The 144,179-nt window shown below is 39.1% G+C and overlaps 6 protein-coding genes across 9 annotated transcripts in view; 5 read left to right on the plus strand and 1 right to left on the minus strand.

Annotated features, from left to right (window-relative positions):
* The first annotated feature begins 15,382 nt into the window (after positions 1 to 15,382).
* cercam (cerebral endothelial cell adhesion molecule) lies at positions 15,383 to 25,610 on the plus strand. Its single transcript, XM_062434642.1, has 12 exons — positions 15,383 to 15,585; positions 17,435 to 17,545; positions 18,356 to 18,473; positions 18,709 to 18,843; positions 19,654 to 19,858; positions 20,048 to 20,167; positions 20,334 to 20,410; positions 20,871 to 20,977; positions 21,658 to 21,790; positions 22,034 to 22,161; positions 22,491 to 22,694; positions 25,320 to 25,610. Exons 1-12 carry the CDS (start codon positions 15,383 to 15,385, stop codon positions 25,552 to 25,554), a joined length of 1,776 nt encoding a protein of 591 aa, XP_062290626.1. The 3' UTR covers positions 25,555 to 25,610.
* A 3,549-nt stretch (positions 25,611 to 29,159) lies between these two features.
* sardh (sarcosine dehydrogenase) lies at positions 29,160 to 81,266 on the plus strand. Of its 4 annotated transcripts, none has more exons than XR_009927146.1 (23): positions 29,160 to 29,349; positions 30,475 to 30,664; positions 31,148 to 31,284; positions 31,479 to 31,657; positions 32,845 to 33,024; positions 33,844 to 33,967; positions 34,348 to 34,448; positions 38,265 to 38,369; positions 42,176 to 42,305; positions 43,957 to 44,043; positions 50,242 to 50,332; positions 50,557 to 50,698; positions 55,633 to 55,716; positions 56,222 to 56,335; positions 56,813 to 56,951; positions 59,158 to 59,271; positions 60,449 to 60,596; positions 64,078 to 64,171; positions 66,584 to 66,746; positions 67,220 to 67,388; positions 68,293 to 68,428; positions 71,035 to 71,870; positions 72,048 to 73,260. XR_009927146.1 is itself a non-coding variant. In XM_062434639.1 (23 exons), exons 2-22 carry the CDS (start codon positions 30,480 to 30,482, stop codon positions 71,161 to 71,163), a joined length of 2,751 nt encoding a protein of 916 aa, XP_062290623.1. In that variant the 5' UTR covers positions 30,286 to 30,303; positions 30,475 to 30,479; the 3' UTR covers positions 71,164 to 71,206; positions 81,094 to 81,266. The 4 variants fall into 4 exon arrangements, 1 of the variants encoding a protein (XP_062290623.1); XR_009927147.1 differs by lacking the exon at positions 29,160 to 29,349 and adding an exon at positions 29,979 to 30,174; XR_009927145.1 differs by lacking the exon at positions 29,160 to 29,349 and adding an exon at positions 30,286 to 30,303.
* dbh (dopamine beta-hydroxylase (dopamine beta-monooxygenase)) lies at positions 73,898 to 90,989 on the minus strand. The gene is made up of 13 exons (XM_062434641.1): positions 90,621 to 90,989; positions 86,622 to 86,774; positions 85,069 to 85,326; positions 84,628 to 84,804; positions 81,091 to 81,193; positions 79,981 to 80,147; positions 79,653 to 79,796; positions 77,660 to 77,698; positions 77,143 to 77,202; positions 76,758 to 76,885; positions 76,217 to 76,376; positions 73,974 to 74,674; positions 73,898 to 73,931 (listed from the first exon to the last, which is right to left on the minus strand). Exons 1-12 carry the CDS (start codon positions 90,987 to 90,989, stop codon positions 74,561 to 74,563), a joined length of 1,872 nt encoding a protein of 623 aa, XP_062290625.1. The 3' UTR covers positions 73,898 to 73,931; positions 73,974 to 74,560.
* Positions 90,990 to 116,929: 25,940 nt separating this feature from the next.
* Positions 116,930 to 120,219, plus strand: fam163ba (family with sequence similarity 163 member B, genome duplicate a). The gene is made up of 2 exons (XM_062435071.1): positions 116,930 to 117,022; positions 119,782 to 120,219. The coding sequence occupies exons 1-2, from the start codon at positions 116,930 to 116,932 to the stop codon at positions 120,217 to 120,219; spliced, it is 531 nt and encodes a 176-aa protein (XP_062291055.1).
* Positions 120,220 to 127,151: 6,932 nt separating this feature from the next.
* On the plus strand, positions 127,152 to 133,522 carry swi5 (SWI5 homologous recombination repair protein). Its single transcript, XM_062434554.1, has 5 exons — positions 127,152 to 127,304; positions 128,195 to 128,243; positions 128,356 to 128,459; positions 128,694 to 128,788; positions 133,083 to 133,522. Exons 1-5 carry the CDS (start codon positions 127,207 to 127,209, stop codon positions 133,145 to 133,147), a joined length of 411 nt encoding a protein of 136 aa, XP_062290538.1. The 5' UTR covers positions 127,152 to 127,206; the 3' UTR covers positions 133,148 to 133,522.
* A 3,732-nt stretch (positions 133,523 to 137,254) lies between these two features.
* slc27a4 (solute carrier family 27 member 4) overlaps positions 137,255 to 144,179 on the plus strand; it is a 14,908-nt gene continuing 7,983 nt past the window's right edge. The window contains exons 1-5 of the mRNA XM_062434555.1: positions 137,255 to 137,575; positions 139,009 to 139,170; positions 142,031 to 142,241; positions 142,448 to 142,631; positions 144,152 to 144,179. The exon at positions 144,152 to 144,179 is cut by the window's right edge and continues 131 nt beyond it. Coding sequence (XP_062290539.1) covers positions 139,010 to 139,170; positions 142,031 to 142,241; positions 142,448 to 142,631; positions 144,152 to 144,179 — 584 coding nt within the window. The 5' untranslated portion in view covers positions 137,255 to 137,575; position 139,009. The remainder of the gene's footprint in view (positions 137,576 to 139,008; positions 139,171 to 142,030; positions 142,242 to 142,447; positions 142,632 to 144,151) is intronic.

The raw sequence follows: 144,179 nt of genomic DNA on the forward strand, positions 1-144,179 counted from the left end.
TTTTGCCTGTGCATCATGCAGGTACTGTAAAGCCATTGGACCAAATATTAACAGTAACAAAAGATTTGGAGGTAATGTGCATTTGAAAGTTTATAATCTGTAAACCGTTTTTATTTTTCTCTTCTATTATAGCACGCCACTATACTACAGTTTCAAATCATTCAATATTAAAGCTTCCTTGTAGTTTCCATTGCAATGTACTAATGGTGTAGCCTACTCAGTTCTACTCGAGGTTTTCCTCCTGATTCCTGCACACTGACTGACTGCTCAACAGGAGCTGCTGATGGGAGAGCTGACCTGGCCTCACTGTGAGATCACACACACACACACACACACACACACACACACACACACACACACACACACACACACACACACACACACACACACACACACACACACACACACACACACACACACGTATCTGTATGAACAGTTCAGGTTACACTAGGGTGTATAACAAGTGTCTGTGACCTTCAGTCTGTCATAAAGTAAACAATATCCAATGAAAATAAACGAATAGATTTATAAGAATAAATGTGTTTTTAAGAATAACCTAATATCATTGATTTTTGTTTTGTTTTTCTATATTATGCAGCTTATTTCTATAATGTTTATATTTATTTTAAAAAAGACCAAAACTGAGTGTCCCTTCATTAACGCCTGAAGTAAAGAAAAATATAGGCGTTAGTGTTTCAATTATGTTGGCAAAAACTCACATTCTTATTGACTACACCGTAATTGTAAGCTTTTAGTGTATGATTATTATTCACGTACTCTGAGATTATTTACCAAATACAGTGACACATTTCTTTTTTTGTGTGTGTGCTAAAATCAACTTTTGCCAGATTTGCTCTCCATCGTGTTTCCTACATTGCATCCAGAGGCCTACACAGAGTCCTGTATCCACTACTGACGCTTAAGGCATGTTTTCTGTATGTTAACACAAGACTGTAGACTAAATAACTCACTTTGCACAGAATTAATGAAAACTGAGTGTATGGTACATTTTTTGAAAGTGTATACGTGCAGGAGAAAATTAATTAAAAATAATAAGAGGTATTTTAGCATCAATCTCCTCCATCAAAATGCTACAACCTCACTTACAACACAAAACTGCAACCTGCTGATTGTTATTAAAGAATAGCTCTCTATGGGAAACACATTTCTGTTATCCAATTGTTTTGGGGGAACATGCAGGGAGGGGGAGTGTACAAATCATGCACGTGTGCAGGGCAGGCTCCAAATATTCAAATAATTAATATCGTGGTTGTAACTGGATGTTTCAAATATTCTGTAAAAGGGTAAATAAAAAAAAGAAGAAGAAGAAGATAAAATTAAAAAACAATCCTTCTATAAGAGAAAACAACAGTGAATTGGACATAGCAGCATTTCTGCACAGAGCCAACATGGTGCACTGATCCCCTGCATAGAAAAAGGTTAGCCTTCAGTGTTCAACAACGTTGGCTCTGTGTGTGTGTGTGTGTGTGTGTGTGTGTGTGTGTGTGTGTGTGTGTGTGTGTGTGTGTGTGTGTGTGTGTGTGCTGCTATAAATTAATAGATAAAGCTATAAATTGAGATTAAAACAGTAATAAACATTTGAAATATATTTTAGATAAGAAAATAAATTCAAGAGGAAAAAATATTTTGTATATATTCCTTAATTGTTAATATGTGTAATGTTAGTTGAAATGTTAAACATTTAAAATAAATGTAATTAGAAATATTTGAAGCACAAACAATGAATAAAGTAAGAACATAAAACCACCTAATGGGCCAAAAAGTATCCCACGTGATGCTGTTTGGCTCCAGAGATTTGGCAGCATCAATCACCAGGCCTCTGCTGTGCTGTTTGCTTTTCTTTGCTGTATTTAAACCTTCCTTACACTTAGTAAACCGCCTTTTTGTTCTGCTTTAGAAGCACTAAATGCGTTTTAATAATTGTTTTTAACTGGTGTATCTGTGCTTAATAGCCCAGGCTGCACTCTGGGTCTGCCTTATTAGACTCTAAATAGGCTCTTTATATATATTAATAAATCATAAGGAATTATTTATGATACTATTTTACAGCCACGTGCAGCTTTTAACGAAAACTTTTTTTTTCTCCAATTGAATCTTCCTCGTTCGTTTGTATTTATAGTCCTCGCTCATTGCTTCATGCATGTAGTGATATGGTCCAGTTTTGAGCTCATCTCCTGCACAGCGTGCATGTGTGCTGCATGCAGGCCTCTCTGCGAGCACCCAGCTCACTGCTTCTCCACTATTTGCCAAACACAGTCAATACATCGACGCTTCCAGTCGATATTTACCATTTAAAACAAACAGCCTTGATTAGATCTTCGACAAAGTGTAAATACCAATCGGGCCAACCGCGACCGAACACCCCGAAAAACACATAGCATGAGGCAGAAGAAGGTTTCCTCCACTTTATTATTGGCCGGGCCGCGCGTCTTTTTTCCCCTTTCACTCTCTCTTTCCATAACATGCAAATTTGTGATTTGTGTGTCTTACCTGAAAATGAGACAGTTACAACACAAAACGAGACTTTAAAAAAAAGGCCTCCCTATATAACCTTCTTTGTGATTTTTGGAGGCCTACATTCTTCATGTGGCAGCAGTGATGAATGTGAGTCTGCAGCAACAGATGTCCATACACAATTCTTGGGGTTGAATTGGAGTTTACTCAAGAATTGCGTTTGGACAATCAGTCGCTAAAGACTCTGTGTATCCTCTAAAATTAGGAGAAAGAAAATGAAGCATTTTAGTATGTAAATGACAACTGTGCACGCGGGCTGTTATTGTATGGGCCCATGGGTGCACCTGCTACGACTGCCTAAATGCCCTTTGACAGTAGCTATTGACTGTGCGTCTGAAACCAACAACTGTTTTCTTTCTGTATTTCTCTCTCTCTCTCTCTCTCTCTCTCTCTCTCTCTCTCTCTCTCTCTCTCTCTCTCTCTCTCTCTCTCTCTCTCTCTCTCTCTCTCTCTCTCTACAAGATAGGGAGTTGCAGCACTGTGCGTTATTTTGGACATCCTCACTGCTCGGCATCGCCTCTTGCATTCTCCTTTCCTTTTGAAAAAGAAATACATGTGCATTCTTTGCACTGAGCTGCAGCATGAATCTAAACCTCTACACATGTATACGTTGAAAAACATTCAAATATTGGTTGATGTGCAACTCTCCACCCCCCACCCCGCCCCAAAGTAGTACATCCCAAATCCTTGAACACATCCCTTTATTACATGTCAGTCCCCCTTTGCTGGACTGATCATCACATTATAGAAGAAAGTCCATCTGTTCTTCTCAATTGTTTGATGCTGAGAAGCCATTGTTGCAGCCACCATCACTTTCTGACTTTTTCTACTGATGTTGGAAAGCTTTCTGAAATACATTCAGCCTATATGTCCTACTTTTTTTTCTGTCTCTACGTTACACTGGTTGCTAGTTGTAAAGTTAACCCCAAGTCAGTCCACATCTCTGGGCCCTTAAGATGGCTGAATGGCCACCCATCTTTAAGTGAAATGTCATCTCCTTTGGTTCACCAGAGAGTTGCATACGTTTCAAGTGTCTTTTTTTTTTAAACACCTGGTAAAGATAGATTCATACAGCTCAACAGGACTTTTTTTCTTTCATTTTAAAGTCCGATATGCCAAGGAAAGCGTTTCGCCATTTCTGCACCTGTGTAGTGTCATCGTCTATTTAGGGGAAAGATTGAAGTGGCTCAAGATGCACAATGGCTTTCCCACACGACATTTAATTTTATTTAAAAGAAGAAAAAAAATTCCTCTCCTATTTGAAGAAAAAAAAAACCGCTTGAGCGTTAATGTTCTGTCCTCTGCTTTTCTATAGCAGGTGATGAAACCGAAAATTAAAAAAAAAAAGAAAAGAAAAGAAAAAGGAGACCCCTTAGTTCCCGTTGGTGCGTCCTTGGTTCAGTTCCCACGACGTGCGTTCTCTCGGATCTCTCTGCTCCGTCCAAAAGCCCCCCAGCGAGCAGCGTCGGATGGTGACCAAAAAAAAAAAAAAAAAAAGAGGATGAGGGAGAAGGAGAGCAGCGGGCTTCTTTACGCTCCGGACAGACGCTCCTCGCTTCCATCCTTCCTCTTCGGGTCTCACGGACTGACTGACTGACTGACTGGATGCATGTCTCTGTGCCCTCCTGGCTTTTTCTTACGCTGCTCCAACAATAAACGCTGCGGCCACGACGCAAGGCGGAGAGAGGAGTGGAGAAGGTCCTCGCTTGGTACTGAATTTGAATAACACCACGGGGTGATAAATGTCCATTGTACTGCTTAAGTAATGAATCTCGGCTGTCCTCTATGTCACACACACACACACACACACACACACACACACACACACACACACACACACACACACACACACACACACACACACGCCAGCAGCTGCGATGAGGAACCAGCAGCCCCTCTTAAAGACACAACAGCCCTATTTTCTACCCAAAAAGAGATTACAATCCCGACACTGTTTACTCTCTGACCGCACTGCATGACGTTTAGTGTTTCTCTTGTGCCCTCTCTCTTGTGTGAGCAAACTAGTGCAACGCTGTAACCAGGCACTTGGACATAAAGCGGTTCCTTCAGCGCCATGTGCAGCCATTCTGCAGCAGAGAGGGCAGCCTACTGTAGGCCTCTGTGGCAAGTGTTGTTCAGAGTGACAGAAAATGAGTGAATTATATGATTCTCATGTGACAGAGGATTGATGGGGTGACAGAGGACTTCTTGTTTCATAATAAGAATTCAACTCTATTTATATAGACCATTTCATACAAAAAAACATGCAATAAGAGGTCAATAAAAAGTCAAGAAGAGTGTCTTTTGCATAGACTAAGCAATGCATTGCACATGTCCTATTACACTATAAACTCCTATTATGTTGCATGCATGCAGCTGTCCTTTTATTTATCTTAAAATGCGTAAAAAACCACACCTGTTTAAATCATGGACACTGACAAATGGGATCAGTTTCAGTATTTAAAAGACAAAAAGGGGCAAGAATTCTGAGCCTAATTAAACAGCTTTTCTTCTTCTATAACTGAATTTTAGACACAGTGATAATATCCTCTCAAGAGCGATGGCACGCTTTATTGTTCACGCCTAAAAGCGTTAAATGCTTCAAAATGTGGGTACAGTTCGGGAGGTAAGACGTGTTGGGTCTGCTGCTCTGCTTTCCTCTCAGAGATTTGAATCCAGCCCATCCTCATGTCGTGCATATCAGCACTTTTGAATGCTGCGTTTGCGCTGCAGCTTTGTGATGCTTACAAACGCCACCTCCTCTCTCTCTCTCTCTCTCTCTCTCTCTCTCTCTCTTCTCTCTCTCTCTCTCTCTCTCTCTCTCTCTTCTCTCTCTCTCTCTCTCTCTCTCTAATAAATCATCCTGACTGATCCCGCCCCGGGCGCAGGGGGTCCTCCTCTTTAAAGCTCTATCCGTTTTCCCCCCTTTTCATCTCTCTGAAGAAGCCGAGTTAACCTCTGCTGATCCACAGGGCCAGAGCCCCTCTCAGCCCCAGCCCGCCTCTCATTCATTCAGCCAGTCACTCATTCATTGCTCTTTTTTTGAGTGGTGAAAAGCAAACCCCTCCATCTCCACTCCTCTCTCCCTCTCCCTCTCTCTGTCTTTTCATGCCCTGCCTCTTCCAGAGGCGGGAAACCCAATAAGTCAAGAGGTTCCACTTTCACTCTCACCTTGACATCCTTCACTTAGGGTCCTCAGGGATAGGATAGATTTAAAGGATGCCACTTTCAGTTTCTGCCGTGAAACATCAGCAAAGTGCAAATGTTGTTTTTCACCTTGTAGCTACATTAAACATGTATTGTAAAGACCACACAGCCATCTGCTGCAGAATGTTGTTCTTTGATGTAATGATCTGTGGCAAAAAGCTGCTGACAGCTCTACAATGATGAACATGATCTTTGGGATTTATTCTAGTACTACAAATGTTTTTGGTTTTTAGATGTGAATCATCTTCAAGTAGTTTTCAGGCAGAGAACACTTAAAAGTATTACAACATTTCCTGGCATGTGTATTTCCTCAAAATGTTTTTACTTCAGTTGTTCATCTTAAGTCATGTTCATTGAGTTTAATTTATAGTGAATGTGAAAATTGCAATTAAAAAAAAAAAATCAAACTATTAAAGGCTAAATAGCATCACACACAAAGAAAACTGAAACACTATCGACCATCCACAGTTGTTGAATTAAGGCCTTTTAGCTCAGTAGCTTTCATGTTGGCTGTTAGTCTTGGTGGTGTATAGTAGGGGTGTGTATGTGTACACACAGAAACAGTAGGGGACTGCTGCACTCCACGCAGGGGCCACTGTGCTTCTCTCCATTCACAAATCAATGTTTAACCCGCTGGCTAAAAGGCCTGGCAGGGGAGAGGGAGGCCCAGTCGACGGGGTGGGCAATGAAACCATCCTGTAGAGAGATGGAAAGGAGAGAGAGAGGACAAAGGGAGCAGGGGAATCCTTAAAATAAACCTCCTTTGGTGAAGGCATCTCCTCCCTGCTGCTAGGGCACGACTATAGAGGATGGAGAGCAGAGTAGAGAGGTTAGAGAGAGAGAGGGAGGCAATGCTAAAGCAGGGAATGTCATTTCAGCTATGTTTAGTGGGAAGTGTGTTTAGGCCGTTTATAAAGGATAGACACACAGGATGTAGAGTCAAATGAAAAAGAGGTAAATTGGTGTTTTTGAACAGACTCAGTAAGCCCTCATCTGTGTATCTACCTGCTGTATTATCTGAAAAGATCCTACACTAACTTCATCCTGGATGCATGAAAACTGTGTTCATCTGTATCCGGCTGCTTGCAATATTTAGTGTAGGAATGTTGGAGACAGGCAGGAAATATGAGGAACATGCAGGTGCATTACAGGAGACAGGCAGGGAATGCTTACAGACATATACCAAAAGAAGTCATGAACCACTAGGAAGACATTTCTAGTTATTTTTAGTTCATTCTGTGCCACGCTACTTCCTATTTCACTTTTTGCACTCATGTTGCCAAACTGCTGTATACCATCTCTTATGACTCAAATATTTTTTAGGAGAATGAGGTTCAGAAAACAAGCAGTTATTGCCAAAATCTCATATAAGCAATTATTTTACTATCTTTTGAAACAGACATGGGATTGATGTTGTTGGGGTCAAGAAAAAACAATTGAAACATACATTTGTTTGAGTGTGATGAGCAAGTTTTTTTGTTTGTGTTAGAAGAGTTGACTCAACTGAGGTTAGGTGTGTTCTTTGGACACTGATGAAAGGTTGGATTGTAAAATACATTTCAAAATATCACTAAGTGGCGTAATGGCTGAGAATAAAAGATGAAAAGAAAACTAATAAATGCACAACTGAGTTTGTCCTGCTACTCTACTCTGACCAATACACACTCCTCACCCTCCTCTTTCTCCTCTGCCACCACACACACACACACACACACACACACACACACACCTTCCCCCCAAGCATGCCGCAGCCTAAACATCCCCCAGAATTCTTTGACAGTGGCTGCGCTGTTGCTTGGCAACGAGGCGACGGACAGCGTCATCCAGGGAGTAACGGAGAGGATGAGAAGCAGAGAAGTCTACACTAATCTCACCATTACTTTGTAGAGATCATGGGGCACAAGGGTGTTTACAAATATCAGTGTTTGCATAATTAAAAGATACAAAATCCCAAATCCACCAATGAATAAATGAGATTTTGCAAAAGCTAATGTGCATGTGCCTAACATTTCACTAATTCAATCAACATTAAGTGTGTGAAAAAGATGAGAATTTCTTCTCTTTTAGATAACTCAGCAGGTTGCAACCCATCTTGTTATTTTTTTAATTTGACTTTTATTTAACCAGGATAGTATCTTCAGAGACATTATCTCTTTTACCATGCTGGCTAAAATGGTTGGTATGATAGGTGTCACAAAGTTAAAAACATTAATTTACAACGATAACATCCATCACAACAAATCAGATCTGAGAAACAGGAGAGATACAACGTAAAACAATGATATTCCTCTCAGAACATTTTTTTATGTGATGCTTGAATGCCTTTTATTAAGGCAGCCTTTCCAGATGAATTTAAATGTTCAATACCCAGGGTACATAACATGAAAACGCAGTTTCACCAAGTTCTGAGCAGACATACTGAAGATCATCCATGTAGACGATACAGTCTAATAGCTGTAAGGATTTCACGAAGGTAACCAGGAAGTTTACCAATGATGGCTTTAAAAATGAACCTCTCTCTGTATTTTTATGTGAGTTCCACCAGATTAACATGTATGAATTACAGTGATGAGCTCTTGTGTCAGTGTTCAATATAAAATGCAGAAAGGAATGACTCTGACTGTGTTAATCCTGCACAGGGTGTCACCATAATCTAATACAGTTAAAAATGTGGACTGAAAAAGGTCTTGCAGCATTTCTTGATTTCTTAGTTTCTTTACAAGGTTGTCAATATGAGTATGGGAAGATAGGTTGTCATCCAGCCATATTCCAAGATTTAACAAAGTTTTTTCCTAAAATGTGCACACACAAAAAAAACCTCTCAATTCACTTTAAACTGTAGCAGCATCAAGGAAGATGATGAACATCTCGTTATGAGGAGATTTCCTCTGTTTGAAACCTCTGTGTCACTCTATCTTTTTACATCAGACTGTTGCAACAGCCATCATCATCCTCTGTGAAATCAGTTCACTGGACAATGATTTTATTTGACAACATTAAGAGTGAACTTTTTTTTTTTTTTTTTAAAGGACTCAAAAAGAATAAATCTTTTGATGATGATGATTATCTATTTAATATTTATGAGAACACATAATGCAATCACACCTGTATCACTGACCTCATAATCTCATTACTGCAGAGCATCCAGTCTGAGCATCAGTTTCTTTGTGCTGACTGAGTAGTGTTGTGTAAAGATTGGACTTGATGTACATGGAAGTCTTTTTTTTTACTGAGCAATTCTATTTAAGTGCTTGAGTCAAACAGCAGTATTGGCCACCTGGGTTAAACCTGACAGTCGGTTTATCTATACTGCTGCTGCTCCACAACATCTTGTCTTCACACTTTCTGTGACCAGAAACATGATATCTGTGAGTATTTAGGTTTATAATTAAACTATTGCAAATACACAGGCAAACAAACATTGACTTGTCACTTACATTTACAGTATATAGAATAAGTGCTGTTGAATAAGTTAAACATTAATGAGCTAATAGAGGAATTCTTTGTATTTCTGCAAAATCATACATAAAAAATATACATTCATTTCTAATTGCAACTAAATAGTTGGGAAAGATATTTGAATGATGAAAATGTGCACTTCTAAAACTCTGGGTAATGTATGATGAAAATAGCATTTTCTGCTCAGTAACAAACAGCCTATACATATAGTCGCTGTCACGTAAAAATGAAAAATATTGAGTTTCCCACATATCAGATACACTAGAGTTTAAAAAAAAAGGATTGATTTCCTTCGATTTTTTTAAAAGCTACTGTGAAACTTACAGTTTGTAAAATGAGTTTTGAAACAGTTTCATTAGCTCAGGCGGTTTTGGAATTGTCTAAGCCAACAGATGATTATATAATAACTCATTTTACTGTGAATTATTAAATTAACCAAACACTGGAGTTGATTAGTGGATTAAATGATAGGCAAGAGACAATTAATCGATAACGATTTTGATAATCAGGTAATAGTTGAGTCATTTCTCAAGAAAAAAAACATTCTCAAACATGTTTACTGTTCACTGCTTTGGATACACCGATTAATCAGAAACAATACTTGAAGATGAATCCATCATAAATTGCAGTCCTACTGGAAATTTTCCCATATGCCCAACCACACGCTCTGTGCAAAGAAAAAAAACTGATACATACACTCAGTTGGATATGGTTTACATAAAACACGACACCTTAAATTGTGCAAACATTACACTCCTGAGATGCATTAGATGACATGGGAGGAGGGGAGTAGACAGAGTGAGCCTGCTGTAGCTGCTGAGTAAGAGGGTATGTGCCATGGCTCAGACCCTGAGTGACAGGTATTGACCCGCCCAGCCAAAAGACGTCTCTGTGGGAACGCTATTGATTATTGCCACAGCAATAAAGGTCCCGGAAGCTTGTGAGAATGTCACGACTCTCTGCTGCCTACCAGCCCCAGTCCCAACACACAAACACAAAGACAGAAACACTTTCACTCTGACACATCCTAACCTGGAGGCGCTCATTCTCTCACGTTAAACCAGTGTTCTAATGTGGCAAAGGAAAGATGAAAGAATAGATTGGTGAAATAGTGGCTCAGAGTGGACTATTGTGGGCCCCTGGTAGGCCCCCCACTACATATAAAGGGTCATTTCACCCATAAAATAAAGAAGAAAAAAGAGAAAAACATACTTAACATGCTAAAGGTTTTGGTTTCATTTGCAAGAATTCTGAGATATTTGTGTCTGAGATTTCCACTGGCTCTCCAGTATAATGGAGGTGAATAGAATTTCATTTTTTGTGCTCCCAGCAATTAAATATTACATTTAAAAAAAACTCAAAAGCAACCTGCCTTTCCAAAAACAGTGTCCCTGTCATTCATTATGAACCACAGAGCGCAATTTTAACAGTTTTCAGAGGGACTATTTTATCAGAGGAAGGCATGTGGATAATCCAAAGTGGAAAATGTTCAGTTAATTTATCAGTGCTGCGAGCACCACAGACAAAATTCTCTTCACCTTCGTTATATTGTGATGGCAGAAGAAATCTTCAAGATGCCTCTGAAATCTCAGCATTTGATATCTGTAGAGCTGCAACGATAAGCTGATTGATAGATTAGTTGATAGAAAATTAATCAACAACTATTTTGATAATAAATGAATCGTTTCAGTCATTTTTCAAGCAAAAAATGTCACACATTTGATGCTTCAGCTTCCAAAAATGTGATATTTTGCTGTCCTTATTTGTTATATTTTACAGTAAATTCAATATCTCAGCATTTTAGGCTCTTGGTGAGACCAAAACAAGACACTTCTGTGAAATCTAAGAAATTGTGAACGCTATTTTTTCACTATTTTTCAACATTTTTTTAGACCAAATTATTAATTGAAAAAATATTCTGCTGATTAGTCAAAAATGTAAAAAAAATAATCATTGGTTGCAGTCTTAGATATCTACACAAGTAAAATGGAGCTATCTGAATGTGTAGATACAACTGTATAGGTAAATGAGAAAATATGTTTTTGTGAACTGTTCCTTTAAGACTGGACAATTGTGTCAAGTATACAAACCTAAATAGCTGCCGTTTATCTACTTTCTCTCTTTCAGACTCTTTCCTGCAATCTGTTCAAAACAATAAAGAATTTCTTTTTTGTTGTTCTTTCTTCTTCTTCCATCCTCTCTCTTTCTTTCCATCACCCTCTGCCTCTCATTCACACACCCCCACACACAAACACCATCTCCACCCTTGACCTCGCAGTGAAAAGTTAGTGCACCCGAGGTTGAACTCTCCCAGATCTGCTGCAGCCACCAGCGCTGGGAAAGTGCCCCTGACATGCGTATGTGTGTGCGCTGAAAGTGTGAGTTTGCGTGTGAGTGTGGCGACACTTGGGGTGTCATGAATAGGAGAGATTTGACCCTCAACCCCTGACCTGTCCACACAAACGACCGCTCTAACCCAACTCCAGTATTGTCAGCCATGACTGCCTCTCCTTATTCCCAGAACCCGCCAAAAGAGTCAAAATTCATTATATACCACTTTGCTTATTATTTTCCACCCACATCCAAACCTCTGCTCATTTCTCTCCAACCAAACCCCCCGAGACCCACCCTCCCCTCCCCACACCAGGCCCCCTACTCTTTCCATCATTCACTTTCTCCTGCTCCCATCACTCCTTTTTGCACTTTTCACAGTTCCTGAACTGTCAACCTCTGATCTTGAATTTTCACTTGAGCATTGAGCTGATGGAGCATAAAACATTTGCATCATTTTTGTACCATTTACTCACATTCTGACTAAAGATTCAAATTTAACCCTCCTCAGTTCTCTGCCGAAAATGCACCACACCAAACTTTCAGTGAATGCTTCATCTTCAGTACCATCACATCTTTTGGAAAAACCATCTGTTATTTTATGATTTTTTAACTTAAAATTTGTATTTGAATGTTTTCTCAAGCTGCTCAAATATCTATTTGTAATTCTCAGAAAAGCATTCTTCTGACCTCAGATTTTTCCAAAGACATAACTGCATCATTTTGAGTAAGTTATTAAAAAAAAAAAAAAAAATTCTCCAGTTCCAGCATCTTCACTGTGAATATTTGTCTGGATTCTTTATTCAGGTATGATTGTAAACTGAATATAATTGGGTTGTGTATTGTTGTTCGGGACAAAACAAGACATTTTAGGTTACATTGATGGTATTGGGTAACATGTTAGACATTTTATAGACCAAACGACTAATTGATTCATCCAGGTACTAATCGACATATTCATTTGATAATGAAAATAGTCATTAGCTAAAGCCCTCGATGGAAGCCACTCAAAAAAACCTGAATATAATCAATAATGGACTGTGATCTTGATTTTCTTTATTCCTTTTGAAAACCATCCTGACAACAGCTGTTAAAGGAGTTTCTCAAAACTGGGTCTGAGGAGCCTCGAGGGGTCATTGAGGAGGTTCAAGGTTTTCTCCTGCAACAAAACCTGAACTGAACATTTGTGTTGATCCACCATCTTGAGGAACACAATGGGAAGTGGGGAGTGATGGTGCAAGTATATTATATACTGTGTAGCGGCGCAGCAGGTAAAAAAGACTCACCTCAAAATAACTCTGAAATTGATTTGTACTGAGAACTTGTTTTCTTCTATCTGATCAGCTGACCTTTTAAACACTCACTTCTTGACATATTTTCTGGATCCCACTGGTCCAAAGGAGGTCCGACCAAAGAAATGAACATCAATACTGAGACCTTGATGATTTGTAGTCGTGTCCATGGTGGAGTTATAATTTTGTTCATTTCAGAGAATCCTCTTTCACAGTCAGTACTGTGAACAGACAACACAAAACAAACAGTACTTAACTTAAAACAACTTACACAAAATAAGATTGTACTATGACATAAACTCAAGTGCATACTCATCTCCTCTTATGGTATCATAAAAGATATATGATACCATCAGGGGAGATGAGTAAATAAGAGTAACTGAATGGAAAGAGGGATAAAAGTATTCATTTTAAGAGACTAATGGGAGCCAACACTGCAGTTCCATCAGCCAAGAATTTCTGCTCGGTGTTTTGGAGGTAAAGGCTGCTTGAGTTTTGTTATTCACTTTGTTTACCGTCTAATTCTCTGCATGACACATTCTTAATCCTTGGTGAGTCTAACAATAATATTTGCTGTGTCTTGCATGGATTGGTATGTGAATTTACTTTTTGTGCTTCTTTGAATTTGTTGTCCTGGTTCCATCAATAAATGACCCCCCCCCCCCCCCCCCCCCCACACACACACACACACAACCCCCCCTGTTTTAATCCTCTGTTTGCAACTTTGAAAGAAAAGATATTTACTTTCAGTGTTTGTGATGCTCTGATGCCTCACGACACTCTTCAAGCCTAAAGCCGCCGTGTCTGCATGCTCCTGCATCCTTTGCTCAGCTTCTGCATGTCTCTTTTCTGATTCCTAAATACATGCACCCAATACATGCCTCTTTTACATCCAATCTATGTTGTCTTTGCTCTTTCTTAACAATGAACTGGTTCATGGTCTTGAATATCAGGATGAACAGCAGGCTCATTGATCATTATGAATTATTTGCCTTCCTGGTCAAGCCTCCTGTGTTTCACTGCTTTAAACACATTACTTAACCTTTCCTACAGGAGACTGTTGCAGTCATCACACCCTCCTGCCCATTTGGCAATAAAGCCACTAAACATGCAACCAATCAACCCACCTTCACTGTTTTAGAGCCCATGATGCTGAATAATTTCAGATACTTTTACAAAGTGTCTTCTACCTGTAACCTTGAGTTTGTTAAATGTATCATACAATTTAGCTCCTTGTAGCCACAGATGCAAAAAATACTGTATGTTGTTTCTTTGAGAGCTCAGTGCAAGTTTTGATATTTCAGGCAATAACAGTGATAGGAGTCCAACCATTCATTAAAAGTTGCAATACTCAGTTACATGTAAAAGTAATGCATTTAAAGGTTTACTTTGGTAAAGGTCAGTATTATCAGCAAAGTGTACTGGTATACATTTAATACAAAAATGGATTGGTATCTTATTATGAGGATAATGTTGCAGCTGTTAAAGGTGGAGTTGATTTGATATGCTTCACACTGCATACTAATGTGTATTTAAATCTACAGCAATACATCATAGAGTAGTTTATGAGTTGATTGTATATTTTTGTTAGTAAAATCGCACAGTACTCTGCAAAGATGCAAGTAATGATTGCTGCAGAGTCAAAGAACATTATATCCCTCATAATGTAGGATTAGAATGATGTAGAAGCACAACATGAAAGTACAAGTAACTGCAAAGTTATACTCAAATACAGTTTTTGTGTAAATGTAGATGGCATGACCACTAACCACCATTATTAACCAATAAAAACACATCAACACTGCTTTAGTATCAGGCCTTCTCTTGGCTCAAAGACTCCCTCTGCTGGTGAATCTGTGACATTGCTGCCATGAACACGTCACTGATCACTGAGCACACTGCATCTCTTTATAGTTACTACACCATCTATCCATGATCTCGTTTATAAATTGCATTTCACCAGGTCTACATAACATAAACTGTACATACTTGGTGTTTATATAAGATGTAAACACCTACACTGCAGCCTTCATACTTTTATCTGCTGACTTTTGCTTGAAAATAACAAAAAGAGAAGAGCTGAACTCTACTTTTAACCCATGTTACACGTTTATCAGCATTCCTTGTGATAAACTAATTAAAACTAATTACTTTGAGGAGACTTTTATTTTCATTCCCTGATCTGATGGAGTTTGTTGACTGAATAGATATAAGTTTGATAAACACCACAGCTTGCCCACTTGCATACTGAGGACATGTCATCATTGTCCGCAGAGATTTGAGGAGAACTTGGCCAAATCACGCCTCCATCGTTGGATAACGTTGGCAGACCCTCCTTGTTCCACAGGCCTAGAAAGGCGGAAGTTGTAATTTAACCCCCTCTCTCTGACTCTCTCTCTCTCTCTTTTGCTGCTGGGATTGGATTTGTCACTGGAAAAAGCGAGCCGGCTTGTTCGGTGGAGAGGAGGGGTTGAACATTTGGGAGTTTTTCTTGGACTGCTGACGCGTAAGTTCTACGGCGGCTACGTGCTGCGCTGAAGCCTCCATCAGCCTCCACCATGTTACTCCACTTTCTAGTTTTGGGGGCCTCGCTTTTCCAGGCAGGGTGCTACTTTGCGGAGGAGAAGTATCCGGAGGAGTCGAAAATGCAGCCTCCCACCGTGGTTATCGCTATCATAGCCAGAAACACCGATCACTCCCTGCCGTACTACCTTGGAGCTCTGGAGAGACTCAACTACCCCAAAGACCGCATCTCTGTGTGGTGGGTTTCCCTGCGTGGACACTGTGGACTGCATGCACTGCCAGGCTGTTTGTACAGGGCTCTTTATTTATATTATAGCAGCCGTTCAAAAGGTCAATTGCATTTAAATGAGTTGGAGAAAGCAACAGCGTCCTACCCCTCCCCTATCTCCCCTATCCCCTCTGTGCCTTTCAGACTCCAGGCTGCCTCTCACTCTGCAGCATTCATTTCCTTCTGTGGATTGCATGACATTTGATGTTCTGTAGTTTGTTGGGCTTTCTAAGGAATAATTTTAAGAAAACATGTCTAACACTAATTATTAACCTTAACCCTACCGGCTGGGGTCCCCTCAGACCCTAGAGGTTTACCTTTTGTCACATCTCACAGGTATCAATCCAATTGTTCTTATCTTTGTCAATCAATTTGTTCCTAATGATTTAATATCATTGTTTCTGTTCAATCAATCAATTTAAAAACACCCAATTCCACCGTTTGAATAGATGAAACTATTTATTGATATCATGTTTGCTTTTTTATACTCTTTATTAAATTAAAAGCATTACAATAGGTCCTAATTTTAAGTTTCACACTGTCAGGGAGGGTAAAGGCACTCTGTCAGTCATTTTGAATGAGACAGACACGCATGCTGCAGACATATTTCCACTTGTACTCTGTCCACGACCCTCGATTTTCTCTCCCCAGCATTGTATTTGAAAAGGGTTAACCCTAACCCTAAAATAATAATCTCTGTGTTTTTTTTTCAGGTGACATTAACTATACAAGTAAGAAAGTTTTGAAACGAAATACGCCGATATTTTGCTCTGATGATTGTTTCCTACAGTAGTTTATTTTTGGGGTAACTGGGGACCCCAGTCTGTAGTTCTTGTATGTTAATTGTGTTGGTAGGGTGAGGGCTAATACTCCCAAACTGAATTCACCTCTGATTGTTTTACCAGCTGCATATTTATGGTGTCATACAGACCATGATCTCATTGAAAGTGAATTTTACTTGTAAATCTAAAGTTTGATTACATGAAGCTGCATCTCAGAAGAAATGTTAACAGTTGCTGGGTGGCCTAACAGTACACATCATTCAGCATATAACATGATTACAGTGTTTATATAGGTGTTTATGGTATTGTAGGTGGTGTGTTCAGAGCAGGAGTGTGTCCAGGATATAACACTACTCTTTCCACTAGGGATGGATAAAACAATATAGAGTATACACTATGTAGTTTTATATGGTAATGACAACATATGTCATGATAAAGTAAATGTTCTGAAAATCAGTTAAAAAATTGAATGTATTAAAGTAACTGAAACACCTGAAAACAAAATGATACATCTCATTGATGCAAAAATCATGTTGAAATCTGTTATTGCAATATAACAGCCATGCATATTACTTATATATTACCCAGGGATGTTAAAGGAAGAAATACAATGGTGTAAGTTGCATTGCAGAATCTCTGTTGGTTGGCAAATTTATAGTCTCAGGGTATGTATGGTAATTTCAAGCTAAGTGGAAGATATTAAGCTAAGTGGAAGTATAATCACTGGTGGTAAAAGCTACACATAATACAAAAATTGTGTATTTTAAACAGTCCATTAGTTACAAATAGTCACCATGAAGGAGCTAGTGTAACATCCTGATCTTAAAGGTTTCACTCTGTAAAACATGCTTACTAACCTTGAATTTTCCAATCTAGTGATGCTCTTCAGAGTAGTGTCCATATTGGCTTTCAAAGCTCACTGAGAATTTTGTCCAGTTTTGACTCCATCAAACCAGAATTTGAAATATTTGACTCATGCAGGCACATCATCAGTTTAGTGCATTTATTTTACAACTTGCTTTCTCTGTTCTACTCAGGGCTGCCACAGATCACAACTTGGACAACACCACAGCTGTGCTGAAGGAGTGGCTTACTGTTATGCAGAAATTTTACCATTATGTTGAGTGGAGACCAATGGACCAACCCACGTAAGTTAGAACTTTTTTTCACAGTCCACTCTAGTTGCAACCAAACTGCACCATGAAGAGAAACTCATTGAACTCTAAGTCTGTAGTTCAGTGATATTCACTTCACATAATCAGGAATGATGCAGCACGTCTCTTCTTGTTCGTGCGTGTTACTCTTTGTAGACATTTGTGTGAGCTGAGGCCCATTAGTGAAAGTTATTTGTGCTTATCAGACACACACTGTCTGACTCAAGTGTGCTTGCAGTCACTGAACGTCTTCAGCTATCAATCTAGCTCTATTCCATACATCCTTTTATGCACCTTTTGCTCCATCAAACAGTAATTCCATCTTATTCTTTCTAATGTGTTTTTGTTAAATTCACTGCCATGAAGTCTTTTCACATGCCACCATGTTGTCACAAAATGTCTGTGCAAGTGAAGAATATGGTTCTTTGTGTCCTTTCCCCTGAATGTCCAACTTGTGTATGTATAGCAGTAGCTAAACTGTCCATACATACTGCTTTCCCCACGTGTATAATTACCCCCAAAAATAGATTCACCGACATCCTAAAAGATTTCTTTGTATTTTTGTGTTTCTTTTATTGTTTGGAAAGTCTGCATGGAAAAGCATTTGAGAGTTCCGAGAGTTCTTTATCATTTATTTAGGAAAGATATTTTGGTATAGGAACCCTTCAGCCAAACTCAATGAGTTGTTAATTATGAGAAATGGCAAATAAGAACAATAAACCATATTAGTACATATTATATATCTATATATCTATATCTTAAATCTATATCTATATTAGTATGCATTGTTTCTGTATGTCTTAGGTCATATGCAGGAGAGATGGGTCCTAAGCATTGGCCCAACACCAGGTACGAGTATGTGATGAAGCTGAAGCAGGCGGCACTCAACTTCGCCAGGAAACGCTGGGCCGACTATATCCTGGTACGCCTGAAAATAATCTCTGTTGTGACAGCACTGAACGATTCATATCACTCCTCCCTTGCTTTATCTAACAAAAGTTGTTTCTTCTCTTGCTGCTGTTATTCCTCCCAAGAAACGTTTTGGCAATGATTGTTCCAGTGATAAAAGACACACGTGATCTGGCATGACAATCACTCTCCCATATTTCTCCCCTTCCTTTTTGCCTTCTTTGTCTCTCTCTGTGTCTCCATTTCAGTTTGCCGACACAGACAATATCATCACCAACTCAGAAACCCTCAACCTGCTGATAGCAGAAAACAAGTCGGTCATTGCTCCCATGTTAGACTCTCCAGGAGCGTACTCCAACTACTGGTGTGGTATAACTCCGCAGGTGAGCACCACTTTGGATTCTAGCACCACTTTGAAACACTTGAGAAAAACTGTGTGAAACTCCAACTGAAATTAAACCTTTCTTTTGTCTACTTCAGCACACATATCTGCTCTGTAAATCATTTGTCCTGTGTTCTCCTTTAAGAAAAAAAAGAGACTAAAAAGGAGAAATTTACATTTTAAATTATTTGATTTCTTGATTGTGCACCTAGTTTTACATTATTTTGTATAAATATTGTTCTACCATCAGCTTACATAGCTGGAATCCTCATTTCGTTGCAGCAAATCTCGTATAAATCTTGAATAAAGCAATAACATAAAGTAATAACAGACGGACACACTGAGCCTGATAGCATCCTGCTCTGCCTCACAAGAGCCACAGACTCTGAACAACAACCTACAGTAGCTGTCCTGCTAAAGTCTCCTTCTGATCTAACTTACAAACACTAGCACACATTTTGTCCTGTGCTTTCGCTTCCTGAACAAGCCAAACATTTGCAGGGGGAAAGTGCACTGCTAACAGAGAGCAGCACCTCAATCACATGCATTTGGTAATTGCACAAACAACCACCTATGAATATCTTTTTAGATGTGACTTCCTAATTGTATGCCTTTGCATCCTGATGAGTCGCTGAAAGTAATGTTTAAAGTAACCATACGTTTCCACCATGACGCCTTTTGATATGTATAATATTCAACCTAAATGATACCATTTGATGTACAGAGCTAATTTTCACCTGCAGTCCACATCTTTTTAAACAATATTTTGTCCTGACATATTTTCTGTATATTCTAATCAAATCACTTTCAGGGATATTATCGTCGAACAGCTGAATATTTTCCTACCCGCCATCGTCAGAGGCTTGGCTGCTTCCCTGTGCCCATGGTACACTCCACTATGCTGTTGGATTTAAGGAAGGAGGGCATGAAGAAACTGGCCTTCTACCCTCCTCATCAGGAGTACTCCTGGCCCTATGACGACATCATTGTGTTTGCCTTCTCCTGCCGGGCTGCAGGTTCGTTAGCCCTTTGTTTGTGATTATGTTTTTGTAATGGCATCCACTTTAAAGACACTTGCCATGTGTGGGTCTAGGATTGGGGATGAGTCAGACTTAAGTGCAACCCTAAAAAATACCAAGATGTTACATAACAATGTCTAATTCATTCATTCATTTATTGACTGATTAAACCTTGATGCTACTCAGAGATACAGATGTACCTGTCTAACAAGGAACGCTATGGCTACCTGAACATCCCGGCCAAACCTCAACACACCTTGGAAGATGATCATCTCAACTTTGTCCATGTTCATCTGGAGTCCTTGAGTACGAACAGATTGTATTCTGTATTTAACACTTTCTCCAAATGTTCCTTTTTTTATATAAAGATAAACACTGACATAGAGTTAAACAAGGCAACTGTCAGTATTTGTTCACTTATTTGTTAAACTTTGATTCCATGAGTTCATGCTGTGTCCTCTTTGTCAAACAGTTGATGGTCCTCCCATGCACCCCTCTCGTTACGTCCACATGTTCCCCAAAAAGAGAGACCTCATGGGCTTTGATGAGGTGAGACAAACTTTTGGAGACACAGTCATTTCTAATGTATTAATATCATTTATTTTCAAACAACATTGTAACCTCAGCATCTGTGAAACTATACACTAACTTTGTGATTTTTAAGTCTTCAGTGATTGTTATAATGTATCTCTCTTGTTTTTATGAACCCTGATTCTTTGGAATGGTAATAAACACAATCCTGGAGTTATGCCTCTCTGAACATCAGCTTTTAATTAAGATGTTTAAACTCACACAATAGGTTATGTAATGATAGAGCATGGAGAAATTTTAAAAGTTTTCACGATTTAGAGTATCAAGCACATCATTATGGCAACGTTTTTCTCTGGATGAGCACAGAGCCATTCAGTAGACATATTTGCAGAGGTCAAATATGGACATTAACAATATACATGGAGGTTATGACATGCAGTTAACAGAGTAAAAAAACAGTTTGTCCTTGTCTCCTCAGATCTATCTGATTAATCTGCGGCGCCGCATTGACCGTAGAGACAGGATGTTGTACTCTCTGAATCAGCTGGAGATTGATGTCAAGGTGGTAGACGCTGTGGATGGGAAGTGAGTATGGAGAAGAACAAGCGAGAAATAACAGATACTGATATGAAATGTAGATTTTATAGTGGTTGCTGGGAGGAAAAGAAAAGTAAGAACTATTGCAATGTACTGATACGTCACCTCGTGGTTTAGTTCAATTAATGGCAATCAATAACCAAATCTGAGTCCAAGTTTCCATCCAGTTGTCTATTTTTAGCTGCTTACACCTATCACGGTCATAATGGGGCAACAAGCCAATCGCTATGACCATTCAAAGTCTGTTCAAGGTTGAAAAACTTTAGTATTTGTTGCTCCTCCTGAATTTGAAGTCATTGTCAGTGCCTTATTAGTTTTTCCCTTACTATTGTCTCCTCCCTCTTTCTCTGTTTACTTTTATAGTACTTTTATAGTTTTCTGTCATAAGAGATGTAATGATTGCTTCATTCAGTTCATTGTTCATGTTTTTAGTGCGAGGTCTTGTTAAAGTATTATTACATTTTCAATGACTAAGAAAAAAAATGGCTTCAAGTAAACCATACAATATGTGCAAAACCAGGGGATTTTCTTATTTGGAATATATTTTTAAAAAATGATTGTTTTGGGAAAAGTGGACGCAGGCAACAGTGTGCATTGAGGATGACTGTAGAAATCCGAAAATATATTTGTGTGTGTGTGTGTGTGTGTGTGTGTGTGTGTGTGCGCAGTGCACTGAACAGCAGTGACATCAAGATCCTGGGCGTGGACCTGCTACCAGGCTACTATGACCCGTTCTCTGGACGCACTCTGACCAAAGGAGAGGTGGGCTGCTTCCTGAGCCACTTCTACATCTGGAAGGAGGTAAAATGATGCAACTTTTTTAATACTTCTAATTTTAAACAACAAAAGTTCGTAACAAATGAGAACTAAAATGCTATAGTTATTTATGTTAATATAAATAGTTAGATGGATAGTTTGTACATTTATAATCGCTTGTATATAGAGAGAAAGGAGAGAATAGCTACAAAACGGAACCAGCTGTCAGAACCAAACTCTACTGATTTCTTCAGGTTTTATACAAATGTTCTTCATTCTTCTCTTCAGATGGTGGACGTGCAGATGGATAAAGCACTGGTCTTTGAAGACGATGTCCGTTTCCAGGCCAACTTCAAACGACGAGTCCTCAGACTGATGGAGGAGGTGGAGCAGGTGGAGCTGGACTGGGACATTATGTAAGCAATTCAGATGTGTGTATTTATGGGTCAGGATTTCTGTGATTCTTGTTTTACAGGACATGGAAACATACTGAGTGGATCAGAAACATGATAAAAGCATTTTGAAAGTATGCACCCAGTAGGGAAATGGGAACTGTACTGGGTTCTTTTGTGTGATTTGTGATTGTCATAGGTCTCTGGAAATATTTACACACATATGCAGAACAAATGTGGCAAAAAATAATCTTTGAAAATGATTGCCAAAGAAAACCAAAGAACAGCAAAAGTGCAACAGAATTCAGCACTCTGGGCTTACTTGTTCTTCTCCTGACTTTATGTTGCTACAGATACTTTGGCAGAAAGCAGGTGAACCCTTCTAAAGAGGAGGCAGTGGAGAACGTTCATAACTTGGTAATGGCCGACTACTCCTATTGGACTCTGTCCTATGCCATATCCTTGCAGGGAGCCCAAAAACTGCTCAATGCTGAACCACTTTCCAAGATGCTGCCTGTCGATGAATTCCTACCCATCATGTATGACAAACATCCCAAGTACGTGGTCAAACTTGCAACTATTCTGCACACCCTTCATCATACATTTCTTGTTTTATTGTTTTCATTAGTGTAAATACTATGTATGAAACCTTACCTTTAGTTTTTACCATTTGTTCAATCATAGAAGTGCAGTTCTCTTCCTCTGTAAGCTCTGAATTCTTTTCCTTTGCTAGACCTATAAAACTGAAACTGACCTTATAACTGTGATTAAGAGGATTTCTCTAGGTTGACTGAGCATATACACATACTGTATAATATATTTAGCCTAGGTTTCGTAGAGTTTGTTTGTAGATTGAAGAACCATAGTGGAGTGTGGTTTTACTTCTACGAGTCTCTTAGAGAATATTAAGGTCAGCTTTGGCCTCCATTTTTATTCCTGTTTTCAATGTGTAAGGCGAGGCAGGGCAAGGTAGCTTTATTTATATAGCGCCTTTCATACCCAGGAGCAACTCAATGTGCTTTACTTAAAAAACAACATTAAACAGTAAGAATCTGAAGCATAAAAACATACAATTAAAAAGATAAATAAATAAAACCCAATTATAGTAAAAATTGGAAACATTAAAACATACAATAAAAAAAGAACCCAAAGACTGAAATAAAATAAAAAGCTAGACTAAATTAGAGCATAAAATAATGATTTGCATTAAAATCATTAAAACGACATACAGTGCAAATGAAAGATTAAAATTTAAAGTTCTTTAAAATAGCTCAATCATAAGCACATGAAAAGAGAAATATTTTTAAGCTGAATTTAAAAATATTCACAGTTGGAGCTGATTTCAGTTCTGTTGGTAGTTTGTTCCAGTTGTGTGCAGCATAACAGCTAAAAGCTGCTTCACCATGTTTAGTCTGAACTCTGGGCTCTACTATCTGACCTGAGTCATTAGATCTCAGAGCCCTACTGGGTTTATATTCTACTAACATGTCATTCATGTATTCTGGACCTAAACCATTCAGTGATTTGTAGACCAGTAGCAGAACTTTCAAATCTATTCTATAGCTGACTGGGAGCCAGTGTAAAGACTTTAGAACTGGAGTAATGTGTCTGATCTCTTTGTTCTGGTTAAAACTCGAGCTGCAGCGTTCTGAATGAGCTGCAGCTGTTTAATGCTTTTTTGTGGGAGTCCAGTCAGAAGACCGTCACAGTAGTCGAGTCTACTGGAGATGAAAGCATGAATCAACTTCTCATGGTTTGGGACATAAAACCCTTCACTCTGGATATGTTCTTAAGCTGATAGAAAGCGTGATTGATTTGATATATGTAGCAATTGTCAAGTTGAATTTGAATGCATTTCTAAAGAGATTTCTTCTGTGCATTTTTCTTTTATGATGTACAGATTTCACGGTAGCATATCTTTTAATGCAGCTAGAAATTGAGATTAGTTTTCTGGATCTTGGGCAATGTGGATGACTGTTTTTTTCGGCACAGTGTGGTTTCCAGATGAACAGCCAGAGGTTATTCATGTGTTCGTGGCAGACTAGCTTTTTGATGTTTCTAGCCGCAATGTTGGTCAGTCAGTCCCAGTGAAATGTCTGGATTGGCATGACATTTTGTAAAGACATTCATGTGCCCCAGAGGATGAATCCCAATAACTGGTGATCCCCTGACCTTTCCTATAGTGCCACCAGCAAGTCAGAGTTTTTACTTATCCAATGAAGTATCTCTTCCATGTGGATTGGCACAGGATTTTTCCTCTATTCTACTAAGAGGTTCACATCTTGGTTTTGGATTAAATGTCTCGACAGGAATTGGATGGATTGATATTAAATTTAGTGCAGAAATAGATGTAGTAATAACTTTGGCGATCCTCTAACTTTTCATTTAGGGCACTCACCAGAACATTTGAATGAACGTTGAGCCTCACAGAGCTGCTAACAGCTCAAAATAGCAACAGTTGATTATTTCCAAGTGTCCAGAAATGCACATTGCTGTTTTACTTCTTCTTCTCTGTCTTCCTCCACTAATGTCTCCTCTATCTCATGACCACTCTAACACTGTAGATTGTAGTCATTGTCGGTTTGTGGTTTATTATAAAGCTGGCATGATGTGCATTGGTTGCATCTGTCTGCAATGCCCCAACTGGACAACTTTTCTTATCATACCACAGTGATGATGCAGCGGAGTAAACGAGACACATATGAGTCGCTGAGTGTTTAAGATGAAATACAACTTGGACTGAAGGGCCTGTAAACCAGAAGGCTTGGCAGTATCTGTGTGCTCTGTCATGTGTGGAAAACTGGCTTACAGCCAGCCCACTTTCTCTGTTCGCGCTCTCTCTTTCTCTCTTACCTCTGCGATTCTAATTCGATATGCTTGACTAGTCTGCTAAGAATGCACAGCAAACATTGGTCCTGCTGTTGCCTTTAGAGTGACACGACTATCTTTGAATGCAGCCTCTGGCTCCATCTCTTGTCAAGTCAGTGTATTCCAAGTTTGGCCCAAAATATTACAGACATTATTGATTAACAGTACATTTTATCATGTATTCAACTTAAGTCTACATTTCCTCCTTGATGCAGTTTTACATCGTTTTATAACAAGTACTTTCTTTCATTGTGACATACTAAACGGTTTAAAGTCTCAAATCTATATAATCTCTATCTGTTCTCTCTCTGCAGTGAGGACTACAAGTCCCATTTCCCTAACAGAAACCTACAAGCCTTCAGTACTCGCCCCCTCCTGGTCCAGCCGTGTCACTACGCTGGTGATGCCCACTGGGTAAGCGACACGGAAACGTCGACTCTGTGGGACGATGACTCGGTACGCACCGATTGGAGGGGATCCCACAAGACCCTGAAAGGTGCTGCGCCGCCACCTGAGATCCTGTCAGCTGCGTACAAGGATGAACTTTAGTGCCGTGCAGTCATGGCAACAGAGAACCTGCAGGTCAAAAGGCCACAAGGTCAGAGAGACAGATGCTGAGAGGAAAAAGTGTGCTCATACTTTATTTCAGTCCACTCTGTGTCTCCCACTGTCATACTCAGTGCCATCTAAACTGGACTTTTGTCTTAAGAATATTAGCAAGCATATGGCACAGGATGATAGTGGTGCTAAGATGTGGGGGGTGGGAGGGTGGGAAGGGGGCTATATGAGTGCCAGCATTCATTGAGACTTTCTGTAAAGACATGTTGGGTGTTTTTCTACTTGTACAGATGTCTTAGCAATTCAGATGTTTGAACTCGCACAACAGATTTTTCTCAAGAACAATCCACCTTTTTTATTTTTTTTTAACTTTATGCTGACATTTTGTAATATTCTGAGAGTTTATACAGTATGTATGGCCAATGTCAAGAGCATTTCTGGTTGAATGTGTATTTGTGATGGTGTGTGTGTTTCCTATGATTGCATGTTTAAAAATCTTATTACAGCCTTTAAGTGTATACATGTGTCTCTTCATGCATGTCTTTCTTCACAACTGGAGAGTGATGCAATTGTACAAAAAAGTGGACTCATTAATATTTCCCTTTCTTACATGAACTGTTCTAAAGCAGACGTACCTCATGGTTTCTATTGACAGTATAAGACTGTTTCAGTGGCACCAGATTCAATTCAGGAAGTGTTTTGTTAGTGGAACTAACACTTACACACACAATGTTTGCATTTGAGGGATTCAAGCTTCTATAAAATTAAGTCCTTAATAGACAAACATCACAACATGGGCTGATTGATTAGACAACTTTATATATTAAGGCTATGTCTAAATATTTTTACATTTAGCATACAAATTGTAAATCTCAGAGTACATATACTACCGGGACTCTCACCAAGTCGTTTTACTCATTGATTTCTTGATTTTTGAGACTGCAAAATGGCATTGTTTAGTTATTGAAATAAAACATATAGTAACAATAACTGTAGGCTTACCTACCAAAGAGAGAGGAGTATACCTGCAGTATATAAGGCATTACTCTAATGGAAAACCTAATATTCATAGTGCATATTTTTGACACTGCACAATGATTTTACAAGTCAGTGGTGAGTATTTTAGACACGCTCAGCTCAAATAAGTAAACTCATTTTGTGAGTACTCAACCGTTTGTATAAAATCAACAGATGTGTGAAGTGTGAATGGGTTGTGTAAGAGGGTTGCATCGGTTCATCTGTTGTTTAGCCTTGCCTCAGAGAGCACAGAGATACTTTCCATAATTTGTTAGGATGGAGCCCAAACAATATAAACTGTTTCACACATGTTGTAGCAGTTGTAGTCTTTTTTTAAGCCATGTTAAAACACAGCCTCTAATAACCTTTTGTAACATCACTGGGATCCTTATCAATCTAGGAATACAATGCAAGTAACTGTTTTTTTTATTCTGGCGTCCCTTGTGGATTTAAATCATAACAATCAAGTTATACTACACTTAACATTTCACTTAATCTGGCTTCATGCATTCATTTTTTTTATCTGTTACTATTAGTGTTGCGTTCCCTGCATATGTCTTAATTTATTTGTTCAGTTTTGATTGATGTGGTTGACAGAGGAGTCACACAACATGATGTGCAACATGCAATCAAAGTGCAAAGTGCAATGGCTTTTCCTGCCTTTCTCAGTGTCTTTGAGTGATTCATTTTAATCAAATGTTATGCAATTGGATGTTTGGACAACTGTAAAGCAATCTTTTAAAATGTTAATAAAAATTAGTTTTTACATGTCATTGTCTGAATGTGATGCTGCGTTTTTTAGTTAATACATCAAACATTCTGTGGAAAGAGAAGTATTTAAATATAAGTTGAACAAAAAGTATTATCAGATGTTGTACTGACAAAAATCCACCACAAGAGGGAATCATATCTCCATAACAAACTGGACTAAGCATGGTAGCATTTTCTGGATTTAATAATTTTTATAAACATAGTTTCAGATTTTTTCAATTTTGCTGACTCTAATCAATCGGTATAATCATCATTTAATCAATGACAGTCACTGTAAAAATGATGGCCTCTAAAAACCTTTGCAATGCACGTTTGTGTGTGATGTGACATTTTTTTCCTACATGACAGCTACAAGAAAAACAGGCTGTCTGTCCTGTTTTAGTGTGAAGTCATTACGTGTGATGAGGTGTTTACCTATGCCTGTTAAGCATCTTTAACCTATTTTGTTGGCTTCACAAGACAAGTACAAAGGTAAGAATCAAGACTTATATATATATATTCACAGATTACACAAGGAAAAACAGTCTTGTTATTCACAAATAATGCTTGTGTCTGGACAGAACTTTACATAAACCATTAAGTAATTTCCCTCGGTTTCTTTAAGTAGACAGTGCCTGTTGACTCAGTTTGATATAATCTGTATTTTTCTTATTTTCTCTCTTTGTACATAAAAACTTGATACATAAAGTATATATATCGGAGTAGGTGCATGACACATTAAGCATACTTCAGCTGCTTGCACATGCAGTAATCTATCCGGGTTACATGATCTAATTACTGAAGCCTAGAACATCAGATAGGTCACATATAACAACCTATCTGAATACTCTATATGCTAGTCATTAAAATAAGACAACATAATTAACAGTTTGTTGTGGACCATTTGATCAGTTTCAGACATACAGTGTGACACAAGCATACGTGAAATAGAGAGACTGGCTGTAGCTCCTAGATTCAGCCTCTGTCCTGCTGAAAGCTGTATGAACTGGAGAGATCCTCCTGCCACAGGAGCAAACATAAACTCAGCACCTTATTGGCTGCTGGCTTGGAGGTGGGGAATCATGGGGTCAACTTGGCAGTGGGAGTGAACAGAAATGGCTCAGAGCAACACAGAGCATAAGGTTTCATACTGTTGTGTTACTGTTATAGGTAGTTTGATTTGTGTGTTTGAATCTCTTCTCTTCTCAGACTTTAATCCCCCATTGCAAGATCACCACAATTATATGTGCCGAGACCCACTGCGTCTCACACACATGCAGACATTACATACATGATGTTGATCTGATGCTCTACTTCTGCTCCATTGGGTCTCAGGACCTGGAGGACTTTAAACTCCAGCTGCTCCCCTTATGCCCCTGCAACATACAGAGAGATTTAACCAGCAGTATATGGTCAGTTAACACATGCAAAATCCCAATTAAAATACAATATGACAATTAAAATGTCAATTTAAGGATAATAAATAGTAAACCATAGGAACCACCACCAAACATACTGTCTAAGTCCTGGATCTTCATGTGTACCAGTGTTTTTGAAGGGTTTTTTGACCTTTACCAGATGTATAATATATGATTTTAGAAAGTTATTTTCCCTTCATGTAGCCTTTGGTTTCAATTCGTGGTGTGTTTGTATGTAGGGTTTGATCAATCAGCAGACTGAACTGTGCAGGATTTGACATTTTGTGTTTCATGTGACGAATATCAAGTGACCATATTTAACCACCTTCAACTACTACTACTACTACTGGCTCCCAAATTGCCCGCCCTCTGCTGCTTTTTATGTCTGTGAGTCTACGGCCAGTGTGCTTGGTCGCACTGAGGTAAAGGCAGGAACTGCACTCCCTGCAACTCTCGAGACATACTTTGAAGACCCTTCTCTGACTTACACAACTATTCGGACATTTTTCCCACGATTCACACCCTGTTTTCTTGCAAAATTGGTTTGCACATCCTCACATTTCGCGTCGTCGAGCGGCTTCGCAAACAACCGGAACTGATTGTAAGTATGCATGAGAAACCGGACCCGAAGTTACAGTAGCATGCCGGTGTAGTTGTCTAATCTGGTTGGTGTGAGAGATCACATGCATCGTTTTTCTGCCACGTTAGTGCTTGCAGCTGCGCAGGATGTGTTTGGTATTTTTGGACTGTAGCTTTTAGGCTCTGATGTGTGTCGCCCGCTCAAGCACATTGAGCGGTCTCTGTCATACAAATTCTTGCACTTATTCTTCCTGAAATGCAATAAAGTGGCGTGGGTGTTGCTCACATGCCAGTAAAACGTATGCGCTGGAGGCAGCTGGAGATGTTGTTGCAACACTGCTGCACACGAGCACACGTTTCTACACACTTTATCTGCTATTTATTTTTTAAATCCTCCTCCTCCCTGTTCAAACTATTGGAGGTTGCATCAGAGTTAAGTAACCAAGCCAAGTCAAATGGTGAATGAACAGCTGTTTCAGACGGTTGAAGTCCAGTGGAGGTTATCCAGGGTCAGTTCAAACATGTGCAAGTTGGCATGTTATAGTAATACCAGTTATGTGAAGTAAGCAACCTAATGTTTGTCTTTTATTAGACTTGGCATCAGCTGATGAATGCTGCTTAGTGTAATGTAAAGAGTAACTAAAGCTGCGGCAGATGCCCCATGTCATGACCTGTTTCCGGCCTGCAAACATCAAATTCATTGATGCATTGAAGTCTTTTTTAGTGATAATGTGACACCATGGACCTTGGTCCTCTGTAGAGGAATAATTTGTTTACTGGCTCTTGTGTTTTTTGTGCCATCTGCTGACTTGCAACCTTTGGTGTTGAAATTTGGGACACAGAGCAGGTGTTTGCTGACTTGACGTTTAATAACATAATAATAATCTAAAACCACCAGACCATCATACTGTTTCACCTGATTTTCCTTGAACTTTTTCTACCATGAGATGGAGAAGACATTCAGTTTTGTATAATGGTACAAAGCTTGGATTGGAATATTGAATTACTATGAATATGGCATACAGAGTATACTGTATACAAGCATGAGTCATCTTTTTGTAAATTATTTTAAAACTAATTAAGTGAATATTCTGCACTCTTCAATGCACATCTAGAGAGTCACTCTTTCCCTTTGTGTCTTCCACAGGGGCAATGGCCTTCCTAGGGAGTGCAGTTCGTCGGGCGGTGTCTGCAGTGCGGCCTCCTCTCTCTCCCCTATGCCGGACAAGCGCCCAGTCCTACAGCTCAGAGCACACCAAGGAAAAAAGTGTCCCTTATGAAAAGACACTCAAACAGGACGATGGAGCCTCATCTGGGCCGACTAAACCTCTACCCAGGTGAGCTCACTTGATGGATGGATGGATGGATGGATGGATGGAGTGATCTTCTGTGGAAATGTTGGTTTACCTTTATTATCTTTTGCAATTTGAGGTCAGCATCTATTTGAATTCTTGCATCAGTACAGGATGATTTGGCTGATAAATATGTAAGCTGATTTATCGATAGAAGAATGATAATGGAGCAGCTGACAGTATAAAAATAATCATGATGACCTAAAAGCCAGATTGTAGATGCACATTGGATTACTCAGGTCTGGAACAGTCTGAAAAGGGGAATACTATAATTATGAATTATTATTTTATTCATTCACTTAATAAAAAAGGTAAATTTGAAAACAGAGTTTCTCCTAAATCTTTGTTTTTAGGTTGGTTCCATTCAGTCAACTGTGTAACATACTCGTGTTTGAAGTGGCATTGCTTTTACCCAGTTTTCAAAGTCATTTTCTCAGCTCACCTCTATTAATCTGCCACCTGCCTCAGGTCAGTGGATGCGGTGGTGATTGGAGGAGGCAGTCTGGGCTGTCAAACCGTCTACCACCTGGCCAAAATGGGGATGACCAACGTAGTTCTGCTGGAGAGAGACCGACTGACTGCTGGCACCACCTGGCATACAGCAGGTAATGAACTATACAGTATATGGACAGGTGTAAGGTGTGTGTGTGTGTGTGTGTGTGTGTGGCCACATACAGCATTTTTACCGAATGCAATATTATACATCTTATACCATTCAGCCCTAAAGAACCTGTACTTCAAGTCTTTAATTTTAAAATATTTTTGTGCATGACCTAATATATACATGTGTTTTCACCAGGCCTGCTGTGGCAGCTTCGTCCCAGCGATGTTGAAGTTGAGCTCTTGGCCCACACCAGGAATGTGATCAGCAAAGACCTGGAAGAGGAGACGGGGCTCCACACAGGTTGGATCCAGAATGGAGGACTCTTCATTGCCTCCAACAAGCAAAGACTGGACGAGTACAAGCGCCTTATGTCGGTAAGAATCAAGATTGTCTGGTTTTGGAAAAGTCAGAAAAGCTGATATAAATGACTGCTACAGAGACAGCTCCTACATTGATTTGAGAATATTGTAATTTGTAATTAACTGGCATAAGTTTCAGTCATTAGTCATTATAACTTTAAAAGTGTATCCATAGCAACAGGTCCACCACAAAGCAGGTGGTGACTGCTAACATCAAAAGATAAAAAAAGACCAAAGAGAGAGGTAGTATCACTGTAATTAATAAGAAAATATTGCACAGAGAGGTTTATTCTTGTATTCATAAACATTTAGTTCTAGAAGCTAAAGAAAATGGCTTTTTGTAAAATTCAGATGCAATTATGTTGTAAGGAAAAGCTTTTCAGAGCCTGTGCGATTTGCTGTTAGTCCAAATGCGCCACATAAATGCATGTGTAAACGCAGCTTTTACAATCAGGATGATACAGTGCATGTAAACGACTGCACTGCTACCTAACCTGATTTCTCCAGGCAACTTTTGTACATTTTAATGTACTGATTGTTATTGTCAGTTGGGAGCTACCAACGAGTAATGGCTCATGAATAATACTGTTATCACCTGTTATCACCATTACCAAAGAACAAATACCTGATAGAGACTTTGACACCTCACACCTCAGGTACAAAAATTGCACCTAACTTCGTCTGAAAACGAACTGATTTTAAACTACTGCAACGGCTCCTTAGAGCATTAAACTGCAAACAGGAGGAGGTGGCATGAAAAGCTTTGGTTATCTAAATTACAAGTGTTTGGAGTTCAAAGTTCACTGAAAATGTCCTGTTTGGGACAATTACCATTGCTTCCATTTTTTAGATTAATTGTTTAAAATTATTATCTGGATTAAAAATAGTTTTTATTACATTTTTATTAGAAATAAATATCGACAGGTCTTCATGTTGTGAATAATGCCCTCTGATATCAGTGAGTGTAAGTGTAGCAGGAATGGTTAAGTTTCGCAATTTGAAATCAAAGCGCTCGCTGAGCAGACCAATAATAGATTTCCTTTGAAACATTGATCTATTATGTTGTTGTGGTCAGAAAAGACAAATACATGTATTTCAATATGGATCTGATGCAAAGTCCTGACAGATTTTCATGCGTCCTTCTCAGGCAAGATCATAAAAGACCATAACGACTAAAACGTATCATCTCCCCTCGTTTCTAGCTGGGTAAAGTTTATGGTATCGAGTCCCATGTCCTGTCGCCTGCGGAGACTAAAGACTTGTATCCTCTGATGAATGTTGATGATCTGTATGGAACTCTGTACGTACCAAAAGATGGCACCATGGACCCAGCAGGCACCTGTACCACCCTGAGCAGAGCTGCCTCCGCCAGGGGAGCCAAGGTAAAGTGTACTTGTCTGCAGTATATACCATTTTGTATTCAATTCATGGATATGCATCATATATTACAGCACGTGCACGTTTTGCATACTTTTCTGTGAACTGAACATCATGTGAATCATCCAGATATAATAAATACCACTCACTTGAACACTGCAAAATTCTTCCATTTGCCTCTAGTGTGTATGTAGAAGAATCCTACTTGTTATGCAGATTCGGACAATGATCCCTTTCTTATCTCTCTGTTACTCCAACAGTGCAGTGCAAAAATAACACCTTATCTGAACAAGAAAGTACAGTCTAGATAGCTGTGTCATAACCTCGTCTACAGCTATTCATTAATTGCTGTTTCAAACGGACGAGTGCTTAAATTGCAGTTAGTAAATGAAATAGATAACACTACACTTGGTCCGTGCTGTCATAGTGCATTTTATACAAAAGTTGGATCTAGGGTACTGACTTTTTGGCCTCTATATTAGCTACTGACAGTTTTATCACCATGGTAACTAAGACTGCACAGTTTCCAGAGAGCAATTTCAGCTCAGGCTATGAGAGAAATATACTAACCTAAAAAAAGTAAATACAAATCAGTCATCTTTCTTTCATAGCCCTCAAATGACAGTTAGCAACAGGTCTTCTTTGGTTTATCTGCTGAGTTATTAGGTCAGGAAAACAATTTGCAGGTATCCTTACCTAGTCTTAGTGTAGTTTAAATGCACTATTTGCAGATTGCATGCAGGGTGGAGCTGAACATATAGTGTAAATTTCTCTAAACTGCATGTGAACAACTGTTCATTACAAAACTGTCCTCCTAACAACAGGTGATTGAGAACTGCCCTGTGACTGGTATTCAAGTGCGGACAGATGACCTCGGGGTCAAGAGGGTGAAGGCAGTTGAGACCCCCCATGGGACCATCGAGACACCTTGTGTGGTGAACTGTGCAGGTCAGACTCAGTTCAACTCATCATCCCAAATACATAAAAAAAAAAGACATGCAAGTTCACCAGTGCTGTGCAACCGCGATGCAACTTAAGGAGATTTTAATGTTTGGTTAGATGCAACAGATCTCCCTGCCAATTCAAGTTAATCAATGTTCAAGTAACATTGATTATTCATTTGAATGAATCATTTACATATTATTAATTGTGCAGGCTTTGAGTCGGTGCCTTTTCTATGAGCACAATACAAAAGCAGCATTTGACTTTTACCTTAGATGAAGCACTTTGATACATTTTCCAGGTGTCATTGCCCAAAAGGCATACTGTATATCCAGAAGTGAATATGGCGTGTTTATGACATTTTTGTATCTGTGTGTTACGTGCAGGTGTGTGGGCCACTAAACTCGGGGAAATGGCTGGAGTAAAGGTGCCTCTCATTGCAATGCATCATGCCTATGTGGTGACAGAAAGAATTGAAGGAATACAGGTAGGATCACTATCTGTCATATTTTAGCAGCTAAATTGTGGTTCAAGATCTATTATTAAAAAGGCAAGACTTAAGCAACAAGTAGGCACGATAGTATGCTGGCTAATGGCAAATATGATTCTCAAATTTGGACTTTTTTTTTCTTTAGTTTTCATCAGTCAATACTGGAGTCAGGGTAGAGGGCAAACACTTCATAACTGGGGTTATCAGGTGGGCACCCCCCTTTCACTGATAGGCCCACACAGTAACAGAACATCAAGAAGATCCTGTTTATGCGGTCTGTAAATCATACTCACACCCTTTCCTGGTGATACAAAGGTCATACTTTTTGAGAGGCCAGGGGTTGGGGGAGAAAGGGCATTTTTGTTAGTCTTTCATCAAGCACAAGTGTAGTTTGCCGACAAAGGGGACATGATGGGTCTTCCCTAAGCCACTGGTTCCCAAAAATCCTTCTTTAACAAGGTTCTGGTATTCAAGGTTTTTCCATCTTGTCCATTGGCCCTGTTTTGCCTGTAAGACTGTGTTTGCACATAATTCTACCTCGTTATTCTAAAACTGCCTCTTCCGTGCTTCACTTAGCCCATAATATCTTTATGCCCAAGAGCGGATTTCGCCTGCTGAACTGCCTTGGATGGGTTCCACTTTCTTCCTGCCCTAGGAGCTGAAACTGATATTGTGGCCTTTGGTCTGAATCCTTAAAGCTTGCATTGTATTACTGCCCTAAGCTCTTGACTGCCATCTCTGATACTGTTGGTATGGGTATATACCAATGGTATGTGGAATATCTGGCCTTTGAGCCTCTGATAATGGAGATGGTCCTAGATTTGCTTAACTTGCTTAAGTGACTCAAACTTCATTCATGCCCATGTTATGTTTGAATTACGTTTTTCCAGGGGTCACTTAGTACATGTGTTGGTTGAGGTCAGAGTGATCATGCAATCCATATAGGTGTCGATGGCAGGCAGTCATTGTCCAGACTGCTGTAAGGTGTTCTCCTACTACCACCATGTTAAAGGCTAGTAGGTGTTAGGGAATTTTCCATAACTAATATGCACTGGGTCAAACTAGGCTTTGCGGTCATAGCAAGGCCACACCAAATATTGGGTTTAGACACTGTCTCCCCTTGAGATAGTGGTAAGCAGTGAGTCTGCTCCTTTTGGGGAAAACAGGAGGCATTCTGATAGTGTTGCTATTGCAGCCGAGGTCAGATATGTGTTTGACTGTTTTCCCTGAATGGGGTTAAGGTAACTGGAGTCAGAGGTTTGATATAGTGTTAGATGTAGGACAAAGGTCCTGAGTGAGGTCTAAGCAATGTTTTGGCTATAGACCAGTAGACTACATTCTGTATATTGTAGATGTGTTGGTCTGCCCATATTTGGGCATGGCTCAACCTTGGGCATTATCTGTGTGGTTTAAAGTCTATCCCCGGAGGAGAGAAACTTCAGAATTGAAGGGAGCATCAGAATATAACGTGTACTGATCATTCGCTCATTTCTCCTTGTACAAGTAAATAAACCTTTTCAATGCAAGACATCCTGGACTCCTGTCTACTCTCTCCATTGATGTATGGGCTGCATAATTAAAATCATCATCAGTAGGGAGATGGTGCATCCTGCCATTATTATTATTATAATTCCTTTTTCCAGGGATTACCAAGACGTGGTGTACTCTGAAAATAGTTTTCTGAACAGTGATAGTCACTGTAACATAGAAGAACTCAAAGGCTGTCTAGAAATTAGTATGCAGGATTCAAGGAATGCAACATAAAGATCTCATCATAAAGATCTGCCAGAACTGATCGATATTCTTCTCTTCGGGAATAACAATTTCTGATTGTCTGCTTATGTAGATAAAGTCAAACTATGTGAGGGACACAGAATTCCCTCTGTAATAAACACCTGTATCTTAATTGATGTCTTTTGAATCATACTATACCAAACATATTTTTAAAAGCTATTCATGTTCCTTTGATTCAGTTATTATAACTCTGAGCTGTTGTGCTCCAAATTTATTGTTAAAACACAATGGTTGTGTTTCTCACATTTGTTCTGTAACCATAAATTTCTGTAAAAGTTGGAAAGTACACTTTCATCTCATTATTTCTGTATTTGTTTATTCTTGTACTATAATTCAAGAGCTTGTAGTATAATTTTAATATGGCTGCCTTTTTTAAAAAGTGCTTAGGATCAACAATAAGGCCTGGCATTAAGGTTTTATTTTTATGATTACAGAAAGCAGCATGATGTTTACAACTTAAAAACATTCACAAATGTTAGAAGAATTATAAGTAACTTAAGTAACTTCTGGTGTATTATGACACTTATGAGGCTTTCTGAAATAAAGTATTACTAACACAATTTTAAGGTTCATTGTATTCCCCATGAAGGCAGAAATCCCTTCATCTGACTGTATTAAGTCTATATGACCAACAGGGGGCACTGTGACCATTTATATTTCAGCTTGTACGGTTCAGTTTGCTTAGTGTGCATTAGCATGACGTGTGGCTGTTGGTATAAGAGAGAAATGCAAGTTATTTTGTTTTGTATCCACTAATCTTGATCATATGTGTCTTTGGGGGTTGAGAGAGGCCCCTGGATGAATATATAACACATGCCTGACATGTCTTTTGTACACGATCCAGTCACTGTGTGATTTTTGATTATATGTATGTTAGATTTAGTTAGTGTGCACATGTATAACTCTGCTCATCCTCTAGAGGCCGGTGGGTTTAACCAGACTGTCAGACCTGCTCCGTGTTTTGTAGTTTAAGAGCAGCTTAACCAGCATTACTGCTGCATCATGTACACAGACATCAGCCCACACACAAAATGACACACTCACACATCAGGAAATCTGTTCCCACCAGGGTGTGCAACTTGTCAGGTCAAACATGTTATGCTGACCGCTTTTCTACGAGGAAAAAGATATGTGTTTTTGTCCCGGCAGGCTATGGTAGCTTTAAATTTATAACATACCAGACTTGCTGATGATGTTTCCTATATGTTTTTTAAATCTGTGTGAGTATGAGAAGGACACACAGAGTGCAGTGCTCCGTATTGATCACATGGAATAAGTTGCTCGACTGTACTCAGCACAGAAGAGAGAGGAAAAGAACAGTTTGGCTTTTATTATATGTAATGAGCTATTTTCCAAATGTCAGCTTGTTCACTGGTATTTTGGTTTTGTATCCAGTGAGTCAATTGACTTTGGAATGAAAGCTCTCAGGATGAATACAAATGACACAAAATACCGGAAGTGTAACTATTCATCACACACTTCTGCAAGAGTATTTACTATGACACAAGGAATGTGTCTTTGCTGTGTTTTGAAAGAAGATTTCATGGTATGTCAGTAGCTTCGGTACTTTACATGAAAAAACGCTATGGTTTGTTAAGGTATGTGCCACTGGTGCTGTGAAAATTTGTATGGTTATTTAGTCCTGTATTGCCCTGTTCTGTACATATGCCTCTGTGTAAAGTGTCAAAACAAGTGCTTTTCTGAAAACATTGGAGCACTAAATCCCATATGTCTTGTCATTATGAATGAATATTTTACTGTTTTAGCAGCCAATCAAACACAGTTATACACTTTTTTAGATAAAGATTAAAGCCATAGCACATTGTTGTGTGTTCAGCATTATGTTTGAAAGTTTAAAGGCCATATAATTAATTGAGAAAAGAAAAAAAACAAGAAAATGAAAACTTTTCATAAACTCAGTTAATCTTCCTCTTTTTGTCTCCTGTGTGAGGCTGAATCTGCCCACCATTTTGTTCCTGCTGTGTCTTGACTAATGCATGTTTCGATCATTATTTGCAGAACATGCCAAATGTAAGGGACCATGATGCATCAGTCTACCTGCGCCTCCAAGGTGACGCCCTGTCTGTGGGTGGCTATGAGCAAAACCCTATCTTCTGGGATGAGGTAAACTTGAATATTACTTGAATGATTCACCGTCTCACTCATATTGTAACTGTGTGTCTTTTGAAATCTTGTGCATTAACTATCCACGTGCCTGACTGAGCAGCATGATGTAATGTCTGCCTCGTTCAACGTAAAATCAAATACTCCAATCAGGTATCTCAATAAACTTTTATGTTGTTTATACACTTCTCATTCTCTTTGTCATTTTGACCTCATCTCTTATTTAATTTGTTTTTCTTTCGCTTGTCTTCATTGCCTTCATTGCTTGCTGATGTATTAGCTTGGAGGTCATATTCATAACTTGACTTGTGTGTAGGTGTGTGTGTGTGTGTGTGTGTTACCACACTTTCAAATAGCTTTAGGTGGGCTGGCTCAATTAGCTCAATTCATTTTAGTGCATCTTTCTCTGCTTTTCTTTATCTTATGTGTTTCAGATTTCTTTGTCAGATGCACTGAAAGATTGATGTAGAAACACTTACAACACCCGGGCAGCATGACTTTCATACTGTCCAAGCAACATTGGAAGTCATGCAACACACAGTATACTGTAGAGATATATAAAATAAATGAATGAGTTGTTTTTTCCCACTTACAGCTTACCACTTACTTTTTAATTCTTAAGTGTGGTCAGGTATCAAATTCACTACTTTTTTAGTTCCGACCACCTGCATTAAACCAGTATTTAGTATTGAAAACTAATACTGAACTCAAAAACTGAAAGTTGCCATAAAATGCTTGAAGGTATACTATGCAGGATTTTCTTTTTTTTTTTTTAAGTGTAAAGACTAATTCAAAAGAAATTCCTTTCAATCATCACTGCAGTGTATTAAAAGAACTTCATAGACCCTGTTTGGTGTGTTCAGGACACTTCTGGGTATCAACCTTTGGCCAGTGGGTGTGTAGCCTTCAGCCAGTAACAGTGAACCAAGTTATATCGCTGTCTCTGTCTCTCTGCTCTGCTCTGCTCTGCTCTGCTCTGCTCTGTGTCTCTGTGTCATGTATAAAGAGCTGCAGGTCTCTGTGTCTGACTGAGGGTGGGGCTTAGATATACACATGCAGAGCAGAGAGGCCACAGCAGACAGGATGAAGCTCTGCTATAGAACATAACTGCCGTGAAAACAAACATAAAATAATGTTTTATTTATATGATTCAGGCTTTGGTCTTTCCAGCGTAGCTTGCTCTTTTCATTCACTCTCTAGCTGAACTACTGCTGCTCTCTTTCTCTATCTCGCTTTTGTGTCAAGCTGGGGAGGAGGGGCCAACTTAAACACCCACAGACAAATACTGCATAGTATAGCTTTAAGTCTTGTTTACTTGTTCTTCGATCAGATTGTTCCTGGTGTAATTAACACATTTTATCTTTAACAGCATGTGTAAAGATAATGATAAGCACTGATGCATTTGAAAAGTCTGGTTTATTTTGTGATATGAAGTTTTCATAGAGAAACATCCTCAAAAAGTATTGTTTGCTGAAATGCAAGTGTCTTATTGGCTACAAACGAGCTATTTCATTTCTAATAGGCAGATTGAATACCATAATACATGCTCCATTGAGGATAAACCTATTTTATTTTAATGACCCCATAACTGCTCTTTTAGTACCACCCACTCACCTTATATTTTTTGCTCCACTATTGATTATAGTGTTTTAATTGGTGTACTGTTAAAGACTAAAACTGTAAAAAGGAATTATACAGGCAGTTCTTTCATCCAGAGTGTTTAAATGGGTGGTCAGCTTTGGAGATTGATATTTTTAAAAGCTTCTAAATTGAAAGGTGGTTTGATCCTGATGGATGTATACGTTCTCTCAGAGCCAGTTTTTTTTTTTTTTTTTTTTTTAAACCAGGCTGGCAGGTTAGGTGACAGTCCTCTCTCTCCCTCTCTGCTCTTTTTTCTTGTCTCAGCACACTACGCTTATCACTCTTCTCTCCCCATGCATTCCTGTTTGATTTATTCATGTATTCCTTAAATCTGCACTCTAACAATATAATTTAATCCTGGACCCGTATCATTCACAAGCTAAGATTACCACCTATTCAGCCTGTTCATGTTTAATAATGAGCCATATCAAAAACCACTGAACTGCTATGAAATACATTCAAATGGAAAATGTGGAAATGAAACCAAAGAAAAAACTTAAATAAAAGTTATTGAGGCCCAAAATGTAAAAAAAAAAGAAAAGAAAAAAGATAAGTAAGAAAAAACATTTAATCTCTTTCTGTAAAAGGTTTCAGAGATTACGTTTTTGAAGGACATTGATTACCTATTTGTCAAACTGAGTCCATAACTTTCTGTTTCCATCTGGCTGCCTGCCTGTCCACACACACACTCCTCTGTGGTTTTACATTTTAGAGGATTTTCTTTGTGCAGTAGCAGCTTCTTTTGTTCTTGTTCTGCAGCTGAGCGTTGCTTTGATGTCTTGAAGCGGATGGAGAAAGAAAGAAGAGATACAGAAAGGAGAATTAGCAGGGAGAGAATAGAGGATGCCTACTGAGTGAAGATGGGCAGGATTGATGGCTTTGGAGGGATTGAGAGAAGTGGTGTCTAGGACAAAAAGCACAGCTTCTCCTATACTCCAACTGAGTGTTCGTGCTCTGCAATAATACAAAACACTTTGGGAACATGAAAGCAGCGACTGTCAACTTAAACATTCCTATACGATTCAATTCTTAATCACGACTGAAAGCGTTGCCACTGACGTCAATTGTAAAGCCATAGGAACTCTTTTAAGTATGCCCTCATCACTTTTGTGACTGCTTTTCTGGGAAGTGTGAATTTTGTTTTACTATGGAGGAGCCAGGATGGAGATGAGTCAAGTTTAATTGGAGCGACGACCACATCAGTGCCAGGATATAGGGAAGAAATGTGGGACGGCTAAAATTGCTGCACAGAACACAAGCTGGTGTGCTGGACTAGGCCACGGCATTGAGATTTTCAATTTGAGTGCCCTGAGTCAACCAGATTAGTGTAGGAGGGGAGAATTTTAAGGCGAGGCAGTCTGACCTGCATGATTTGTACGAGCTAACGGCTGTGTTTTTGGCCCAGCTGACAAGGAGGGAGTGGCAGAGGTCCAGATGGGAGCAAATGAACTGAGAGGGAAGGTCTGATTTGACAGATGTTGATTCTGTGGTGAGAAAGGGTCAATTGGACAGATGCTACAGGATTGTGTTGTGGCTGCAGTGTGCACAGACACGCACAGCTGGATGTCCGCAATCACATGCAGTAACTTGGACTAATGTCACAATGTTCTTGTCAGTGGTGTAGATTCATTTTATGGTTAATATAAACAAAACACTTGGGATGATTATTTTCAGGTTATTTTGAATACAAACCTGGAGAGAAACATTGAAAATACAAGAATTTGCATTAAAAAATGTATATTGACTACATGCTACATGTAACCACTTTTTGAGATTTCTTACTTACTGAGGGGGGGCTTTGGTGCATAATTATATAACAGCTAATTTGCATTGTGACACAATTTTTCTGTACAAATTCTTTAATAGAAAATGTGCTTTTTGTGAAAAAGAACGAGTTCACAAATATTAACGTGTTCTTGTAAGAAAGTTTTTAGATGAATGGGGACATAACATTCCTGTGAAAATGGGTTCAAACGGGTCTGGGAGTTATTCTGTAAAACTAAGAACAATAATCTTTACACTTCCCACCATAGCAGCCATATTTAACAGTGATACACTTGTGTTTTTATAGTTGTAGAAAAACAGCTAGTTCTCACATACAGTGCTGCTTTTAAGATGCAACAAAATGGGAATGATGTATCGATGATGTTTTTGATATTTTCCAGGTCTCTGATAAGTTTGCCTTCAGCTTGTTTGACCTGGACTGGGATGTTTTCATGCAACATATCGAGGGTGCAATCAACAGAGTTCCTGCTCTAGAGCAGACTGGCATCAAGTCCACTGTCTGTGGACCAGGTAAATATACACACACACATATATATACACACACACACACACAGCTGTTCAACAGAAGCCTCCAGTTTTAAAACTGAAAATCCTGGAAGCTCTTCTTGCAAATTTCCCCATAACATTATGGATTACAGCAGGGAACAAGCAACTCTCGTGACACATCTTAAATTGGACACATTCTAATTTAAAAGTGAAATGTATCCTTCTGTGAATTATCTTATTCACCGTTCCCATATCGCATTCACTCATGAATACCTAAACTAGCAGGCTGTGTGTCATGTTTATAGATGAGTTTGATTATATCAAGTCTGACTTCGTGTCCAGGCAATAGCACATTGCTAAGGAAGGTAAGCGAGCCGGTCTGTGATTGTGCAGCATGAAGAGTTACAGTATAAAATTGAATGTTTCATTGTTTTAGTGTAAAGCAGCTGTTTGGAGAGTCAGAGTGATTTTGTGAAGTGAAACAAGTGAGAGCTGAAACATACTGTATGTTTACACACACAGACACAGACGAATGACCCAAGAAATCTGAGAGTGACAGAAAGAAACAGCAAAGTATAAACAGAGAAAATTAGAGCGTGAGACATTAATAGAGACAGAGAGTCAGATAACAACAGATGTTGTTTTTACATGATACTGTGAGTACACCACATTGGGCATTGAATATTGATAGTTTGCTTACTGAGTCCTGGACAGTTTCCTTGGATAAACAGCGGGCAATAGAGCAAAAATCTCCACCACAGGAAAAATTGGGGAGGGGGGGGTGCGGTGCCTCACAGATCCCTGAATTCAAAAGGTTAGTTTAGGATTAAGGTAGGATTAGTCAAAGGTAAAGGTTAGACAATTTTCCTTTGGCTTATTCAGCAGGCAATTGAATATGGCTAATGAACATCTTCACAGATTCACAAGCGTGTGATAGAGAGAACACGTGTGTATTTTTAGCCCCAGTTAGTGAAGCACTTCACCTTGGATCTCTGTCTCTTTCAGGCTCAGGTCTTAGCTCTTGGTTCACTGAAGATACAAACACATTTTTCTGCACAGGGCTTTCATTAGTGTGTCAGGTGGTCTAAATTAGATTAATATGAATACTTTATGAATCACCACAGAAAAAAGAACTGTACTGAGCTTTCCCCAAATAGCTTTTTACAGCATGGTTTACTTTCACAGATACAATGAATAAATCCATCTTAACATAAGGTTGGTCAAGTTACTTGAAATATGTCATCAATTGCTCGATAGAGACAAAAAAATAATTGCACCACTTTACTAATGACGTATTTGCTAAATTACATTAGCTTTGTGATTTAGCAAAGCTCCATCATAGTTGTCTTTAAACAAACTGTTTCTATATGACGTGAAAATAGAAAAACAATACTACTTATTTAAACAGGAAGCCTGAAATACATTACCTCTTATAAAAGAAGAGAGACTTGGCTAATCTGACAGGATAAAATATAAATGGCTAACAATTGGTTATAGCACATTAAAATAAGACATGGAAGGCATGGGAAAAACATTGTCTGTGACATTGGGTCTTTTACCCCAAATAAAAGTAATACTGGAAAAGCCTCTAGGCATGAAGCAAAATTGTGTATCTTACATTCGCTGCCAATGCTCTCCATAAAATTTCACCGCCTGTCTGGCTATCTGTCCTCAGAATCATTCACAGCAGACCATAAACCGCTGATGGGAGAAGCTCCAGAGGTCAGAGGTTTCTTCTTGGGTTGCGGCTTCAACAGTGCCGGTAAGTGCTGAAAGGATGGAAAAATGGAAGAAAGAATAAAAAAAGCAAAAGAATGAAGGGGGAGATTAATGTTGGCTGTGGCCCCATCTATCTATATTCACATAAGGTTTTGAGTTTTAAATGTATCCTCTCAAAAGCACTCGTGGATGACAGAAAGCGTAAACACATCTCCAGTCGGATTACCTAAAACAAATGGTGCAAATCATTCCCAGTTGTGTGGTTTCAAGTACTTCACGGTATAGAGATTTTCCCTTGAGGAAACTATGAATTGATAGAGCTAGAAAGGTCATAGGAACCTTCAAAGGATGCACACAGCAAAATAAAGAGGAAAAGAAGCTGGCAGAAATGGTTAGAGTGTTTTTCCTCGACTTTGCCATCTCTGTGGACACTTTCAAGGCTTGTGCCTTGAATAATGGAGTGTTTTGAATCCTCACTAAGTCCATGGAGAACATACATACACACGCATGCTCATACAAACACATAAACATCAACCCAAGTGACTCCATTACCTCACTACAGATGAGCTTACCTCTGACAATAGATGGGGGGGGGGGGGATGTGAGTATCTGAGCAGCCTGAAAAACAGAGAGAGACGGGGCGTAAAGGGTAAAGTTATTGCCATCAGCGTTAACAGACAGTTGAGAGAAAGCTTATTTTTTCGTAAAAAGAGCAGAGGACTACAGGGTCGAGCTCTAGAGTTGTTCTGACAGTAGCTTGGGTAGATGCCGAGAGTTGGAGCTCTAATAAGTGGACATAGTGTTTTCAACCCCCTGACATTACACACGTATGTTCCATGTATGTCTGTTTTTTGTTTTACTTTTTCTCTCTTCTGTCCATCAGTCTGGTAGTGATATATGTATATCCTGTTATCCATCGTCAGCTCAAAAGAGGGCTCATATGTTCCTGTACCTGAAGTTTTGATTCCTCATGTATATCGGTTCATTCCTTATTAATTAAAACTGTATTTCTTCATGATTTTAAATTATGCAGAAACTAGTTATGGATCAACAGAAAAATAACTTCACAGAGCAAAACATGATTTTAACATTTAAATTAGATATCTTTGAGTTTTGGGTTGCTCGATAGATATCCCCTCGGGCTTTTTCGACATTTTATAAACAAAATGATAATCAACAAATTAATCAATGAAGAAAATAATGCTGCAACCCTTATTTTTAATGTTCTGCCAGTCCAAGTAGTTTAATATAAGTTTTTTATGTACCAGACTGGGACAAAGCCGTTTGAAATTTGCACGACATCACTGATCACACCAACTGTGACTTCATAAAAAGGATTTGCCTCTAACCATACAGAGCAAGAGTGGAACCTAATATCTTCCACCTGCCTCACACACACAAAGCAAACATCCTCACTAGCTTTTATCAAAGAAGGAGCTTGAGGATGTCCACATTTCATGTCATTCTTTCTTTCATTCGTTCCCTTTTCTCTACAGCATATCTCTCATTCGTTCTTCCGCCTGCCTCTATGTCATACTAGCAAGAGGAAAAATTCTCTGCCCATTTCACTCCATCACACAAAACAAAAGCACACATGAACTCACACAGCTTATCTGGCTCAAGGCAGGGCAAGGCAAAAGGGATAATTCAGGAGCTACATGGTCAAAGTCCACAGATTCTCATTAAAAAATCTATCATTGAATGCTCTGTAAGTTTTTCTTTTTTACTTGCTGGAGTTCATTTTGGTTGCCAAGCAATCAGAAACTCTGTTTGCCCAAGTTGTATTTGTTGCCAGGCAACCGTAACCTCCTTTTTTATTGATGTCAAAACATCCTGATGAACTCTTACTTTTAAGTGCATTTATTTATTGTGGTTATGTTTTTTTAATTGCTTCTAACTACTGCACCATTTCACTAGATGCATTACCTTTTGGCCATAATCACAATAATGAGAACCCTCTTAGGTATTATGGCTTACTGAGTCTTTTGATCACGATATACAGCATATAAAATTGTCCAAATTTAAAGGTGTAGCGTGTAGAATTTAGTGGCATCTTGCAGTAATGGAAAGTAATATTCATAAGTATGTTTTCATTAATGCTTAATCCCATGAAAATAAGAACCGCTGTGTTTGTGTTACCTTGTAATGAGCCCTTTAGATCAATCAGGCAAAAACAATAAAATCACTGACAGGCGAAGTGAAAAACATCGATCATCCCATTAAAACGTATCCGTCAAGTGGTGGGATTTATTAGGCAGCAAGTGAACAATCAGTTCTTGAAGTTTATGTGTAGAGAAGCAGGAAAAATGAACAAGCGTAAGGATCTGAGCAACTTTGACAAGGGGCCAAATTGTAATGGCTAGCTTACTGGATCAGAGTATCTCCAAATTGTCAGGTCTTACGGGATCTTCCCGGTATGCATCAGTCAGTACCTAACAAAAGGATGGTGACAGTAACTCTAAAGAGAAGCTATGTAGTTTGAAAGCCTTTGAAATGGAGGTTAAAGGCAAGAAATTAGGACAGTTTAAGTCATATTTTTAAAGATTTTTTTAAAACATAAAAATAATACTTAATAATATTTTGAGAAAAAAAAGTTGAAATGGCATGATTTGCTTTGAGAGTAATATATCATATATTATGCTTACATTAGGTTGATTGTCTCCCACAGTCCAGGATGCCTTTCATTTAAAAGCTTAGGAAAGCTTAAGAAAGCAGCTGTGCACTACACCTCCGCACTTCATAGAGGTGAGAAGGTTAACATCTGTGTGGACAGTAAGCTACACAAAGATGAGAATTGTGGCTTTTAACAAGTGTTTTACAATCTGTTTGTTTTGGTTTTCTAAGACAAGAAGCTTCAAGGATGAGTTGGTTTTCGCAGATGTTCATTTTGTTAAGTTCCCCACCTCTGATGAAGAGCAGCACACAGCTGCTTTCCTAAACTTTGTCTCATCCAGTGTCTGCCAGATGATTGGGTCAATGAGTTGGTCTGAATATGATACATATACATATATATATACATATCAGCAGAGCGCAGAGAAATAAAGTAATACACAACAAACCATAGGCAACAGGTAGATTCTGGCTGCCTTTCATATCAGCTGCACAAACCCAACTGGACTGGATTTTCCAATGTATGTGTTATTGACTCATAAATCCTAAAACCATTGTTTAATTTTAATGGACCTGTCATAAAGATAAGCTGCTTGTTGGTGTGTCATGTAAAATGTAATAAAATGCAGTTAGTTTAGATTTAGAGACGAATACATACCAAAGCAATAAAAAGCATAAAAAAGGTGAATTGAATAAGACGACAATAAAAGATGGGTAATTAAGATAATAAAAAATAGTACAATCAATAAAAATAACTAATAAATACAAATGTGAAATACAACATAAATCAAATACATTTTATTTTAGGTTTGAAAATATGATGTTTTATGGTCAAAATCATTAACTAAGTCTTCACAGGATGACATTTATAGGTAGGTTGCAGCATGTGATGTAAAAGGTGAGGTTACGTAAGAGGTAATGCAGGTTTTTTTTGACAATCATTTCTCTGGTACTTGGCAGAGAATGATTAAAACATACAGTGGTGGTCAGAGCCAGATCAGTCACAGAGGATATATTGATGATATCTTGAATATATTGGATGTTTAATATAATTAAATTAAAGGTGTTTCCATGTTTGTGAGTCAGTATGTTCACATGCTGCTAAACACTATAACTTCCAACAACTCTCAAACTTTTTCTCAGGTATCTGCCAAATTATCAACACGTATGTTAAACTCACCAATCAAAATGCAGGTATCATAGCTTGTGTGAATGACAGATAGTATTACTGTATACTGAGAATTCAAAGATCTCCAAGGAAGTGAGCCTGAGAGTTTAAAAAAGTAGCATTATATTCAAAGGCATGAAATGTGCCTATTCCATATCGCTGTCCTTCCACCCTCTTTCCCTCTGGGTGAATAGGAAAATGTAGCTGGATGGATAGGGCTCAGTCAGTGTGGCAGGTATAATTAATCGAGCCATTTTGATATCTGTCCATTATGTAGTTGAAAATGAATTTCTGTTCATGAGAACTATAACCAAGTTATATATGTTTGGGCCCTTTATAGTTGGCAGTATTGTGTCAAATTGAGATGATGGGTTTTATAGAGTGAACAGGGATAGGTAGGATAGGTGGTCATGGTAAAATACATTGCACTATGTGGAGTGCAGTCCATCCTATTTAAAGACTGCAGGGTGGCCCCAGAAAAAGAAACATATTATTTATATATATATATATATATATATATATATATATATATATATATATATATATATATATATATATATATATATATATATATATATATATATATATATATATATATATATATATATATGCACAGACAGTAGACTGGCAAACACATTTTGCAAAGTGTTGAACTTTTCCTTTAAAGGTAACATAGACTTATAAAAAACATTTTACTTTAAATCTATCACTGTTATAACCTAAATGTCTTTTGACTTGCGAATCAACCCACTAACTGGGCTATTATGGCATGGGCTAGATGGTTGGAAGGGTTACGACAGGGGACCTATGTATATTTTCTCTCTTTAAAAGCATCTTTGAGTCGCTAATGGCATCGCGAGAACTGTCTGAAGAGAGAGAATAAATATCTAAAGAGAATCTGAGATGCAGTGCAGAAGAGTATAGATAATGACACAGGAAGGAACAAACGTTTGCGCAGCATAAACGAACAATAATAGAGCAAGACACCGATAGTGCGGAAGGAGAGGGGAAGCGCAAAGGCAGAGAGGAGGAATGACAAGACGAGTGGAAGCACGAGCATGAGGGTTCACACGCAAATACGCACTCACACATCAGTGTGGTTATCTCGGGTGACATTTATCAGTGCCACCTCGCCTTGCTGGTTGTCCCCAAAGCATCTTGGGAGAACTCTATCATTCCCCTCCCACTGTCCTCCCTCTATCTCTCCACCCCTGCTCCCATCCATCCATCCATCCATTCAAACGTCCACCCTGGCTTGGCCCGAAGTGACAGTGCCTGTGGATGAGTGAAGCGATGAGAGATGGAGATAGAGGGATGAAGGAGGGATGCAAGGACACCCTGGTCATGTTGCTGCATATTGATGCTGAGTGTGTATACACAACACACACACTCACACACATGGTGTATGCAAATTACCAGCAACACAACACAAGACGGGGGTTGCTAAAAGGGAGCAGCTCATTAACCCAGCAGTTTTGGGGTTGGATGGATAAAATATTGAATTGCCAGTGTTCGTGAGTTTGTTGGGACGAAATAAACCGAACGCTGCAGCAGTTGGGTAAATCTGATGAGGTCAGATAGCTTAGGGGCAGCTGTGAGCAAGGGTCAAATAATGGAACAATGGTCAAAACAATCCTCTGTATGTCATATGACATAGAGTATAGTGACTGTAGCAGAGGACAAAAGTGTTCTGTTGAACTGTGAACCTGCTATTGTCTTCTCCAAATTAATTATTTCTACTACACAGTCACCAGAGAAGGGTAGTATTTAGTGAAAATGGGATAAAAACAGTGTATTCTGCAACAAACCAAATCCGTGCTCTTTATCGATTTATTTGGCAGTTATGATAAATATTTATAATCACTTGTCAGAAAATAGTGAGAAACTTGTCAGATTATTTGTTTCTTATGTTGTACGTCTAGTCCAAATTACTGCTGTCACCTTGGTCTGTAGGAACATTTTCTATATTTTATAGAACATGTTATTGATTTTAAATGATTAATCAAAGACAGACTTATTAATAATAAAGATAATTTTTGGTTGCAGCCCAAAATCCAAAGATGTTCAACTTCAAACTCAAATCTCATCTTTAAGAAGTTCTGGTTCTACTTCATGATTTTAACTCTTAGTTGCTTCATTATTTTATTTCCCCCCTATCTTTTTTTTCCTTCTTTTAATACTACTCCTAACATTTCCAGTTTTACCCATTTTATTCTATAGTGACTTTATTTTATTCTTTCCTTTTATATGTTTTAAAAAATATATATTTGTATTAATCTTTTATTACAAATGTTTGTCGTTTTGGATTAATCAATTATTAAAGAAGTTGCTGATTGATTTTATGTCAGCTGTTTATTTGATTTATTGACTAATTGTTTCAACAGTAATTTATGTGTTTTCTGGAAGGAAATGTGTCATCTTTGCTCTTTTTGTGTGTGTGTGTGTGTCTTGTGTTTTTGCCAGGTATGATGCTGGGAGGTGGCTGTGGTAGAGAGCTGGCACACTGGATCATACATGGACGCCCTGAAAAGGATATGTACGGATACGACATCAGGTACTTCTATGCACACAGATCTTGTACATATAATGAGCAATTGCAGCTATGTCACTATTAGATTGAATCCACTCCACAAAGCAGAAGATCATTTTTTAGTAATCTGATTTGAGCATTTTATCAAAGAGCAAAAAGAACCAGAATAACAAACTTTTAATGGAGTCTGAGTGATTGTGACTTTTAATAAGTGATAATCTTTTGAATTCTTCTCCCTCCTGTCTCAGGCGCTTCCATAACTCGCTGACAGACAACAATCGCTGGATCAGAGAGAGGAGCCATGAGTCGTACGCTAAAAACTACTCCGTGGTGTTCCCCTTTGATGAGCCGCTGGCCAGCCGAAATATGAGGAAGGACCCTTTCCATCAGGTAAATGAGCTGTTTGATCTCCAGTGCAGACAGTTAAACAGGATGTTTCATGAAGAGTTCAAGGAAACATCCCTAACAAGCTGTGGTTCTGCTGTGAGTTAGTCAGGCCGCTTTCAGCTGTGGTTTGAGTCATTTATGTGGGAGCTGCACAGGTTTAATTGGCAAAGAGATCTTCTGGGGTTTTTTGCTTCTGTATTTGTGGATTTCATTTAAAATTCTATAAAACAAGAATGCAATTAAAAACATTTTATAATAATAATATTTCATATTCTTTTACATGAATACAATGCAGCTCAAAGTGTTAGACATCAAATTGGTTAAAACATTTTTTTTTTAAAACATTTAAATAATCAAATAAATAAATTAGATGGAAGCAAACAAAGAGCATAATAGGAAATAGAAGGAATAGTTAAACAGTAAAATAGGTATTTCAAATCTCAGATAAGATAATAACTGAACTTTGAGTAACGTTCAGTAAGCAACAAGGATACAGACTACTTAAAAGAAAGAATTAAAAGTTGTTGCATGGTAGATATTTATGGGCAGATTCTTCCACAGTTTTGGCCCATAATAAGAAAACGCTGCATCTCTGTCTGTGTCTTTACTGTTTTTGCTGGCTGTGGATCAGGAGGTACAGTAGTTCATCTACTAAGGCCAGTGGTTTGATCCCCAGCTCCTCCAGTCTCCAAAGTGTCTTTGGGCAACCCAAACTGCTCCTGAAGACTGTGCCAGCGGTGCGTGCGTGTTTGCGTGTGAATAATAAGAAACTCATCCTGATGTGCAGGTTGGCACCTTGTATGGCAGCCTCTGCCATCAGAGGGCTAGTATATAAATGCAGCCCATTTACCATTTAGTGCTGTGGTGTCTGATGACCTAAGGCAGTAGCTAGGAATATAGAGGGAGACAGAATATGAAGGTGCTAAAACATTCACAGACTTGTAAATCAGTAATTGAATTTTTAAATCACTTCTACAAGATACAGAGAACCAGTGTAAAAATGCCAGTAATGTTGAAATGTGCTTACTTTTACTTGTTTTTGTTAAGACTCTGGCAGTTGTATTTTGTATAAGCTGAAGTCTATTCAGTAATTTATTTTTGGTAATCCGCTTAAAAGAGAATTGCAATAGTCCAGACGAGAAAAACGGCAGCATATGAATCAATTTCAGGAAGAGCAAGATATTTTGTCCATGCACACATGGATGGACAAATTAACAACAACAACAAAAATCCCTTGCGGAGTACTTTGGCCATATTTAGAGGTGTTGTTATTTTTTCCATCCTGAATATACACATCAACCCAGTATATAGTCTGTCTGTATCATATTATAGAGTGAAGTGATCAGTAAAATATAGGAATACCTTTTTTCTACGAGATGTTTTGAGACCATATTCATTCCTCTTTAAGTCCTAGGAGTATCTCTGCTTCCATATAACCTGACCGATCATTTGTGATCACTTCCCATATTTTTTGAGGTTGTATGACTAGAGATTCAGAACCGTCTGACTCATTCCTTTTCTCCTTTACCTATCTGATTTTTGCTCTTCTCTTCTTCAGCCATTCCTTGTCCTGTTTTTGTCTTCTCCGGTCAAACGTAGAGCGATATAGCTGATTCAGGCTCAGGCAGAAGGCAGTTAGCAGTGGAGCTCATCTCCTTCAGCTACATTTATCAATGCAATCCCTGCCAACATAACTATAAATGATACACTTAGCTTCGGTAGCCTAGTCTCCAATGTCTTTCAGCTTCTCCTGAGCCCAACACAAACTCTTAATGTGTGTTGCCGTCATATTTTATGCATTAATGAACCACTTAGCCTTGCTTTCATGTTCCAGACTTCATTTACTTTTTAACTGTTGCAATTTTCTACCGCCGTTCATGCATGTAGGCATTTTATTTTATTCTTTTTCTTAAACGGATTACTGTCACACAAATTGCATCAGCAATGTCGTCAATGTGTTTTGTTACTCATGTAGTGCTTTCATTGGGGCTTATTTTATTAAGTTTCCTTGACACCTTCCATGAATAATTAACCAGTTTCCTGAAGTGGCTCTTAAACAGTTTGTACGCATAAACAGTTTTTTGTTCAATGTTTTGTGTACTTGTTAGTATTTCAATTCCATCTCAGTTTTTATTACTAAAAAACAGATGACATAAGAAAGTGATGGACTTTAAGGGACTTAACTGCTAATTTCTCCCTCGTTTTGTATTATTGGACGTATCACTATGATCGATATAAGGATTTTTGATTTGTTTGGCATTTCTGGTGACAAATGGCACAATGCACCACTCAGAGCCATGGCCAATGCTAACTTTCATCTCAGAAATGTTCCTAAGCTGTTTTTCATTCATAACTTGGGTATTTAAACAGCCTTTGACTTGTTTTAAGTGAGTCATTGTCATCACCAGCTCTAAACCACATCCAAACCACTCCAGCCATTTAAATCAAAGCATATATCCAATATGAAACTAGTATGCTAATGGACACTTAGTACAACACTCCATAGTTAAATGTCATTGCATGCAGTGTTATTTTGAGGCCATTAGTCAGGTATGGTATGGTTACTATGGACTGAAGCTAAGCAGGCGTGGGCTTGGTCAGTACTTGGTTGAGCGACCACCTGGGAATATCGAAGTCTGCTAGAAGAGGTATTGGTAAGCCAGTAGGGGGCAGTCTTCCCTCTGGTCCTAATAAAATCCCAATGCTGCAGTGCAGGGACAGGGACACTGTCCTGTAGTATAGGAGATGCCAGCCTTTAGATGATACTTTAAAACAAGGTCCTGACTCACTGTAGTCATTTAAGATCCAATGGCACTTATCCCAAAAAATAGGGAGATCCTCAGTGTCTAACTAAATTCCCAACCTGCCTCTCTCTATCTGGCCTCCTAATCATCTCCCAGTGTAATGAGCTCAGTAACTACATTTACAAGCACACTAATATTGCACTATTATTGCGAATATGACAATATTCTGAATTTGATACGGGTCATGTGAACAACATCTTCCGTTTGGATATTTCAAATTAGGCCTTATTCCAAATGTAGCATTTTCTAATTAAGACATGGGATATACCAGTATTATTTGTTTTTTAGGAGCATTCTTCTGCTTCTAAATTTGAGTTTTTACCACAGTTTGTGACACTAGCGCAATATAAATGTAATCCATTGTTATTATTAAAACTAAAATACTAAATTCCTGCTGTCATCACAACTTTCTCCAGCCAGCACAAAAGACCTTAATGTGCATGATAACATAATCATGTTATGTTCGTATAATTATGGCACCAGATTATAAACCAGACAGTATAGAGCACTGAAAAGACACAAATAACTACTCAGGTAGACAGACTGTAGCTAAAAGGAGAGCACAATTCCTGCGAGACTGGGTTGATCCAACCCTGCTAATCATCATCAAGGGCCATCACCTAGCAACTAGCCTTCCTATTGTTGGAGAGCAGTGTAGACGTAGTGTAAGGGTGGCAGTGCGGAGAAGAAAAAGCGTTGAAAGAGTCTAATTATTGTGTTTTTAAATGAGCGTTTGTTCACGATACTGGCTCTTGCTTCTAATCATAGCGACATGCATTATGGTTGAGTGGCACTTAAAGGGTTTGGTCAGCCAAAGAAGCAGTCACTGCGCAAATAATGAGACTATGTCTACTAGTAAGCAATACAAGATTATTTCAGAGCACAAACAGGCCATCTCTGACACTGCTGCTCACACGTTTTCTCCACCTCGGTAGCACAGATGGTAAATATAGCCTAGTGTGGGAAGTTTTGGCAAGACCTCGCTCTCCTCCTAGCTGCCTGCTAGGAGGACAGCATAGCAGAACATACCTACAGTACCAACTGTGGGCGACTGTCAATTTTAACAAGTAGAAAGACGAGCGATGAAATATGTTATTTCAACACTTTTCATGAAATCCAGAATTAACAAGTGTACTATATTTATAACAGTTTAATGCTAAAATAGGATTTAACTATGACTTCTCATGAATTCCTCCAAGGTTAGATAGTTTTTAAATATATGTAGGCAAGTTCATTTATTTCTCTTTGTGACATATTATCAGGGTTTTAAACCTTCACTTATCATTATTATATTAACAATTGTCCAAATGACTGCGTATAATGTTAAAATGGTTTGCTTATAGGTCAAAGCCACACAGAATTCTAATCTTCTGACTACATTGTTCCTCTCATTTTCAGAGTGAGTGTTTTAGTGTCTTTGAGCTCATTGTTTGGTTCAACTTTGCTGTAGACAGCTGCTACTGTATTGTAGACAACCTGCCCAGCACCAAATGGCACAGAGACAAAGTTAGGGATTAGCTGGTAAACATCAGGGAGCAATTAGACTGGTTATTAGGTGCTAAATAGCTAGATACTTTTATCAAGAGGAGATGTTGGAAACCAAACAGAGGTTAAAAGAGTGAATGTTGCTCGATGTATAAATATGCAACTGTTTGCTAGCGAGTTTGATATAACAACTAGGTGATCGTAAGGCAATAAGATGACAACATGTCAATGGTGTAGTTATAGCTTGTTCTGCAGCCCCCAAGTGGTCACCAATGTCTATAGTGCTGCTTTAAATACTTCAAAACAGCAGTCAAAATACCCTTAAGCAAAACTCAGCATCTGTGGATCATTTATCAATGAATAGTTTTATTTCTCTTCATAGTAATAGTTCATTTGTTGAATATGAGAATACATATATATTTATACAATTTTCTGAATATATGTTGTTAATTAAAATAAAATTTAAAAAAGCATCTCAATTTCTTACCTCCAACAGATGCTTTCCCAAAGTTAACACTGAATGGTCACATTTCTCAGCTGTGCATCCTTTCTGAGCTGATGTCATCCCTCTGGGTTTGTTTGTTTGTTTGTTTGTTTGTGTGTGTGTGTGTGTGTGTGTGTGTGTGATTGTTTGTTTGTTTGTTTCAGGTGTTGACGGAGCAGGGCTGTGTGTTCCAGGAGAGGCATGGCTGGGAGAGACCTGGCTGGTTCAACAAAGATGGGCCCGCTCCTGTGAGACACACACACTTAATCTCCAAATATACTCGCAAGCAGACACGTACACAGCTGCGGACACTACTATGCATTGTATAAACGTGTAGTGGTTCTGCTTATACTATATTCTGGAGTCTGTTTGGGGGATTCGCACACGCACTTTAGATTGGTGTCTGCATAGTCACAACAAATTGGAAGTACATGGATGTCCACAAAGAGCCTAGGCGTACACCCTCCAACCAAATGTACATGTCACATGGACCCTCACATACGTGCAGATATGGAAAGTATAACAGCAGCTTTATTCTACACACAAGCACGTGCATGGCAATGATTTATTTATATCCATATATTGACAAAAGGCATTTGGAAAAACCATTAAGATTGGATTTTTCCACCAGGCTTGCTGGATATGGGACTGACTGCTAGTAATGGACGACACTCACACAGTATCTGTCCCAGTTTTGTATCGTTTTCTGATTAATTACACTCTAACAATTTGTTTGTCTGTGTTACTGTAAAGGTTAAAGACTATGACTACTATGGAGCCTACGACATTAAGAAGAATGTACACCACAAATACAACGAGCTGCTGGGCAAAGAATACACTTTTGGCTTCCCTCCCCATCATGACGTGGTAAGATCCAAAGTGTAAAAGTTTGTGTGACAATTAGCATTATTTAGTTGAACAATGTTATTTCATTGGATGCAACTTTCATCAGAAAACTACAGATCAAAGAAACTGAGGGTGGCCAGATGAGTATGAACACTTTCTGAAGGCTTTTATGACTAAAGAGAACATGTGTGCTCATGGGAAACAACAACAGACAGTAATGATAATACAGTCAGTCAGTTTTATGGTGCAAAAATGGGTTTTAGGAAGAGCAAAGTACCTCAGCTGCTCAGGCTATGACCAACCATAATGTCAAAACATCTCTATTAGTTTTCTGATCATTTAACGACCATGATGAACGCTGCTTTCGAGGATCTTGATACATAGATATGCAGTCATCTTAGAAATGTCATTTTTGACTGTTCAGTGTTACCAGAAGAGAGATTTTTTGCTGGGGTCTGTGCTCATTAAACGTGTGCGTTGTGCTTTTTCAAAATGCAGATTAAGAGTGAGTGCCTCTCATGTAGACACGGTGTAGCTGTGTTTGACATGTCCTACTTTGGAAAGTTCTATCTCACTGGACCAGATGCCAAGAAGGCGGCTGATTGGCTGTTTACTGCTGATGTCAACAAGAAGCCAGGTCAGTATGACTGCACGCACGCACACACACACACACACACACACACACACACACACACAAATGCACAGATCCAGACAGATGGAAGAAAACATTGACAGAGTGAACAGGACAGATACATGGATAGAGGCACTTAACAAGATGCAAGCACAGAAGAAAAAGCCCAAAATACCTATGTGAAAGGTTAGAATATTGTCTCTCACAGGTGCTGTTGAAAATGGTGACAAGGGAGTCTTCACTGCCAGTTTTTTTTATAACATTTCTAAATCAACAAACCGACAGCTATGCCTTCTCTCTCGGTAGTGACAGGCGTGTACAGATGTGAAATTGGGCAGAGCTCCAAATGCCCTTGATATTCCTTCCTTTACTTTTGTCACATTCCTACTTCTTACAGTCTGTTTTTTCGATGCTGAAGGGGATAAAGAGACTCGTTGTCTCATTTTGGACCAATAAAGAGTCATGCTGTCAGAATCATTTGAAATACAATCCCATCAAAAGTTTACACAGTGGGGTATTTAAAGGAAAACTCCACATAAAAGATAAACTCTCAGACTGCAAAAACAGTTATATAATGTCTTCTGTGTTACAAACTGGAGCTTTGGAGTTTGATATTGGTTGCATTGTGGGAAATGTAGGATCCATTTAAAACCTGGTCCATATTAGGGACTAGAAGGAAGGATATCTCTGCCTCTACTTAATTGATTTTGACCATTTTTTCACGTATCTCTTGTCAGTACCAAAACTTAAAGGATATGGTTGGCGATTTTTTAAAATATGTTTCTTATTGTCAACAAATCTCACATGAGGAGCCAAACTAACAATGGACTCATCCTACTTACAAGTATGTACTGTACGCTTAGCATCTTTTATTCCTCTGTGCCATAAACTGTTGTCCAAAAACTATTAAAAACACGTAAATTAGCCACACAGTTCTTTCACCGCAAAGAATTTTGGGTAATGTAGTTTGTACAGAAACAGCTCCAAAGACTAATAACAGCGATTACGTTTCATTCCCTGGAGAATTGTTCTCTGTAAGGGAGATTTGTGCGCTTTAGGGCTTTGCTGGTTATCGTTCTACATAACAAATCATTGATGTGTTTAATAGTTTTTGGACAACAGCAATACAGATCTATGACACAGCTGAATATGATATATCAGTTCTTGGATACACACACAGTACTTCCACATAATATTTCTTAAAGATATAGAAAATTCAACAGCCTTATACTTGGAGCTGGCATAGCTAGAGTTAAAAACATACGGCACTACCTGCAAATGCAATATTTTATTTTTTATTGCCTGTTAACTGATCTTTTGTACCAACCACTACTTACACTCTCCTATCCTCCCTCATTATGGCAACCAGGTCTAACCCCACCTACGGAGGTAGCCTCTCAAAAGCTTTTCCTTTTCAACCTGGCAGATGACGCATCATCGTGCTCTCTCTCTCTCTCTCTCTGTCTTGTCTATCACTCTTGCTCCCGGTCCTTAATTACAGAGGTCACACTTGGCTCAGAGAATTATTAATGTCCCAGCAGGCTGACTTAGGCTTTGCTAACACATTCACACACTGTTTTCTATAATGCCAGTTAAACTGTAACATCAATCATTCTTTCAAATGAGAGATGACTGAGGGACAGTCGCATAACATGTCACTGCAACCTTCAGCTCCTTTGGCTAATAAATGACGGACATGTTATGATTTTATGTCTCATGTAATTACACATGAACTTCATTCATCATGAACTTATTTTGATAATGTTCTCATTTTGAGTATCTCTCTTAGTGATCTTCTCAGCAATCATTACAGTATTAATAGGGTTCATATTTCAGTCGTTTCCTTGGTAACTACTTCACAAAAGAGGAGGTTCACATGTTTTCAGTGTGAGTGTATTCCCTGGAGACAGAGATTGCTCATAAAACAACATAGTTGTAAACTTACAGTAAGTGTAAGTGCACTTGAGTTAATCAGAAATTCCTTCTTATTCACATAATGTATGAAGCTAGAAAAGCACACACACACACACAGTCACACAAACGCTTACAAACTGAATTACTCACAAGGACTCCGTTATGAACTAGACTGACCTCAGATTTAGGTACGTTTTTTTAATAGAGATTTAAGTTGGCTTGGTTCCACATGGCTGCACACTTTAAAAAGCCTGCAAAGTATGCCGTGAGAATTAATTGTGTATGTGTGTGTTTTCAGGGTCCACTGTGTATACCTGCATGCTGAATAAGGGCGGAGGGGCGGAAGCTGACCTGACAGTGAGCAGGCTGGAGTCTGGTGCTGCCAACCTTCCCCTGGCACCAGAGTCTAATGGTGATGAAGTGTGAAGTGTGAAGTGTGTGTGTGTGTGTGTGTGTGTGTGTGTGTGTGTTGTTTTAATCATTCGGTCATATCTGTCTCCTGTTTCATTTTATCTATTGCTCTCTTTCACTTGTTTTATGTTATCTATAATTCTGTTCTTCTATTTATCTTTGCATCGCTGTAGTGTTTTGTCATTTTAACTGTTATATTTTATCTGTTGCTGGATATGTTTGTCATTCTGTTGTATCTTTCTTATTTAAGATGTATTGTTGTCTTCCTCTACTCTATTTCTCTGTCTCCCACTCGTTCTATCAATACAGTATGTCTGTAATATTTAGCTTTTTATTCTTATACCTGTTGTTATTCTGTTGTCTGGTTCTATCATTTTGTCTTTCACTGTCATTCATTACACTGCTCTGATTTGTAATTCAATATATGTCATTCTATCTTTAGAAATCTATCCTTCAATCACTCTTGTTGTTCTACTGTATGCTTCTGTTGCTGACTGATTACTGGTACTTTCACAAAATATTTGCACAATGAGATTCTTGTTAAATAGTAATGTGGATATAATGATATAATGGTGAGTAAAGGGAAATAATAGAAGAGCTTACAGTCAGGTGAGTTCAGAAAATGACTTCAGATTTTTACGTATGACTGATGTGAGAAAAGTTGGCGTATAGAAAAAACAACAAAGCCTTGATACTATGCTATCACTCACTGTTACCTGTAGAGTATATGCCTCCCTTCTATCAGAAAGCCTTAAAACTAAATTAAGAATAAAAGAACAGGGGTGTCAAGGGTGTAAGTAACTGCAATGTCGTCAGTTTGTTGAATATCACTCCCATCTGTAACATCATTTGCGGCTGATTAATAACACAGCAGGGTACAGATGGATCAGTAGACAAATTCATTCATTACAAAAATGCCGTCTTGAGTCGAAACAGCAATGAAATGTTGCTATGTAAAAGTGTTTTTATTTACCTCTACTGCAAAGAGAACCAGGCCTTTATCTCACTACTTGCTTGTAGAAACATCATTTCAAAAAAACTAACAGTGGTTAAATTTAAACTTAACCTCAACAAATGTATGTACTTTGTCTGTTTGGATCAGTTTCATCTTTTTCTGTTTGTTACTCTCTGGCCTCACTATCTTTTTTTTTTCTTTCCCGTCTTCTTCTTCGCTCCAGGCGATGCGTACTACCTGGCCATCGGAGGCGGTGTAGCAGAACACAACTGGAACCACATAAGAACAACTCTTCAGGACCAAGGTTTCCGCTGCCACCTGACAGACCACTCTGAGGATATGGGGATGATCAGCATCCAGGGACCCAAGAGGTGAGAAAATAAAAGAAAGAGGGAACAGGGTTATGAATTATTTGGGACATTGTCATGATTTATATAAAGGTGAGAAAGGACAAACGATGGGAGTAAGGCAATAAGCAGAGGAGAAAAAAAGAAGGTAACTCAATGGTCTAAGGACACACAGGTTATGATTCACATCCTGCCATAATAGGTGGGGGAAAATTAGCAGTTTGATTGATAAGAGGATAGCAGGTTAAGTGCCTATTCCCGAGAGTTTGCCATAGACAAAAGAGGTGAGCACAGGGATGAAGGTGGACTAAAAACAGCAGAATGAAGGTACGTTCAAGGTTAATGCTGCAGTTGAATGCAGTGTTTGTTTCATGACACTATAAACCCTGCAAAGAGTGAGTGATAATCATACTGGTTTCTATCTCAACAACAATTTACACCTTGAGGTCCACTCAGCATGACCTGAACTGTAGAAGCACCTGTATAGTGTGTTCATTTAAAAACATGAAGCCTCATGGAGACTGGATCCAAGCCTGAATGACCCGAGCGACTTGATTCTGAATGAACGTCTGGTAGAATGGATGCAATTTTTCAAACCTAGTGGTTCAAATAGACTAGAATTTAAAAAAACATATAGATATCTTGGCCTGTCTTCAACACCAGTATAACTGGTGTTAAATTTGAGGCCTTTCAACAGTGAACTATTCTCTTTTGAATCTCAGAGCTGAAATACGATGCAAAATACAAGTGAAACTAGCAAAAAGCTTTGCACATAGCATTTATAGGACTGCAGGACTAGAGGTGCTGGCAGCTGCAATGATATTATAGTGTAAATTGTTGCGTCAACTATATAGGATAAAAATAAATCATATAGAATCACATCTCTTCACCTGCACCATCTGCCAGTCAAAATATATATACTGGCTCTCATGAAATATTACAGTTTATGCCATACAGTGGTTTATACCTTTCTCTCTCTCTCTTTTCTCTCTCTCTCATTTTCCTATTAATGTCATCAAGGACATCCTTCTTTTTCTTTCTTTCTTTTAATACTTCTTTCCTCCCTTTTTTTCCAGATTTGTGACCTTTTTCTTACCTTAAAGAGAAAGTTAATATCTTTTGTATTTTTCAGAAAATAGCTATAACTGAAGTTAACACTCAAGTTAACTAAACTGAAAATGTCACAGTATTCTTTTTTTTTTTTTTTTTTACCATCATCCATTGATTTTCTTCACATAAGGATGAGAAATCGTGTACTGCACAGATAAAAACGGTCCTGCACATTTGGACACAGGAGTTAGTTCAAGCCCATCACGTTCTTCTGGCTTCCCACAGTTCTCTTTTGTTCTTCACTGAAAGAGCAAGTCGGGCCACCTTTACCTCTGACTGATCTCATTCTCTGAACTCCTTTTCTGTCTTTTCTTCCCCTCTCACCTCCTCTCATCCCCACCTCGCCACCCCTCCATCTTTGTTCTTCGTGCTCACCGGCAGCAGGGTTAGGCCACTCTGTTCTCTGTGTGGGCTGTTTCGATTTCTTCTCCTTGAGGTTTTTCTCAGCTTACATTCTCCCAAGTTTCTTCTCTCTCGGTCTTCTTGTCTCTGTAGATCTTATCTGGCTTGTTTTGACTCTCCTCTCCTCGCTTCTCCCTTTTATGCTCAATTGCCTATTCTCAGTGTCGCCTTCCCTTTTTCAAAATGTTCTATTCCTTGCTGTTATTGCTTACGTCAAAGCAGAAACTCAGTGCGTCACTGGCAGCAATAGCCCATTATACTGTATCTCTCTGTGAGTGTGTATGTGTTTCATTATAGATACACACACACAATAGAATGTGGCATTATGAGGCTTATTAAGTTTTCTCGAGCATCCAAAGTGCGCTCAGCTTGTGAGTGCCTGTCTGTTTTTGAATTTGTGGATGTTTCCGCGTGTGTGTGTGTGTGTGTGTGTGTTTGTGTGTCAAACGTATAAACAAGGTTTATTGTTTCTAACGTATATGAAGAATTGCAATCATTCACACTTCCAATGTTTGGGTTTTGTTTTCTTACGAAGCCACCTGGTCTCTTTAAAGCTCAAGGAGAGAGAAAATTACACCGTTTATTGAAATGAAAATGTCTTTTTGCCTGTTTTCCCTCCCAAAGATGACGCTTTAAAATTCTGTGGAGAGGGAAGTCACTGAATTTGCAGGTTCTCTGTCAAAAAAGCTTGGCGTTGCCTTCTAAAGGGAGAAAACAGTGTTCGGTCTGCTTTGTAATTATGAATTTTATAATATATAAAATTATGTGATATCCTGTAAGAGAGCCATGTGTGTTTGTGTAAGCATCCTCTGATCCACAGCTGAGAGCCACAGCTAAGTGGCAAATCAGAGAAACAAATTGGCGGTTGCAAGACCCCCACACACAGCAACACACACACATAAATAGAGCCATTCACTGATTATATATAGCTAATTGGCCTTGCTCTTGGGCTCTTGAGTTCAGTGAACAACGCATTGCTTAAGGGAGGATAGAAATTGGAAGACAGCCTAGAGAAAATATCTGTCTGTGTGTCATACTAGCACACACATGCATGCCTGCACACATATGCAAGAATACACACAACCAACTACATCCACATCAATTGCGTTTTTAGGAAGAGAAAAAAAAGAAACCTACACAGAACATACACACACACATAATGCAAGCCCCTCCTCAAATATATCCAACCCTGGCTTCTTGCCACTCTGTTGCAAAAATATCTTCCAGGAACGGCCTCATGCATTGTATTCTCTACCTGCCCACTCACAAACATACAAGTGTACAAGTAGCAAAGTAAGCTAAACATAGTCCTTTTTTTTCTGTTGACTCATCCTTATGTAATATTGATTTTTTTTGTGTGTGTGCGAGTTTGTGGGAGAAGGAGAGACGGTACATCTCTATAAAGCTCATCACTTGTGCTGCTATAATTTTCAGGGGATTGAGTGTTAATTAGTAGTTAGGAACTAATTCCAAAGAAGAAAAAACTCACTCATTGATTCATTAAAAAAAGAGTCAAAGTACCTTTCTCAATACAGAAAGATCTTAAGAAAGAGAAAGAATTCTTGAGAAAGGTCCTTGACCTAAATCTTAAATCTTTTTAAGGTTTTAATAAATCAGTGCAGAGGTGATGAATGTGTGTGGGAATTGATTGATTTTTTTTTCTTTGGAATTGGATCTTCAGGGAATTTGATTCCCTGCACCACAAAAAGGTGGTGTGTGTGTGTGTGTGTGTGTGTGTGTGTGTGTGTGTGTGTGTGTGTGTGTGTGTGTGTGTGTGTGTGTGTGTGTTGCCTCCTTCTCTTGAGTTTAATAACTAATCACCACATGAAATATATTTTTAAGAAATATGGCACATTTTTTGATAATTCTGATATTATCTTTTTTGTTAGTAAACAACTGGATGTACATATTTAAGTATGTTCCACAGATGCAAATGCAAAATGTACAGTATTGACTGACTGCTACAGGTTATGATTATCCTGTGTTTTTTCAGTCGAGAGATACTTCAAGAGGTGCTCGACACAGACCTGAGCAATGAAGCTTTCCCTTTCTCTACCCACAAAGTTGTCAATGCAGCAGGGCATCAGGTGAGAACACAAAATACACACACGCACAATTGGCACCTCTTCTAATTTCTGCAGTAATTGGATGTGGTACATTTATCAGCTTGAAAATAACCCTGTCAGTGCAATTTAAATAAAAAATGCAGTCAATACTTATATGCAAATAACTGCTGTTGAGTGAAACTGGTTTATTATTTCAAAGAGACTGTTCACTCTGTGTGTGTGCGTGTGTGTGCGCGTGTGTGTGTCTGTGTGTGCGTCTGAGACAGATGGCATGTCTCAAGGCATCCTTGTGACTTACTTAGATGTCAAGTCTGTCCACATTTTTTGTTTTTCTCCACCTCTTTTCGCCTTCTATCTTTTTCTACTTCTGCTCCTGAGGTCTAGCAGCTCACTACTGAAAATAAAGTTTATAGTGTGTTGTTTACAAGCACTGGGAAAATCATATATTTATACTCGGTTGTATTTTTCATTCCTTTTTTCAAACAATAACGCTGCAATGTATGCTGCCTGTGGCTCTGGAGATGACCTCTACGCTGAGTCCGGCATCAGATCAAAAGAGCATGTTGTACAGGCACATGCAGCGACACATATGTCCACACACACTTGTTCCGTCTTTGTTGCTCTTGCATGAATTATGCAACGCACCAGTGATTGCAGACAGCATCTTCTCACTGCTCGGCAGGAGTGCTTGTGCATATGCGTGTGTGTGTTTGTGTGTGTTGCTTGTGCTGTGTTCCAGCTGGTAACTGGCCTTGTCTGTGTGACATTTTAATGGCTGCACTGCTGCGAGAACAGAGCTCTCTCTCTGCCCTCTGCTCCCCTCATAGCTCATTAGATTGTCTCTCTCTCTCTCTCTCTCTCTCTCTCTCTCTCTCTCTCTCTCTCTCTCTCTCTCTCTCTCTCTCTCTCTCTCTCTCTCCGTCTCCCTCTATTTTTCTAAGTTGCCAGATGCGAGAAGAAGCGAGTGTGCTGGCATGCCTGTTAGATTGTACGAATTCATGTTTATATGCATTTCTGTTCTCATGAGCGCTTGTGTACGTGTTTGATTCTTGCCTGGTAAATGTATGAGTGACCGTGTGCATGAAGCATGTAGTTGTTTGCGTGTGTTTAAGTTGGTTATTTGTGTGTCTGGTGGAGTGTGTGTTGTGAATATGTGCAGGCCTACATGCACTTTCCTCTCCTCAGAGTTTCATGGTACATATGGGTGCAGGGAGAACCTTGGCTGGCCAGATGGCCCGGCTGCCACAGCACCTACTGGGAAAACTGTTGGAGAGAGTTTTCTCTCCTCATTTTTCACTCCCTTCCACATGTTCTCACTTGTGTTCAGTCTCCTTTTCTCTTCAGCTTTCCCTCTTCACTCACTTGTACTTTTTTGCATTTTAACCATTTTGAAGAGAAATTCCAGTGTGGTTATTGGTCACATGATAACATTTTACTCACCACCTCTGCTGCAGAGATTTGGGTAAATTAACTCAACATCAATGGGGGCAAAGAGCACAGGCCTCCTACAGCTTTAAATGAATAAAGAAGATGGTTCGTGCCTGCAAAGTTACAAATTACAGAAATAAAGCAACACAGTACATGCATGCAGTTTCCATAGGTTGCCACTATACAATAAAGATTTTGTAGGTTTAGATATGGTTAATTGTCCTACAACACCTACAGGGACTACGTTCTGTGTTTTAGTTTTGATCAGAAAAACTAGTTTTTGAGATAATATCTGTTAAATTGAGGTTTTATGGAAAGCTGTAGGATGCTTGCTCTCCTCTGTACACTGGCAATGGAGGTCATGAGTAAAATGTTATCAGGACCAACCGTCACAAAATTATAAAGAGTCATATTCTGCTTGTCAGTTTTTTCTTTGATTCCTTATGTCTTTTTTATAACATCAGTAAGCCTTTATTTGCTATTATATTATTGGTCGTCACTCTTGTACATTTCACCTCAGTCCACCCTCTCAGGTCCTGCCTCTACATATTTCTCTGCACTGTTTCTCTTTTCTCTGTCCCCTCACTCCCTCCTTACTCTCCTTCCATCATGTCCACCTTTTTGAACCCCAGCAGTGTTTTTTAATCTCTTTCAGGACTTAAAGCTTTTTGGACACAACATTCATTTCTGAAAGGAGATTACATTTTCCCTGTTTCCCTCTTTGTGCACCTTATCTCATCTCTGTATCTATTCTATTCTCATTCTGCTTTCTGGGTTTTTGCTCTATCTCTCTTCCTGCCTTCCCCCTCTCTCTCTCTCTCTGCACAACAGAAGCGCACGGAAATTGCTGTTAGTATTAAAATGCATGACAAGTAGATCCGGCCTTTGAAAATGAAGTGTTGGTGTTTGTGTGTGACTGTGCACAAATAGAGGAAATGGCAGCTTGGTCCTCTACATGCCTCTCTCCATCTCTCTAAGCCTCCCCTCTCTCCCTCTCTCCTCCAGGTGCGAGCTATGCGTCTGTCATTTGTTGGAGAGCTCGGCTGGGAGTTGCACATTCCCAAAGACTCTTGCCTTCCTGTCTACCATGCTGTCATGGCCGCTGGTGCAAAACACGGCATTATCAATTCAGGCTATAGGGCCATCGACTCACTCAGCATAGAGAAAGGTAACTTTCAGTCTGCTCACATGACCGTTTAACTGATATTTAGAAAGAAAATAAAACAATTAAGCTCAATGCTGTAAGTGTAACATCTGTATAAGAGCCAATCAAGGTGAATTATTGGATTATCCTAATTGCATGTTTATGCACATTTTAAGTATGATAAGTTTGATGCAAATACATGTAACAAGTACTTCCTTAACTTTGCACTAAGCTGTAGCTTTGAAAAGAATAAGGCAATGCAATGCTTATTATTATACTGTACGTAAGGGTTCAGTTTCTCAGGCAGAGATTAAAACTTGCCCCAGACCAAAGACAATAATCTGTGAAAATATCCAATGAGAAACAGTCTAGTCTTGGATCCGTCCAATCGGCCCAAAATGTGCCACTAATAAACAGAAAACATGTTTTTTGTTCATGTTTCCATTCCTTTTGTGTCCCCTCTCATAGTCAGCACTGTTTCCTCTCCTCTTCATCAGGGTACAGGCATTGGCACGCCGACCTCCGCCCAGATGACACACCCTTAGAGGCAGGACTAGCTTTCACCTGCAAACTGAAGAGTTCAATCCCGTTCCAGGGCAGGGATAGGCTGGAGAAACAGAAGAAGGAGGGTCTGAGGAGGCGAATCGTCTGCTTCACCATAGATGAGTCAGTATAGCTTCTGCCGTGACATTATGTGTTTGTCAGAAGGAAATTAATGAAATGCACAAAATGTTCAGAAAATGAGCATTGCAAGTGATTTTAGAAAACACACAAAACTTCCTAATTATAGTTCTATTATTTACAGCAGCATAACAGGTTGGTATGAATGTGCAATCAGGAAATAACCTTTACATTTTAAGGAGAATGATCTCACTCAGAGAACACGAGTCTTGATATTTCATGAGTTTTATGCATTTAACAAAAGTGCAGTGAGAAATTGTAAAACTGATGAAAAAAGATCAACATGTTTGTATGTATGCCTGAGCCCCAGATCAACTGTGAAGAGTTTAATGAATATTTCCAAATTTCCCTGCTGGCATATTATATTCTAGAGTTTATTTGTGAATACGGTCCTCATTTCTGTCTTTTTCTATTTGATTTTTGCTTCAAAACACATAAAAAGTTTAAAGTATTTTACTTTATTGAGACTCTAAGATGTGATTCCAACGTTTCAATGCTGTGAAGTGAAAATCTCACAACTCTTTGGTGGTTATTAATGTTTAATCTACAGCTGGAGCCTTACATCCTCAAATGAGTTGAGGAAATTCTACAAGCCGTACATTTATCAAACCAATTCTGTACGCTCAAAAATAATAGTCTAAATAAAAAATTGGTTCCTGAAGAGTTTGAAGATGTAAGTGGACCTGACAACAGCAACATGACATCCTGAAAGCATCGCTCTCTTCATGTGAAAGAGATTGTTGGCATAATCCTTTTGACACTAATTCAAGTCTAACTTGAACTGGAATAGTTGATTTTTGTGATTTTGTTGAAGAAACCAGGCGTGTATGGAGTGTGTGTATTTGTGTGTGAATACATTTAACCTTTATTTTTCTCTTTGCTCTACTAGGAAAGTACCAATGTTTGGTCTGGAGGCTGTCTTCCGTAATGGCGTTCCTGTTGGTCACCTGCGGCGCTCTGACTATGGCTTCTTCATCGACAAAACTATTGGTTATGGATATATCCGCAACCCTGATGGAGGAGTGGTAAGAGCTTTATACACACACATGCTTACATATACCAACACACACACACACACACACACACACACACACACACACACACACACACACACACACACACACACACACCATGTTTACTGGACACTTATCCTAACCGTAACCATAACCACTACATGCCTAATCTTAACCCTTATCCTAAACTTAACATAACCCTAAACTTATATTAACTTTAAATCAAGTCTTCACCCTAAAATAAATCATTTCCCTTAAGGGGACTTGCTTTTTGTCCCCATAAGACAGGCGAGTCCCCATAACATAACTGTGTGAACAGATTTAAGTCCCCACAACATTAGGAATACCTAGTACACACACACACACACACGAATGTGTCTAACTGTAACCTTTACCCTAAACTGAACCTAAACCCAATTATAACCTTCACTCTAAAACCAATCTGGAGCCTAAAACAGCCTTTTGAATGTGTGTGAGACAGTGAGGACAGGCCAAAATGTCCTCACTTTCCTAGAATGTCCTCACTTCCGAGGAATAAAACTGAAATTGGTTCTCACAATGATAGCCATACATGTATACACGCGCACACACACACACACACACACACACACACACACACACACACACACACACACACACACACACACACACACTTCGCCTTTGGACACTCAACCTTTTCTATTCTTCTCTCTGATGTTCCATCTGTGTTTGTATGTGTGTGTCTGTATTTTCAACAGTGTATTTTTTCACACACAAAAGAACACAAACACAAAACAATGTATGCAGGCCAAAAAAACTTGTTATTCAGTGTACAGTGAGCTCCTATCTAATCTAATTGTCTATTATTGAGTCCTGAAATTGTACAAAAAAAAAAATCAATAATTGGTTGTGTGATCTTTGTACCTGCTTGCTAATTGTTTCAATATGTTTTTGTAATGCTAATGCAAGAATCTGCCTTTTTCCAGTCTTGTTTTCAATATACTGACAAACATTTCTACTCAGTGCCTGCAAACATGGGAGAAAAAAGTGGTGTTTATCTCACTCTGCTAGAAAAAGATGCTGTGATTTAAAAAAAAAAAAAAAAAAGGCTGAATATGAGTTAAAATACCAAAATAACAAGAAACAGCTCAGAAAACAAAACTGAACTTATTAAACATTGTAAAGTAAGAAAGAATATTACTATTACATTTTATGGTGTGTGTGTGTGTGTGTGTGTGTGTGTGTGTGTGTGTGTGTGTGTGTGTGTGTGTGTGTGTGTGTGTGTGTGTGTGTGTGTGTGTGTGTGTGTGTGTGTGTGTGTGTGTGTGTGTGTGATTGAATGTTTGCCCTTGCATTTGCGCGTGTGTGTTCATCTGTTTTATTTCCGTCCCCGAGTCGTGACCAGCGAAAGAAAGCGGATTGACCCTTGGCTTTGTTAAGCACTTCAGTGCGGAGATGCACACATACACACACACACACACACACACACACACACACACATACACACACACACACACACAGATGCCAGGCTGAATCCAGCATGCTTGATCTCGTTATTTCTTTTTTCTTCCTTTCCTTTTTATATATTTCTATACTTTTTACAGTCAAACATTAGTATAGTGGAGTACTTTATTAAAAACAATATCTCTTGATCTAATTGGCTGTCAGACTTCCCTGTACACACATCAGTGGTGTTTGATAAGTAAGTATGAAAACATTTCATACGTTTTAGAAAGGAAATGAAAAAGGCAGTCTAAAGTGTGAACTGCTTAAGTGAGATTGTGCTCATCATCTCATTGCAGCAGAGCACATCTGACATATGCTACCTCTGCCTGCACTAGATCTGATTTCTCTTAATTAAAATGAATAAGAATTCAGATATTTCATTGTTGTTGTCAGTTTAATAGGAACATCTGACTAACACTTGGGATCTAAAGTCTACATTTCACTTTAGAAACCTGTTAACATTTTGTATCTTAATAGAAAGCAGTAATAGTGGCAGCATGCCATTAAAGGTCTCATTGCTGATGTGCCTTTGCTGTAATGTCATAAGGCTGCAAATGTTTCAAGCTGGAATGAATGCAGCTTTATCCCTGAATGTGGTTGTTAGTTAGATAGAGCCTTTGACCACAGCGCTGTTCCCCTCTAAAACCTTCAACATGGAAGTAATTAAAAACTATGTGGTGATGAGAAAGACAGAGCTATGTGTGTGTGTGTTTGTGTTTGTGTGAAAAAGGGAAAGAGCGACAGAGTGACAGATGAGTGGGAGAGCTGGAGGGAGGGTTAGGGGAGTCAGTCAGTAAAAATGTGCTCTCTGGGTTACGAGGGAGCTGACATTGACTCATGAGTGAATGAACTGCTTTCAGCGTTGTATAACTCCTGCACTGTTCTCTTCTGTCAGATACTGTATGAGCGCCGTGAGGCAACACTTTTTTTTTCTTTTTTTCATAGAGTGGAGATCAATAGGTCATCTAATTTTCTGTCTCTTCTTTAATCTCCACTGTCTCCTCATCTTCCCGAACTTAAATTTCCTGCCGTCTCTCCTTTTCCTCCTTATCTTCCTCTGTTTTTTTTTTTTTTTTCAATGCTTCTTATTCCCCCCCCCCACCCATCTCCATCTCTCTCTTGTCTTTCATCAGGTGAGTGCTGATTTCATAAAGAGTGGTGAGTTTACCCTGGAGAGGATGGGAGTGACGTACAAGGCCAAGGCACACCTCAAATCTACCTTTGATCCTGAGAATAAACGCGTCAAGGGCATCTATGCTTGAGTTGGACCACACTCGTGTAAACACTGAAACAAACACACTTCTGGTTGGTGAACAACTGATTTACTTTTTACATGCAGATGTTAAAGTCTTTACCTGTCCGTCTCAAACGTTGATCATTTTATTCAGATTATATCTGTGATTTGATGGGACTGGAACTTGTACACATTTTAAAAAATTTTATGTATGGTGGAAAATCTGTATCAAAAATATCAGAGAGGTGCTGATGTGATGAATCTGGTATGATTTTTGCTGTTGAAGGTGTTTCATGTCCTCAGCAACATGTTGAGAGATAAATAAACTGTGTATTCCTGTCAATGCTCTCATGTGAGTATTACTGTGAAATCTTATTATCTTCAATAATCAAAGAATTTTAATCAGTTCACCTGAATAAACCAAAAACAATTCAGTTGTGACCCAGCTAACCTTGAATAAGCCCACAGCTTTACAGGATTGATCTTAAGGGCTCAAATAACAGCATATGATCAATTTTCACAGTTTAGAAACAGAAACCAATTAAATATGTGTTCATGTCCATAAATAATCAAAACAAGGCAATTCAAAATGAGGCATTAATGTCTAATTCAGTCAATACGTTCAAGTGATATGCTTTGCAGGCCTCCACTGAAAACAGTGCATTACCACTATTTATCTTATATTCAGCTTTTGTGAAGAACTTTAAGCTAACATTCATTATTATAGGTTTGATGGTGATTTTGTATGTGAAAAAAAATGCAGATTTTGCTCTTTTTTTAGCCCAATTATCAGCACTCAGTTTACACAAATTTGCATGTGTCTGTATTTTTACTCAAAGTAAATTCCCAATTAGTGTTAAGGGCCTTTATGTTCTTTAGCTGAAGATGATACTAGATGTTTATTTGAAACAGGCCATTATTAGAGTCAGACTGTTAATTCTAATTTTGTCTTAACAGTGCAGTGTCTTTTATACTATTCCATTGGTGTAATATTTTATTTCAAATTTATCCTATGAGGATATGAGGACAGCATCCATGAGCACTGTCCTGTGAGAATAGAAGAGTTCTCAGACTACAACCTATCCCTTGAGGCAGTTTGAGTCAGATTACAATGACTGATGTTTGTGCTGATAATAATGACTAAAAACAGAGTTTTACTTGGTAGTGTGGAAGCAAGTGTTTATCAGAGTTGGGGAGAAAAGGAGGAAAAAAATACCCTGAGGCGCAGTTTACCAGCCGTGGACAAAACACTGTAGAAGAGGAATGACAGAAACAGACCACAGTTATCAGCAGCCGTTACAGATAGAACTCATTTGTTTTCTGATCCGTCCCCCGTCCCCCCCACATTCCCCCTCTGCTGTGCTCCAACTTCAATGCTCTTAGGGTTGTTTTTTAACAGATGCACTGTTCTCTAAAAGGGCTTAAAGAGCTCCCATTTCTTGTTTTGCTGATAAATCAAACAGAAACAGACATCGGTTATCAGCAGCCATTACAGATAGAGAACCCATTTGTTTTCTGATCCGTCCCTCACTTTCCTCCTCTGCTGTGTGCCATCTCCATGCTCTTAGGGTTGTTTTTTTTAACAGATACATTGTTCTCTAAAAGGGCTCAACAGCTCCAAGTTCTTGTTTTGGTGATGAATCAAACTTGAGATTTTTTTTATTTTATTTTTATTTTGTATTTTTTGCTTCACAATAAATCCCTCCCAGCAGTAATCGCTTCACATTTACTGAGAAGCATCTGTGGGACACGCTGAGCAACAACACATTAAGAACCGCATTTGCCTCATTAATTAACACTTTCAGTTCTAAAGATGAGCTCAGTGTAACGTTATAGCAAGTGTTATCTAATCAATGCTGTGGAAAATTGAAAATGTGAATTATGCCGAGTCGTCCACTATAGTCCCTACAGGTTCTTCGAGACAAACCTTAATTTGAGAATTTACAGAGTATGTACATAGAGACTTAATGGTGCTAATTTGTGTATTTGCTTTCTGTGTGTATATATACGTAAAAACTAAAAGGGCTAACATGTTTTCCTGCTACAGGTTTCTGTGTTCACAATTCATGTTCGTTTGATTGAAAAATGTCTTATTTTACTTTCAGTTTTTGTAGTTAAACTTGACTTAAACAGCAAAAGGATTAATCAATAGTTAAGCACCTTAACATCTGATCACGTTCTGCAGCGCAGATGCTGGTATGTACAGTAATTTAAGATTTTTAGTTAATTCTTTGTTTACATGAGTGTGTGCAAACTAACCTGCAAATTCTACAATTCCTGTGATAAAATCGACTTTCCATCCATGATAATGCCCACTTAGACTATTCCAGTTTCGGCCAAACAGAAAGCAAAGTTCATCACACATTCAAGCAGCCAAAAAAGATGCGTGTTCAAATAGAAGCAGGCATTTTTATGTTTAACCACTTGCCTCTCAGATGTGTGTTGCTGCACGTACAGCACAACATGTATACTAATGTGGACTGATTCATTGATTCTGCCAAAAAAAAAAGTCATTAATCATTGAAATGGTTATTCTCAGAAGGCTTAGGTTAAATAACTAGATTTATACGGGAAATGTGAAGCAGACTTGTAACACACTATCACACTATAACTGTCATCTAACACAATGTGTCCAGAGGCGGGTTTTTTTCTAATAGAGTTTATATAATTTCTCTTAAATTCTTGATGATAGAGAGTAAGTGTGAAAATTATTTAACAATGCTCACAAATTCACAATGCTTAAAATTGTGCGTCTGTGTGTTTTCTTTGGACAATGCATTTATTACTACGTATATACTGTCGTGATAAAAGATTTTAACAAAAAAGAACAACAGTGACCAGTGAAAGGATATGATGACCAGTCAAATTGTAAACTGAGATGTCAGGCTCATTTATTCTGTCCAAAGCAATTTGTGTACTAATAAATTTTCTTTTAACTGTCGACATTATTGTGACTTTTTTTTTTTTTTTTTTCAATTGAACGCACAAATAAATGAAGCAAACACACACGGGAACACGAAGCAAAGGAGACACTGAAAATCAAAGTGGTAAGCTATAAAACTTGTTTTGCCTATGAATGAGTTATTCATAATGGAACTGTTTATTAAACACTAAAAACATCCACCAAATAACAGTGTGTTATACATATTTTTTTCCTATTAATTCAATTTTACTTTCATGACATATTCATAGGACTGTTACTAACTTGTGTGTACTAATAACACAGACAATGGGCATTTGCATAAGAATATACATGTACTGTAGCAGGTGGCAGAAAGCCCAGCAGAGAACATCATCAATCCCCAAACACACAGATAAGAGCAGAGCTAATTCTGCCAAATCACAGGAGCTGCTTCAGTATTCCCCAGGTTAGGTGCCTTCTCTCTGGGCTGCACTATGCATGCAGTTTTTCAGTCCTCCCCGGCTCAGACTGAGGGCTCAACAGGCCGGCTGGTGGGACCCGCTCTTCCCTCGCAGGGGTAATGAGGTTTTTCGAGGACGGTCGTCACCTTAGGTACAGGCTGTTTGTCCCACTCTCCCTGGAGAAACAGATATATGATGTTATTGACATTTGATGTGTTGGGTGGTTGTAAAAAAAAACTTTCAAATAAGGACAAAATTGGTGGTGTCCTTGATATGTAGACAGCAGGTTTTATTGAAGTAGTTGCACCATTGTGACTGAACAGTGTATCAAACATAATCAACGTCTTAAAAAATACACTTGAGAACACTTCTTTTTTATTATTTTGGCCTTTAGTAAATTTTTCTGTAGGCCACAGCTGTAAAACTGAAAAAAGGCTGCTTCCCTCCCTGTTTACCAGGCCCTGTTTCTCAGCCTTATTATGTGTTGAAAGATTCATTTCAGTCCACTGTTATGCCAGGTTGACCATTAACACATCACTCAAATTACACAAGTAACAACCTTGTTTACGTTGTGCAGTTTTATTTATGCTTCACAAATAATTTGCTATTGTGATTCATGATCAGCTTTTCTACTTATGATATTGGTGCTGATTATCTGCTCATTCAGTGAAAGTGAGAACGTGTGCATCTCAAGCTGCAGTCAGACCCAAATTTGTCAGGTGTGGTGTGGCCAAAAGCAGGAGATAAGAAATCCACAGTAAAGCCATTTATAAAGTCAGGTAAATTATAAAAATTGTAAGCTGTAAATAGTACATCGTTTTAAGCAGGCAGGCAGCGCTCTATCTGTACACTTTATTAATTACTTTATTGTTACAATCACTAGTTTCAATGCAGTTTCAATGCTTCTTCAATGCAGTAAGTAGGGTGTGGCTACCTTGTCGTTTACAAGTCGTTAACATGGCAACAACATTGATTACGTAGTCTATGTCTTTTTACAGTCTATGGTTATATCAAACATGTTTTGCCACTGTTCTTAGACTAACTGCTGTTGTTATTAAATAAGAATATAAAACAATATTTCCTTAATGAGGGGCCTTTAAAACACCCACCTGCCCCTCTCAAACTGGCTGGACATTGGTGAGCAACATTATGTCCCATATCAAAGTTCAATCAGACTGGGCTAGAAATCAATGTGGATGTCAAATCCGGTCTGACTGAACCACAACACTGACAATAAGCCTACTGTTGCATTACTTTGAATCTATTTCACGCATGATGACTTCCTCCAAAATATCTTGATAGCAGTTATAGTCAGAGTCTTCAAACTGCCTGTCAGTGGTGCCACCATTAGTGGCATCAGATCCAGCTTCTCTAAAGACCCCCATGTTTGTTGATTTTAAAATTGAATCTGCATTTATGTACTGTATGTAGAGATTCAGCAGTATGCTTTGTGAGTTGTTTTCTTTTCCTGATCTGGATTTCCCTCTTACATGTTTTGTTGCTGCTGATTGTTTCACTTTGTTATCTAGTACTCTACATAGTTGTGCTCCCAAATGCTGTATCTGTTTTATGCAGCTGTCCTTCTTTGCACTTGCACAACTTATGTTGCACATTACGAAAGCAAACCTCAAAAGCCCTCCACACAGTCATCTATTGTAATTGATTTATTTATTCCTGTGTGTGTGTGTGTGTGTGTGAGAGAGTGATTTGGGACTCACAGGAAAGAGGCTTGCAGTCGACTGGTTGCAGTGCATGGAGTAGGGGGCTGTATTATAAAGGGAGTCCAGCACCTCTCCAGTGAATGGGTCCCACTGTAGCTGGGAGTACTGCTCAGTTACATTAACCTCACCACACACACACTGGTCATTTCCTTGGAACCTGGAGGGCAGATAGGATGAAGGGTTTAGAGGGAGATGTTGAAGGAAAGTTGATTAGAAAAAAATAACAAAGAAGAAGAGGGAGGCAGAGAGAGACAGAGAAAAGAGTGGGAGAGAGATTGAACAGAAAAAAGCAATACAAATCAGCATTGGAAGAGCATAGTTTCACTTTAAAGGACAAAGCTCCTGGTTTTCAAGATTAAAATAAGTAATCTGGTTCCTGGGAATGAAGGACAAAGCGGGGAGGGATGAATGCTGAAACAAAAATTGCTTAGTCACAGGAGATGGAGAGGAAGATGCTCAATGGAAAAAAGGGAATGAAGGACAAGAGGAACAAATGATTTTTAGAAGGGAGGGAGAGAAAGAGATGTTTTGTGCGTACCTGTTAATGAAGCTGAAATATTTCTGCAGGTATCCGGGGTCGACATGGCTCTTACAGAGCTCCAGCTGAGTCCGAGGGTAGTAGTGAACGTAATTAACACACATCTCATCCGTGATGCTAAAACCTCCCTTAGGAGAGAAAGGGATTTGGAGGAAGATGCGAAAGAAGAGAAGAGAAGTTGTAGCACAAGGAGCAGATGAAGGTATTAAGTGTGGGGGAGAGATGGGAAGGATTATGAGAGTGAAGGAAATATGGTGAGATTGAAAGAAAGAGATGGAGGAAGGAGAGCGATTAGAGGAGTATTCAAGGTTATTCTGTTGTGATCGCTCAAGGTGAACTTTGGCAATATGAAAAGAGCACTTTATGTTGATAGTGTGCCGCTCACCACAGTGGGCTTGGTCCTGTCTTCTGTGTTATAAGTACACTTTGTTATAAGGACGTCCCCCTGCAGGATCGAGGACAAACACACCAGCAGTTTGCCGTTATTTAACGTTGGACAAAGAGTACTAAAGATAATTCAAGGTTACTTAGAGAAAATTAATTATTAAGGAGAAGCCAGTGGCCAGTTAGACAGCATGTTGCTTTGTTGAGCTCAGCTGCTGCGGTTTTGTCTCGTCCGTCTTCAGGACAGACCGCCGGGAATTTCTGATCACAGCACTGATTTTACAGCCTGTTCTTATTTTCACTCTATTTAAGCATCTTGCAATATTTATACTGCAGCAAGGTGCTGTAATTGAATACTTTAACACACCTGGCACTATTGTTTAGAAGAGCTTGGCTGAGATAGCACATCAAAAAATTCACATTCTCGTCTAAATGTAAAATCTGCTCTTTGGGAAGCTAAATTAGTCATTGACTTCAGTCATTTCAAATGCAGGCATGATCATTCACTTTGTACTTACAGGTAAAACATTCACCATTTTCCTCAGAACGCGGATAGTCTATAAGATAAGAAGAAGAAGCACAAAAGGAAATACAGGACATTAAAGCAAAAAAAATCAAGGCTCTCATGAGGAACAGGCTTCTCAATTTACAGTTCATCGACACTTTTTCACAAGTTTTTCACAGGTCAGAATAAAAGTCCCCCGGCTCTGGAAAAACAATGATGAAGTAGATTCTAGTCTAGCATCTTAATTCTGTGCATAGTCGGACACTTTGTTCACAGTAGGTTTATTTCAAACACGGCCAGATAAAAACACTGGTTGCTCCGATGCTTTCCTTAGAGGCAGATTTCATAGTTATTAACTTTGTGTGAAAGGCTTATTAGCTTTGCAGAGAATGGTTTGATAAAGTCTTCATACGCCTAATGAGGCTGCAGGGTTTAAACAACACCACACAGGTACGCTAAGACTAGTCTGCCATCGACAGCAGCTGGAGATTTTTATCAGGCAGTCTAGCAGATGTCCTTCTCTGCTCTGTGTGTGTGTGTGTGTGTGTGTGTGTGTGTGTGTGTGTGTGTGTGTGTGTGTGTGTGTGTGTGTGTGTGTGTGTGTGTGTGTGTGTGTGTGTGTACCTACCTAGGGATATTGCGCATAAATAAAACAAAACAGATGTGAGCTGCTGTCGCTCAACAATGTTAATGCTGTTGTTTGTCAGTTGTGATGACGAGAGTAATGAGAGTTGAGCTGAAGTGCAGTGAGTCTTTTGGATGTTGCCCTGTGGATGGAGATTTTAGTGTGCTATACCCTATGAGGCCTTAGTTCATCAGACGGCTTTATCATTGAGGGCCTAAAACTTTCTGTAGAATACCGGCAGGTCAGAAGATTGTACAAGAGTTCAGGTAATCAGTGTTTGCATGGCTACGCAGGTGTTCAATCAAGAGTAGTAAGATATGCTGTCCATTTTTATCATCAGCACTTTATAAAAAGGTCATATGGAAATGTTAAGCATGTGTTATGTAAATTATTCCTACAAGAACCTGTAAAGGAGGTTAGTGATATTCTCCATTTCCCACAAAAAGACAAAAACCAGCAATAACTTGATAAAAGTGCTGTTAGTGTATCCAAAGCCTGATTCCTCTCTGTCAAAATTGTTGTTCAGGCACTATTAAAAACCTCAGTGAGCCACAGCGTTGCACCGACTGACGTCATCCTTCATTATGAGAAACCTGGGCGATGTAGTTTATTACAGTTAATCCCACATTCACAATCATGCTACTGTAAATACCCACCAGAGCATCATGCATATTAATCAACCACTGAAAATAGTCCTCCCCAAAATAGACTAATTGTTCCCGTGTCTGTAATATTGTCTTAAAGCTACAGTGCCCAGCTGTTTAGGGAAATTATTGAATATTTTTAAAGAATGAAACGAGACATTTGTAAGATGTTTTTATAGATTTAAGTCTTCAGTTTGAATCGATGGGCTTGAGGCGAACACATTGTTGGTTTGGGACTGTTCATGGGATTATACGACAATGAGAGAAATAAAGAATAACACCAGTCATGCACTTTCATATTTTTTTCACCTGTGTGGAAAAACTCCAGTCTACAACTAAGAGTAAAGAACCAAAACTGTACAGGGGCCCTCTCTTTGCCCAATTATTATTTTTTTTTTTAACATACTCACTTAAACAGAAATAATTTGAAACACCTTGCCCTAAGTTTTCTACACATATCTTTATTTATATATGGGTCATGTGCAGCACAATTAAAGACAAATGTAAAAAGACTTTAGTGTACTAAAATGTCAAGTTTTTAATTTAAAAGGTGCAGCAGAGGCAGCCAACAGCCTGCTTCAGTCTCCATTTCTCTATCTTTGTCCTTGTGGCTCACGGCTCAGTGCAATGTGAAGTCTAATTCACTGATTCAGTCTAATACAACATGAGGGTGAATACACACGAAAAGATCTTTGTAATGAGTCCCTCTGGGTAAACTGAGCCCTGCTGTTGCTCACCTGGTAGTGTGTGCTGAAGTGCTGGTCCTCCTGTACCACCTCCAGCTCTTTGCCTCCCCTCACCAGCACTGTCTTTACCCCGCGCCCCGCCAGGTGGGTGTGCAGCTGGGACGCAAAGATATAGATCCCTCCTGGAGGCAAAGCCTAGTAAAAAACAGATGGACAGAGAGAGGGACTTAATTTAAACCAAGCTCCAAATATTTTTATGCTCTTGGGAACAAAACCTGAAACAACATGAAGCACGCCAAATATTTTCTAATCATTCTTGACATTTGGACGTTAAAATCATTAATACTTTGATAAATAGGGGGGGTTAGTGAATACATACAGTCTGGGTACACTTGGAGGAGCAGTAGCCGTTGAGGTAGAAGGTGTGTTGTTTGGGTGGGATAGCCATGATAGGGGTGTAGACCAGGCCCAGCTCCATGATCCCGGCATCGTAGCGCCTCAGATTGGGGGTGTAGTGCAACCGTATCCCCGATGAGTCATGCCGGCCTGCATGAAGAATATCATAGATTATTAATGTATTCAACGTACTGTCAGATTGCTAGTACATCATATTAAAATGCTTGATACTCCAAACATATGAAGTATGCATGAATAAATGAATAATACATTTCTTTCAGGTACTGTTCATCTCAACAAATGTGAGATTCATGAGTGAATAATTACAAACAGGAGAGAGATTATGTCACTAAAAATTCAGTGTGTGGTGAGTGTGTAATGTGTATTAAAAACAAATACAATTCAAATGGCAAAACATTAGTCTACACTATCTATAATAAGTTTTTAAGAGGTGATTTTGGTGATATTTCTGATATGGGTTTTTTGGGGTTTAATTGTCCATTGAGGGATCTATGTTGCATAACACCCCTCATTTCTCTCTAATCTTATTTCCTGTCCACTCTCTTCTGTCAACTCTAATAAATGCCCCAAAATACTTGAGCACACCAGTGTTGCTATTATTAGGGTTTGACTTTCAGTGTCAGGGATTTTAAGTTGATCCAAAGCCTTCGTTCTATTTTCAACTGCAGCAAAGTTTTGAGGAAGAGATAAGGTGATATACACAAACGTAACAGAAAACGACACTAAAACAAGACGGCTGTGTAGAGAATTAAAAATAGGTAAGCGTGCATATTGTAAGGTCATATCAGGATAAGCAAAGCAAAGTCTATAGTGAGATCAAAAGGTTTATCTGGAATTTTTTTAAATGAATTACTCTGTTGAAGATAAGCCTGGGGCTTGGCGGGAGAAATACAGAGAATCCTGCTGCTTGTGTGTGTGTAAGAGAAAGGAAACGACATACTGTATTTAGTATGCTCAGCTCAAAGTGTGTGTGTGTGTGTGTGTGTGTGTGTGTGTGTGTGTGTGTGTGTGTGTGTGTGTGTGTGTGTGTGTGTGTGTGTGTGTGTGTGTGTGTGTGTGTGTGTGTGTGTACCAGATATAAGGAGAGGGTTGTGGTAATGGACTTCCAGACGAAGGAACCTTGAGGAACCTGTTCCACCCATCGGCATGCCTGCATGAGGAGGATAGTAAAAAGCCTGCACGAAAACATGCACACACACACACACACACACACACACACACACACACACACACACACACACACACACACACACACACACACACACACACACACAGACACATCATATTAGACACTTAATAATACAAAGTCTTAATATCTAAACAATATGCACAACTTATTTTCACTGTTATATTCTGGGACATTTAAATACAGCTTATTGTTTTAATGGAAGGAACCTTAGTATAATCACAAACTGGGACTTTAAGATTAGCTAAGTAATGTGAAGGTACATTTAAAAAATGTTGAGGAAGAAGCCAAAAAACAGATTTTTTCCCCCCTCTGACATTCCATTCAAAGCAGACATTGTTAAAGGATGACAGAAAGAAGTCACTTGGATCTATATTCCTGTGCAAACATGTACCAATTAAATGTTGAAAGACGTATATTTGGCATATTTGAAGTCTTGACAGATGTTTCTTAAACTTCCAAATGAGAACGTTTTATTTATTTTTTTCATCCAAAGCAGGATGTTAAAATTCAGTTTCAGACTTCTCTCCAATCAATGTCAAGTCCATCCTCCATCCTTTGACAAGTATGTGATCCCTTGTCAAAACGGGATATCTGAGGAACCACTATAACAGACTATCCTTTTATGTGCATATTGCATAAATAATCACCTCTTGTGATAGACTACCAGCAAAAGTAAAGGGCTGCCTGTTTTGTTTTTAAAAAAATGCTGACTTTAACTGACACTACAATGAATGATAGTAATACAGGACAGACCATTGTAGATGCATATCTACTATATGTGCCTTCTTTTGGTCTTCAGAGGTTTTTCAGGCCTTTTGTGGATCTCTGCTCTTGCTGAAAAATGTGTATTGATCATTTCTACCCCGAGAAAGGTTGTATTCTCATAAATGCCCCCTCTGGGAGGCTGGTTGAACTTGAGAGGTATACTTTTTCTTGCTCTTTCACTGCATGGATTCTGAACTAGACTGCTTATAAAGGCAAAGCCAAAGTCTGCTGATACATAGTTTATAATGCAAGAAAGATTTTTTTATTTGATCTTGCTCTCACGTCATAACACTGAAATCCTTAGAGACTAGCTCTCTCTCTCTATCTCTCTCTCTCTCTCTCTCTCTCTCTCTCTCTCTCTCTCTCTCTCTCTCTCTCTCTCTCTCTCTCTCTCTCTCTCTCTCTCTCTTTCACACACACACACGCACACACGCACACACACACAACTTCTTTTTCTGCTGCTACCCTCTCTCCTCGCTTTCTGACAGCGTCATACATTATTGTTTTTATCCTGTCCGACTCTCTTTCCTTTCTTTTACTTTTGTCTTTTTTTGCAAGGCAGCATTTCCCTTCTGATGTGGTGTCGGGGAGAATTAAACAACACTATTAAGTGGTGATGAAAGAGCCCTGAATATTTCCCACCTAATCTTGTCTTCACAGCTCACAGAAGGCATCCTGCTTGGTTTTGTTTGGCTGGCAGATAATCCAATCAGAGAGGGGCCATGCTGGCTGGGATACAGTGGGGAGCAGAGCAGAGAAATATGGTGACAGGCTCACCGTTCCTTGTCCTCTTTGCTTTATGTGACCTGCCGGCGGCTTGCTTGCTTCGTCACCCGGCCGGTTGGTAGTTGTAGTATGTTTCTCCACTGACTTAAAGGTTCACAAAGTCTCAAGTCTGTCTTCAAACAATAGTCAGATGCTAAATTAATATTAAAAATGTTTGTCTTGCTGTTATCATTCTCCTGTTCTTACAGGCCATTAAGAGATCCTGTCATGATGCACTTTTACTGTAAGTGATGGGGACAGAACACACAGTCTTCCCTCTGTGCAAAAATGTATTTAAAAGTTCATCTGAAGTTAATATGAAGCTTCAGTCGCCCATATTAGTCAAACCGAGTTACAGTCCTTCTAATGCTAAATGAAGTTCAACAAAGAAACACTCCCAGGGAAACTAAAAGAGGGAATTTTATACTAATAGGACAGTAACTTTGGAAGATATCCACTTTATTTGACTAACTTGGTCTGTTGAAGCAGCTACAGATAAACTTTTTAATACATTTTTGCACAAAATGAGGACTGTGGATTTATTCCCCCATCATTTATCATAGTAAGCTCATTTGGAGGGGATTGTTCAATGGCCACTTTTTTAAGAAGGATGATTACAGCGAGCAAAACCTCTCTCAATGTTCATATGGGCGCCAGACTATTGTCTAAAACAGACTTTAAAAATAATGAATCTATCCTGACCTATGGCTGACTAGTTAGGTGACTAGTACACATGAGGCAGTAGATGCACTTTCCCTGCACTAAATTGCAGTTGAGGGCTCCTTTTAGCTCCGGTAACTCCTGAAGGAAAGTTTCTGGTTCTTGCTCTTTAACTGCTAAATGCTCCATTATGATCACAAGCAAGCTAGTTGTTAACTTTGTCTTTGCTGGGCAGGTAGTGTATCAGAGATGTTCTTTGCCGAAAACAACTGCTGAGGTGGATGAAAGCGTTTTTTTTAGGCCAGAAAATCTCGAAGAAAGAGCTGCTATAAAAAAGGTTACAAAGTTTCATAGATCTGACTTCACAGTTGGGTGATAATTACCTGTGGGTTTTGTCAATTTGATCAATTTTAAATATAAAGAGAGAAGAAAGAAATATACATGAAGTCTAATACTACATCAATCTGTCTGTAAAATACTCACTAAATGCAATTCCAGATTGTATAAAACTCCAAAATTCCCAGAGAAAAATACAGTTGACATAACCTTAGAGTCTATAGCAGTAGCTGCGGTTGTGCTGACCGGTTTGATAAATTGCTAAATGTTTAGTAGGCTGAATTAGAACGTCTGCCAATGCTTGAGCTATAAACATAATACATTCACATGGTTTTCATTGGTGTTACTGTGACTGTATTTGAGTGTCCATGTAAGTGAATGTGTGAATTGTTTGCATGTGCGTGTGCTTCCCACGTACAGACTGTCTCCAGGCTCTTAATAGACTCGTGCTGTGTGTGGGATCATCTTTACAAGGTTTTCTGCTCGCATTTCTAGGCTTGGATGTTACTCTGGTAGGAGTTTCTGTTTATCTCTTATAATAGGTACAAGAACTGGACCAAAACCAAGCTTTATTCAAACTTTCTCTTTCAATTAGACACCTGTTATGTTTATTAAAAAATTTCAGCATGTATATGTTAATTATTTTTAATTGTGTGTGTGTGTGTGTGTGTGTGTGTGTGTGTGTGTGTGTGTGTGTGTGTGTGTGTGTGTGTGTGTGTGTGTGTGCGTGTGTGTGTGTGTGCGTGTGTGTTTGTGTGGGTTGAATGAATCAGGGTTTGAAATATGTTCAATTCAGTTTTTTTTGTTTTTTCATGAATAGTCAGATGAGAGTCCTTACTGGGGTGAAATTAATAAAAAGAGAATGTGTGTTCACATGTCTGTTTCCCATCATACCTCAGCACCCATAGCCCACGCAGCTAGGACATGGCGACAGGAGTCAAGCTTGCCCGGTTTCATCTTGTCATCACAGGAGCCGCTGTACTCGGGAACATTTCGGACTTCCGGAGAGCATTCAAACACTTCTATGTGGTGCACGATGGCCTCGTTACCTGGAGTTATCACTGACTCATACTGACAGAAACAGAGAGGGAGGAAAAAGAAAGTTGTATGTGTCTGTATTGCTTACAGCTGTGACAATAGTGCTACATCAGACAAGAATCAACAATTTATGTTTCTTATTTCTAACTATGACAATGCAGCTGTTGTTTTGTGTGGCCCGGCTGGTAAACAAGGAGCAATAATAGCTGCCTGTGCACGACCTCCATCTGAAACACCCACTGTGCTGTTTGCAAATAAACTCTGTGTGATTGTTTCCATTTTTAGAGGTATTTATACCATAACAATGTGATTCTTCGGCATGTTTTCCGGCAGCTTCTGGATGAAGCACCAGTAGGTGGTCTCTTGGTTTGGGATGATGACATTTGGCGCCACAACATCCAGCAACTGCACATCCGGAGGCAGGGTTGGCGAAGGAGTGTCGGGGCGCAGCATCAGCACCCTCTGCACTCCTGTGTGGATCCGAGACAGGTTGAGCTGCTCTAACGAGGCGAGCGGTTGATCCAAGAATCCATAGATGATGTGCACAGTTCCATCCTGATCAATCAAAACCAATCAGAGAAGAAAGGATGTTTGATGGCTTCACCACAGAATGTGAACAACAGGCATGTGTATTTTAAATTAATAGTCTCATGATTATTATTTGGCTGAAATGCCCACTAAGGCAAACATAGAAAACTCTTCATTATGTTGTCATAGTGATGAGCATTGGTTTTGTGTTTGCAACTTAGAGGCCTAACGTGGTACCATGGAAACCATAATCATTATATCATATTGACTGCTCCACAACATATTGTGCTTATCATTTCAGGGTTACGGTTTATGTCTACCTATTTTATGTCCACCTGAAACCATTATAATCAGTTTCATTTTTCATTGTGTGTGTGTGTGTGTGTGTGTGTGTGTGCGAGTGTGTGTGTGTCTGTGCGCGTGTGTCTGCGTCTGCGTCTCTGTCTCTGTGTGTTTATCCTTCCCACACACACATATTCAAAAACTAACTCATACATTTGAAATACTGTGCATGCATCCACTCAAACACCATTGTCCCTGCCTCCCTCCGTCTCATGTCGTCTTGTTCCTCCTCTCACCACCTGTTAATTGTCAAGTTCAGTCAGTTCAAGGCTGACATTTTTTTTTTTGGGCTGGTGGTCACATGCAACATATAGAGCGTGACAATTGTGCTTTCCCTTGTGCTCTGGTAGAGCAGTTGGATAACATGAATTTAGAGAAGTGGGCAATATAACACAATTTTAACTATGTGAACCTTCTTGTAGTTACAATAATTTGTCACTGCTAATTCTTCTGGAAAACTTGTTGAATTTTTTTGGGATATTCATGACCCCCAAAGGATGAATTCTGGCTGACTTTAGTGATGCCTTGAGTTTTCCTTTAGTGCCAACATGAGGTTGACATTTTTTTTTTTTAAAGAAACTATTTTGATGGATTCAGATATATTGAGAAAATGTATGCAATGTTTAAAGGTTGCACCCTATTCATTAAAAGTTGCTGCTTACCATCAAGAAAATGTTCCTTTTGTAATGATTGTGTACTAAGTGTTGCAACTATGCCAAAATCACTTATCAAGCAAGAGGACACACCAAATTTCTCTAAGCAGTACACACTGTAAACATGAAACAACCAGAGAATTGACCAATAGTATATACACTTGCATTGTTGTTAACAAGTGAAAAAACAACCAAACAAACAATTTATAATTCATATTCACACTCTGAAATTGTTTTATGAAAATGAATAGAGCCACTTTCGGCTCCCTGACATTTAGACACACACACACACACACACACACACTCTGAAAATAAGGCTTTACACACCTCTATGACGTAGTCTCTGGGATCACAGGTACTGAATGGTCTCTTGAAAAGCAGGTAGAACCCATCAGGCTTATTTGTGGCTCTGATGAGCTCGTAGTCTTGGTTGTCTTGGCTGTCCGATGACACTCTACCCTCACTGTCACTCCATGCATCCTGAAGGGGATTACACACAAACATACACACACACACACACACATACACACACACACACACACACACACACACACACACACACACACACACACACACACACACACACACACACACAGAATAACTGTGCAAAATCCAGGCATTGAATATCAAATATCAAATAATATATGATACATAATAATATATCACATAAATAAACCACCAAATAGACAAAAAACTGGATCACAAAGTTAATTATATTATTAGTCAATCTTTATGGAATAAACTTCACTGCAGTTGTATATTCTCCAAACCAGGTTGGATAATATATGAAGTGTGATGCTAAAAATTTTAAATTATTGCAAAAAGTAAATATGATTGCTAAATTGTGTTTAAAAAGATGTTTGCATCAGAGAAGAAAACTCAAATGTCAAAATGTCACTGATCATATAAATGTCACCATTTAGACAGAAACGTAATTTTACACAGTTACATATCATACTTTATTACAACCTTGCTTTCATAGAGATGTTTCACAGTGGATTATAATACAATTAATAAAAAAGAAATCATTGAGACTGTGACTGTCGGCGTTGTGAAACCTTCCCCTACCTAGACTCTACCTTTCTGCCAGGAGGCTTTACAGCAGCTGTGTCTATCCGCTGCTGTTATGTTTCTCACATTCATGTCTGTCCAGAATAGCATGTAAGATCTCTCTCTTTATTTCTGTCTCCATCTCTGTCACTCTTATATAACTGTTCAGCACAAACCGCAAAGATTTTGAAGCCAACAGTTTTGAAAATATATACAGTATATATATATATATACATCTAAAAATATGAAGGCAAAATACAGTATGTGTTCTGTGTGTTACATGTCTCGTGAACAGAATAGCCACGAAGTTTGCAGAAGGCGATATTGCGGCTATATAATTCCAAAAATGTTATTTTCACAGCCTTAAGATGGAGATGGAAATTGACTTTATGTATAAAGTTAATGTTGTGGTTATAGTCATTTTAAGGTTCAAGTTAGGGAGGGTTATGTTTACATGAGCTTGTGGTGTAGTGATTAGGTCACATTTTTGTCGTATACCCATATGTACCCTTTTTTTTTATGTGAACCTAACCTTTAAAACCTTCAACTTATTTTCTCATTTAGGTCTGGAGCTGGAGTTGTGGTTTCCAAAGGGAGGCATGAGTACCCCCCTTGTCTATTAGTGAATTCCCGAAGATGTCCAGAAATGGTCAAATATATCACTCCCTAGAAAGTCTCTTTCGTTTGACTTTCCGCCTAATTGGTATCACTAATACTGTACAACCAATCAATGTGACTCAAGTCCTTACACTGACTGAAGAAAGGAAAGAGACATATCTCTGATATGATTCAATGAGACAAAATCTTAAAATGCAGGTCCCCGTGGTCCAATTTAGATACATCGACTTAAAATGTGTGTGTGTGTGTGTGTGTGTGTGTGTGTGTGTGTGTGTGTGTGTGTGTGTGTGTGTGTGTGTGTGTGTGTGTGTGTGTGTGTGTGTGTGTGTGTGTGTGTGTGTGTGTGTGTGTGTCTGTGACAGAGAGAAGTGTGGTTCAGCAGTGAACTTTCTTCTTTCTTTCTTCTCCTGAGGGATGAGAGACAGATGGAACAAGGGGAGGAAAAGGGCAGGATAGTGGGGCAAAGATCATTTAAACAAGAAAATACTAAATAATTATATCATTGCTACATTATGAGCATTTGATTTGTCCAATGCTGGGACATAGTTTCCTGGGGAAATAAATGATCAAGAAAACAAAGCTGAGTTTAGAAATGAGGTAAAAAAGTTACAGAAAAGATTTTTGGCTTGTTCATATACTTTGTCATCTAATTACATTAAATTTTGTCACATTTAGTTTTATTATGAACCACCAAAATGGTTTAAACTGAAATAAATCCATACACCCAAATCCAAAAATATCATTAGATTATCATGATATATGTAGTCTGTGAGGATTAATCTCAAAGGTAATTTGATTCTTACTGATCTAACTTAATGAGCCATGCCTCATGGCGGATTGGCACACTGATAATACCATCACATGCCTACTAACATAAGTGTGTTGGCACTAATGAGACACGACTATGTGTTCCCCCTCATCTCTCCTGAAACATTCAGTAGCCTCTATCTCTGTGCCTGGAGAGTGGCCTCTGGAGTCCTGCATGCTCCCTCTGGCCTCTGATCAAATCATAGTAGAAATGTACTGCAGAGATTTCCTGTGTTTTGTTTTTACTGAATAAGACACCCCCCCTACAAAAAAAGAAAAAAAAAGAAAGATGAAAAAGCGGCACTGGTAGAACTATGACAATAGTCCCTTGTGTAACAATGTTACATCACCTTTCTAAATTCATTAAGATTATTCACATCTTTCATATTGCAGTTAATGTGAAATAAGATCTATATTGTAGATTGACCTAATTTATGTTTCTGTCATAATGGAACTAATTGGAAAGTACTTTAAAATACCCTTTATTCAATACATTGTTGAGGAACTACTTAACACTGTGCACATTGCCTACAGCTCTAATTGATTGTTCATCATGGTGGAGTGATATACCTTTGGAAAAAAAGAGAGTTAAGTGATACACAATATGAGAGATTGACAGGCGGATCAGTGCAGCATCAGCAGTGATACAGGTGTTGTATAGGACCAATGTGTTGAAGAAAGAGCTGAGCCTGAAGGCAAAGCTCTCATTTTACCAGTCAGTCTATGTTTCTGACCCTCATCTATGGTCACAATGTGTAGCAACCGAAATAATGAGATTGCGGATACAAGCCGGTCTCTGCACTCAGCCTTAAACATAAGGTAAGAAGTTCAGACATCTGGAGGAGGGTAGGAGTAGACCTGCTGCTCCTTCACATTGAAAGGAGCCAGCTGAGCAGGTTTGGGCACCTGGTCAGGATGTCTCCTGGACGCCTCCCTCTAGAAGTGTTCTGGGCAGGTCCAGCTGGTCGGACCCAGAACATGCTGGGGGGATTACATAGCATGTCTAGGTTTCCTTTCTCAGTCTAATGCCACCATGACTCAGCCTTGAATAAGCAGCAGAAAATGGATGGATGGATGAAAAATATGTCTGGCATCCAATGTAGTCTATGTACAACCTTTAAGGTCTTGGTTCTTATGTTAATAATGTAACAATCACGGACAAAGAAGAAGAAAATTAGAAAATGTTAAAAAATAAGAAAAAAAAAATTTCAACAGAGAAAGATTCTGGTCTGACACTGGATCATTTTTTTATTTTTTAATTAACCTTATCACAATAGTAAAACAATGGACAGAAATACAAATGAAATAGAAGGTGAATTGGGTTTTTCTAGCAAAATTAATTAATGTTTTGGGAAAAAATTATCAGGAAAATTCACAGAAAAAATCAGAGCTAGATTTCTTAAAAAGTTGTGCTTGGCAAAAAAATTGAAAATGAGGCACAAATTCGGCTCAAATTCAATTTTGATATGCTAATATCTGCTAATGATCCCCCAATATGAACTTTGGTTATTATTGCAGTTTGAGTGATTCACAATTATGAGGCGCTGATAACATCACTAGTGACTACTGTGTCTGATTATGAGCCAGGCTGTCCACCAGCTCCTCATGCAAAAACACCAATCTGACACCCCAGGGACCACAGACAAATGAGCAACACCATGAAAGAGGGAAATTCCACTCCTTAAGGACTCTCATGTAATTCCCATGCGTTTATGAATTTTACAAGAGAAAAATCGGAAGCAAGAAAGAGAAACATAGTTTGATTTTCAGAAACTTGCTTAGTATTCTCGCCTTTTTATAAGTAAGCAATGCCTTGTCTCAATCAGATAACATACATTTCCTATTGCTTACCCCAAAGTAGCTTGTGGTTCCAGAGTCCCACAGCACCACCAGGTCAGCGTTGGTTAGCTCCCCACGGTCAGACATCCCCAGGACCACACCATGCCTAAGGTTTGCGATCCTCAGCTCCATGTACACCTCCTGGTTGGCGTAGCTGATGTTCCAGGCCAGTTGGAGCTCCCCACGTGGGTCAAGTGGCACACGGAAGGGCATGGGGAGAGGTGGGAGAGGGCTGGAGGGGTTTGAAATAAAGCTGGACACTTCAACAGCAGCGGAAGGCGACTGGTACGAAGACACCAGGATGACCATTAGGGTAGCCAGGGCAGTGAAGTACATGATGGTGACGTCCTGAAGGCGAAGGTTTTTATTAAAGATCCTCATAGTCCAAAATGATAGAATCTCAATCGGTATGTTGGTTTTGGTGATTACCTTTTTACCTGTTTTTCCTTCAGTCAATCGCAATCTCCTCAGTCAGAGTTTTTCAATCCAAAGAAGTTGTGAGGATAGTTTTTCTCCAGTGTTGTTGTAACAATGCTGTAGTTCTTTACAAGATGTAACTCTCCAAACACTCACTGGTTTTGTTTGCCTTGTCAGCTCGGCTCTCTTTGCTGGTCACAGTCTATCTCCCTTTCAGTGGTCAGGTGAGGTTGTCTATTCTTTTCTTCCTGCGTTTTCTATCCTCTCAGGCCCTCATTTTCTAAAAAAGTTTAACTGTCTCCTGCATATCACCAACTTTCCACTCTTAAGGTTTCTCTGGTTCCAAGTACTTGTGGGTATTGTCTCTTTCATCTGAGGTACTGTTCTGTCTCCCTCTCTGTTTCATACCCCCTCCCTGGTTTTTAAGAGACTCCACCCTTGTGAGTTGTCTGTTTTTATCCACCCTAATGGTATTACATTTGTTGAGGATAATTGGATTGTATTCTTTAAGCCCTGCGGTCAACCATGATTCTGCACATCTGCCAGCCTCTAATTGATCCAAATTCAGCCATGGACATTATCAATGACAATCGACTTGGACTAACTAAACTTTATTGCTCTCTCCATCTCTGTCTTTTTCTCTTTAGCGAGCATATGTCATACATTTCCTGACAAAGTATTCCATGTAGTGTGCAACTCACCTGGCGTCTTGGGTATTTGATTCAAAGCAGATTTAGGGGGAAAGAAGTAAACAAGGCATTAATACATTACTCCCTTTCCTTTAACCCCCCGCCTAAAGCTGCAAAAGACCTAATCAAACTGTCAATTATGGGTTTCAAAAGCAAGACGGACACCTTCAAGTTGTTTTCAAAAGGTTAGTGAACCCCTGTGGAAATGTGTGTGCCCTTGTGACCATCTGTATGGTTGTATTTGGTGAGAAGCAGGCGAGTTAGAGCAGAAAAATGGATTCAGGAAAGATTTTTTAAGAGAAACTAAACACTGCTCCTCAGCCAGTCCCCGCCTTCTGCAAACATAAAAATATAGCAAACATTTACTTATAGAAAATAAAGAGCTTGACAGAAATGATGAATAACAAATGTGAGAACAAACAAGAGTACAAAATGACAAAAAATATGTATGATTACATCAAGAAATGGCAGACAATAAAACACATTTTAAGGTTTTACACAAGTTATTTCTGATTTTAGCAGCACTACTAAAGAGGGCAAAAACTGCCTTCCACCAGTTGGGGATTTTGCCCACTTAGGTTGAACAACCATGAACCATTCAGCATCGCATCATCAAACAGGGTGCAGTCCTCTTGGCAACCTTTGCCAAACTGGTTATATAGCTCCAGTTTTAACTGCACTAAATCAAATTTTGTATTTGCATTGTTGACAGAATGCATTCTACATTATAAGAATTATTATTTTTATTACTACATTTTTTGTGTATCTGTTCAGTGAAGTTTATTTGAATAATCAATCTCACAGAGTGATTTACATACAGCAGATACTAAAATACACAGACAGAACATAAAATACTGAAATAAAATTCAAATTTAGTGAAATAAAACTGCAAAATGTATCACATATAACAGAAGCATGTGCTGTGGAGAGCCAGCACTTTTCATTCCAGCCTTAGCGAGTCATTTCACTGATGAGGTCCTCTGCTCTACTTGAGGAAGTGCTAATCAGTCGGTGAAGTCCTTGGTTGGACTAAAACCCTGCAGACTATTGGGCCCTCCATTGCACATGTTGGCCACCTAAATCTATTCAAGACATCAAGCATAAAAACTCAAATACAAATGAGTTTAAAGAAGCTATTTAAAGGAAGCTGTCAGTTCCTGTCTGAGGCTGCACACAGGAAGACCATTATGAGTTAACAGCTCAAAAGGTGTTTATTGTGTTTAAAGTAATAGGGATGGAAATTACAAGGAGACATGAAGTAAAGATATGAATGGATGGACAGTTTACAGGGAAGACAACTTTGTTTTGTGCATTAGTCACATCTCTCTTCATGGCCTGTTTTATAGGGCTAATTAAATACATTTCAAGTTCCCTTAAATTCCAGAGAAAGCTCATCATTAAATGTGCTCTAGGGTGAATTCAAATTCTGCATGTGTTGGATTAAATTTTGTACATGACGTCAAACCATTCGAATCTTTCTTCCGGAAGAGGCTCATATATAGAGAAAGCTTTGGATCTGTGCAGAAAACCGAGAGCAGGATGGAAAGGCCTGGACTGGTATTGTGTTGGTTAATGTAATAAAGACAGTTAGTCCCTGAGGCAAACAGAGATCTGTGTGTCCTTCTGATGTCTCTGGACTACACACAAGGCTCAATAACCATCTCTCTTTTTCTGTGTCTGCACAATAATTGTTTCTTTTCATCTTTTACACCATCACACTTCTACCTCTTTCCTCAGCCTGTCTTTCCCATGTCATGCTGCTCTCTGTTGCTGCTGCTGATCGCCCCCTCTCATTCTCTCCCTGCCATCTCATTTCTTTTACATGCACACTTATCTTTTTGCTGCCACTAGTGATGTGTCAGCAGACACAAACAAGACGAGACGCCGTAAAGTCGACAGCGCACCGGAGGGAAAGAGAGAGGGATAGAATGGGGGATGGGTGGAGAAGAACAGATTTAGGGAGAGAGTGACGGCCCTTTGTGCATGTGTGTAATTATGTCTGTGTGTGTGGGTGTGTTTATGCAAAGAGCCTTGGGGTCTATCTGACATTATCCTGCCTAGAACAATCCAGATATTGCCCCTAAAACTTTCCTATCATGCACTGCACTCAGTTTGATACAAGTACATCCATGGACAGACTGAAGCCAAAATAATTAGGAATCTATGCGACAGATGATCCATAGTTTGTGATAAGTTTTCTGATGAATGTTACTGTATTGTATTATATGGTTTGTTTTGCATTTAGGGTCTGATTTCAAGACATTATACTGGTAACATCACACACAAATACTATGTATCCCAGTAGTTTAGAAGCTTGTTCATCTTTACAGATATTTCATTATCGTGTTGATTGAGCTAATTTCTCTTGTATTAATGTTTCAGATTAATTGTCTGGATTTCCAGTTACTGTTGTCCCCTTATTTACATCGAAGTCGGACAAAATAACATTACAGTAACACTTTTCAACATAATACAGCATTACAAAAAACTTCCAGAAAACTACAGCCTCAATAATTTTGAGAGGGATAATCAAAAATCTCAAACACGCCTGGAATGGCTGGTTTAACTTGGTTGATTGACCCCACAACCCCCACCTCCCATCACTTGTGCAGTGTGTATGTACCAAACGTAAACTATAACGGCTTGAGACTGAAGCCAATACGCAAGTACTTTAAAGTCTAATGCAAGTGACAGCCAGTAGATGCTGGCCTCCAAAAAGTCCCTAGTTCCATTTGACTCCTGTTCAAAAAGCTGCTACTTCTCTCCAGAAATTTGGGCTTTCCAATAAGTGAAGGTGCAATTATTGCCCCATTAATAAAATTCGAAGACTTATAGTAGACTGCTCTTCCCAGCTCTGGGACTTGTGCTGAGTCAGAATATTGTTGCAATATTTCAATAAGGTCACTGTTATGTTATTTGATTATGATTCCTGCCCTGTTAGCACAGTTTTGCTAAATTAGTAACATTAGCTCAAGTGTTTACTGCTCAGTGCTCCTTGTAAACTACAGTAGTGTTCACATTGGTCTGATATAGCGTTCCTGGATCCAAACGGAAAAGATGGCATGGAAGCAACTCTGGGTTTCAAACCAGCACCTATCTAACCATTGGGTGACGTCACACATCGCTATGTTCATACAGTTTATGTAATATATAAAGTAAGCAGGCTTCCTTATATGTCAAGAGTGAAAGACACCAACCACTGATAATGTAGGAAATACTTAAACATGACATGACTTCAGTTAATTTATTGTCATTTGACTTTATTTAGGAATAAACATCATGTTAGCACATTACAAAATATTGAATTTATTTTGTTTCAAAAAGAAAAGAAAAGCTGTGAATATGAGATAAGCTGACTCCTAACCACTGTGACACTTCTCACCCTGCTTGCAAGTGCATATACATAAATACACACACACACACACACACACACACACACGCACACACACACACACACACACACACGCGCGTGCGCAGAGGATGTCTATACACACACAAAAAATGAATAAATGCAGAATTCGCTGATATGAACAATCCAACCTTCTCATTCTCTCCTAATATAAATATTTCAATACTGCACACTCTCAGAGTGCACTAATCTCCACTTCTGCATGTTTGAATAATGAATGCAATAAAAACTCTAACAGCTACTCTTAATGTTGCCTCAAACTGCCCCTCGTCTGATCTGAATGGGACAGGCGAGCAGTTGCAGGGTTGGATAGGATAATTAGGATGAGATGATGAGAGAAGAGTTAGAGAGGAGAGAAGAGAGAGAGAGATGGAGAGAAGAGAGAGAGAGATGGAGAAAGAAAAAGAGTGGCAAAACAGTTCAGGTTCAGAGGGTGACAGTAGACTACACACGTACAAAGAGGGACATGAGGATCAAATGACAGAGGGTAACAAGTAGGAACTGGGATGTCACATCCATGGATGGATCCCCTGTTTGTTCTGTAGTCAGGAGGTAGGAGACAGAGTGAAAGGACATGAAACAGAAAGAGGTACAGAAAGAGAAAAATGATCCACCAGGGACAGTGGTGTCTCTTCTAATGGGATTTAATGAACATTTTGTTCCAGACAGAGGGCCAGTTTGTTTTTCCACCTTGGCTGAACCTTGGACAGAGGACAGGTGTAATTTCTTAATTATCTTTATAGAGTTTGCTGTCACATAATGCATACAGCTTGTGTGATTAACTGCAAAAAAGGAAGCTTAATGGATCCCTCTTCTCAATGCTGCAACAGCTTCTGGTTTTCAGTCTAAACGGAGGACAAAGTGAAGGTTGACTGTAAGGTTCAGTCTGGTGTGTGATGGTGGCTGGTGATGGAGTACACTTGCAGCTTTTGAGTTTGTCTGAGGACACACAAACTCCCTCTCTTCACCTGCTGTCACCACTGCTCCTGCACTTATTCTTTAGTCTTTTATCCTGGCTTGTGAAGATGATCTCTTGACAAAACTCATGTTATAAGCAGTGTTGATTGTAAGCTTCTCAAAATGTGTTTTTAATGTAGTGAACATTTTCTAGCCAATTAAGAAACTGACTGACATCTGCTTAGAAGTCAGAAGGGACCTCATCCAGCGTCTTGTCTCCCTCCTGTCACCCGTCCTGTAGCACCCATAGCCAATCTGAGCCTACGACTAAAGCGCCATCTCCCAGGCTGCACATTCCAAGCTGCGTTCACTCTCTGAGTCCGCAGGCACTATTGAGCCACCTCTGGATTTAAGCGCATTTCACTCGTCTCCATGCGACGTTCAGACGTCGCTCAGCGATTATACGGGGATCCAACAACCGTGCATCAAAAACACAGTTGCATATTTTCTCTTGGATTAACCGGCTGCAGACACTTTGTAGCCCCGCAGCGACTGGCCGGCTTGCTTTTCGCCAAACATGGGATGCAACGAGACAAACACACAGGAGAGGGAGGGAATAGATAAATAGATTGATAGGGAGAGAAACGAAAAGCCTCGCGTCGATTGGCCGCCGAGCAAATACCTGACCTCGACCTCCTCGGACGGTGGGAAACTGGCTGTTGAAATGGAGATGTCGAGATTTTCTACCCTCCTGTCTCCTCCTCCAACACACATGCTGCCGAGGCTGATGATGATGATGATATTTGCGTAGGAGTGTTTTATTTTGCGGACAGCGTCGGTTAAGCAGTCTCTACTGTTCAAACAACTCAAGAGAAGCGGTGGATGGAAGTGTGTGGCTCCTCCAAACAGCCCTTCCAGAGATATTATCCTCGCAGCAAGTCACATCATCATCTTTGTCGCCTTTGGAGTGTTTTTCAGTTGCAAGTCTGGATTTGGACAGATAATGTTTTGCATGACGATGACAAAAATGTTTCGCGAAAAGTAGTCTACAAGCAAAAAACATTATCGTGGGCAATTTTCTTTTTTTTATTCTGCAAAGGATGCATTGGCGATTTTGCGTTTTTTAATTAAGGACTAAAGACGATCGAGCCCATTGGGGTTTATTTTTGGCTCGAGTCGAGCTTCATCTCTTCTTCGACAGCTGATTACTTTACATTTGGGACTTTTTTTCATTAATCAGTGACTGAGGTCGACACACACTAAAAGCCAGCAAAGGTCGGGACCTGAGCTCCAAGGAGCCACCATTACCCCTACATGTGACCTACTGAATTCCTCTTATCTCTGAAGGTAAGGACCTGAAAATCTGAAATTTAATGTACCTGGAAATACTTCACCCTTTGAGGTTTGACTTAAGTTAACTCATCCTCAGGTTGGATTCTTGTGTTGGTTTTAATTTTAGCCAAACAAATACATATGCCTAAATCATGCCAGCTGTGGCAAACAAAAGGATAGATAGATAGATAGATAGATAGATAGATAGATAGATAGATAGATAGATAGATAGATAGATAGATAGATAGATAGATAGATAGATGAGTAGCCTACTGGAGTTTCTCATTTCAGCACCATGGACAGAACCACTGTTGTCTTTCAGCAGAAGGATGGGATAAATCTGTTTTCTTCTCCCCATTTTACCCAGACATGTATAATTGATTATATTCTATATACCCACCATTCAACACAATGCACATACAGCAGTTTGTGTTTCTAGAAGGTAAATTAACCTATGGTCCGGATACAGTTAGTGGGTAAGTGGGGTTTGAATGAACAGATGCAGATATACAAACAGGCAGAAGGATAGATGAGAGAGGGTGAAGGCGAGGGAGAGGTTCAGTGTTTTGTATGGCAGACTTGCTGGCTGGCCGGCTTGCCACATGCTGACAAAACAGCATGGCTTGTGAGCCACAGCTAGTGTCACCAACTGTTAGCCATGGTCACATCCAAACTGTTCACTCCAGATATATTTAGGGGTGGAAATGCATCACAAGCAGCTTTAAGGCCATGCACTAAAGCATTTGACTAGATACATTTGGAATGACACAATATTTTAGGCAAGGAAACACGCAGAATGCAGCCCACCACCCACTGGGTGTTTTGGAAACACTGTGCTGGATGAACTAATAACTAGCCAGCTGAAATGTGGTCACAAGTGTAGCCAGGAAAATCAAACCACAGCTTCCATAGTGTTTATATTAGAAAAGGAAAATGTTTGCTGTCAGTAAAAACAGTACTTGAGTACTTAAAATTGTATCCAGAAATAATGCATTTTTAACAACCTATGTTGAATATAGAGAAATACTTAAAACCTAACAGTGTTTTTATATATAAACTACCTTTATGTGTCGTAAAAAAGATTTGGAATAGTTTTGAAGCAAGCACCCCGCCTCTCTAGCAAATTTTGGTCTTGAGGAAAACTTTCTGATGTGTTTTCTACTAAAAGTACAATGCCCAGATTGTAAAATATCTGGTTTAAAAATATCACCACAAACCAATACAGCATCCCTCCACTGTGACTGTGCTTAATCTACCCAGAATGAATAATTATAATTATGCACTACTGTGCTTGTGTATCAGCAGAAGTGATTTGGGGTTATTACATCCATTATGTCCTCTCTTGTGTTGAGTTATCTCATTTATCTAAATGCCTCACCTGTTCCTCGTGCATTTAAAAGTTTGAAATCAAATTTCCCTGCAGCCCCCCAAGGCAATTAGAAGAGAAGTTAAAGAAAAAAAATTATGAGAATTATACTATGACTTTTGCAGTTACCAGATCTCAACCCAACTGAGCACCTATGGGAGTTTTCAGAGTAACTTATTAGACAGCAGTCTCCACCACCATCATCAAAACACCAAATCTTTTGCAAGAATCCCACCCCCAGTAGAGTTAAAGAGACTTGTGTAATTGATGCCAAGGAGCCTGGAAGCTGTTCTGGCTGCCTGTGGTGGCCAAACACTTTTCTAAGATTTGTTTCTTTTAATCTGTGTCTAACTCGGCATGTTATTTAGGGAAATTACTCTTATATTAAAGCTCCAGCCAGGTGGAAAGAGAAGGGTTGGTTGCTCACTTAGTCAGATTGATACCTGCGAGTCCTCATTGTTCATTGAGCTACAGTGAATTCAGCTATGATGTCAGGGGTGTTATTTTCAGTCATGCCTACGCTGTCTTTAATTTTAGCCTCACTGTGACTGGTTTTAAGAACTCCCTATCATATCCTGTCATATTCTATCATATCACATCAGTGAAACTATGACCCAAAGCAAGTTCGGGGACTGACAAGTGAGATTAAAAGCATGTCATGGTCTAGTAAGAAAAGAAATACAAACACAACTACAGTACATACTGTGTTTTTAGAGGACCTACAACAATGAAAAATGAGGCGGGGCTTGTGTTCCCATGGCGACTTTCTCAATGACCCTTCGAACAACCTTGGCCCCCTGGGAGATCGGTCATACTCCTGCTTGCACACACACACACTCAAGTCCCCCTCAGAGCGTGACTATGAGTGACTGTGTGTTTCTTGTCTGCTTGCTGCTGCTGATGCTCTACCATCCTCTCAGTCATACAGCAGCAGGGAGAAGAGGAGGAGAGAGAGGGAGTTGAAGGACAAGGAGATGAGTAGGATGGAAGAGCACATTTCAAAGACAGATGGGTGATGAAAAAAGATGAGGAAAGGTGTAGAGAGAAGAACGCATATAAAACAGGGAGAGAGGGATGAAGAAGAGGAGGAGGGAAGAATAGTCAAGACTAAATGCAATTACAGAGGCAGCATATCCACTTCTTTTTTTTTATCTGGGCATTTGAAGTGTACTCACATATCAAGCTTAATTACTTTTAAAATGCACTATTGGGAGGAGGAAATCATGATAGAGCTGCTTTGGTAGAGATAAAGAGGAGAAAGGAGAATTGGAGTGGATGGATGGAGGCTGGGGGAAGGGAATATGGCTGCTCAATGATCATGTTAAACAGTCACCACCCGTTCCTCCCTTATTCCACCCGCCTCTCTTCCCCTCCCCCTCGGCACCGCTCTCTGCTCCCCTCACAGCTACACCCTGACATGATCACACATCACGGTCACGCACAAATGGGTTACAGCACAGACACCAGTATCACCAGTGCACACGTTCCAGGCGCAGACGCACACACACAACAGCCACTGGTCAGCTGATTGTAAAAAACTGAAGCTCATTGCAAAGAATACAAGTTAGGTGATGCAGGGAAGGAGAACAAGGAGGAAGAGAAACAGCAGCAGAAGAGAAGCTGTTGTCCATTTATGTGTGTCCTTCACCCTCTGTGCATCATCTATGGCAGTTTCATTATCATGTGTGTTAAATTTTCATGCACATACAACATGAATAATGCAAACTCTTATGCTTTTTTCAAAGATGGGTTTTCATTTTCATTGTGCCTACTGTCAATCCTACAATTATCATCATTTTACTCACCAACGTAATCACTGAGACAAGATGTCATCACTAGATCACTTCACAATTAGACCAAGCAAAACAAGCAGTCAGACCACCAGACAGGTTGTAAACAAACCCCAAGTTTATCCCAGTTCCCTCAAACAAATTAGTCTGAAGTTAAAGAAGTGAACACACCTGATGTATCCATTACATTCACCCACTGCACTGAAAAACTGTATGTTCATAACCATAACTGATGTTACTTATCCTACTACGCTCTTTGCTGCTGTTTTCCTCAGATCTCAGCATCGGATTGGACATTTGTAATGCAATGAATCGAAGCACCCTTTAATTTTTTTCCCAACATTTCGACCAACTACAGGTGTTCCTGAAGCAAAATGCTTTAAAAGTGTTACTTGACTCAGTATGAATGACTGCTAAAGCTAAAAAACTAAGAGCCATGTTTTAAAAACATAGAATTTTCCTTTAAGCCTTGCACAACTGGCCCGTCTGTCCTTGTATATGGCCTGCAGCACGACGCATACATTACACTCTAAATATAAAGGCAGACTGCTCAGACGAAGTTTAAAATTTGCATTACATTTGTAAATATAACCTAAAATATACATTTGAAAGAAGCCTAGGGGCTTTCTCATTACAAACATTATGGTCTAAAGCTTTTTCTTAAAGCATTTGTGCCCATGGAGCGCTGGCTGTGGAATGTTAAATCTGAGACTAAAAAGTTGCAAACGTCAACAACCTCCTTTTGGAAAGTGATGAACCCCAATGAATTTAAGAACAAGCTAGCTCAGCAAGGTCGTGACTTACTCTGCCATAAGAGTTGATCACAGCAAACATTCACATACGAGACAAGAGATCCTCATTCATAAATTCCTCTCTTTCTGATGTGTCGTATCTAATGATATGTCTCTGTAATGTCCATGGAGATTCTCAGTCAACCACGTCATGGTTATAAAGGAGGGTTGAATCAAGGGCAATCGGACTTTGTTGATACTTAACATTTTGTCTCCATCTTCAGTTCTACCTGACTGGTGTGGTGTCCCAGGTGTTTTACCTCTCTTGGGTTGTTATTAAGGTCATCGATACCACTTGGTTCGTTAGTGCCCCTGGTTGTTGTAACAACACTTGTTAGGGTTGTTGGGGTCAACCTGAGGCCAAGTGATTTGAGTTGTCACATGGGGCCAGATGTGAATGGCTGTTAAGTCTCCTGGGAAGGGGTGAAAGGACAGTATTGTAAGTGGTGTTGTAGACCTCCTTCTCAGTTGAGGGATGTTTTTTCCTGCTTTGATGTTGAAAGTCTCCTTCATTCCTCGAAACCATATGTCCTCCCTATCCAAAATATGTGTTGTTTTCCTTGATGCGGTGTCCCTTATCTTTCAGGTGTAGGTAAACTGCTGAGTTAGCCCTCCAGTGTTGAGCCATGCGTTTGTTTAGTGGTTGTTTAGTTGCTATACAAGTTTGTGCATTCCTCGCTGCATTTTACAGCATACATTCGATTGAGTTTCTTGTGTTTCGGTGTGCAGTCTTTCGGGTGGATACGGCCTCTGTGATGTCCCTGTGATTTGACCACACTGTGCTAACATATTAGTATACAGTAAGCTGGGAAAAGTTAGTTCAAGTACAAACTAAAAGCTATAACTTTTAAGCATAATCCGCCCACTAAAAAAAAAAAGGATAGGCAGTGATGAAATGTCAGTCTTTAATAGCCCTGTCGCCATAGTAACTGAAGACACTCCTGATTTTACACACACTGCCTCTTGAGGAATGACCATTAGCACTAACAACCAAGCAATCACCAGCCCTGAGCTTTTAAAACATGCTTCCTTCGACCATCTATACATTTATCAAGGACGTGTCCATCCTGCAATCTTCTCCAAGGTGCCCTCTGCTGTCTTTTTTTCTTCATTTGTCTCTGCATTTACTCTCCTTCTTCTGTCTTGGTGTCTTCTCTTGCCCTCTGCCTTTTTCCCCTTGTCTACTCCCCATAATCACTCTCCTCATTCATTTAGTTTTTTACCACAGTTCACAGAAATGTGAGCAAAACATTGTTTCTGTACCTCACATATGTATGCCACAGATGTGTTTGTGTCAGATAAGACCAAGGCAAATTCTGAGATTAAGCCTGTACACAACTCCGTCTGATTCACAAGATAAATTCTTTTCAGCATCTCCATTTTTATCTTTTTTTTTTCTAACAACACTCAAGCAGATGAACTCACCAGCAAGGATGAATTTTCGAAAACTGCAAAAACCCACACAATTTAACAGTGACCAAAAAAAAGGCAGAAGTGATGTTCACTGCGTAGGCTTTAATATCTCAAGAAAGTTGCTGTAAAGTGATTTTCACACTGCATTAAATAAGTTGCTGTGTAGAAAGTGTAAAAAAACAGAAACAAAAATAAAATAACACCAGTATTAAATCCTGGCTATGATTGGCCAGTCCTGCAAACTTAAATAACCTACAAAATGTGTTGTTTATCATTGTCTTCCAGAAAAATACTAATGATCCTTTTCCAAACTAATGCTCTTATCAGCAGAATGACATATTTTGTGAGTGCCTTCCAAAACCGTTACACATTAGCAATGATGAGGATTAATTTGACCATTTTCTGATCTGATACTGACACCTCTTTGGTTTAGATTAAATAATTACGTCATGGCTAAAAGAAATGGACTTTGACTGCTGGAAGGAAACAAGACAGCAACAGCAGTCTCCTAAGTCACACATTTCCATTCAGCTCCACATCCTTTTTTGAAGAGTTAGGGCCGGGGGGTTGTTTTGTTTATGGCTGTTCTGAATTGCTGCACTTGAGGGTGGGAGGCCAGCTGTCATAGAGAGGTGATGTGATAATCATTTAGATATGGATGTGGAAAACTGCACACACCTTCAGTCTCTCCTGTAAGGCATTTCAAATGTTACAGAAATAGTCGTGGCCAATCACCACCTGCAGTGGGTGTCATTGTCGGTGGTGGAAAGTTACAGAAATTCTCAGACTGCTCAGTTCCAATATTGGAAAGATGTGGTGGCCGGGGGTTTCAAAAGCTGCTCGACCATTTGACAAACACTTCTTCTGTTGACAGCAAATGCTAAAGTGTTGCATGTGGGGGCTCAGCTTTAGGTAATGATCACCATACAGACAAAGCAACTGAAATACTGAGGATTCATCTGGGGGTTCGCTGACAAATTCGTGATTTAAAGGGGCCAGAAGACCAAAGAAGTGTCAAATTCTTGCCAAGACTGACAGTATTGGCTCTATTTTTGTGCCAAAGCAAGGCACTAGGCACGACTCAGCTTCAGTGAAGTGCCATTATTTTTAGGGACAGTGTTTTCCACAACTGCACCCGTTTGGTATTTTGACGACTCTCCATGCTCCATAGTTGGAGGAACGGGGCAGAAAGAGAGGTGTCATTGGCAGTCCAGCTATGTACTTCTCTTTTGGTGTGAAGGGCAGCAGCATTGCATGCCTTCCACCATACACCTGCACAGACCCGGTCAATGGTACACTCTGCATTGACTGACTATCATGCCCTTGGCCTGGTTTGTGTGAAATAATGCTGATACTGGGAAAAATGGCAAGTCAGGGAATAGAAAAAGACAAAGACAAAGAGAGAGAATATCGCAAAGTTGGGTTCTGTCCAGGTTTGGTAACGAAAAGTGCTGAAGAACTTTCTAAAAATGCAAAGTATTCAAGTGCAGCATTTAAACTGAGTTTTTTGTATGCACATTTCTGTGGGTTTCTTTTAACACAGTGTATGTTGCGGTATGCCACAGCTGTGTGATGATGTCATCAGTGCCTCAGATGCTGTGGGTATTAACTTTTGACTCTCCTGAGACTCTCTTCTGAGTAGTGTGCGTTCTTGTAAATACCATGTTTGCTCGACAGACTCTGCCTTGAATATGCAGGGTGACACGCCACAGGATGCATCCATCTCTGTGTCAGAGGCGCTGTCTTGTGAGTGGCACTGCTGTTCAAAGCTATGTTTAAAACAGAGGCCTACTCACGCTCCCCAAGGCAGTTTACATCAGCAAAACAGACAAGAGAGCGAGAGTAGTGGAGAGCAGAGAGCCAGACAAAGACAGCAGAGCAAATGGAAGGAGAAGCTAAACAGACAGCGAGAGGGCACCGGGAAGTAAGTAAAGAGAGAGAGCGAGCAGGTGGAAAGCAAAAGCCAGTGAAAGATGACAAAAAGTGAATGACGTGACTGGCAGTGTGCCGAGGACATGGATGGGGATATAAAAAGATATAGGAGAGCAACGAAGCAGAGCAGCACAGGTGCCTAGCTGCCCTTTCAGGAAGCTTAAAGTACACACACACACACACACACACACCAAGCAGGTGTAAGGCAATTTAGCCCAAATTGCACTCTCTAATTCATAACGATAAATACACACACACAAAACTTTTCTAGTCAACTCTTGTTCCACTAATAAGAATGGCTGCCAAGAGACTCCTGTGCTATATTGCAACACTGATTATCATCTATTCTGTCCTGTTTTGTTCTGCTCTTTTCTGTTCCCTTCTCTTCTCTTCTCTTCTCTTCTCTTCTCTTCTCTTCTCTTCTCTTCTCTTCTCTTCTCTTCTCTTCTCTTCTCTTCTCTTCTCTTCTCTTCTCTTCTCTTCTCTTCTCTTCTTTTCTCTTCAATGCTTTGTCAGATGTGTGCATCAATGGCAGCAGCTGGGATTATGTAACAGCGAGCACTGAGATAACCTGGTTAGAATGTTATAATACTACTTGACCTTCTCTACACCACCTCTTGTTTCATATATTTATTGTGGCATCTGGCCAGGTATGTGTGTCCTTTCAGAGTGTGAGTACATATCCCTCAGGTACTATATGGTGGATTTCAATACATACATTAAAATGAAATATCAGATGAAATATCCATTGCTGTATGGGGACATCATAACTGATCAGGTTACATGTCCTTCACTTACCATGAGCTCAGGACTCTTTACATCCACACTGTCTGCAATAACAACCGGCCTCTCTTTCAACCTTCTCTCCTCTGACACACAGGACTCACATATGCAGGCATTTTCTTCTGATTTAAATACCTTTAGAGAAAAAAGTTCTCTATGGACTAAGGTCAATAAGAAAAGTTTGCTCAAAAAGGTTAGAAGGTTGCATTCAGCTTCAATTCATCCACATGTTCAAGACACAGACCCTGTGCTGATAACTGTGGGTGTATTCTTTTAGTTCACAGCAAACCTTGTTCGACAAGTTGACAGCCAGTCACACACTAGGGGGTGACCACGCATAAAGACTGTGAACACCATGGGGTTTGCACACACGATCGCTAACAGGATCAGAAGTGAAAGCTAGCATAACCTGTGAACTGTGAAGGGACTTTATGGAGATAGTTGCTTTTCAAAAGTGGAAAACAGGGAGTGTTGAATCCAGTTTTTACAATAACCCTGAAGAAAAGCAGGAATGTTTTGATACATGCTAATGAAAAAGCAAGGCTTGCTGTAAATTTCGATCCTATTTAGGTGTACCACCATATTATATTGGAGCCAGTGACACTGACAGTAATTATTCATGTAGAATCCACTATACAAACATGAATTTCATCCAATTAACTATTGTAGGGACATTTCACACTGCTGACCAGATGTGGTCACACTGTATCATCCTGGCACATGTGACGTTGTTTGAATACATTTGGATACCTTCCAAGTTGAACTATATATAATAAATTACTGTGACTTTATATGTACATTCACTCAGAGCTACTTCTTAGTGATTATTTTGCTGTGCTTAGATTGATATGTCTCTTTACTTGTAACATCCACCCCTGATACTGATTGAATTAGTTTTACACAAGATTTATTCAAATAAAAATTAGATTTGATCAGAAGTTCCTGAATGTCACATCAATCTTAACTATCTTGCACACTGATGGTAAATCTAGCCACATTGATTGGCTTACATGCGTTTATGAGTTTATGATTAGCACGTTATGTCATGTCAAATATCATTTATTATATGTCAATTGGCAGCTTATATGAAACACAAGGGCATATTTGAAGACGTATTTTCACCAGTCAACCCTACTCAGTAAGCTCACCAGTCCTCAGCCTAGGGCTAAAATTACATGCATCACGCTGAGGCTTATGAAGGGCAAAATAAGTGAAAAGTCTAAAATTGGAATTATCTCGTTGTCAAGTGTCAAAGAGCAAATGTAATTTAATGGTGTCTTATCCACTTCTGGAGGAAGAAAATGAATTTAATTTATTTGAGGGCAGAGCATTACCCCAAACAGACCATGTAGCTAGAGGGAAAGTTTGGCTGTGTGTGTGTGGGTTGGAGAAGCAGGGGGTCACCTGCACTGTACACCCTACATATGATTACACTTTTGATTGTTTTTAAATAATGAATTAATCTGTCGTACGGAGCAGATTCAGCACAGTATTATCTGCTTGGTGTGTTTGCTTGGCTAATGTTTTTCACACCAGGAGGTCCTGACGGAGCGCTGAGTGTCACAACAAACTGTCTCCTCTGTCTCTGCAATTTCTCAGGAGCAGATTTGACTGACACCAAATTTTTTAAAGCAGAAGTAATCCAACGGCAGGCAGCAGGTAGTGTTATAGGATAGATTTATCGAGTTCAGAGTTGGAATAGAGTAGACACACCTATGTGCACTATGTACATACACAAACACTTAGAAACTATACAGTGCCAAAGGTTGAACAAAACATGGTGAGATTTGGTTTGTTTGTTGTTTTATTATTATTATCGCCGTCAGATGTAAGCCTGTAGGGGGATAATGCGTTTGGTTGTGTGTGTGCGTGTGTCTGTGTGTGTATCTGTCCGTAGCTAATCTTGCATACTACTGGACCCATCATCCTAATACTTTTTGTGCACATGTATGACTGTATGCTCAAGGACCTCTCATGATTGCAGTGATTCACAGTTTTTGAAAAAACTATTTCATAACGCCATTGACTGGTCTGACTGACTTCTCACTCCTCTTAACCGGCTGTAGTGATCAACAGCTGTTTCAGTTTGGAATCTGGTTTCCACTATACTGACAACCAGTTATGCCTTGTTGCCACGTTGAATGAATTGGTGCCAAATTTTGGTACCGTGAGAGCACGTTGGAGTGGTAAATTCAGATAATTGTTATGAGCATATTGTCAAGGTTAGCCTTTCGTCTTTTCAGCAGTTCTCCTGATATGTTATGATCCATTGAAGCTAGGCTTTAGTGGCTCATAGATGATATGAAATAAATAAATTCCCATTTTTGTTATCGTCATCTTGACTGTACACACCTGGCGGAGATATGAACTCTACTGAGAACACTTTTCTAGTTCTTATTATAATTTAATATGAAAGACCAAACAGTACAAAGCGTGTTTGCATAAATACATCTTGACAGACATTTTTTATGTTGAAAACAGCAGTTTATTTCTGCAGGGCTGTGAGACTGGAAACGCTGTTGAGTTGTAGCTCTGCTCTTGTCTGTTGTATTTCTGCAGCGCTAAGCAGAAACATTAGAGTGAAGTTGCTTGAGATGTGTGTGTGTTTGTGTATGTGTGTATGTGAGTGAACGTGTGTGAGGAGAAATCAGGCGTGTCGGAATAAATAGTTTATTCTGCAGCATCAAACAGTCTTCTGTATTCACCTAAAAAATTACAATGATATATTCACACACAAACACAGATAGTAAATCTGTGAGTAAATATTTGCACTTGCCTCAACTACAGGAGGACTTGTATGTTAAAAGAGATATGTACATAAACTAAACAACATGCACATATAAACCATTTACGTTCTAGCTGGGGTTACAATTTTATTATCATGTGTAGCTAATGACCTTGAAACACCAAGCTGACAGTTATCCATCCAATGCCGCTAGGCCATCACTGAGCCACTGTAGCAGATCCCTGCATGTAGTTTTTGGGGTTTGCCCAACATTGTTGGCACTATTCAAGGCTCATCAGTGGCTGATTGAGCATGTTGAATTGGCAACAGAGGCTGTCATTGAGGTATTTTATCAATTGCAAAGGCCTAGTTGGGGTAATATACTTGAGATTACTTGGATACCTGTTGCACCTGTTCTCACTGTGGGCATTTTTGGTGCTTAAACTTCCTTAGGGTTACTTCTTGCCTCCATTAGATAGTAAACATATATCGAGGAGCTTAAAAACTTTTTTGGCTTCTTTATGTGTGTGCTCTGTAAAATAATTTAAAGTGATGAAATGTTCTTATAGTTTGGGGGCAAAATTGTACATTGTGGCTAACCAAATAACTGTCACAGCCTTTTGAACATCCTGAACCTACCCTTTAAAAGTGTACTGAGGATACATGTTTTACTGTTTGCATCACTCAGGTTCAGAGCTAAGACTTGCTCTTCAATCCATATACTGTTGACTTCAAAGAACTGTAATATCTCTGAGCTAACTTCAGTTCTAGCTGATGCCAAGATTATAGGCTGTCACGGACAGACTAGTGGTATTATTTGCTCAGCAGAGGGTAGAGCTTGGCATGGCAGATGGGAGGAGCAGGAAGTACAGTAGAAAACTGACAAAATGTGATTATATGCAATTATTTTGATATGATTTGAAAGTGAAAGCTAATTTTTTGTAATAATTCTGGAAAAAAAATGTCTTTGCAAAAAGATTGACAAATAGATGACTTCCTTTTAAAAGAGTCATTGTTAGATTTGTATCTACTGTGTATTAGATTGCTTGAAGTTCATTTTGTATTGAAATGAGAAAGTTTGTAGAAGTAGTTTTTAGCATAACATGGCACAGTTTCTTGCTGTGGTTTTATCCAAAAACTGACACTAACACCCTGAAAAATCCACAAAAACAATACAGTTATTGTCTAGACAATCACCACTGCATGTCATGGACAAGGACAGGCAATCACACTCTGTTGCTTCCAATGCATGCATAACATGTTTAAAGTTACAGTGATGCATCTAACATCAGCATGCAATTTGAACTGGAAGAACAACTAAGCAAGGTCATTTAGAGACGGATGAGAGACGTTTAGCGAGCTGTATAATTTAATGAAGACACCCCCAGGTCACCATTAGGTTTTTTTTTCAAACGTCCTCATGGTGCTATATTCATACTAGCTGAGAGCCATTTTTGTGATATATCATTCACAGAGGGGCACTAATTACAGAGATTGCAAGGACACATGAGAAGGTAAAAAGTATTCCCGAGTTCCATTCATGGCTACCCGAGAAAACTAGTTTCTCTCTTTTCTATACCCACAACCCCAAACTCCTCACTCCATCTCTCTTTAAAGGCCTTTGGGGTTTCCCTGGTTCCTGATACAAGGTCAGAGTTGTGGATGAGCTAAGCTGTTCAGTGTCTTTTAGTAGAGCTGTGTGTGGTCATTACTCTAGAAGGTGGCTGCAGGGACACTAAGAAACTGTGGTAAAAGACATTTTTGTGCACCAGGTGAAGTTTTACACTGGAACATTTTAATTTAAGGTTTTTCCAGTGAAAAGCCAGGGCTCATCTGCACCATGCAACCCATCTTACAGAAAAGGGAATCATTTTGATTAGAGAATGGATAGTTCAATATTTTGGGAAATACGCCTAATCACTTTGTCTGTAAGAGCTTGATCTCATATCTGTGCATACAGCACTAGAGTTGGGAGATGTTTTGTTTGACTTAGCACAATGACTAAGCAAAGGGAAACAGCTAGCTTGGCTTTCTCCAGAGTTTAACAATATGGTCTCCTCCGCATGTCTAAAGCTCATTAATGAACACTTTTTCATTTGTTTAATCCATACACAAACAAAAATGATTGTTTTAAAAATTGGATGTGAAGGGGTCTACATGCTGTGACAGCGTGTTGATTTCATCATAGTAAAATTGTCACTGCTTATTGTCATAAAATAACTCCACCACATAACCTAATGACATGACTGTGGTAAAGTATCAGTCATCTCCTCTAACTCTCAGCAATAAAGCAGGTAAGTGTTTTTCCCAAAATGTTTAAACTATTCTTTCAAAGTGACAGCATGACAGGTTGTGCTCTGAAGAAACAGTTGACATGTAGGCCTACCATGGATATATTATAAGTGCTTAACAGCCCAAACAGTTTTTTCTCCATAGACCACCATTGTAAAAGAGACGTCTGTAAAACTGTTGACAGCACACTTCAAACTGCAAAAAAGGTTCATTATGAATTGTGGTTTTGTATTTGTAAAACGTTCCTTGAGTTTAGAAAAGTTAAAAAAAAGTTTTAAAAAACTATGAAAACATCACCATGTAAAGTCTGTGGGCTACGCAGGAATTCATAATGCTGCATTTAGAATATCACACAGCAATGTTGAATACCTAATAATGCAAGTTTTTGGTAAATTTCCAAAATGAAGCAGACTGTAGTTGGAAGTTATATGAGCTGTTAATTATTTTGGCAAATCCTGAATTGAAATCTCACTGATTGCACAGTTTATTGGAGGGTAATAAAACAGATTTTGTCACGACACTTGATGAACACTTTCTTTATATGAACAGATTGATGCTCTATTATGAAAGACAGTTTGCAAGACTGAAAACTGGAAAAACTCGAACACTGCTTGGCTTGTGTAATTTCCATAGAGAACCATGTTTTTGTATATGGTTATACGATGTGTGTGTGTATGAAATCATACTTTGACAGTTTTAATAGAGCTCATCTCATTGTTCTCAGGCCAGGTTATTGTCTGTGGTGTATGACTTCTGAATCCACCACCTACCGTGTACACCCCTCCATTCAAGTGAAAGCTTGTCAAGAGCCATTATTCCTAGCAAGACCTCAGCTGTGATCTCTGCCATGTTTCATCAAAGCGTGAAAATTTATTCCGAAGCCCACTGTCTGAGCATGTTAGCTAGTACTAAAATCATTGTCTGTATGTGTGTGTGTGTGTGTGTGTGTGTGTGTGTGTGTGTGTGTGTGTGTGTGTGTGTGTGTGTGTGTGTGTGTGTGTGTGTGTGTGTGTGTGTGTGTGTGTGTGCTCACCGCTATTCTTCTTTTGCCCCTAACCTCTTGTCATTCCGGTGGACAGATACCAGCAAAAGGAGCTGAGCAGACAAGTTTGCCTTTCTCCTGTACTATTTCACAATGAAGTCTGGGTTGAGTGTTAGTGTGTGCATGTGTGTATGTGTGTATGTGTGTATGTGTGTATGTGTGTATGTGTGTATGTGTGTGGTTAAATAATTAACACTGTTCATCGCCGTGCTGCAACACATCCCTCACACTGATCTGATTAAGGGAGCCCCAGGAGACACATACTGCTTGCCTACCCTGCACAATGACTAATGCCGTGTGTGTGTGTGTGTGTGTGTGTGTGTGTGTGTGTGTGTGTGTGTGTGTTTGTGTGTGTTGTACATATGAGTAATGACTTTTTCTGTGTCACTGGTTGTGTCCATTTGTGTTTGTATGTTTTTGAGCTTGTGGTTTTTTGTTTGTTTATTGAGGGGCTATACATGCTTAAAATGATCTGCCATGGCTACTGTGTGTCCTTTGCCTGTATTATGTATGTTTTGTGTGTGCTGTTATTGTATGTGGACCAATTAGAGAAGGGTCAAAGGTTAAACACTAGGACTATTTTTCAACAGAAACAGCTCAATAAAGAAAATAAAGCCCATAACATATACAATCAAGTTTACAGCTTGTAAAGAGTACAGCTGGTGTATTTTATAAGTATTCTATATTTTGTCTTAGCTTGAAAGTGAAACAAATGTTACATCTGTATCATTTTTATATCTAAAATACATCTAGATTGTATGTTTAGATGGTTTTACTTGAAAAACAAAACATGATTCTGCAATAACGGCTTGTATGTGAAACACTAGCATTAGCTAGCACTAAACCTTATTATTTTAATCATAAAACTGATGAAAACGCATTTATTGTCAAAAATGCCACAAAAGTGATTCAATGTGACTCCATTATTGTATTGAATTTTAAAGAAGGATTTTTTTTTTCCCACTTAGGGACAATGGAACAAGCTGTAAACACAACAATGACATATTATAATCTTACAAAGTGTTGTTGTTGTGGTAATTGTGTTAGCATTATTCGTTCGCCTATTTGCACAACCAGCAGACACAGAGGAACATTAGCATCCATTTGGAGTTGTGTGTCCATTATTCATTCTCCTTTTAACTCTGTTTAAGCCACCAACTCCTGAGGGAAAATCTGGCTCTTAGCAGCCAAATGTTCCACCACCAGCTAGTCACTAATTTTGTCTGCCATTTGGTACTGGGCATGTAGTGTACAGTGGGCTTATCAGAAAGCAGCTGTCTGCTGTTCCTGCTGGAGCACATCTTAGTTTAGCCTGTGAGAATGCTAATGTATGCTAATTAGCACGTAACAAAATAAAGCTGAGTGTGGCTGGCATGTGATTATTAGTTTTGCAAGTATTTAGTCATAAACCAAAGTATTGGACAAATTGACAGTTAGACCAGATATGACATTACATGACAGAGAACAGAGAATAACCAATAAGGATTCATCCTTTGGAATGTCTGTACACAATTTCACAACAATCTATTCAATATTTGTCAAAGCATTTCTATAGAAGCCGAAAATGTCAACCAACAGAAAAATCAGGGGATCACCAAAGTCAGGACAATTCATCCTGTGTGGACCTTTAATGTCTAAACCAATATCATAGCAATCCATCTAATACTTGTGGACCAAAGTGGTGGTCTGACTGACATTGCCATCCCTAGAGCTGCTGCTAACATGGCTAAAATTGATTATTTTATCTGTGTTTTTTGGGTTACATGTTTGTCTGTCTCACATGCTTAATATTTTATAACGCTTTAACGTAAACCCACATAACTAAGGCTAAAACTCTTTGTTTTTCTTGTTCCTTCATATTGATTTGTTTGGCGGACTGTTTGGCCTGCAGATTGGATTAGAGTCCAGCTGTATTCCAGCCTATGGGGAGAATAGCTGTGACAGGGCAGATAGCTACTGTAGAGACAGTCTGATCCATTCTAACTGTATAGATAGTGTCTCTGGAGAGACATATCACAACGAAAGCTAATATGGATCAGACAAGTTACCCACAAAGGAATTTAACATGATTTAGAGGTGTTTCAGGGTGAGAAGGTCAGAGCTGTCAGTCACTTGGCTTATAGCACACACTCTATCTTGCAGTAAAGTGTATGTGAGTAGGCTGATGGATGCTGGCAGAGAACAGTACATCAGGTTGTCAAACTGGAAACTGGAACAAAGTCGATGTAAATTGTGTCCTGGGGAAGCAGAAAATAATATAAAATGCATAATTACTTTAACTGACTGTTATTTTTCGTTTACGTCCGTATTTTCTCTCATGACTTTGGTAGTCCTGCATCTTTTTTCAGTATTTCCATTTCAGGGTGTGTCCAAGTCACAGTTGAGTTAGATCTTGACAGCGCAGGCCTACACTGCTGTGTGTTTGCTGGCTGATAATGGCTGCACCATTGAGTCATAGCTTAGCAACAAGCCTGCTGGCCTATTTTTGGTTGCAGGCAATTATCCACAATGCAGTGTGATGGTGTGGTTCTATGACACTTCCAGATTGTCGATGTAATGAAGGGAAAAGAGGTCTGTACCCACATCTTTCAAGTATCTCCCCAAATATATATGTGAGTGTTACTCAGTCTGGGGAATGAGTGACCACTTCTTTATTTATTTATTATCAAATCATTGTGTGGTGAAAACTGCACAGACACTACACTTTCAGATCAGTGACACATGCAAGGTACAAAAGGGCAAAAAGACACTGCAAGACAAACAAATGTTAAGATATTGGACAGCTGACAATGAAGAGTCTACTAGTTTCACTCTTGTGGAATACTGAAGGTTTTGGTGGGTGTTTTTGTGTTTTAATGTTTAATTTTTTTTCCTGATTTATACATGCAACATGATTTACAAATCCATCTCAACGTTAACCTTTTTATACTTTTATAACATTGTCATACACTTCAATATTGCTCCAATATCTTAGAATGTGCAATTTGTAATATAAATATACAAATTCAAGAAAAACTGTATGTAATACAATGTAAGAGCCCAGTTACTGAAGCTGTTAATTTAAATGTAATGTGTAAAGTCATACTGTGTAAAGCATGCTGAGCTTTTGAGACAGTTTTAAAGACATGCTTGTGTGAGTGTGAAAATCATAACAATACATAAACATAATCAAGCAATAACAATCACATCACACCAGGTAAATTATGGGCTTACAAGTACAATTTTTGCAGTAGCAATAACCACGCAACAGTGCAGTTGCTGCATGTCCTATACACATCCTGCTTTGTACAACAATTCACAATCTGTGATGGTATTATGGTTGATTGTGACCACAAGCACAACCCAACTCTTACCGACTAACTATTCCTTTGATGATGTCTATGTGATGAATGCAACAATGCTTATCCTTCATACAGGATGTAAGGTGTTCTCTTTATCTGTTGTTATGTGGCAGATTAGAGAATGAGTGAGCAGGTAAGAGATCAATGGACACACTGCTGGGATCAAACTCCTCAGTCACATTGCAGCCTCAAATACTTACTAATCCTGTAGAAAAGAAAAAGAAAAGGAAATTACTTTTTACTATTTGAACGACATTACAATGTTTGTGATAAATGTACGTTTCTTGCAAGAGCAAAATGAATATTTAAAGCATCTTGGCTCTAGGCGTCTTCCGGTAATCCAACTGCTGTAGACTGAAAAGATGTAATTAAAGGGAAGCATTGATCTAATGAACTGAGAATGAGGTCAGTTCAGTCTCAAGTCAATCATACTGCTTCAGATCTCCTTATGACGTACTGCAGAATTCACCCACTCGTCACTTCTATCTCCATGAGACATGTAAAACCACTGTGTTGGCAAGATTTCCCCTCTGTTCAAACTGTAACAAAGAGCAACTTCCTGACTTGACAAAACCATAACAGTAAAATTATATCTTCACCGTGATTCTGCAGATCTTAATGAAAATTAACTCAAAGCACAGGGTCAACATCTCCATTTGTCTTTATCGTGACCTCTGATTTAAGGCCAGAGTTCACAGGTCACCCATAGCTGTCCAAATGGATATTTCCTACTGATTGATGCAATAAAGGTCATGATCTTTCCCTCTGTCAGCTTCACAATATACCTAACATGATTCTGTTTCTGTAGTGGTTTTCCTTTCTTTGTGCTTATTGTTACCAGCATAATAAAAATGGTGTTTGTCACTTTCTTTAAAGTCAAAGATTTGCATATCTTTAGACTTCATGGTCATGTTTTAAACAATTCAGGTTCCATCAGGAGATGAGTCTGATTAAAGAAGTCATACTCTCAAAATGCTGTTTAATTGTGACTTTGAAAAGTCCTTTACGATCATCCCCCTAAACATTCATTGACTTGATACACGGTAGAGTGATCATATATTGGCTGCGTTCCTGACAATCGATGCATCAGGTGCAAGTAAGTAACCGCTGACCAAAGATTTCATCCAACATTTTGTGGCATATAGCACATAACACATGCAAATTAATATGCCCTTAATAGGTCATAATTGCTAATAAGAAATATTCTTGGACTTTACCCGATGCTCACAAATATTTTTGGTAGGTTGTAAGCACTAAAGAAAGGCTGAGATGAGGCATTTGTGAATCCTGTGGCATGCATAAAAATGTATCTGTTTTGACTGTCATTTAACTATAGGCTTGTTGTGATGTTTTCCCCGATATCAGGAAAATACATCATCTTCATTACTTATTCTCTCACGCACTCTCTATCTTTTAAGTCATTCAATCACCCCTAATTTTCCATTGTCATCATCCCATCTTTATCATTCTCTTTCTCTCATCTTCTCCTCTACATTTCCATGCACGCTCTGTGTATATGTTTCACCTTTCCCAATCTATTTCTCACAACATTGTCTTATTCCTCTCCATCATCTTTTCCCTTCATTTCACACCTATTCATCATATCCCTTTTCCATCCCCATTACTCAGCTCATCTTGACCTCCTTTCTCCCTCTCGCTTTATGTCAAATCACTGCTCACTCCATCTTTGTTTCTATTGCCTGCTCAGTTGCTTCAACTCTCCTCACTTGCACCATCCATTTACCTTTTTTCCCTCCTGTCATTTCTGCATCTCATCTTTATTACTGTTCTGCTGCTGAATGCTATTTTCCCTCAGTCTCACTCTAGGCACTTCTTTTTTATGTGCATTAAGGTATGAGATCCCGTCTATTTTATGAGCGGTATTTGTAGGATGATTCTATTACATGTCTCCTAACTGCTGGATAATTCAATAAGCACCACTGAGATGACACACAGTTATAATCTACTTAATGAAGACACTGTACTGATGAATTGTGTGCTTTCTCCTCCCTCATTTCTTCCCTTCTCTTTTATCTTTGTTCCTCTCCCCGCATTCTTTCCTCTTCCTGCTTTCTGCAGGGTGTTGATGGAGAGTCATTCGAATGACAGCCGGGACAGTGGTCATCACTGGTGGAATCCTAGCTACAGTAATATTACTCCTTATCATCGCAGTACTTTGCTACTGTAGGCTGCAGGTGAGGCCACAGCTGCATTCAGCCTGTGTTACATTCATTATTTCCTCTGAAAGCTTGCAAATCTGTGAGTTCCTGAGTATAGCACACATAAAAGCATATATAAGAATATATAAAGTATAGCTGATTTGATCCATTATAACTGTGTTTGTGAATCTCACAAAGGATCAAATCAGACTAGGGCTTTCTTTTTACTTCTTCCACTGCTTTACAGCCATTTAAACTGTTTATGGTGCCGTGGTGCTACATGTATATGGAATGTCAAAAACCAAAAGATTAAGTGCTTTATAATGGTGATATTTACACCTTTAATAAATCATTTCTTCCTTTGGAGCATGGTTTAAACCAAATGTCTCTGGAATCGTCGTGAAGTCGTTTTTAAGATCCCACACGAACATATAGCTAACTGATTCTTGCCAGATTTAAAAATTGGTTGACATATAAGAGAAAGCATCCACATGCACAGCCATAGCTCTGTAGTGTTGTAAGGCACAGTGGCGCTTTTAGCTAAATGCTAACATCAACGTGCTAACATGATAACAGTAACAATGCTAACATTCTGGTGTTATGAAGGTATCATGTTATCCATGTTCACCATCTTAGTTTACTGTGTTAGCATCCTAAATGTAGCTAATTAGCACACAAACACAAAGATTTGAGCCTGATGGGAATGTGCTTAGTTTTGTGGGCATTTGTTCATAAATCTATAAAACAAACTGAAATTTTGAGTAAATGATGGTGCTAAATGTCATGGAAATCCACCTAATAGTTTGAAACATTTAACTCAAACACAAACGTTAACCTTCAGTCTAAACTAAAGTGGTTACATTTCCATTCCTGGGGGCATGATGCTCACATGGCTAAAAAAAAACCTATTCTATATAATTAGTTTTTGATCCTGGTCATCGGGGCTGAGAGCCTGCTAACCATTAAATTAGATCACAGCTAAAGCTTCAGGTCAATGCAGTGAACCAGTGGTATAGAAAATGTTCAAGATTGCTATAGCACTGAGGAATAAAAGTCATATGCACTGGAAAATATAAGTTTAAATACTTTTCATTTCATCAGCACTTCTGCCTCAGTGTGTCTCCAGTCTGAACCCAATCTTCTCTTCAAACTTTTAACATTTATGAAAACCCATCCTTTGATCCTGTTTTGCTTTTTTGCTTGTTGTGGTACAGATTTCAGTTTCATTTCCTACAGAGCATTTTGTCTCGTTGTGGTAATTTTAAAAAGTCATTATGTTGTCCATCTTTCTCTGGGGTTGTGCTCTTATATTCAGATCACTGGTCTCGGTCAGATGGTTTGTACTCGGAAAGAACGAAATAAAAATGGAATCAGGTGGAAAAAAAACAGCTTTGTGTTTTCATGCCTGACAAACCCCAGTTAGGTTGGAACATCACACTAATAACACCACCGGGGAACATTACTGCAGTTTGTGGATTGCTATTTGAGCAAGTGAGCTTCTTTTTGTTTTACATTATATACTGTAAATTAAACTGCGTTAATCCCCTGTGCATTTTGCTGCATACACAGCAATGGAGCATTAAAAATTCTTTATGGTAAACTGGATATGACAAACAGCAAAATTATGCTATGACATATTAAAGACTTGAAATGATAATAAGATAATCTATAACATAATGTGTACAGTAATATGTAATGTGCTAAAAATGTGGTATATTACCATAAGACTGTTGCAAAATGAATGTCGTTCATTTGGATTCAGTCATTTCATTGGGACTCTGAACAGAGGTACGAGACATACAATTTTGATGCAAATCTTAAAACTGCTGTGGCTCAGCTGGTAGGGCACAATTGTTGGGACTTGCATGGTATCTCACTGTCATTGGTATGTGGATGTTTCTGCGAATGGGTGAATGAGAGGCAAGAGATGAAAGTGCTATACAGATGCATTACATTTACCAAGATCAACTGGAAGCTAAGGTAATATTGTTGAGTGGAAATAATGTGCGTGCTCCTTTCCTCTTCAAGCTGATTACAGTGTTTGACAGCAAAAATCGATGTAATCCTCACATTATGGTTTCATATTAGTAAGGCCAGAAATAGCAGCCACAAATTCTTGACTGAAAAGTAGTCTGTAAAAAGGTTGGTACAAACTGTAAATGTTGGTATTTGTAATGATAAACCTTTTTGACATCATACTGTAATAGAGCAATTTGTGCAGCTTTACTGAGAGAACACAAATGAACACCTAGGTTCATATGAGTTGAGGAGCACCTCATGGGGAAGTAGGGTTTGATTTTTAGAGACATCGGCTCTCTGAAAACTGTTCAGTGAATGCGTACATTCGGCACATAGTGTGCAATTTTAATGGAAGTACATCAATAGATACGTGTAGAGATGCTGTTAATGTGTACAGTACATTACAGTTAGTCAGGCTAGATTTATTTTATATGGAATGTTATTTGGCTTTCCCTCTATTCAATATGCACAAAGCCTCTGGCTATCTGGTTGTAATAATTGGAAAATTGTTCTACATGACCTAGATTTTATTGGCAAGGTAGCAGATATAAACTTATTTGACAAAACATTGATCTTTCTGCCTTACTGTTCACACTATGACCATGCAGATATTTGGCATTTTCATAAATGTTCTTCCCTTTCTCTTAACTCTCTTCTCTTTGTCTTTATTATTCTTTAATTTAATTGTATGCTTTTCTCCTTCCCTACACCATCACTCATCTCTGCTCTCCTTCATGTTTTGCCATCTTCCACCCTGCTTCCTGTCCCACTACTAGTATTATTGCTGTAAGAAGGAGGAGTCCGAGTCGGAGGAGGAGGAGCCAGACTTTGCTGTTACGTCCCGCATCCCACCGGTCCACTCCAATCACAACATTGTGGCGGCGACGGCCGCCGCCTCTGCCATTCCAAATGGCCCCGCCCTTTTCTCCACCCCTCCGCTGGCCAGGAAACTGACACGTTCACAGACTTTCTGTCCATCCTGTACACACTATGAGCTGCCTTTCTACCTCCAGCCCCCTCAGCCACAGGTCCACCACCAGCCGGATGGGTTGAGGAACGGGGGTGACCGGATCAGCTACCGCAGCATCCAGCAGCAGGATCTGGACCTGCCAGTGCCTGTGAACATTTCAGACTACCGCAAACCAAACCTTGCCCGGTCAGTCACCATGAGGGACATGTTCACGCGCAGCTGTAGCATCAGCACTGATGTTTAGCTGGACGAGTTTGGAACTTTAAGTAGTTTATGCTTTAATGGATTGGGATGGCCTAGTCTGGATTGGTCTTGAGTCAGGTTGTGTTTGTCTTCATCTTGACCAGTTTAATCCACTCTAGTATGGTGTGATCTAGTCTGGTCTGGTCTAGTCTTGCAGAATGGAGGACTCTCAGGACAGGATTTTAAAAGGTACTACGCTCAGGTGCAGGACCTTATTGTACACTTGGGCCAAAATAGAATTGAAAATATTTAAAAAATGTTAAATTATCAATAACAAGAACTTCTTAATTTGTTTTGTTTTAATAGTTCTATTGAAAAAATAATAATAATTGAATTTAAGATTTGATGAAATTTGTGTAGCTTAACTTCCCCTGAACTCTTCTACTCATGGCCTGAATGATAGACGGATTCCCGCCATGTCAAAATGACATAATCGGCAGGGATTTTCTCTCTGCCATAGCTGCTACAAACAAAACATGATTAGAACAAGTTCACTGTTTCCCGTCTCCTATGATGGGATGATCTGTCTGTTCCTGCATCCACAGATTACAGAGATTATGAAATATCAGTCACCACCAGTGGAAAGTTTAGGGGAAGAAGGGGGACTTTGTGTTTTAGCTAACACCCACAGACATTTTAGAAAGACTTAACTTTGGCCATAATATTCTAACACGTAAAGGGCTCACAGAAGATGGAAATTCCTACTTATTTTCCACATGTTTTTTCATAGAGGTCTCCAGTTTGACAGGAGCATCTGATGACAACACTATACTAACTTCAGCAGATATAGACCTCTTCTTTCTTGCAGGCAAGGGGGGACTATAGGTGCCAAAGGGGGCTGCATTAGTGTGCATTTGTGCGAGTGTGCTTGCATGCATGTGTGCGTGTGTGCGTATAATTTGATGAATTGTTATACCAGAATTCTTACTCCATAATTAAACACAATTTTTCATCCCCGTACTGAACCCAGTGGTGGGTTGCAATAACACTTTAAACATTTATTGTAATGGGTAAAGGGAGTGTACTGGTCTCCATGTGCCACTTTACCCTAAATTCATGTTAATGCAAGGAAGGACCTGACCAGATGGTATGACGAACTCTAAAAAGGTTTGCAGCTTTTTTGTAAATGTTTATTTTACAGATTATTGCTATAAAGAAGGCTCAAGTTGTAGATGGCAGCCATAGGAGCGAAACGTTTTTACAGCAACTTTACAATGTGTTCATCAGTTTCAGTTTGTGGACTCTTCACTGCATTCTTTATGTTGTCTTTAATTTGTTGATATATGGATTCATGAGCTGAAAATTCATTCACCTCTGAAGGCAGATCTATAAATATTTAACAGGCCATAACATACACAGCAGTCTCTTTCAACTCAATGGACTGAGGAATATTTGCTCTTGCTCTGAGGTACTCAGAGAGTTCCTTCCTGGGATTGTTTTTATTTTCTGTGCTTCGCTGACCAGCCTGGCTCGAGGGCTGATATTCTAAATGGAGGAGCAGTGGCTGATTTTATGGACACAGGGACACACATTTAATGAGTGAAATTATTTACAGCTTGATTTTAAAAGAGGAAATGTCGGTGGACTTGCAAGAGGCTCGAAGCTGATTGGACCCGACCCCCTCGCCCTCTCTGTCTCGAAATGGATGGTAAATGCTGTTGTACCTCCTCTCTCTCTCTCTTTCTGTTGATTTTATCAGCAATCATGCTCATTTATTTTCCCAAAGGGTGAAACCTTGAGTGATTTTTGATTTAAGTTTTTCCTCTTGTGACATGTGCTTTCCTGCAAATACATTAAGACATAATAGACATGCACACACACACCTACACACCTACACACACACACACACACACACACACACACACACTGCTATGCTTTCCTTATTTTTTAAACTGAAACTATGTGAGAGTTGCACAGGAAATTCAGTGCCATAAAGAATAATGAGACACATATGTTATTATTATTATTATTACAAGTGTATATTCAAATGCAGTGTTGCTTTTACCTTAAAGTATTTGAATTACTTGCTTTATTTTATGATCCAGCTGTTTTTTCAGACTAAGTACAGTACAACAGAAATGTTTCTGTCCTTGTTTCTAATGTATAACTAACAGACACATTGTTGCTAATAAAATGGTGTGAAAATCTTTCTGATCTGTTTTGTTGAGTCAACATTTCTCGCGGTTAAATTCAATTTCACATTTGTTTTTGAATGGCAAGCCTTGGAAGTCATTCACGCAATTCAAGCCATTTACATATTTAAAATTTGATAGAAACGTTTATCACATTTTATAGCAATGAGAATGTATATTCTCTGGGCAGGATTCCACAGGACCATATTCCTACTTGCTGCCAAATGTTGAACAGTGGATTCAACTAAAACCATGGTGCATCATCCTGGATTATGTTATTTAGTGAGCTGCTAAATGCAGGGTAAATATCAGCTGGATGACATATGTGCTTTGGCTGGAACACCACACCACAGACAGGAAAGCTATACAGTGACTTGGACGACTTCCTGCTAGCAATCTTGTAGAAAATAGAGATTTATTATTTGTCTAGACGACAGGATTGAAAGTGGGACCATTAGTTTTACTGATCAAAGCAGCATATTGCAAGTCTGCTTGGATATCTCTTTGCAAGAAAAATGACTGTCTCGCCCTAGATTGAAAACAGCAATCTACTTCTGCTTTGTTTGGTGCATAAGTTGGCTATTTGTTGTTGATGAGCCAACATCTGTTCATCAACTCATAGAGGAAAATTAGAGGTATTGCCCAGCAGCAGCCAATAGTTGTATTCTCCAAAAGCTTACAGGTGTAAATATGTCTACAAATGAAACCAGTGAACCTACTAATTTGTTTTTCTTTTGTGTTTTAAGATGAAATGTTATAATAATAAGAATGCAGTAAAGACTGTTAAATCTATAACCACAACAACAGTGGTAAAATCTGTTTGCACACAGATCCAGTCAGCCCTGAGGCAGCAAGGCGATAAGACGGCAAACATGTTTGAATGGAAAGGGTAAGAAACAAGAATGGGATGCTTAAGTGTGATGATAAACCAACCTGACAGTTAGAAGCGAGGACATGATATCCACAATGAAAGGTCATTGTACAGGAAAGCTAAAAGATGAAAATGGGAAGCTTTATCCTGACAATAGACTGAGTCAGAGAGGAAAGAAGACTAATCTTACAATAAAAAAACAAATGAAAACTATTTCGGAGGAAGTAGAGGTAGTTATTAGAAGAATGAGTCAGAACTAATGAATGAGAAAAGCACATACCACAGAATATACAGACAGATGGAGGCGTAGAGGAGCTGATATCAAACTGAGGCGTCTATGGCACAGGCATGAATACCCATTTTGTGTTGTAATTAATACAACAGCACTGCTTCAGACATCAAAAAACATTCAGATTATGATGGATTGCCTTTGATGTGGATATATTCAAACTCCCACTTATTTCTATAGTAATTACAAGTACCGTAACAGGTAATTACTGTCACAGTATCCCATGCACAAGACAAATTGTCTGGAAATGTATTTATTCTGTTTACAGTCACCTGAATTCACACTTAATTATGGACGGCAAGCGATTATTTCTGATTCCAAGTTCTGCCATGAGGCGTTTAAAAAGTGAAGAATAAGTTGCAGGAGTTAAATGATAAGGAAGTTTCAGGGATGGTGCTTTTTTTGTAACTCATTTTAAATGCTGTCTGGCAGGTTCAGTGAGGACTAGTGGCCTTCATCTGTCTACTTACACACTTGAAGGAAAACATTTGACATTTTGTCAAAAAATCTTTGCCTTCTACAGAGTCTGATGTCATCTCAATTTCCTTCTGCAAGCCTCTACTGTAGGTTTTACCCCAGCCAAACCTAAAAAATGTATTTATCCGAAAATGCTGATTGTCAGTGTTTGGTTCTTTAAATATGTGAACTGCCTGACTGTTTGCACGTGTGCACTACAACATTAGGCCTATACATTTTTCAGAGTAGGTTTTTGATGAGCTTCATGTGCATTTCTGTATTTGTCTGCCTAAGTATTTGTCCCGTATTTGTGTGAAGAAGTGCTTGTGCAGGCTGTGTGAATTATTTAGAGGCATAATCGCCTCCAGTGTAAGCAGAGCTCGTAGCGTGGCCTTTAGAGGTGTATCGATGTTTTATGACATGCTTTGAGTCATTCCCCTCATCTATGAACCCCACACACACACACTCAGCCTGCAGAAGATTGTGCTCACACTCTCACACTCTATCAGTCCATTGCATCTCTTCGGCACTATTCTTCTGCTATCTCTTCTTCCTCCTCCCTTATTCTGTTGTATGTTCATGTGGAGAGTTTGTGTGCTGTGTGTGTGTGTGTGTGTGTGTGTGTGTGTGTGTGTGTGTGTGTGTGTGTGTGTAGGTGTGTGTGTGTGTGTGTGTGTGTGTGTGTGTGTGTGTGTGTGTGTGTGTGTGTGTGTGTGTGTGTGTGTGTGTGTGTGTGTGTGTGTGTTCCTATTTTATGGTCTCTGGCCATAACTCCCCAGCGGTGGATAGGAGTACAGACGAGCTGGGATACCATGAATTATGAACATGATAGATAGGAGGCTTTCCAACTAACATTACAAACCAAAGCTACCTACCTCTTCTCCTTCTTTCCTCTTTATTGTCCTGCTGTTTCAGCCTCTCACTCTCCTCACTATTCCTTGCTCTCTTCTTGTTCAGATTACTTTTCTCACCGCCTCCTCTTCTACCTTCTCCCTCTTATGGATCCCTTCCAAAGTTCCTTGAGACTGTCAACAGTGGTAGAGTGGAAATGTGGTTTTATACCTGCTAATTCATCATGAAAAGATGGATGCTGTGCAAAAAGCTTAACAAACAGTTGATATAAAAAGAACTACAATAAAATTGGCTTAAGCCTGTCACAAGTCTAAAATATTACAATTGTGTTGAGCATGAAAGTTCATTTTGAAACAATAGACAGAAAAAAACCCTTAAAAGGGTACTTCTGTGTTCTGCTACCGGAACTACCAGAGAGTGATTTAGAGAGATATTATGCTCTTTGCTGCTATTGTAAAAGATCAGTTCCCATACTGCAATTTTATAGTTTTGTTTGATGCCCTAATCATTCAGACTTCTGCTGCTAGTTTTTCTACCAAAAACTTGAGGTCTTAAGTCTAACTTGATTTTCTTGCACTTAATCCAGAGCCACAGAAGATGCTATAGAACAGTTTTCAGCAAGTACACATTACTAGTTAACTGACTTTTATGTGCAAAATCAGCAGAGTGCCCCTTTAACTCAAAGTTCACTTACTATACTTTTTCCAGAGATTCAAACCCCATCTCATGGTCTTCCTCAGTTGATGACGTTTGCTCAAAATGCCAGTGAATAGATCCTAACTTTCTATGTCTATGTCAATCTCTAAGATTTTTTTATTAAATACATGTGAACCTTGTACTGTCAACTCAGTTACTAAGCAAATAAACAGGGTCTTGGCATGCTGCGGGACACTTGACGGAGCTATCAATAATGTTATTAGTAACACCTGTGCTATACTATGACAAGCCTGCTGGTTGGTAGCACATCACAAGGAGCACATTTCTCAAACTATAGTCAAAAGAACGACCTTCTTCTCTGTTACATTGATTAGCAGTAGCTGATGTACTGTATTTGCTGTGACATTGTGAAAATCATTAATGCAACGTTTTCTATCTCATTGCTGTGTTAGAGATGAGGAGAAGTAGCCATCCTCCACAAATCTCTCCCTCCTCTTACACACGACTGCGCGCAGGAGCCATTAGCGGACAGTGTGTAAAATCTTGTGATTTCTAAAAGGAGAAAAGGCCATGCCTCTTGTCTGAATTTTTCATTCACCACCCTATCCTCCCCTGTATAACAACTTATAAATAAGCAATGAAATCCTAAGGACATGACACAGAATGGACTTGATTTTATGTCCTCCACACCCCAACACTACCCCCTAGACACACATTTTGTCTCTGTCAGTCTCACAATTTTCTGTGTTTTTAGAGCTAAATCTTTCCTCTTCCTTTGGTACCTGTCCAGTGAACCGTACTGGGAAGACTTTTGCCCCAAAATGTGGTGGAAAAGTGTCTGTGTTTGTCTGTTTTTGTGAACTGAACGCGACCTTTTGCTTTGTTAATCCGACACCGATTTAGATTTAGAGCACCAGTGGCTTTGAATCAGTCTAAGAGGCAGCTTTGTGGATGAGCAGTCCAGAGTGGCTTCAGTTTAGATTAAAAATCATGAATACATGTCAGAGCATCACACACTAATTATGCAATATTCTTCTCAGTCAAGAAGTGTGTGGGTTTTTTCAGACAGGGGGGGGCAAAAGAGAGTCAGTCTGTGTTGAGATGTTGAAAAATAGAGACAGAAAGGAGTCAATATAAGTACATTGTCGCCATCTGGTGGTCAAATAAGGACAGTGACTTTGTTAACACATTCCAGTCACATATAAGGTGTATTCATTTCGATTATACTCCAAGTTGAGACAGTTTACTGTTGGGTCTAATTAGCTAATTTACAACCTGGATGGGATGAAAATGTATATAGGTCACTCCTTGGTCCTACGTGACTTTATTCGATATTACATTTGGAGAGACACCCCCAGTGTCCATAGTAAATTAAGAATGGATTTCTTTTTCAACGTAGCACCATCCCATTTAAAACCAAAATAAAGCTTTAGTAATTTTTTTTTTTTTTTTTTATTATTCTTTGAGAAACAACTAAGAAGCAAATGTATGACAAGCTCCAAACACTCTTTTATATCGAAATGAAAAGAGCAGTCACACGGTTGTTACCAAGGTTACCAAAATGTACCCAAGTCCCGCCTCTCGGTCTCAAGAACCAATCACATTTCAGAGTGACGTTCTGACGTTCCGCCGCGAACTGCAAACTTCCTACTAGTTCCTGTGTGCAAACGTGTACCTACTTGATGCAAACCAACACTAACACACGCATTATTTATTAAAGTTCAAGGCAATATGGACACAGAGCAACTCGCTGAACCTAACCCTAGTCCAAGTAATTGTCCAGCTTGGACGCCGGAGGGGAACAGCTTGAAGAAAGGAGCATTGAAAAGGTAATGCTAACTGAACAGTTACGTTAGCTGAAAAATTAATGCATTTTACATACTGTTATTACCCACTTCTTTCATCATATGTCTTCAGTTCTTGCCTTAAACAATCAAATCACCAATCTTTTCACCCTCAAGTCGAGTTTCCTCTTTCCACTTATTCGATTCAAGTTGTTGAAATGCGAGTTTGTTTGTTTTTTTATTGCAGATCTCAAATGTAAAATCAGGTTGTTTTTTTTATTCAACAGCATCTCAGTGATCCTTGTTCGATTACATGTATTATATTTTAGTCATAACTAGGAAACTAATGGAGACCTCAACTTTGTATGTCTGCAGGTGCTGTAATTAATTTAATTTAAAACATAAGTGATATTATTTGTTTGTTGTTGAACGTGTTTTTTTTTTTCTCTCAATGCCAGTGCAGGAAATGTGCATTGTTGGTGTAATCCTGTTGTCCTTTTCTTTTAATGTATACAGTTGGGATGCAACTAATGATTATTAATGACTATTTATATAATCTATTCATCTTTTTATCTATTGAAATGTCAGAAAATAGTGAAAAATGTCCATTCGAATTTTCCGAAGCCTGAGGTGAAATCCCCAAATTGGTTATTTTGTTTCACCAACAACAAACAACCTTAAGATATTTAGTTCACTATCATATAATACAAAGAAATGCTGCAAATCCTCACAATTTAAATTCTGGAAGCAGGAAATATTTGGCACTTTTGCTTGAAAAATGTTTATCTAAATAGTTGCCACTATTTTTTCTGTCAAGGAATCAATCGATAAATCGACTAATTGTTGCAGCTAGTTCACACAGAAACTTTATTGTTTAAACATTTTTGAAACATGTCATGCCTTCAACAATAGTTCCCCCTTTTTTCTCTACCTAGAACTCCATTCTCAATGTGTAAGAAAGTACACTCCAGCTTCAAATCGCCTGTAAGTACACACACACACACACACCCCCCCTCTATCTGTAACACACATTAATCCTGGATGCAATGCCACATGAGTATTACAGTATTGTGGTTGTCTGTTTTGCACTTGACAGCTTCAAGTAACAGAGATTGCTAAACTTAGCCCTGAAGAGGAGGTGGCAGAGCTAGAGAGGACTCGAGGGAAGCTGGATGCAGAGATAGCACAGCTGGAGGCTGAGTGAGTACAGCTGTGTGTGTGTTTGTCTTTCTGTATTTCTGTCTTTGAGGTCCAGTGGTATGGGTTGAGGTTAAGCATGTAGTGTTGATGGTTCAGTTTAAGATTAGTGTGTGTGTGTGGCTTGTTAATGTTGTTTGTCTCTTGGGATATTTATATTTTAGCATTTGTGTGTTGTATTCTTTAAGAGCATTTGCACAGATCTGCTTTTGTGTGAGACAAAGTGTTTTTCTCCAGGGGCTACAGAGTGGAGGAGCTGGAGCGTCATATTGATAAGCTGCATGAATACAATGACATCAAAGACATTGGACAGTCACTCCTTGGCCGTCTCGGTAAGAGAAATGCTCATATAGACCAGATATCAATCCTATTTATTAGCATTTAAGAGTGCACATTAGTATTCAGTTGTAAGAATTAAGTGAGTCCGACACATTACATTCTCCAACAAATCTATACATATAGGTGATTATTAAGGATTCTCTTTTTTACCATACACAAAATAAATGAGTTAGACCTCTAAGCATATCAGAATTTCAATTTAAACTGAACTAATTGTGCTGTAAAAAGAATCACAGGTTTGACAATAGATTCTGGACAGTGATATACTAATAGTGATTGCTGTTTTTTAATGGAGTTAACTCCTGTGCACATTCTTTACTTAATATCACTGGTTGGCGAGTAACCAGTTGTTCACCAACCAGCTTTTATTTGCACTAATCTGGTTTCTAAACATGCAGAGCTTTTGATAAGTCAAGGTTGCTGCGGTCACAGTTGGTTTGTTTGATGAGAGTGTGTACATATTGTAGTGTTTCCTAGTTGACTTTCATTCCTTGCCGTTCTGGTGTGATTCATCCAACCCTACTACCTTCTACTCCTTACATCCATTTCTTTTGATAAGATCAGCACAACGTCATTTTAACACTAGTGCACACTCACATGGAGACTGTGGGAATGGGTCTAATTTCTCCTTTAAGTGTCGTGATGTGTGGAAAATTAATGGTATGAAAGCAATGTGAAGCAACCATAGTTTGTATATAATACCCGACTTGTCCTCTGATCACCATTTATAGGATGCGTTCTCTCCGTTTTCTGTTAGCTTTTGCCTTTTTTTTGTATCCATGACAGATGATATACCGTTGCAGTTACGACTGATTTTAAACCATGTGTTCATGAGCTCTCCACACCAGAAAGAAGAGTGTTGCAAGATAACAGCTGACCAAAACTGAATGAGTTGTCAGTCTGTCTATGTGACTCATGTTTACACCTCTTCACTCATTCATAAGAAGGCAGTGTGAGCACTGAACAGTCTGGATGAGACATACAACAATATGTTGTTCTCTGGTGTTATTTGGACCAAAGAAAACAAACGTGTGATCAAATCCTTTAAAAGTACCTGAATGACTCAAATTAATGTATATAGACAAATTAAGATTTACCGCCATGTATAGAAGGGCTATCACTAATGATTATTTTCAATATCTATTAATCAGTTCATTGATTTGTCTGTAAAATGTTCGGAAATTGTTATAATTTCCCTGAGTTAAACATTACATATTCAGATGTAAGGGTAGGATTATTGTCCTTATCCTTATCGCATTGAATAATTATTTAAACAAATGTTGTTAAAAAGTTTACTGATCAGTTATCTTACTTGATTAGGTACTGTAGCTGTAGTCTGTATTGATACTGTGAACTATAATTGAAGATGTCTCTTGGTCACATTACAACATGTAGAAAATGGTTGAATTGTTTCTACAGCTGGCCTTCAGAGGGCAACAGAGTGGTATCTCTCCCAAGACTGGTAAATCTGAATCAATAGCCTTGCTTTCAAAAATCACTGAATCCCATTAAATTACTGTAAGACTTTATAGAAAAAGGTGATTGGTTGAAGTATTATTTGGGCCAGCTGGGTTACATTATTCAACTTGAATCACAAGAAGCCACTAAAAGTCATTCAATGTTCCAGTCATATGTTGGCATTGTTGTTACATTTGATTTAATTACACGTTTTTTATGATTCCCAATGTTACATTTACTAATCTCCTTTCTCAAATCCTTGATCTTACACTAATCATTACAACAATAGCAAGTCTCTTCCTTTCTCAGTGAGAACAAAAGTCAAGTTAGAATTTCACTTTTTCCCTACAACTTTTAGGATAATCTTCTGACACTACATTGTACTTTTTGTTGTAAATCTGTGAAATAGTGATGTGTGTACCGCGGGCAAACCAGTACGACGAGTGAATGAGTGTGTGTGTGTGTGTCTTTACAGTATATGTGAGGTTGAGAAAGTGTGGAGAAGTTCACATCTTTGACACTGTTTTGGTGATACAGCCAAGTCAGATTATGGTCTGTGCATGTGTCATAACAAACATGACTTTTTACCCACTTTTACATGCACGTGCTTGTGTGCATGGTGTCAAATCAAATTAGGACATTGATTTACTTGACTGATCTTTGAATATGTAAAATAGCTGTTTTACCATTACTCATTCCTGTTTTCAGTTGTTTAGCGTTGTGTTAACACATAGCTGTACATTCCTTGAATACACTAATATCACTCACTACTACTCATTTCCCACTTCTTTGTTACTCTGGAAAGAAAAACTTATTTTAGATTGAACTGTGACTTAAAAGCTTGCTATCACTTTAACGTCTCTCTCAGATTATCATCCTGACAGTGGAAAGTCAGGATGATAATGACCTCTTAGTGAATAGAGATGGCGTTTCCCCTCTGACACAATGGCAGTCTTTCACATCACTTACACACACACACAGTCACAATCTCTGTCTGTCATACAGACAGACATACATACATACACACACACTGTCAAATATAAACACACACTATCGTCTTCTCTTTCACCCATCCTGCTCGCTCTCTCGCACTTTCTCTCAAACACACACTTTCACAAAGAGTCTACACTTGAACACTGAGTTGCTGTGTGTTGTACTGTATGCTGTTTTTCTGAGAGGGAGGAGATGGGTGGGCAGGCTGTAGAGTGAGAGAGGAGACAAGAGGAGATGCCCTGCAGTACCCTCTATAGACAACTATTCTTTTGTCTTTGACCATGTCCATCTGTCTGTCTGTTGGTCAGGGTTAAGGTCATTGTCACGTCTCTTCTTCGAATGTCTTCTTTGACTTTCTATTTTTTCAAACACTCAAATTTTGACAGGTTCACAGCTGTTTTATGTAACCTATGAGTTTTGCAAATGAGCAATTGTATTTAATTGTATTGCTCTTTGTCCTCACTGTGGGACAGCAGGAAACCTGCTGGAAACTAGTTTCTAAACTGTGTCAGGCTCACAGCTGGCAATGTTTTTCATTACTCTGCTGCGTTTCTTGAAAAATGAACTGAAATGAAAATTCACCCTTAAACAAGAGTTTGCTGTTGTTATTGTTAGTCTGTGAAAATGACAAAAATAAGATTAGACTGATTTAGGTTAACGCTGTGGACATGGTGATAAAATGAACAGACATACCGCATTTCATATGTAGTGAAAGTATTTATTCCTCAATCTTTCCTCATTCCTCCAGCTTTGGTCAAAAGTTGATGATTATTACTGTCATTTGCTCCTGCAATTGAGCGTTACAAGCAACAATGTTATTCCTGAATTTATTCTCATTTTCCCGTGGTGAGATTTTTTTTTTCATTCATTTGATACTTTGGTCTGAAGTAAGTGTATTATTCAAGTACAGTACTTTCTAAACTGAAATCTCATGAAATGTCAGTGAAAGAAATAGACAAAACTTTGAAATGCAACCTTATGAAGTCTCAAGTGTTGCCCCGCAGGAACCATATCAAAACAATGAACTTCTCTGTAGCTCCAGGCCATCAAAGCCCCCCTTCCAACAGCACTGCATGTACATACGCTCACTGACTGAAAATAGTATGCATAATGTATAAGAGAAACCGTTGCATCACGCAAGAGCTCAACTATTGCTTATTATTGTGAAGTCCAGTAAAAAGATTGAAGATACACATTAAATGAGCAAGAGAACGATGTAGTATAAATCTAAGTTCTTGATTATCTAGCCACAGATAACATAAGAACTGTTTAATAGGAAAACATGTTTTTTGTGCCACTGACTATTGGTCAAATAAAGTTAAAAATGAATAAAAAACTAAGATATCGACATTAGGTGCAATCAGTTTTAGTGGGCATGTGTCAGTTTTGTCAGCCCATACGTGTTTCCTACAAACACTGTAGAAGCCACTGGTCTCTGTATCAGGCTCAGACCAGCATAACTCAGCATAGTTTGGTTTTGCATGATGCAAAAAGGCCAGAGATCAAGCTATTGCGCATTATTTGTGCTAGAATTCATGCAAACTGATGTCAAATTTATGGCAGAACTTTTTTAAAAGCTGCATTTTAAGTTGCATTGTGACAATAAAAATGATGGCGACTGTCTATGATAAGAGGTCTGTTTTTAATAGCTTATTTAAAGCTATTGTAAATAATCTTTTCACCAAGTACAAGACTTGTGTATAAAGTAATTCAGTTGTTTAGTACTGTGATGTTGGTCTGTTCAATGTTGTGTAGATTGTTTGAAAAGAGGACTAGAGGGAGTTGACTCTGTAATCTGTTGAAGGGGCCTAACTCCTGCTTTGCTATGTCTTGCAGCTGCTCTGAGGGGGACCACCACACGAGATCTCTACAGCCACTTTGGTCTGGACCTGGAAGATTGAAAGAAAAAAAAGACTGGGGAAAAAGTATGAAAATGCACTCATGACAATGGTGAGAGGTGCAAAGAGAAAAAGAAAATACAAAATAACTTTGTTATGAGGGTGGATTTGAACTAACGACGTGCCTGGAGGAACAGTCTTAAGTTCAACCAGTCAATATTGGCTCCTTCACAGAGAGGTTTGCCCATTTTCTTGGTGATGCTCTTTTCACCTCTTTACAGAGATTTTAAAAAAGCAGAAATGAGCCTGATAAGAGAGTGATGATAGCCCAGTGGGCAGGCATGTTATTTAAAACTGTTCAGCTGTTGACAGAAAAACAAAATGTTTATATGATTTTTCTCTAACCTACCTCAGTTGTGTAGGAATGTAAATGCTATTGAGACACTACCAACTTTTGTTTTTTGTTTTGACATTTGAGCTCATTTTAATTTGTTATTAACAGAGAAAGGGACAACTTAAAGTGTAAAATAAAATATATTGGTCTCTAGTATATTTAGCTTTGTACACTGACAATAATGAGAGAAATTGATTTCAGTCAGGTTTTTGTTACCACACAGCACTGAAACAGCTCTGCCCAATGTTGAGAATGGCCTGCTGATGGCAGCAGATTCAGGGTCTCCTTTTTCTCCTGAATCTCCTTGACCTGAGCCCTGCAAGTGTACATCAGAACTGCCCCAAGCCCTTCTGCAGCCATGTCACACCTCAGCACGTGTCTCGAGGAGATACAGGTCTGGCTAAGCACAAATTTCCTCCAGTTAAACAGCAGCAAAACTGTAGCTCACCTTTGACGGCCGGGACATCCCCCTTTACTCCTCAGGAACTAATCTGGGTGTCAGGTGTGACCCTCTGCTGACTTTTGATGAACATATAAGACATCTATGCAAAACATCTTTTTGTTATGTGTTCTATGTTAATAAATGCACTTTGAGCGTACAAATTAAATGTATTGTTATTATAAATGACGCACTCAGACTATTATACACAGTATGCTTCTATTAGCTGTCACTTCTTTTCTCCCTAGGAATACTGGTAATAGTTAAAGTCCCCATATTTAGCATTTATAAGCAGTACCATTTAATAAAGGTCGTCTTTATGTGTTTATTAAAGGCATACTATGCAGGATTTGTCAGTTGGCCCTTCCACCCCAGCTCGACATTAGAGTGAGAGAGAGAGCAGTATTGGTCGAGCATGCTAGAGAGTGAATGAAAAGAGGGAGCAGCAGTTCTAAGAATATGTCAGTGAATCTGATAAGTAACACATTATTTTAAAGCACAAATAAACACACCCTCACCTCCCCTCAACTCTGCGGAAAGGTGCTGGATTTCCTCTCCGTTGTGGCCTCTCTGACCTTAGTCAAACAGACACAGACAGTGAGGAGACGACAGAAACGATGTAATCTGGTCGCAATTTTTTTTTTATTGTGTCCCAACCACAACAATAACAATAACAATTGTTATTGGCTGGTGAGTGAAACACCCACCACCCAAAGGTGGATGTCCAAAAATGTCCTGAATGTCCTGTTGATAAATAGACCACCACACACTTCTAGTGGGTCATGAGTGATCAAGAGGGCTTTTTTTGTATGAGTCTATACATAATTGTTTTCTTCCAGATAGTCCTGTATAACACATCTTGAATGTACAGAATTCCTTATAACAATTGTAACTTTTGTGAAATGAAACAATTAAGTAAATGCATTTTATCTCAGTGAAAGTGAAACTTTAAAAAATAATGTTTAGTTTATCAGACTCCACTTTTATAACAGTCCTGTCTGTTGAATTCAACCCAAAATATAACATATATCTGTGGTAACTTTCTTCCTGAAGGTCATGTAAACTTTCTCCTTTGTTAAATCCACCCACTTTAAAAAGAAAAAAGAACAACATAGTGGAGGACAAAAGGATATTAGGCAACTGTCACGCTCGTTTATGATTTATTTCCTGCCTGCCCCACAGAACCGTCTAAAAATTAAACTAAAATGAAGGGCTTGGGTACCTACTTCCTTTATTAAAATAAAAAAAAGTCCCCAACGCTGTACTGTTTGCCTGAAATGTTCAGCAGACAAGTGGCATAATATCCTGGGTGTGCCCTTATCTGTCTTAGAAACACTGATAAAGTTTCTTTTTGAGCTGATAGTGGCAGACGAGCGTCATGGCTCGTCTGTTGGTGCACTGTTTGACTGTTTGTATGTCAATGGGTGTCTGCTGTCCCTTAGGTGTCATTGTGTCAAGTAAAAAAGTGTGTATGCACTTTTATTATCTCTCATTTACAGGACAAAGCTAATTCTATTTTCTTATCCTCATCTTTCCATCCCCTATCCTTCATTTACTATCTCACGTATTACAGCCAGAGGGTATATACTGTATCTTCATGTACCAGGTAATGGCACATGATAAATTGTTTTATTGTTTTATTGTTGGGTTTCATCTCGAACAATAACAAATCCATTGAAAAGCATCAAAATAAAATATCAGAACACAAAATAATAATGTACGAGAGGGAACAGGAGGAAGCAGAAAGCTCATCTAGTCCTGTCCCCTGTTGCTGATCAAGGAGTTGCAGTGTAAAGCTTTGACTTGTATCTTAAGTAGGCATTTGCAGTCAACTATTTGAAAATGGGTTACATGTAACATGTTTTGCAAGGATGTACTAATAAGTATGTCTCCATTAATAGGCGCTCCCCAGACGACAGAGTAAGTAACCTCTGTTAACCCTTGTAATACAAGACCTTTTGTAATCTCCCCTGATTATGCAATGTGTTTATATGACATGCCACGTTGTAATCGCCACTGTGTCAAATGTCACTGTCTTTGTGTCATCCAAAAATAAGCTTAAAGGAGGGGTTCAGTTTTTCAAGTCAGCCTTAGAATAGTTTTTATTGCTGTAATCATACTGGCCAATAGAAGATCCTTTCATAATGCACTTACAATATAAGTTATGGGGGACAAAATCCACAAGCCTTCTGTGCAAAAATGCAAAAACTTTAAAAGTTTATCTGAATCTAATATGAAGCTTCAAATCAAGTAGATATCTTTCAATGTTTGTCTTTCTAGTCCCTCTTTTTGTTCCTATATTTCCACTGCAGCTCAACAGCGGAAAAAAAGAGGGAATTTAATGCTAAAAAGTGGACATTGACTGTGAATATTGCAAATATCCTCACATAAGCTACAGATAAACTTCTAAATGCATTTTTGTGCAAAACAACTGTGTGGAATTTGCCCCCCATTGCTGAAACCAAGTGACTGTTTGGTAACTCACTGTTTTTTTAGACAGACTTGAAGAACCTGTCCTTTAAGTCATTCTAGCCTATTTGTTGTTGACTTCTGTGCTTAAAGTTAAAACAACAAGGAAGGCTATGGAATGTCAAATATAGGCAAGTAGGGATATAACAGGTTCACTTTGAAGCATCTGTCAGTCCTGTCTGGCACTGCTGGCTGTCCACATACAGGAGTTTCACATTTATTGGAGTGCAAAGACAAATGCAGGTTTTCAATTTGCAGAACAAATCAAATAATCTACAGCATGAAATAAGGTTGCAGTGAAAATCTGCAGACTGATGATTGATGCGTTTCACTTTAAAACATTTTTTTATTTTTTATTGTATGATAGCAGAGTCCAGGCTAGTGTAACGATAGACATGTACGTCTATGAGTGTAATACCCTCTCCTTCATTCCTCGCTCGCTCCTCCGCGGGACCCTCCTGTTGACACATACGTCGTGTGCTATAATAAATGGCCTTGGTGAGGCAGAGACGGGGCACATTTTTTTACACCATTGAGTTCTGCATCTGGGCCTTTTCCCTGTCGGCTACAAACTGCTGTGTTTGCTGTGCTAGCCTCTCTGCTGCCTGTCGATGAGCAGGAGGAGGCAGCAGGCTAGCAGGGCCCCACCGCATTTCCTCTTCTCTCAAGTGCCGCAAACCCCGCCCCTTACCGGATGGGATGTGTGAGAAATCCTCCTCGCTGATTGGCCCTGACGCCCGTCCGTCAACGCTTATTCCTGATACACTGATGGGATGCTGACGGCGGTGGGCGGGCGTAGCTAAGAAAATTATAAGGTCATTTGAATTACGCTTGCTAGCGAGCTTATCCGCCACAATGAACCCAGAAATGATATAAATGATTGTGACAATGAACGGATGATGATCGCGGGGTCAAAGTCGACGCGCACAGCCAGGAGAATCTGACTCCGTGAAACCACCGGAGGAGAGGAGCAGCGGCTCGGTGTGGTATTAACAGCAGGAGGGGATCCCGGTGCGTGTGTGTCTGTCTCTGTGTGCGTTTCAGTGAGCCTCTGTCAAGCCAAGCGAGGAGTGGAGAGAGGGCGACCAGGCGAGCACATTATAAGCCGATCAAGGTGGAAACGCACACAGCAAGCGAGCTTCACGTCTGGGATTTCTGCGCAGCTACATGCTGTGACTGCAAGTGCAAGGTATGTATGTATATAAAAGCTGGTCCGCCACATCCCGAGCTTACTGTTCGCCCCCGCGATGTTCAACTTCACGGATGGGTCCGGTTATTATTTCAGCGAAAAGAGGAGGGGGGAAACGGTAAAGAGCCCGGCGCTGGCTGACTCATGTCCTCTGTCAACCTTGTGAGCGACCGGCCAAATGAAGGGACTCAAGAGGTGGCTCGGCGCTTAAATTTCAGTCTATGTCTTGGTCCGTTAAAGGTAATCTATGTGAACATGAACGGCATAGTCAGCATGCCTCCTCATCCTAAAGAAGGCTGCTGTCACACTGTCCATCCGCTTCCTCGCTTTAAGCCGATTCACGCATTTTACGCAGCGCGCCCTGCTTCCCCGGCGCGCCTGTTACCATGATATCCTACATCAGGTTAGCCCGATAGATAATGTCCAACCCGAGTTATGACTTAAAAGGCCCTGTCTGAATCCTGAAAGCGCACATGGTTCGCTTACTGAGGTGTGGGCTGAGCCTCTGTATGATTTCCCCATCCACTACCGCAATATGATGCTACGCGCCTTTTAAATATCCGGGTGTAGCAGCAGCGAATGATGAAGCTTTTTTTTCTTAATGCCCTCTTAACGCATTTCTTTCCCCTGACGTATGACAAATCCTATCATGTTGCACATTTCAGGGTAACTGAATCGTCCACTAAGTGTTTTAAATAGCAGCTGTTAGGTCTATATTACATTGACAAGATAGAGACAGCCACATGCAGGAAGGAAGAGCAATGACAATCTAGTCAGCATCTTGACTCTTAGGGAAAAAAAGGCTTTGCTTTTCATTAAGATATCCTAGAAATGCCCAGCTGTTGTTTTGTAATGATAAAAAGAAATAACAACCCTTTAGGGCTTTTCTATGCAGGCTAATAAATAGATCAGGAGTCGTGTAAACCTATTATTTACTGGGTTTAGCATCATCTTCCTACTGTAGCTATCAGGTAGCACTGAGCACCAATGTCAATACCAAGCTGTCCTCTGTTACTCTCCACTGTCACTGTTTTGTTTGAGTTGGGTCTTGGTTGCCTTGGGCTTTATTTACCTGTAAGAGAAAGCTATACTGAAGGGTTTAACTTTCTGTTTCTCACCAATTCTCCCCATGTGAAAAAAAATGTATTGCACTCAAATATGTAGGTGTTTATCAATGAAATGTGTGTGTGATGTGATTTTGATTAGAGCCTCTTTCAGCTTCCTTACCAGATAAGAACAAACAGGCTACTACTTAATTTGTAATCTCTTATGGCTTGAATGCCACTGTGAAGATGTAGATTCAAGATCAGTTTTGCTTGCTGAAACCGCATGTAACCTTTGCCCCACTGGACTGATGTTTGTGACTAGTAGCCATAGTCTGCAGCCTGTTGGCTATTATCTGAGTCTATTTATACGTGTGTGCATTCTTTCAGGATGCTGCGTCTATCGTGTTGCACTGCCCTGCTGTTTGTGTTGAGGCTGCTGGTGGGCTTGCCTTGGTACCAGGTTCTCCCGGCCATCCTGATCTTCTACCTGGGTAGCGGAGGATGGAGCTTCTTACAGATTTTTGCCAAAACAATTGGCAGAGACTTACAGTAAGTACAGGGATGTTGATTGTGTTATACATGGTTCAAGTTTTCATGAAACCTTTGGGTGGTTGTTTTAATTTATATTTATCCACTAGCTATTTTTCAACAAGTGAGGTCCTTGCTTAACTGCCGGCTGTCACAGTGAGACACAGCCAAAAATTAGCGCAATCTGTAAGTATTTGGACGGTAACAAATTTTCATTTGTTTTGGCTCTGCACTCCAGCACACTGGATCTGAAGCAGAACAATGACTGTGAGGGTGAAAGTGCTGACTTACACCTTTTTGATTTTAGGGTGTTAACATCCAGACTAACTGAAACAGTGGCCCTATCATTGTTCCACCTCACAGTACAAATTTGGGGTAATTATAGACCTTTTTATGATTAAAAAAGATCATGAGCCCCACTATGTTCATCCACCTCCTCTATTAGTTCATTTAAAATCTAATGTACTGGATGAACAACCCAAACAATTAAAAAATTGTCCCCGTCCAAACACATACAGGCATCTCAACAGTCAAAGTTCCTCAAGATCAGTAGTTGTCAGCTATAAGAAGACCTTGGACACGAGTTTGACATTTGTGCACCTTTGTTAGACATCCAAATTGCACTATAAATACATAAAATGTTGCAAGTTTTTGTTAAGATTACTAAGACATGATAGTAGCACTGATAAAGTTGGACTTTAAATCAGAATTATCGTTTATCACATCTCAATGGAGTGATATGTGATGAATATTGATACGCAGTAATGTAATGTCTACGTTAATCATTAAAAGCACACATCATACAAACAACATGCTGAATAAATGATTACAATATTTCAGTGTCTTTACACCTGATAAGGACACCATGCAGTGTTTAGTCCATATTATGACGGACAAACATGTGCAGTAAAGCATCTTGTAGCACCACGAAATGTAGTCTATCGTGTTTGGAAGTCAATTGTTGAAACCTGAGGCTTTTTAACTGCTAACGTTAGCATATGTTTCATAACTTTGTGGCATGGCAGGTAGACTGAAATATTTTAGACAAAGGACAATAGAGTGGCTGGGGGGAGGGGAGGGGCTTTGAACTGTCTTACTTAAAGCCAATATTTACAGTTGGAGGTTACCATGGTTATTGGTTTGTGGTTAACTTCCTTTTTTTTATACCCTCAACTACCCCAATAATAGTAAAAACGGGAAATTGTAAAAGATGGCAAATAAACCAAAGTGCTTTTCTTTGACCCATTGAGTACAAAAAAAAATTGCTTCTGCTCTCAGATCCCGGTTTATTAAGAACATAGTGTAAGTGCATAGTGATAAATTGAAGTTATTTGTTTAAATATTGACAGTATCTTAAGCCCCAGGGTTAAATATGAATATGACCCTGTCAAAGTATGCCTTTTCCACAGTAACTCATATTTTTTTATTGTGTAATGTACTGCCACAGAGCTCAGGTATTTATACTGTAAGAAGCACTATGGTTCACAACTTAATACCTTTGTACACTAAACCGACCTCCAGTATACACAGTTTTGACCCTGCAAAATGCCAGTGATGTCACTGGGTGGTTTGGTGGGCATAAAGCATCTGTGTTAGCTAAACATTTTTTTTGCTAGTTTTTTTTTTTTTACTGTGAATGTTCAGTGCAGTGCAGTTAGTTGCCAAGTAGAATCTCAAAAACACCCAAATAAAAAACCCAATAATAGAATTGTTGCATAAGAAAGTTCTCCAAAGAGCTGTATTGTGATTAAGTGTACTGACCGAATGACTGAAGCAACTGTGATTATCTAGACCAACATCAAACAGATCCAGTGTGTAGCAATAAAACTGTAATCTCCACCACAATGTAGCCGTTAAGTAACCCAATAGATGGCTCAATAGCCTTTTATGATGTTTCAGTAATTATACAGTGCTTGTCCACTATTTGTACCTTTGCCCCATAATTGACAAATATGGATTGGGATGCTTCCATTAAGGTAGACTTTGCCCCCTGAGACTCATCCAGCCTGCTGTAACGTTTTATGTCTAGTGTCATTACATTTTTCATATTATAGGTAATAGATGACTATAGTTGGTCAACTATAGATATAGATGAGCCTAATAGTATTTTGCTCTGAATAGCAAATGACACTAAATGACCAAAGTAGTTTTTACAGTATAGCATACTAGCATTATAGTATATTATTTGTAGTATTTTGCATGTTTAGCTGCATTGCTACACATTATACACACTTCATATTATTGCTGACCTTTATCCAAAGAATAGCCTAGTTTTTTAGTTTTATTTCTCAGCATCTATGCCTCTCAACATTCAGAGACTTAAAATCCGCCTGTGATATGTGCTGTAATTGCACTCGATTAACATTCAGTTGGCTTTATAGCTTTGATGAAAGCTCATTACTGTTGCATGGTTACACAGTTGCAAATATTGACCGTTTTCCACCTAAACCAAAACTTTAAAAGTCATGGGCAACCACATTACGTTTCTCTTTCCATAATTAACATACTTATGTATGGTCAGTCTTGTTGGGTATATTTTCTGATATTTTGATGTATGAATATGATGCCTTCTGTCAGTACAGTCTCAAATTTCAGGTGTCAAAGTGTCCTTGATAGCACCAAAAAGGAGAGTTTTCAATAAAAGTTCCTTTTTGCAGCTGCAATACTATGTCATGGTAACTTTGACAACAACAAAATGAAAGCAACAAAATATTTATAACACAATGAACTGCAAAACCCAAATATTAAAATCATGTCTTTGGTGAGGGGGATTGACTTTTGCATCAAATGCCAAAAAGTATTTTTATAATAATTCCCGGAACAGCTATTCAAACTGGCTATTTTTCCCTTTTTAATAACCCGTTTTTTCTTGTTCTTTCAGTGCGGCGTATGTATTATTGCGGGTAAAGATGAATGTCAGACGCCACCTCAAAGAGAAGAACACTATTCCGAAGATCTTCGCTGAAACAGTCCGCCGTCATGGGGACAAAACAGCACTGATCTTCGAAGGGACTGGTGAGAAGTGGACCTTCCATGAGTTAGACGAATACTCCAACAGAGTGGCTAACCTGCTGCTTCAGCGAGGTTTCAAGGTAGATCCATAAGGCAACATTTTTTAGCAAGAGGGGCAAAAAAGAACAACTTTCTCTTAATTGCCTCTCTCTGAAGTCATTTCCATCCTAGAGGGGGCATGATGTGACTCCTTTATAGAGAGTCAAGTTAAATAAAAAGAAACGTCAGTCAGTCACTTGATGACAATCTGTTTGACAGCTCGTCTTTTTGTTTCCCCCCCCCCCAGGAGGGTGATGTGGTAGCCCTTTTCATGGAGAACCGGTCCCAGTATGTGGGCCTCTGGCTGGGCATGGCCAAGATTGGAGTAGAGGCTGCTCTCATCAACTTCAATTTGAGACTAGAGGCCTTGGTTCACTGTGTCACCATCTCCAATGCCAAGGCTGTGGTGTTCGGGTCAGAGCTGACTGATGGTAAGAGCAGAGCGGATGGATGATATGAATTTAATAGTAATAGATTATTTTTGTAATAGTTGTGTACGCAGCAAGTTTGAAGCCAGAAATCACAAGTTTGTCTTAGAGGGCTTTTCAGTTTGTACAGTACTGACTTTTGCTGATGAGTGTCGTTCTGCTTCTGTTGTGCTGAGAGAGGTGAGGAGTGCAGGAAGAAAGCAGAGGTCATAAAACATAGATGGGCTTGAAGGAGGTGTCTCCTCGATATCAGTAAATGGAGCTTTTAAATGGCTGATGAATGGAAAGAAAGGAAAAAGTAATGAAGAGGGAGGCAAAGAAATGTCACTATCATCAATCTAATGTGTTCGACTCTGAAAGGAAAACTGACTGATAAATGATACATTGAAACAGAGACGGGGTGACCTACAGTGTTGAGATGCAAGATATTCAGCTAAATTAAACTAGATTAAACTGTTAACTTGTGATTTTCAAACTAACGTGATACAACCTGGGATTGATTTTTTTTTTTACAGAATTTTTCTTTTTTACTGTTAAAAAGCTGATGCAACACAGCCGCAGAGCCCGTATTGTTTTTGTAAATTAGCCATAATGTTCATTAAAACTTTTGTTTTAATAGATAATAATTTCAGCACATGCAGTAAGCACATACCTCAATTTTTTTGTTTTTTTTACCACACATTACTGGTCTTAACCTTATATTTGTGATATTGACTAATGAAAGTAGTTGCAAAGCAACTGTTAGCAATAAGATTAAATGTACCATGAGATTTAAATCAACTTTTATATTAGTGTTTGCGATTTTTAAAAATGTTTTAAATACCCTGGATTTACATGCCTTATATTGCTTGGATTTGGGAGGCATTAGTAATATGTAATTGCACCAGCACAGTAGAAACATAAATTGGGGGGTCTATTTCAATCTCTTCATGACCCTCTTTTGGGTCCCTGTCCAATCTGAAAAGCCCTGATCTCAACAGCTATAAAGAGTGAATGAGCTTTGAGTTGCTCGTCCTGGGATTGATGGAACAGTCTTTGCACTGGATCCTGGATCCTGTCATGTGCTTTATGGCTTTAAGTAATTGGAAAAGCAGCCTCTTTGCTACTGAACAGGCCAAAGTCAAGCCAGTAGCGTAAGTACTGAGCCAGCATGACATAAGGCTTTTAAATTAAGATACAGTGTCTGTTTGCAGGGGGAAATATGAGAGGTATTACAATACCTACTTCTGTCTGCTTCTCTTACTGTGATAGTGATGCTTTCATCTTCTTGCCCTTCTCTTTTGTTACAATGCTCTCCCTCCCTTAATGTCAAAGTATTTCCTCTCCCTCTGTCTCTCCGGCTTCCACCTAACACCCTCAGATATTTCCTGTCCCTTGTTACCCTGCCCCTTGTTACCCTGCCCAATGCCTCACCATTTTTCCCAAATGATTTCAGTTTAGTGGTGCTTTCACATGTGGTTCTCTTGCAATGTGGGTAATGGAGATTGATCTAATTTACCCTAATGTGTTGCCCTACCTCTCAGCGGTGTCCGAGGTCCACAGCTCAATGGG

The sequence above is a fragment of the Scomber scombrus genome, chromosome 15, assembly GCF_963691925.1.
Source record: "Scomber scombrus chromosome 15, fScoSco1.1, whole genome shotgun sequence".
NCBI classification, from domain to species: domain Eukaryota; kingdom Metazoa; phylum Chordata; class Actinopteri; order Scombriformes; family Scombridae; genus Scomber; species Scomber scombrus.

Coding starts and splice junctions, on each gene's coding strand:
- cercam (XM_062434642.1), top strand. CDS start 15,383: ATGTTACTCCACTTTCTAGTTTTGGGGGCCTCGCTTTTCCAGGCAGGG. Junction 19,859..20,047: donor CTTCTCCTGCCGGGCTGCAG/GTTCGTTAGCCC, acceptor GATGCTACTCAG/AGATACAGATGTACCTGTCT. Junction 22,162..22,490: donor GAGCTGGACTGGGACATTAT/GTAAGCAATTCA, acceptor ATGTTGCTACAG/ATACTTTGGCAGAAAGCAGG.
- sardh (XM_062434639.1), top strand. CDS start 30,480: ATGGCCTTCCTAGGGAGTGCAGTTCGTCGGGCGGTGTCTGCAGTGCGG. Junction 42,306..43,956: donor GTCCACTGTCTGTGGACCAG/GTAAATATACAC, acceptor ATCTGTCCTCAG/AATCATTCACAGCAGACCAT. Junction 56,952..59,157: donor TGATGTCAACAAGAAGCCAG/GTCAGTATGACT, acceptor GTGTGTTTTCAG/GGTCCACTGTGTATACCTGC.
- dbh (XM_062434641.1), bottom strand. CDS start 90,989: ATGAGGATCTTTAATAAAAACCTTCGCCTTCAGGACGTCACCATCATG. Junction 86,775..90,620: donor GAACCACAAGCTACTTTGGG/GTAAGCAATAGG, acceptor AATCCCCTTCAG/GATGCATGGAGTGACAGTGA. Junction 74,675..76,216: donor CGACTGCAAGCCTCTTTCCT/GTGAGTCCCAAA, acceptor CTGTTTCTCCAG/GGAGAGTGGGACAAACAGCC.
- fam163ba (XM_062435071.1), top strand. CDS start 116,930: ATGACAGCCGGGACAGTGGTCATCACTGGTGGAATCCTAGCTACAGTA. Junction 117,023..119,781: donor TTTGCTACTGTAGGCTGCAG/GTGAGGCCACAG, acceptor TCCCACTACTAG/TATTATTGCTGTAAGAAGGA.
- swi5 (XM_062434554.1), top strand. CDS start 127,207: ATGGACACAGAGCAACTCGCTGAACCTAACCCTAGTCCAAGTAATTGT. Junction 127,305..128,194: donor AAGAAAGGAGCATTGAAAAG/GTAATGCTAACT, acceptor TTCTCTACCTAG/AACTCCATTCTCAATGTGTA. Junction 128,789..133,082: donor GTCACTCCTTGGCCGTCTCG/GTAAGAGAAATG, acceptor TATGTCTTGCAG/CTGCTCTGAGGGGGACCACC.